The following is a 144,179-nucleotide window of genomic DNA, read 5'->3' as shown; positions in this document are numbered from 1 at the left end:
GCGCGTGCATGTGCACACGCATTCGCTCTAAATCGTAAGTTTATATTTTACTCGTTAACTTGTGGCTCACGCATTCACATAGCCTCCCTTTTCTGCAGTCTGCTGGCACGCCTCTCCAGCAGGAGGTACAGCAAGATAAAGGCAGGAGAGCCTGCATTGGAAGGGTGGAGTTATTCATCTGTAAAAGAAGTCTGCAACAACAAAGCGATACATTTCCAAAAACTCCGTCATAGCGATGCAGTGGCGCGGAACCAAGAGTATTTTTGCCGAAGCTTCATTATGTTTTCTTCAGTGACATGTCAGTCTCATTATGTTTGATTCATTGCTTCCAGTGTTTAAAGCTGAGATTTTCAGTTTCAGAATCCAATTGTATCACAAGCAATACTCAGAAAAGAAAGTTTAGCTTCCACGGGTTAAACACCACTTGACCCTATCGCCCACCTCTTTGCAGCTGAGATTAAAATACATTCAAATTACACAATGTAAAGCCATCATTGACATTTTGAACAGCCTTCATGAACCTTGCAAAGTAATTCCTTATCAACGTATTGCCTCAAAGTTGCAATTCTAGACTGAAGGATGGTACTTTCTGGCACAGAGGCAGCATATTTTTTTAGCTATCCTTTAAGGTATTTTGTATCGCCCTAGCATGTTTCTCCATGACCACTTGTATTGTGGCAGCTTCCTCCGGCTTGACACCATTGCAGAGGTCGGCTGTATAGGGAATCGGTGGAGGGTATCAGAGTCAGAGGTCAATGTGGGCAGCAAGTAAGGGCTCAACATCCCTATGTTTTGTTTTTTAATCCATACCTTTCTTTGTGTCATTGAGACACCATTCCAAGACCAAATGCAATTTTCGAGGCTTATGGCATGACCCTTTGTTCCTTCGGCGGCTGCAATTTTTCACATGGTTACTTGTCCTACATGCCAGCTCAGTGACTGATTGATTGATTTTATTTACATTTTTGGCGAATTAGGCTTTTCGTGACAGCAAAATACAAAAGATAAAAGCATTGGGCCTCATTACGACCCTGGCGCTGATGGCGCCGTAAAAGGCTGCAGCGCCGTTAACCCATTAGCGCCTGATTACGAGGTCCCTTTGCGGGACTCGACCTTAACGGCTTGTCTACACCAGCCGTTAAAGTAGGGACCCGCAAAGGGACCTTGGTGCTAAGAACGGTACCCCAATTTGCGGTACCGTACTTAGCGCATTCCCCATTCCCATAGAGCCCTATGGGGCGAAAATGGGAATGGGGAAGGGCCATGGTTCAATGGGGAATTACCGCCCGCCAACCTTGGAATGGGGTGGTAATTGCCCATTGAACCATGGCAGACCCGTTACAACACCGGCACCAACCATGGTGCTAATTGCGCCATGGTTTAGCGCCGGTGTTGTAATGAGGGCCAGTTCACAATTAAAATACAATAAACAATCATATAAAGAGTAAAATACACAGTACAGCATAAACCAATAACAATCTTAAAACACGATAAAGACATCAAGGCCGGCAGAGAGACATGGCACAGTTTAAGACATTTTTTTCAAATCATTTCATCTCTGTCACGTGTTACACTAGTGTCAGTTTATTGTCAAAGCACTTAACCTAGGGCCCTACAGGACCAGACTCTTTCTCCCCCTCCCCCCTGTGTCGCATCTCCATCTGAATGTATGCATGACCTAAATGCACCAGGACCAATTAGTTTGTTTGTCCTGTCCCCCCCACACCGCTTTCCATCACCCCCTCTCAACCTTGGTCTCAACTGTACCACTTCATGCACTTGCACTAGGAAAAATGTTGTCAGGCCTAGTATGCCCGTTTTCTCTATCCTGTTTTCTGTTTAGTTCATTCGGAAGGCCTAAGAATGATTACTGTATTCCCTCGTTACCTTTCCGCCTTGAAGCGCCTTGAAGCACTCTGTGTCTATTAGCACTATATAAATAAACAATAAATAAATAAAAAGCAGTTTTGTGAGGTAATCACCTTGACTAAAGTCTGCTTTTCCCCGAGAGTGTCCATATATAGGTGGGTGGGAGGCACTGTATTGACATTTATCTCTGACTTTAGATATGGTTTGCCCGTCCCTTCTGATACCCTGACACCTTAAAAGATGACAACACCGTAGAATTATTTTTAAGGAAAGAGCACCCGGAGCGGAAAGTCCAGTAGTAATAAATCTTTTAATGTGTTAGGTGTCCTAGTGCGGGTGCATACAATAATATAGGCACAAGGAATGACCAAACTAGAATTCAACATGACCTTATGATGCAAAGAGGTTCAGGAGGAAACAAAATAGAAGTGCCCAAAAGTTCCTGTTTGTGCCTGGGAGGCTGCCTGAGGGAAGACGTGCTGCCGTGGACACTTGCTGCAAGTTCATTTCAAACTGTCTTAATTTACATGTTAAACCCCGCCAACCAGCCCCAGAATCCCTTAAGAAGCCACAGGCGTGAGCACCTGCGTGCACGCACCAAGAAGTGCCCAAAAGTGGCTGTTTGTGCCTGGGAGGCTGCCTGAAGGAAGACGTGCTGCCGTGGACACTCGCTGCAAGTTCATTTCAAACAGTCTTAATTTTCATGGTGAGAGTACTCATACAGCTCAGAGACTATGGAGAGACTATAATGATGCACTAAAAAACATGTTTTGTACCTAAATATTCAGATTTAAGGTTTGTTTCTGTCTACGTAGGTAAACCCCGCCTGTTGCATGTTAACCCTGTTGGGAGACATGGTATCTCCCAGGGTTGTTGTCCTGGTCACATGGGGGAGCCATGTGACCCAGTTAATAAAAAGAATGAGCCGCTTCCGGTACGTCAGTCAATGCAATCCTGACTCTGTTGTCATTCCTTGGTGCACCCTGCTTGTGCAGCACCGCGTGCAGTAGGCCCACGGACGGGGCCCTGCACGAGGTCGGCGCCCCTATTTGGCAACGCTGTCCTCCAACTGGTCTAGCCATGTGACCATGGCTGAATGGTGCAACACCGTCCTGGGTGTCCCCAGAACCGGGGCTGCTGTGCGCTGGGTGACCCCAGCTTGAGGTCCACTCCGGCGATCCGGGGCGAGCAGGGTGCTCCCTGCTCCTTTGTTTGCTGCATGATTGCAGCACTGGCAATCCGTGTCGGGTGTTCCCAACACTGGCTGAGGCCCCCCTGGTGAGCCGAGGTGGGCCCCACAACAATGGCCACGAGGGCTGGTCCGGACCCGTGAGCTGGAGCTTGTGGGCTGCGGATAGCCCGTGTGTGCGGTGACGGAGTCGGCTAGTCCGCGGGTGGCCCCGGGCCCGTGCAGCTCATGGGCACGGACCGCCTGCAGGTTGGAAGGTGGAGGAGGTTGTGCAGGAGTAGCAGCCTTGGCCACACCGAAAGGGGACGTGGCCGCAGTGCCACGAGCCCGGCACCCCGGAAAGAGCTTGCTCCGAGGAGTGGACAATGGAAACATGGTGCCAAGGGGTCTGCCGAACAGCTGAGGTGGCCCCAATCACAAGCGGCATCTGCCACAGTAAGGTAGAGGTGCAGGGGCTGCCGAACAACTGAGGCAGCCCCCAATCTCTCCCGGCATCGGCCGCCATGAGGAAAGGTCTTGCAGGAGCGCTGGGGCCAGATGGCCTCTCCCGGAGGGAGTGGCTGCGGGCGGGCCCTGGGCGCCCACGGAGTGAGGACAAAGGACCCCACATAGGAGGTGGGCCCATCACCACCTGGGCCCAAGAAGAAAAAAGAGACAGCTGTTGTCGAGATGCCCCGACATGGAGGGGTGTGCCCGGATACGCGGGTCGCAGCAGTGAGAGCGGGTGATGCGGCCGGGGTGTCCCGTACCTGCTCGCACATGTGCAGGGAGAAAAGAGCTTATGTTCCGTACCGGAGCGTTTGATAAAAGAGGCCCGTAGCGGCCCGAGAAAGAACTAAGGCGGTGGCCGTGGAATAAGACAACTGGGCCCGTGGCGGTGAGAAAAAAAAAAGAGATGGAAGCCAAACTGGATGTTCTTGCTAGCCCACCAGCATCCATCATGTGTGGCTGGGGGTGTTTCAGCCCCAAGACATGGAAAGTTGACTTGAGGAGCCCCAGTAGCCAGTGTACCCTGTCTTCCCCATGACAGGAAGGGCACCGAAGGCCCGCGGTGGACCCCGCAAAGCAAAACAGTTAAGGTGGTGTGGCCTATTAACACTCAGGCCTGCAGTTCTGAAACAAACCAATACGGGACTGGCCACAACGTGAGGCTCTGGGCCCTGAAAGGAGTCACTGCATCCATGCCTTCCAGATTACTGGCGGCCTGGTGCCTGAAAGAAATTTGGAACTTTGACGGGAACGACCCCAAAGATTGTGGTCAGGGCCTGGTGGTCCAGCCCGTGTCGGCCGCATGGCGTAATGTCGCAGCCGGCTGACAGGGGAGTGGGCTGGGCTGGGGTGCCTCGGCCCGCAGTCAGATGATGGTGCCTCCACAGGGCCACCGGGCCACGGCGGTGCCACGGACATGTGTCTGCCTGAAGCAGAGCAGGGAGGTGCGGGTGCCCCAACAAGCCCTGTATTCCTCCAGTGGCCCGCAACAGGCATGGCTTCACAGGGGGACAGCATGGAGGGCCACAGCAGTGGAAGAGAAACAATGGGAAGCCCGTGCACCCTGTGATGAACAAAGCGTGGCACACAGCTGTCATGGCGTGTGGTGGCCCACTCTTCACTTCAAACAGCAAATGGCGACACAGCCCCATGTTATCAAGGCCAGGTGGGGATACCCTGGAGAGGGAAGGCATAATGCCCTGTGGCCGTACAACAACAAAGAAGATGGCCATGTTAGTATCACTGCACCAGTATCATCATGCTGGCAGCCCTACAGTGTAATGAGAGACCGACTGCCCTGTCACCCGTACCACATCACAGGTGCCCCCACCAGATTGTGGACCTGGCCGATGTGGCCCCTGGGCCTCCCCAGGTGGAGCTTGCCGGCCTCTGGGACTGGGGTGTGACTGTCCTAAATGACCATTGGTGAGGATGCAGACTGGATTCCAGAAACTCCACGGGGTGCAAGATGGACACCGTAGACATCCCCATGAAGGCTGGGAGCCGGCAGACTTGGACTTGTTTAAAATGGCCCAGTCAGTGGGCAATGTAAAGCGGGGAATGTCCGGATATGGGGAATGCTTTATGTGGTGCCAGGGGCCCTCATTGGTGCCATTCAGTGATATTGGACCCACTCACCCAGGTTAATAAAGGGTGCATGTCGGATTCATGGTGTGTAGTGTTAGTATGTGTATTATGTTGTGGTGTTCCATTTATTTTGTTGTTATGAAAAAGGAGGAGTGTTGCATGTCACCCCTGTTGGGAGACATGGTATCTCCCAGAGTTGTTGTCCTGGTCACATGGGGGAACCATGTGATCCAGTTAATAAAAAGAACAAGCCACTTCCGGGTGGTCAGTCGATGCAAACCTGACTCCGGTATCATTCCTTGGTGCACCCTGCTGGTGCAGCACCGTGTGCAGTAGGCCCACAGACGGGGCCCTGCATGAGGTCGGTGCCCATGCTGGGCAACGCCGCCCTCCAACTGGTTTAGCCATGTGACCATGGCTGAATGGTGCAACCCCATCCTGGGTGCCCCCAGAGCCGGGGATGCTGTGTGCTGGGTGACCCCAGCCACGTGGTCCGCTCCGGCGATCCGGGGTGAGCCCCACAACACCCTCACCAGCCCCAGAATCCCTTAAGAAGGCACAGGCACGTGCACCTGCCCCCACACACCAAGAAGTGCCCAAAAGTGCCTGTTTGTCTGTTCGCCTGGGCAGCTGGTGGCTGGTGGCTGATGGGGGAGAACCTCCGGTATAGTAAGGTCTTGAATTGGTAAGTGGAATTTTATTAGCAGTATTGTTATAAGTGGTATTGGATGGGGAACAGGAAAAAATCTCTGACTACATTGACAATGTCCTGAGACCTAGAGTACCTAAAGTCAAAGCATACTTGAAAGATACAACGGATACAGTCATAAATTGGCATTCAGGATCATAGAATGTTTTCAAAGAGGAGTCTGTATCCCACTATCATTTTGTGTGCATGATGAAAGAAATACTTCTGGCCACACTTGAACACAATGTATTCATGTTTAACAACATGTTTTACAAACAAAGAAGAGGGGTGGCAATGGGCGTGAAATATGCCCAAGCTCTAGCCAACCTCTTCATGGGCATGTATGAAGATCTTCATATCTTTACTGATCGGGCCTACACAAATAACATAATTCTGTGGGCCCAATACATAGACGATGTTATTCTAATTTGGAACGGAACTACAAATGAACTGGAGAACTTTATGGAAAGAGCAAATCGAAGCGACTTTGGTATTGAATTTATTGGAACAAAGAGTAGCACAAATATCAATTTTTATTCCTTACAATTTACCTAGAAGAAGGACTCCTGATGACACATACATAACGTAAAGAAACTGAGGTAAACTCAACCCTTTTTTCCACCAGCTGTCATCATGACCCGGTCAAATGCAATATCCCTAAAGGAGAATTTATTAGGGCACGAAGGAACTGTGCGAACCAAAGGCTTTTTGAGAGTGAATGTAACCTATTGTTCTCCAGATTCAGAGAAAGAGGGTACACCACAAGATGTATCAAAACAGCGTGTGACCAAGCCAAAGGAAGGACTAGAGAGCAGACTTTAACCCATAAAAAACGAGATGTGAGGATCAACCAAGACAAGGTGAAATTCATCACCACCTTTTGCAGTAACAATCAAGTACTGAGAAAAATTCTCAGAAAGAACTGGTATTTACTTAAATTGGACGAGTATATTGTGAAATTCATAGATGACTACCCCAATATAATTTATAGAAGAGCCAAAACTCTCAAAATGAACATGAGTCCATCCTTACTACCAGAATAAGACAAACCTGTTGTCAGCACATGGTTACAAACATCTAGAATTGGCTTTAGAAAGTGTGGTACATGTACCATGTGCAAACACGCACATGAACAAACAAACAGATTAACAGATAAACATGGAACTTCAATTAAGATTCAAGGAGATATCAATTGCAAATGAAAATTTGTCATATATGCTATAATATGTATCTGCTCCAAAATATATATATATATAGGAAGCACAATTCGTGAACCTAGGACTCGCATACGCAAACATTTATCCTCAATAGGAAGCCAAGATGTTTCTTTACCTCTGGCACAGCATTGGCAGAAATATCAACAGATGAATGACAAAAAAGACATTCAATTTGTGGGACTCAGGAAAGTTGTCCTAGGCCGACGAGGGGGAAACCAACAGATACTCCTGAGGCAAGAAGAAGCAAAACCTATCTGCAGGTGTAGATCTGTAGAGGTCGGATTTAATACAGACAGAGCGATGGCTGTATTTTTATGAGATAAGATGGGCCATGATAGCCTGAGGTCTCTTTTTTGTGTCAAGATCACCAATTGTTCATGTTACAAGGGAATTGAGTATTTGTAGAATATAGTTGGCTAAACCGTATAGTGGAATGTGTATTCTTTTTGTTTTTTGTGCCAGATCACCAAATGTTCATGTTACAAGGGAATGTAGTATTTGTAGAATATATTTGGCTCAGCAGTATAGTGGAATGTATATGACCTGCACACAATACTTGACAAAAATAATCTCAAATCTTAAAAATGCACTATATATATATATATATATATATATATATATATATATATATATATATATATATATATATTGTACTTTTGTATATCTAACTACACTTTCATAAAATCTCATGGCACATGATACTGCACCTAATAGCCCCACTGAATTAGGAACACTGAGTGCACCCTACAATACACCTCAGCCCGGTCCTTCTAATTTAATCACACTGGAAGTAATGGGACGAGAGAATCAACAGACGTTGGGCTGTTCCTTTAATTAGACACTTCTGAGATACTTTCCCCATTTTTTATAAAGTATTATTAGGGAATGTCCAATGACGAATCACCACTTAGTGTGATGCATTTGAAGTAATGATACTCGAACTTTAGTGTAATAGTGTATGATCAAAATTAAAATTAAAACTCAGAATTGCGCACTTAGCTTTTGCAAATAATTCCAGTTTGAGTTTTCAACATGTTAGAGCACAATTATGTGTTAGGCCCTTAAACGCCATCTCTACACAGTAAAACGTATAAATATGTAATAACAATTGGTGAACTACTGGTACTGATGCATAGTGCTATTACATTGAGGCGGTCACCTTTCCCAAAATATGGCTGCCACAAATGACAGGGAACGTGAGAATCAAAACCAAGGTAGGAATAACGTAACTCTGAACACAACAATAAACAGGAGACCGAAAATAACATAAGGAGTTCTTTGGGACCTGGCCGACGCGCGGGGACCACTCTTAATGCTGGTCAGGTAAGCGCAAACTCAATTAGCGGACTCAAGTGGTCCCTGCTCTGTAATTGAGCGACCCACACATTTTTGAGTTGAAGACTCGTATCTTGCTTGTTTTCAATTAAGAATAGTAAGAGAGCTCATTGATACGGGTTTGCAGTTTATGCACACATATGACTACTGTCTCAATAGTCTCTCCGTGGTGAGCCGTATTTTTAAACTCAACGTGTTCTTGTATAATTACAGGGTATGAAGTATTTAAGAACAATAAAATATACCAGAACCCGGACTAATCAATAGTTGAATAGAATACAATTTTTGTATACTCTTGGCGGGGAATAGTGTGCTTTTGAGCGGGTGAATTTAGGGTAGTATAAATTGAAAGGACAATGGAGCATTAAAGTCTTTTTTCTAATAGCTACTATTCTTCTAAACAATAGTACTGTATATATTTTACAGGACGGATTTAACCCAGGACTCTAACTAAGCACTGAACATAACCATATATAAGACCATACGAACTATAAACAACAAGAAATTACTGGTAAGGCACTTTGTTCTCTCTATTGATATACTAATGTGGACTTCAACAAAAATATACAACCAATGTAACCAGCAATACGTACTAATTATATGCTCCCACTCTCTTTCTCTTTTTTCTTTTTTTCATTTTTTCATTTTTTCCATTACCGTCACATCTGCCCTTCACCCCTTTCCTTATTCTCTGCGGTCAAACCATATTAAACCTAATATGCCATGAATGTTTTCTTTTTATTTTTTCTGATTACTAATGGTGCCTTTAATATTTGATTTTCTCAGTGAAACTTAATGTTGGGTGACCATATCTGTCAAAGCGATGAAAGATTGCCCCGCTGAAGCAAGAGGATACGACATCCTCCAAAAATATCTAACCCGTTTTCCTAATCCAAAAGCAAGAAGATCATTTATGCTCTTTAGATTAAATGCAATGAAAACTAAAGACAGAATTGGTCATTGGGCGTGTAATACACATATGACCCCAACCTGTCGGTTGTGCAAAATCGAGCTAGAATCTCTTAAACATCTAGTCTTGTTCTGCGCTGCCTTGAAAGACGTAAGATCAATTCACCTGGGACGATGGAATGATAATAACTTATCAGCAGGCGCGGACGAGTGGTGGCAGACCATGTGGAACGGGCAAGATATGAAATTAATTATACCTTTGACCTCCTTCCTGGCAGTGATAGAAGAGAGACTAAAAGACAATAATGAGTGATTAAAGGTCGGCACCATTCCCACTGTATACCAGGCATTTAAGAAAAGTGAAGTAACGCTTGATCAGGAAACTATAAAGAAGAGGTCACTTGGGAGAGACTTGAAATAGCCAATGTAATTTTTAAAATTTTCATATGTGTTGCAAAACATTTTAAAGGTTTGAATTTAAACCAATAAAAAATAAAAAAAAAAAAATATTTGATTTTCTCAGTGAAACTTAATGTTGGGTGACCATATCTGTCGTGCATCTATTTGCAACTTTTGTACATCTTGCTTTTTTTGTGTATATCGCTATATAATATGTTGTTTTCTATTTACAAATATTATTTGTTAATAGCCCTGATTGAAAAAGGCACAGTATGTGCCGAAACACGTGTCTCTTATAAAGGCTACCACATAAATAAACTACCAATTCAACTATTATACTCAATTCTTGCTGTATAAGTGTTCTATTACTATAATGGCACAGCCCATGTGTGGAAACTACATGTGACAGAAATACTATAACGAGTAGGGGTAACTCCTTACTTCCACGGGTTTGAAACACTTTTCCTAGGTTTTGGCGCCAGGCAACCAAAATTGATATACCAAAAAAAAAATTATAACTTTTGCTTGTTACAACTCTATGCATACTGCACACTGCACACAGCACACAACTGCAGCAGTGAATTCTGAGGTCGGGAAAAAAAACAACAAGTAAAGGTGTATTAACTGTCCACGATAGCCTGCATATGATAACGAGAGGTCTGATTATTTGCTGGTGCTCTTTGGGAATAATGTGAAACGGGCGAGCAGAACTAGAGTATAGCAAGGTTTGTGAAACCACTGTGAAACCTTAGTTGGTCGTCTCCCACCGAAAGGTTCGGTTTTGCTGTTATATGACTCTGGTATGCTAAGCAACAAACTGAGAAAAGGAGCTAATGGAATGAAATGGATCAGATAGGTATATACATTTGAAGTACTGAGCACGAAAATAATGTAAACTGAAATTTGGTGTGTACACGGCTAAACAGAACAAAATACAGCCTTCTGAGTTATTGAGTCTGAGCTGATAATAATTGACAAAATAAAACACACAGTGGAGCGGATAATCAGATGTATTGGGATTACACAGGAATGGTACGTTATAATTTAAATGAGGCTGACAAGAACATGAGGTGTGTGTAAATGGGATGAGGAGTGTGGAAAGGCACATTAATTCTTTGCAAAAAATGCTGTTGTTGAAAGGTGAATGTGAACAGCAGTGAGTTCTTACTGGTGTCTATCTATAAAGTGTATACCTAGTGGAGGGAGGGAAACCTCAATTTAAGGTATGAGGAAAAAAAGATATGTAATAGGAAGGATACATTGTTGGGCCCTTTGAGTTTTACAACTAGGAGGAGTACATTAGCCTGGCTCTAGCTATGCCTCTGCCACAATCCCCTATTAAAGAAATAGTGAATGTATAAGAGGAGGTTGAATACGAGGGATTCCTACCAGGTTCGGATGTTGAAATGATCAAGGTGATAGAGGAGATAGAGGGTGGGAATAGGGAAGGATGTGACTCGGATCCAGGACATTCACAGGACATACGAAGAAGAGGGGGAGGGGGTGGGTTCTTCACTGAGCAGATATGAGAAAGGGGGTGAAGAGGTGGGAAAGGAACAGAACACAAGAGCCCTATGCCTGACATGCCGATATTTTCAAAAGGTGTCATAACACAAATGGCACAGATGGTCAAACCAATTGAATTTGGAGTAGGAGGGGAGAAAGGAGTTGAAGAAGAAGAGTAAGAAGAAAGTAGTGGGAAATCGGATAGAAAACTGAATTTGCTTACATTACTGGAAACACGAGTGTTGAAAAGCATTTTGGAAAGGCTGACGAAAATAGAGCAGGATAACAAAAAATACGGGATTAAGGATATCCTAAGCTTTGAAAGAGAAAAAAAGGAGGGGAAACTGCACAGGAAGGTGACATTGTAGGGGAAAAATCTTGGGAAAGGAGAAGAAAAAGAGAAAGGAGTGGTAGGGTTAATAGATGGAGAGAAAAAAAGGGAAGGAGGATGTGCTAGAGATTCCTGATGAAATATTAGAAGAAAAAGAGAAAGATGTGATAGAGGAAGAGCCACTATGTGTAGTAGTCTCCAACAATGCAAGGGAAGGGGAAACAAATGGAGGGTGTTAAAGGCAGCAGACTTTAAAAAAACAAAGGCCTCCTCGCAAAAGTTTTTGCAGAATAGGACAAGGGTGTTAAATGCAGAGCAGACCATAAGGGAGGAGGAAGGTGAAGAGGAGATGGATGAGAACAATGAGGAGGGGTTTTATTAAAAAAAAAACATATTGGAAGTGAAAGGGGAAAGCAGACGTAGTATACAAACCCAGAGAGAAGACTGAAGGATATATTGAAGCAGACAAAAAACAGAGAAGCAGGGGTTAGGGGGAGAATACAAGAAAGATGAAGGGGTGCAATTGTTTGATATATTTAATCACCCTGGACAGTTAGTGGGAAAGCTACCAAGCCCACATTATATTTCGCAAAGATCAAGTGGAGACAGTGTCTGGGATGTAGATAATGGAGGAAAGAATGTTTCAGAAAATAATGAATCTAGGGGAAGGGAAGTAAACCTCATAGCACATTTGGCTAATGGAGAAAAAAAGGAAGTTGCTTTTGAAGAGGAGGAGATCATGGGAGTCCCGACATGCACTGAAGAAAATGTGAGGTCCATAGTTAGGGAAATACTTAAGGAAAACAAAACAGGGAAATAGCCAGGGGATGAAAGGAAATGTTGGAAATGAACAGGAGGGGAAATCACAGTTAGCAGATGGATGTAGTCATCAAAAGGACGTGAGTCCAGATACAGAGAAAGAGGGAAATGAACAAGAGGGGAACGTGAACAATTTAGGAGGGTGGAAGGAAAGGGACTCTCTGGCTAAAACACAATTAAGAACACCTAAGCAGCCAGAGGCACCAGGCCTGATGTCGCAGTATCTGTTTGATGAAGGAGGACCATACTTATTAAATAGGATGAGAATACTGGAATTCTTTGATGCAATTCCAGAACTTATGGTAAATTCTTCATCGGACATTCAATTAGTAGATTTTATTCATCCGTGGAGATATGACTATGTAAGATTAATAATATATTCTCCATTGGTGAGAAATATTATAATGAAGGAAGCGGAAAGTCTTCACAAATACGGATATGATGTCTCGATCTATGATATAGTGAGTTTTGTGAGAGAGGGTAGGGAGAATGAAGAAAGAGAGTTTAAAGAGAAAGACAGAGGAAATCAAGAAGAAAGTACAGAAAAAAATGAATGTAGCGAGAGACCCAAAGTTAAGATGGCTAGCCTAGGCATAAAAAGACTCAATTGCTCAATTAAGAGCTTTGAGTCAACCCCTTTAGACCTACTGGTGTATGGAAGATTCTAAGTTGGAACTCCAGGGGGAACAAACATCTTCTAGCCAACAGAAAAATATGTGCAGAATTAAACGGGAATGATGTAGTGTTACTTAAAGAGACATGGTCAACTTCCAATCTGACATGGCACGGATACGACTCAGTTAGTACAAATGCAACCCAGGGAGCATTAGGAAGACCAAAGGGAGGTATTACCACATTAGTAAAGATGGGGAATGGACTAGTAAATTGTGAGGAATGGAGAATAAATAATATCATTCTGGGCACAGGGTGGCAAGTGAAAGAGGGGGGAGAGAATGGAGGCTATCTTACTAGTAAATGTATTCAGGACAACAGATATGAACCTGGACAAGCTGTTAGAGAGATTAAATCAGAAACTGGAGGACTGGTACTTGCAATATAAAGAGGGGTAAGTAATTCTGGCATGGGATTTAAATGCAAGTTGTAACTCAGATAAAGCATGGAGAGTTTTATGGTAGACTATGGCCATGTAAACAAGGGGAACAGAAATAAAATGGAAGGTGTGTGTGGCTAAACTGGGCAACAAATTGTGGTCTTAAGTGTCTCCATAATGATAAATCTACCTGGGCACAGAAATAGACTTTATATTCAAAACGGGCAACATGTTCTCGAAAATAAGGAAGTACAACATCAAAGAATCAGGCGTAAGCGACCATGCCATGCTATTATTGGAATTAGATTGGCACAGGGAATCTGTGAATAAGAAGAGGGTGGTTACAATGAATGTGGAAGAGGGGGACAAGAATTTAAGGAACTTAAGCCTTAACACCAAAGGAAATCGTGTCCGAAGGTCTGGTAAGAAAGTGAATAGAAATAAGAGAAAGGGAAAATGCTCTGCAAAGGGAGATAAGGAAAATATGGAGATCAAATGAAAAAGGAGCGGGCAAAATAGAAATAAGGCTCCTAAAACAAAAGTTTAAAAATGTGTTAAAGTACGAACACTCAAGAGTGCTACAGGCGGATGGGGAAAGGATGTTAGACAGCATCCAAGGGAAAAAAAAATGAGGGCCTTTTGGGAAATAATTAATAAATCTGAAGAAAAAATGCCCTGTGCCTGAGCAATCCTATCTCAGAGGACATTTGGATGCAATATATAAGAGAGAATTTTAACAGCAAAGAATTAAGTCCTTACAATGATGAACTCATACTAGAATGAGATCTGGAAGTGTCTGTGAACCAAATTAAGGCACAAATTAAGCAATCCAATCCATCAAGGGCAGCTGGGCCCAGCAAATTAACAAATGAACTGCTAAAACATACATCAGGCTGTGGGAAAAGATATTATGCATTGGATTCCAAGATATTATGCATACACATAATATCCCCGATTCATGGACGAGATCCTATATGGTTCCGATCTTCAAGAAAGGGTCTAGATTGTTACCCTCGAACTACAGAAAATGTGTATTATGGATGCAGACTCTAAAATGTTTGCCTCATTGGTATTAGATAGGATAAATTAATGGAGTGAAAAAAACAACATCATGGATTATAGACAAATAGGGTTCCGAAAAGGTATTGGTACGGATTGTGGGGGACTTTTGCTGAGTTGTTTGCAGAAACATGCCTGGACATCTAGTGAATCCTGAATATATGTGGTGTCAATGGACCTGACTCAGTAAATAGAAATATCCTATGGAAGAAATTGGATGATTTCAGAATCCCAAAAGGTGTAATGACCATGGTCATTTATTTACATAATGACTCCAAATTCAAATAATATTAAATTCTGAAGGTCTATTAACTAAAGAGTGTAAAACGGACAGGGAAATAAGACAAGGGTGTATACTGGGACCCAAACTCTACAATCTGTACGTCACTGACATTGGGGGTGGGGGCTGGATATTAACACCCTCGTTTCAACAAAAATTGGCAGACTTAAAGTAAACTGGGCAGCATATGCCAATGATTTTCTTTTAATAGACGACACTCAGATGGGTTTGCAGAGACTAATAGAAGCCTTTGGGAACTATATGTTGGCAATGGAATTAAAAATCAATCCGGCCAACATGGTTATAATGAAGATAGTGAAAGGGCATGAGAGGGTGCAGTGCAAATTCACTTGGAATTGGGAAAATAGTATCCTGGCACTGAAAGAGAACTTTCAATTTTTGGGATATAGCATAGTGGCGAAGTATGGTAAAACGTTTTATTCAAATTACCTGCAATCAAAAGTAAGTGGAATTCTAAATCAAATGAAGCAGCTAGATGGAAAATTTGGAAACATCTCTCTTACACCCTGTAGAGAGTTTTATTAAAGTAAAGTGCTACCATCCATACTATATGGGTTAGAATTCTGGCCTAAAAACCTGGAAGTGAAATACAGAGCAGTGGAAAGTAAGATATGGAGATCTATGCTATATTTTCTGCCGAAATGTGTGTCGTTAGAGGTAATAAGGTATGAAGTGGGGCTACAATCTATTGTAAATTTGATTAAATGGAAGAAATGATGCTTTCTGTGTAAGTGCGACATCTCAAGAGAGGGAACTCTTTATCAACAACTCAGAAGGAATGATACAGAGGTTTATATTAAGAACTTAAGGGAGGAATGTGGAAATGTACTGGAGGAAATAGGTGTGTCTCAGGGGTATGGATTGGGAAAATACATGTCCAAAAATGTCTTGAATGTCCAGAACCTCTGTCCAGTAGAATATGGTACTTTGGGGAATTTGTAAATAAGGATTGTGTATTGAGAGACCTGTTATGGTTAAGGATGCTACACAGTTAATCATTGTCTTTGAGGTTAAGAGTTTTAGCATTTTAATTTTTTTATGTAAAATAGAATAAAAGGTTAATGATTTTGGAATGTCTTAGAGGACAAATGATTTGTATTTTTGGAAATGAAATTTTAGGTAGAAAGTATTAAGTAGGATTATGCGTAAATGTGTAAATGTGAATTGTCGTTGGTTTTGTTCTTTTTGTTAAAGTTATCAACTATAAACAAATAATGAAAAAAAAATAGAAATTGAAACCGCCAATAAAATATGTGGGGGCCATGGCATTTGACAAAAGGAAAGGTGGGAAACATGTTGAGATACTGTGCCCTACTGTGTAATATGTATATAAGGCAAATATACCTGGGCATCTTTTCTGTAACCTAGAAATCCATAACACCTTCTGCAGACTGGTAAGAAGTTCTTGTTTCAGTAGTGCCATCTTGAGAGACACATGCATGTAAGCCTTTGTCACAATCAACGCAACCACCATCGTGCAGGCAGAACGCATCTGGAAAATCTAATTCCAACAAAGGTGGAGGCGTGAGGTCCTGGGCACAGAATTAGGTATCTGTCTGGAGGGCCATCTCAGTGCCCAAGGAGAAAATGAATGTCAAGAAACTGAATGGCTCTCACTTCAGAACTCATTAAATAGCTGCATAGGACCATCGGAAGAGTGGCGCTTTCCCAGGAAGGCGGGTGCACTGCTGCTAGCAACCAAACAACTGACAGGTCAACATCGCCTGCCCATGACAATATTTCCCTGAACACACACACTTGAAGATACAAGCTTCATGAAACAATCAGCCATCGCACAGCCCTTCCACCTAGCCATCACAAAGCCCTTCCATATAGCAATCACACAGCCCTTCCATCTAGCCATTGCACAGCCCTTCCATCTAGCCATCACAGAGCTCTTCCATCTAGCCATTACAGAGCTCTTCCATCTAGCCATCACACAGCACATCCGTCTAGCCATCACACAGCCCTTCCATCTAGCTATCACACTGCCCTTCCATCTAGCCATCACACAGCACTTCCATCAAGCCATTACGCAGCCCTTACATCTAGCCATCACACAGCCCTTCCAACTAGCCATCACACAGCCCTTCCAACTAGCCATCACACAGCCCTTTCATCTAGCCATCACACAGCCCTTCCATCTAGTCATCACACAGCCCTTCCAACTAGCCATCACCCAGTCCTTCCATCTAGCCATCACACAGACCTTCCATCTAGCCATCACACAGCCCTTCCATCTAGTCATCACAAAGCCTTTATAATTAGCCATCACACAGCCCTTCAATCTAGCCATCACACAGCCGTTCCAGGAGATCTAAAACTTAAGTTTCCAACAGTGTAGGCAGAATTATATATATCTGGTGAATCTAAACGGTGCTTATAAACCACAATAGACGTAGGAGGGTCTTGGCATTGGTCCGCAACTCTGTCATACAGAGCCGGTTTAACTTGGAAACATGAAATATGGATTTGACCCTGCGAAAAGCAGATAAAGCAAAGGAATTTGCAGCAGGGTCAATGAGCTTAACTCTGAGCCAGAGCTCTGGATGGGGAAAAGGGGGTTGGACAATCAAAGTAAGTCCCCAACTCTGTATTGCAGAGTACTTCTACTGCATTTCTCATACAGGCTTGGGCAGAATATAGTTTTTCCAGCACTGATGAGCCACATATACCATCCACTGCCGGAACACATGTCTGCCTATACATTGTACTAGGGCTTGAATGGTGATTCATTCATGAATACAATAAGATAAGAGTGTCAGGTGCTATTGTATGCAAATTCGGCTGTGGACATGAGAGTATTCTCATCAGGCAGCACTCACATGCAGTTGTTCCCTGGTACAGTAATATGAGTTAATTCCCAAACGTTGCCCTCCAGGTACTTGTTTTGATCTATGTAGTTATTAAGTGATTGGTTATAGCGCGTGTATGTAGGAGCAAAATGAGCAGAGGTCCAGAAGGGAAGGGGTGAAATGTAAGAAATTCAGCATTCTAGTCAGCGCTTATTGTATGAACTTCCAGGGGCCAGATTACAGAAACCTTTCACCAGTGCAAGTGAAAGGTTTTCCCTGTATTAGCAATAGGGCAAAGTTTGCCCTATTTTTAAAAACACTGGGACACATAAAAAAATGCTTGCAACTCAACAATTGCAGTTTAGCATATTTAAAGCATCAGGGCAAACATTGCCAGCGTGCAAAAAAGATGCATTTTCACTACATTACTGCACCAGGGCAAAGTTTGCACTAGTGCTAATACAGAATGGTATTAGCACCATGGCAAACTTTGCCTTGATTAAAAAATGCATCTTTTTTTCACTAGGGCAATTTTAGCTCGGGTGCTTTTAATATGCCAAACTGCACTTGTAGAGATGCAATGGTTTTTTAATGTGTCCAGATGTTTTTCAAAATAGGGAAAACTTTGCCCTAGTGCTGATACCGTGCAAACTTTGCACTTGCACTGGTGCAAAGTTTCTGTAATCTGGTCCCAGGAGCGTTCTTTCGATGAGCTACAGCAATAGCGTCCAACTCAGAGATTCTTGACTGAGCTGTAGCACATGCTGCCATGTCCACTTATTTAAATACCTGGATCTTAAGGAGTCTGGGGCTTTATGAAGAATTTAAGAAAAAACTGCCATGACCTAACATGACAAAAAATAAAATTAAACAACATAACATTACTTCAATCACCTCCAACATCTTTTCCTGCTCATAAACGAGGTTCCTCAAGCCAAATATAAGGTTCCCTAAAAACAATGATGGCATCACTTGTCTGCCACAAGTAAAGTTATTAGTGGGGTCCACGACTAAACACTGATGCTGCACACACACTTGCTTATGAGCACATTTCTATCAAAGCTCGCTGAACTGCAGCTGTATCATACCCTTACAGTAGGCCTAGTATAAACAACTCGAAGGCAGTCATTTGTCCCCTGGAAACGACTGGCAATTTGCCACTTGTGCTCAAATGATCGCTTTTCGTTTCCTTTAAATTGCCTTTTTGCTTTCTCTCCATTTCCTTCTGATTACTAGTTGTTTGACAGGTTTATTGGAAAATACAATTGGCAACAACTACAGTATCTAGTTGACGCAAATGTCAAACACTTAAGCATTTAACCCACACGATCACTTCTTAGCAATCTATAAGGAAAGGAGGCATGTTTTCCTTCCACACTGCAGGTTGTAGCAAACACTGCAGCAAAATCGAATGTCACAATGAAAATAAAGGGAATGCATACAGTACAATATGACAATACAAAAATATGCAGTAAATAATACAATGTATTCACATCAATTTAAAGTTATTTACATAGTCTAACATGTTTCAGTATACAACTTTACACATAAATAATAACATTCAATTTACATTTACATTTTACACAACTAAAAATATGTCAAATATAAAATCAATAATAAAAAAAAAAAAAAACATAACATGTACATGCACATAAAAATAAATAAATACAAATATAAAACGAATAATACCCATCCATTTCATTTCCATTATAATGTTGAGTTATTGAGTTAATATATTTGGTGTATTTGATGTATTTTGTTCCTCATATCTTTTCAGATGTTTCAACACCACCAACCAAATCCTATATAAGGATAGGTGAAGTGCAGTGCTATGAGTATTCGTACATCACTGTGTGGAGGAGCAGCTGAATGCATCTGCAGGAAGTCCCGCCCCCATTCTGCCGATACGCTGGAAGCCAGAAATTGCGACATGCACAACGTCAGTGATGGTGCCTATCCCACGAAGAGCCTTTCAGACAAAGCATCCGTTAAGAAGACCCCATGTGATGACAGTCTCTTGGAGGAGGTCCCGGAAGGAATATGAAGATGAGAAGAAAAGAGGCTGGTGATGTTAAAAGAATAAGCGCATTGAGAAGAATGTTCGAAGAAGAAGATGCGTAGACCTTTTAGAATCTGATGATGAAGTAAAGAATAGAGAAGACTTTTATATGCCTGATGAAGATTGCACGTGTGAAGAGCACTACAGAAAATGCAAGACGTTTTATAACTTTACAGATGCTGTAATGCAAGTAGATTAAGTAATCTTAAAAGCTGGCTTTACGTAGTGAATAGACTGCAGGTGGTGCCGTCATCATATAGAATTCTGGGGTGCCGTCATTATATAGAATTCTGGACATCAGTGTCACATATTTGGGAGTACAGCAAGCAATGGGTACACCGCAGGCAAATAATTAGGGCCCGATGGACCAAGGAGGGAATGGTTTGTACCATGAGGTAGAGGAAGGGGTGGATTCCAAAATAACCAAGTTGGGTTTCAGAACACGCAGAATGAGAATCAGAATACGCAAGGAGGGTTCAACCAAGGGGGACTAGGTAGAAGGGCTCCTCCTGTATGTTGGACTTGTGAAATGACAGGGCACATTGCGCACATATGCGGGAGCCAGGGTATGTACAGAATGGTCAGTTCTCAAGAGGGGGACCGCTTATGCTTGAGCATAAAGGGAAGGGTTTGCCCAAGATCAGGTAATGTATCAGCCACAGAAGTGGCAAATGCAACAGGCACAGCAGCCACATCAATTACAGCAAGCACAGATGAATCCACCACAAGGGTAATCACAGCACGCCCCTATGCAGATACAGCGGAATGCAAACACGGGGCAGTTGCATTTACCTTCAGCTCTGTTTGCCAGTAATTCCTGCACTCCACCACCAGAAAATTCTGGTATTACCGGTGCTGGTAATACCAGTGATTCCTCCCATGGAGTCTTATGCGAGTCCATGGAATGGGGAATTACCACTGTTGGCAGCTCTTGGAATATGCCAGTAATTCCGGCATTCCAAGTGCTGGTAACAGTATTACCATTTGGTGGTATCCCGCCGATAAATCTGGCAGAATATCACGCACCCAACCATCTAGGCCTAGGCCACAGTCACCACATCGTAACAGAGCTATGCAGGCAACCAGTTACACATGTGTCAAATATCATAAAGCCAACATACACATCATCGCTTCCACCCAACCACCACACCATAAAGCAGAGACGCAACAACATGTGTTCCACTTATTGTAATGCAGCAACATACCAGTGTGTTCCTCACCGCTATTCACTACCAATCAGAAACCATTAAAAGCATGATAACCAAACAAGACAATCTTCACAACTTTCAGCCTGCTCCCACCACTCTAGTACATGCATAGAACCAATGGTGCATACAACACTTATTAATCTGTGCAATGGACACTACACAACCATATAAAAGAAACGTTTGCATCAGGACCTCTTTCATATGTACACTATTCTGTTAATACACCCATAGGACACACTGTGTAACGGCTCACTGCACCATCTCTACCCATACACCAACAACTGTAGGTTGGTGTACCAATCACCACACACATGCAACCAACATTATATGCACTGCAGCCAAATGAGACAAAATAAGCAACAATGTGGCACCAACTTGCAAACAGTGGACTTACCTTTTTAACCAGTAAATATCATTTTCTGTGGTAGAGCTGCAGGCATGCAGCTAAGGGGCTACAAACTTACCTCACAAAGCACACCATACTACATGCTATGTTTACATCGTCATGCGTTTTCGGAATGCATTCCACTTCAGTAAATGTACCTGCCACTGGATACCGCTGTTACACCACCGTCTTCTTGTATATTGATAGATATCACGTGAAGTTACGCTCACTCCCGCACCCTTTCCATCCCTTCTTCCCACCACCAGATGCCTTACACTATGATTACGAAACTTCCGGCCCAGCCATCTCGCTAGCCCTACCACAAGGATATGCCATCCTTAGACAAGACAAGATAGCCAGAACAGGAGGAGGGGTAGCCATTATTCACAAAGAAACACTCTCCATCAGAACGATACCCCACAAAGAGGAAGAAAACATTGACATCCTGTCAGTCAAATTAGCACTCTCTCCAAATAGCACAATAAATATTCATACCGTATACCGTCCACCCGGCCCAACCGCCAACTTCATAGGTCAAGTCAATCACCTCCTAGGAAACAACCTTAAAAAATCCACAAAATCACTACTTATAGGTGACCTTAACCGAGGATTCAACGACCCTAAGGACAAAACTGCTATCTCCCTAGCCAAAGACCTCCAAGACCTAGGCCTCTCTCAAAAGATCATTTCACCTACTCATGCTAAAGGACGCATCCTAGATTGGATTATAGACCACAACTGTAACACAGCCATCACCTCCAATACTAGCCTCCCATGGACAGACCACAACCTTCTCCTATTTGACATCCCTGTCTTACTAAGCGCTAAAGTACCTACCAAAGCACCAGCGACTCTTGCCAGAAGAGCCAAAAAACTCACAGCTGACAACATCAGTGCACTCCTCAATCTGCCATGCCTAGTGCCTCGTTCTCCCCTAACCCCAACATCCTCGCAGAAATATTCAAATACACCATCACTATGGCTGTCAACACCGTTGCTCTATTGGAAAACAAAAAAGAAAAAAAATCCTTCCACTCCATTTCCTGGTTCACAGAGGAACTCCAGACCTTGCGCAAAGACAAACGCTTAGCGCTCAAAAATTGGCAGTCTATCCTCTGCGATACCACAAAAGCTAACTTCAAATCCACAGCAAGAAAATATAAAGACGCAATTTTCCTTGCTAAATCTGAAGCTTACAACCACCGCATCTCCAATGCCAACTCCCACTCTAAAGAACTTTTCAATATATTCAAAGAACTAACCATACCACCTACATGCCCCAGTGATATCGTCAAAGATGAGGCATGGTGTACAGGCATTCAATCAGCAATGCTTACAAAAATATACCTCCTCCAAAACAAAATATCCCACCACTTCAATACCTTACCAAAGCAAAGTGCACATGCACAGATAAAACCTAATGTAAAAGTAAGAAACATGCCCAAATTTGCATTTACCGAAATCTCCGAAGCCGAGGTCACTGACATCCTCAGACACCTCAAACCCTCACAATGCAAGGGTGATGTATGCCTCCGTAAAATTATCAAAGATTGCGCAGAACCACTCGCCCCTCTTCGCACAGCCTTCATCAATGCATCCTTCCAAACGGGCATAGTCCAAAACAGCCTTAAAGAGGCCTGGGTACGCCCTCTCTTAAAAAAAACGACGCTAGACCCTGCTAACCCTAACAATTACCGACCCATAACCACAGTCCCATTCCTCCTGAAACTACTTGACAAGGCCGCTCACAAACAGATTCAACTATACCTTGAATCGAACACAATTCTAGGAAAAAGACAATCTGGGTTCCAGAAGGGACACAGAACTGAAACCGCCCTTCTAGACTTAAAAAATGAAATTATCAACATCCTAGACAAAGGCAAGCCCGCTCTCCTCCTTATCCTTGACCTTTCAGCTGCGTTTGATCTGGTAGACCACTCTACTCTTACCAATCACTTGACACACGCTGCACAATTCTCAAATGAGGCAGCATCCTGGGTAACATCATTTCTAGATGGTAGAGCTATGAAAGTGTTTTCTAACACAGCACATACAGCACCCTCCACCTCCACCACAAGGTTCCTGCACTGCCCCCATGCTTTATAATCTTTTTACCAAACCACTATTTGACAAACTAGACGCGCTGGGGATCACCTACACTAATTACGCCGATGAAACGCAGGTTCTCCTCCCCCTGACAGGGAATTATCACCAAGACGCCTCTACCCTACAGCAAATCTACTCTACCATTCAAGCATCGATGGCTACTAACGGCCTTTGCTTGAACGGGGACAAGACCGAAATCCTCATTCTAGGACAGAAATCCACCCTCTCCAACCTCAACCCACTGTACATCAATTTTAACCTAGACAATTGTATCATCCCAGTCCTATCCTCAGTCAAAACACTGGGGGTTCACATAGATGCCACGCTATCCACAGACAAACAAGTCAGCGCCATAGTCTCGGCCTCAGCACCGAGTACTAAACTCATTAACGCAATAAAACCATTCCTAACCAAGGATAACTGCCTCTCCATCATCCGAGCAACTATTGGAGCCAAACTAGACTACTGTAATGTGCTCGTAGCCGGTATCTAAAGAAAAAAGTATCTAGGCTCCAAACAACCCACAACAACGCTCTCAGAGCAGCCCTCAGCATACCAAAAAGAGAACACATCACACAAGCCAGAAAGGCAGCTCACTGGCTCCCAGTCAAAGACCGTATCTCCTTCAAAATTCTCACAACCACCCATAAATGCATCAACCTCACAGCTCCCTCTTATTTATCTGACACGATAGGTAGATCTCAATCCACAAGACCAAGAAGAGCACAATACACCAATCAACTAGCAATACCTCGCATCAACAGAACTAAAGCAGGAGGAATAGGCTTCCCCTTCCTCGCACCTAAACTCTGGAATTCCCTACCTACTGACCTTAGAGCTGACGCATCTCTCTTCTCCTTCCGAAAAAAACTCAAAGCTGCCCCATTCAACTAACCCTGTTCTCAGGTGCTCCTGCTGCTCTTGCATATCTGTAAAAAAGTAAATTTCGTCCAATGTAACTGTACGGACATGAACTGTTTTGTAACTAAGTATAAGCAACACTGTAACTAGTGCCACAATGTCTTCGGTCTGCTGTGCGCTCAACAAATGCGAATAAATAAATAAAATTTTCAAATCCTGTTGCCACTGCATTGTCTTCCGATACAACATGCCGCTGGCATGGAACACTGTTCACACATCCCGTCAACGCATACTGCAGTGCAAGCAAACTTTTGGCCACGCTGCGAACAGGGAAATACGACAGCGGAGCAGTTCCACATATGACTATTTTCAGTATACGCACACTGCGACGTACAAAAGGCCCAGCCATGCACACCGTTGTGTAGACCCTTGCCACATACACTGCAACACTGTCCTCTGAATCACCATAGCAGCGTTTCCCAAAAACGTTGACGCACAGCACGCTTCCCTCCAGCCAACCACGGGCCACGTCCACTGTTCGCCAACAGCACAGTGTACCGCAGGCCAATGAGACATCGGTTCGCAGAGTGAACAAGGAAATGGGTCTGCGGAGTGGACCCAGATATCACTAATTTTTTGGGATGTACATTTCAGTGTTTTGCAAAAGAAATACCAGTTTGATTGCAACCAAACACACAAAAGCACGCTTTCTCGCCCAAGCCGCAGCTCCTGCTGCAAATTTGGTGAAAATCCGCCCAGCCGTTCAGGTTGTAGCCATGCGCAAAGTTTTCCTCATTCAGTCTATGGAAAAAAAAACATTTTGGGAAGCCCCATTAACTCCACCCCTGCACAAAACCTCGCCCAACTTGGTGAAAAAATTCAGAGCCAAACATATTCTTTTTTTGCAAAGTTTGGTGAGGATTCGTCCCGGGGGAGTGAAGTTATAAGGCGCTGAAAAAGTGTTCTTCCTATGAGTTCAGCAACTTAGCCATAACTACGCGACCGCTACTGCGGGCCGTGTAATATATGAATTCTGGAACTTGTGCTGTGACTACACCCAGCTCGCTTTGTATGTATTAAAAATGCTCTATGACATCCATGTCTGCTACGTCTTGACAACTGCACTCTGTTGCTCTTAACTGTGTTGTATGCTTTGCCCCCTTGCAATCCATAACTGTCATTAAAGTAACTCTAGTACTGCTCCTTAGCCTATGCCAGTCTAAAGTGTCCAGGTTCCTATAGTTCTATCTAACTCCTCTGGTCATTATCTTCGTACTTTCACGGACACTTGCACCTTGCTCACTTGCATGCCGATCGTGGCTAAGAGCTTGTTCTACACTACATCAGTGGAATTACCCCTTACCTGTGTACTGCTACTGAAATGATCTAACTGTGTTACATTTAGCTTATTGCTGTGCAAATATCCTGTACTGATCTACATCTAGCCCATTTCTGATACACCTAGCCTAATGTTGCGCTAATATCCTGCTCTGACCCACATCTAGTCTTTTGTCTTGCTTCTATGCTACATTGCCCCCTTTTAAGTATACCGCAATTATACTCATTTAATTATACAAAATACAGCCTATCGCATCAATAGTGTTCTGCTTCTTTCCACACTAACACATCCTGCTACTGTGATTGTAACTGTAATTGCATTTGTCCATACCAGCCTTTCAGGCTGCATACTAGACCATCAGGCTGCTGTGATTTATTGCCGTAGCCTCTCTCTCGCGACATAACTTGACTATATCTCTTCCACATGTGGCCATTCATCCATTCCTGGTGCACAGCAACTCTCATTTGGTATGCCTCTCCCATCCTGTAACGGCATGCGAGACCCCACGCTACTTTTGCCCATCTTCCCGTAACATCCTCGCAAAAAGATTGTTATGTGTTATGTACGGTTTGCTCCGATCCTGCTGACATCCAGCCAACTGCATTGATTCTGTATATCTTGTTGTTATTTGTTGACTATAACCTCTATATGCACTGCTGGTACCCCCATTGTTGCTAGCTGCCTTCTGCCACATTGTATACTTTGAATGCCTCATCTGCTCACTATATAAGTGTACTGCCCTGATTGTGCAAACACCCTTGACTTCTGTCTACTGTTAAACTGCATTACTCAGATTCCTCACTGCCATTATCTTTCTACAACTAATGTTAGCAACCTGTATTTGGGCGCCTTGCGCCTACCCAGCTGATATCCTAGTAGCTGTTCATCTAGTGTTCGCCTGTGACTATGTATGCCCCCATGAGAAACTTAGTTCTGTTTAGTCTTCTTACCCTGGCCGCTATTATTAGCAATAGCACCCTCCCGCCTATAACCCTATCCACTAGTGAGAACTTGCATACCCTCACCACATTTCACCTACTAACTTCCTCCCACCACTGAGCCTGCCAACGTTGATCAATCTTACTCCATTCCTACCCCCTTTAAAGCCTACGTACACCTCGATATGCTCCAGAACCTCCACACTGCCTACTGTAACTATTACCCACAATTACCCCGAATTGCCACCTGACATCCCACAAACCACTAAGACCATCAGTCCTGATACCACGTCCTTTGATCACCCCCACCTTACCGTTCACAATTATCCATGCCTTATAATTAGCCGAAATGCTAAGCTTGGCAACAGAATCGGCAAATCCTACAAGATACCGTCTGACCCATTGCTCTCCAACAATCCTCCTCAGCACACCCCCCCCAAAAAAAAACAATAATGTAAAGAAGATCAGATTGGTCTCTGCCACACCCAAACTCTCTGCCCCAGCAACAACCCTACTGTTATCCTTGGGGCACTGATCAATGCCAGGTCCCTGGTCGCCCATGCAGTAGACATTGATATGATATGATATGTTATATGATATGATATGATATGGCATTTATAATGCGCCTATACACAAGTGTTTCAAGGCGCGACAAGGCAAGGGAGGGGGAACAAGGGAAGACAGACAACGATCTTACTAGGCCAAGTGTCATTCAGATTGCGCAAGTGGTGGGAGGGGGGAAAGGGAAAAGTGCAAGGGGGAGGGGAGAAGGGAAGTGCAGTACATAGGATAGTAGAATAACAAGATAGTAACGGCCAGAAGGCGCCAAGTGCAGGGCAAGTGCAGATAAGAGCTGGTAGGGGACTGTAGGGCTACAGAAAACAGTCCCCAGGTACAAGGGTTGCCAGGGAGGCAGTGCGGGTGTTCCTTTCCAACAAGGAAGTAAAGTAAATAAGGTCAAAGACTAAAAGCAACGTTTTACACAGGTACTTTTTTCATTATGTTTAGTATAGCTGACTTTAAGCAAAATTCAAAATATAGGATTGACTTATTTGTGAATGTATGGTTATATAAACATTTCATTTCTTATTTTTATCTTTTCTTTACCAATAGTCCCTGATGAAGGTCTAGCATAGACCGAAATGCATTGGACAACATAACGTTTGCTAAAGGCCTCAGAAAGATGCAGATTGTTAAATAAAACATCTTTATTACAAATTAATTGAATCAATTAGTACTTTTTCAAAAATCATTGGGAAATACAGAATACCTTCAAAAGAAGTTTAGTGGGATACCCACACAGGTCCTTCCAGTAGACTGGTGAAAACTGACCAGTCAACAGCATATCAATATTTCACACCTCCCTAAGCAATGGGGAGGAATCTGGCGACAGGACCAAATATCTTACCAAGTATAGATTATTTCAGTAATTAACAACGTAGTGCCCACTCAATATGGAGAAGGTTGCCATCCTTGAAAGACTTCCGGGAAGGGGAACAGATCAGAGGTACGCCCTGCGGAGGTGGTGTAGAAGGAGCAGAGAGGGAAGGGGAAGGCAAGGTAGCCAAGGAGGAGGAAGAAGAGGGAGGCGAGGTAGTCATGGAAAGGGGAGGGACAGCAGGGGAGGAAAGGAAGTTGATGAGGCGCGGGAAGCAGATCTAATTTTAGAAAATAATCTAGACTACCTTGCAATTACTGAGAATTGTTTACATGCAGCAGCTGAACCCTCCCTCCTTTTAGCTACCCCTGACAACTATACGGTCCTCAGATCGGACAGAGAATCCTCTAAAGGAGATGGGGTGGCTTTCATAGCCAAAAGCACATTGGGACTCAGAATTGTCTCACACATCCTTACTTAATCCTCCGAACTAATGACTGTGAAGCTGTCACAACTCGCTCCCTTTGCTCCCGTTCCCACCACTTGGGGGCATGATTAGGGATTTACTCCCTACTGGACTTTTCCTCCGAACCTTATGCAACCGTACTGTGATGAATTGGGAGCGCTAAAACCTTATTTTCCAAGCTACTTCCCTTCCGGATCCATTCCAGGTTTTTGGCAGCCAGCACGCTTCTTTAATCAAATAACTATGCTTCCCAGAATGCCTGGCCTACTGCTTCATCTCCACCCTTGCAGGACCAGGTTGGGTGAAGGATAGGCAACATCTGTGGCTGCAGGTGCTGCAAGCAGCACACCTGAGGCGTGTGCTTGTTAAGCAGCTTTAAAAGCCTCACTTAGCTTCAGTCCAGTGCTGGTCATTGATGCAGTGTTCCTGTTTGTGACTGGTCACTTGTTCCTGATTTTTAGCCTTGTGCCTAGTTCCAAGTTTGTATTCCTTGTTCCTTAACCCTGGATTTCAAATGTATGTGCTTAATTGATTTCTGCGTCCTAGATTCCCTTTCTGTATTCCTCTGTTTACAGGCAGCTTTTCTCAGTGCTTTCCCCTTCGGTGCAGCCCAGTTTTCCTGTGTTCTGTTTTTCTTTGACTTTGTCCTTTGCTGCTGTAAACCTTGATGCTTTAGTCTTTCCTCTTTATACATTTAGCTTCCTGCCTTTTTCCTTGGATGGGTGTGGTAAGTTTGCCTTTGTAATTTCGTTTTCCCTGCTCCTGCTCCTTTACTTTCTCTTGGAATCCATTCCATGTTTTCCCTTGCAATTCTGCATTTATTTCGCATTTATTATTAGGTGTGGTGTGCTGTTGTAGCTAGCTCTTGTGTGAATGCCTATGTTTTCCTCACTTTTCTATAATCACTATTCCTACTTGCCCTTGTCTTGAGTCTAATGTATTTAGTTATCCTCCCATTGCTGTTATAGCCTTTCTGGGTCCCTGTTTGAACAACAGGGTTCGTGGGCTTGCTGACATTCAAGTGGTAATTCTCATCCTCGTGAGTACTTTTTTTTAAGTTCCCTTATTCAATACCATCAAGAGTGTTATCTCACAGATCCTGTCGTTGCTTGCACTCTACGTGGGCTTAGCGCTGTCAGTACCTGTAACAGCAATTGTGGGTAAGGAGTTTACTGACTTTCCTTGCAGTCATAAGGAGTTTCTAAGTGCTTACCCCACATCCCTTTTCATATCTTTGTATTGTTGTCACACTCTCTTTGCACTCTGGGTTTTAGTATACATGAGTCTTGGTTCCTGTGTGCACGTTGTTTGATTCAAAGCTATTCACTGTGTGATTTTGTGCACAGTTCCCTTGCCATATTCATTGCCTTTGTCCTCACCTGACAGAAGCTTCCCCTCACAAACTCTTGAACCATAACAATGCTTCTAATTTATACACCCCCTGGACCCTTGGGCTCCTTAGAAGAAGAAATCAATACACTTCTTTCTACCAACACGAAACCTACTTCACAAATCCTCATACTAGGCGATTTTACCTTAGGTTTCAATGACCCCAAAGACCAACTTGCAGTGTCCGTAGCCAATTCCCTAGCTGAACATGGCCTCACTAAAAGAGTTTTACACCCTACTCATGACAAAGGAAGAATCCTTGATTGGATAGTGGACCTTGTGGGATGTCTTGATCCACTTTTGCTCTGCCATGCAGCATCCCTGTGTTCTGATGGTGCCAGAAACATTAAAATGGGCGTAAAACCCTTGTGCTCCCCAAAAACTCTGAAAATCATGCTCTGCAAAGCACAAAAAGATGGTTGCCCAATCTGCCATGCATGTTGTCAGTGGTGGAACAGAGATCTCACTCCTGAAACATGTCACTGTGCTCCACAACAAGTGAAAATGGAATACAGAGAGAAAAGCAGTGCTCTGCTAAAGGAAATCCAAAAATCTTGCTTTAAATCCATTTTCTTTGTTGCTGAAACTGCAAAATGCCGGCACAAAACACCCTCAAACATCCAGAATTCTTGCTGGGTGCTACAATTCACTTAGTTCAAGAAATCATTATGAACATACAATGTCCTGAAAAGCCGAAAGTATCAAAGAAATATCCACAGCAAAAGTTGCCTGCCTGTGGAATCTGTAAAAATCTGGGCACAGTACCCTCAGCCACCTGAATGACAGCTGTCAGAAGCCTGCATGATAAACTTTAAAACCTGTATCAACTGAAATCAAATGTTTGAAATCTAAGTGGCCTGATCCTGAGAGTAACCTATGTTGTAATTGTTAATCCCATGGTTTAGAATCTGAAATAAGTGTGCCAGCTGCAAGTTTGAAATCACAAGTTTGTTTTTAAGCCAAGGAAAAATGCAACAGAATTAACATTAAATTTAAGCCTGGCTGAAAGCCACCCAAACTGAAATAACAGCTCCCCTTCCAGATCTCTCCACCAGGAAATCACACCTAAGTGATAATTATATAGGGTGGGGGAAGAATTTGGTCTGCAGTGGGGAAGAAGACAATGGACTTCCTCCAGCTAAATGAAAGGCTAAGTGTGAAGGGTCGTAAATGGCCACTGCCCAGGAGAAACAGGGAGGAGACTGCTCTTGAACTGCAGGGAGACAGAAGGAGGTGGAGACATTCACAAAGAACATTTTGTTTAAATACATAAAACTTACTATGTAAAATTGTAAAATTGTGAAAAATATAGAAATAACAGCATTGTTAATGTAATTGGATGCACGGGTGAAAAGGCACCAGAACTCTGTGGTATGTTCTGGGAAGAAATGGCGGAAAATGTGATATTACACTAAATGTATTTCTGATAGAAGTATGAAACGTTACACACTTATGCCCATGTTATACCAGCACACTTGTACAAATTTGCTGATAAACTGGACATTGTGTTCCTGATAAAAAGGGCGAAATTCAATGGAAAGCAGAAACAAGATCCTACAGCAACAGGGTTTTGAGCAGTATCTGCTACACAACATATGTAATCTGTATATATGATTGTTATAGAGGTTGCATATGTGGAAATATGTATTGTACCAAAAGTAGATTTTGTGTTCGAGAGGCTAGGGGTGGACTCTAGGGGCCTCATTACATGGACGGCGGTAACCATGGCGCTATAAGCGCCATGGTTGCCGCCGGTATTTTACCGAGTCCGCCATGGTGAATGGCAGAATTACCGCTCTATTCCAAGGTGTGTGGGGGTGGGAATTCCCCATTCACCATGGCATTCCCCATTCCCATTTTTGTCCCCATAGGGCTCAATGGGAATGGGGAAGGCGGTAATTATGGTACCGCAAATTGCGGTACCGTAATTACCTCCAAGGTCTCTTTGCAGGTCCCGTCCTTAACGGCTGGTAAAACCAGCCGTTAAGGTAGGGTCCCACAAAGGGACCTCGTAGTAAGGCGGTAAGGGTTTACCGGCACTGGTACCCTTACCGGTACCGGTAAGCCCTTACTGCCATCCGTGTAATGAGGCCCTAGGCCTCATAAACCCACACCATTAAGGTGACACCATGTTTTTCTCATCCTATCAAGGAAGTGAAGAGACCTTGACCAATCCCTGTCCAAGGGGCGAGCTTAGGATAAACCAGCACACACACCCCTTTATCATAAGCATAAATAGAGACAGCTCAGGACTCCAAAGGATACACAGATTCACCCACTATCCCGATGCTGATGCTGGCGGAGCACCCTGCAGCAGAACTATCCATCTTCCTTACTCCAGACTCCAGAAACCTGGCAAAGCAGAAAGGCCCATTGAATAGCTGAACCATTTTCAGCTAGCCCTTAAATTTTCAGAACAAGAACCAACCCCAGAAACCTAAGAGGAACAAAAAAAAACAGCCGCACTGTGCTGTACTGCTTGCCTGCTAAAAGAATTATCATCAGAACCAAAAGATCCAATCCAGTGGTGCCGTGCTGTGACCAGAGCCATAGCAGAACAGATCTAGTCCAGTTGTGCCGTGCGGTGTCCTGAGCTCCTTGACGCTGCCAATCCGATGTGCCCTGACCAGAATCCCTGACCAGAATCCCTGATCAGAATCCTGACGGTTCTGTGTAAAAACACATCTAGTGAGTATCTATAGATAGAACTGTGTCACTAGCCTATGTACCTTGCTTAGTTAATCCCTATCTTAAGAAAGTAATTCCCAAACCAAACAGAAAGTAGAGTATCACATCTGAACTGTTATGATCGGCCATGAATGACCTTCCTGTGTGGCATTATTCTTTTTGGTAGTCTTTAACATAGTGTAAGAAATCCTTTTTGTCATTTTAAAAGTGCATTCCTGTTTTCAATTCTTGCATCTATCACGAAAAACGACCGCCAGTAAAACGTCCATAACTTCTTCAAATTTTGTGCTAGAAACAAAATTTCAACTTGTAGCTAACATCCACAGCTTTAATTCGCATCTAAAACTGCATCCCAACTCCATACAGTTCTCCCGTAATCGCGATTACCGCACACTGAAATGTTTGCCACAAATTTCGTTTTAGGGAAATTCTGACACGTGTAAAACAGCTTTTGATTGCTTCTGATCATAATTTAAAGATTTCACATTGCTTCTTAGTATTAAATCATTGCTAGTGTTTGTGTGTAACTATCCAAAGCGGCTCCCATAAGAATTTAAACAATTTCAGCGATTTAGACCATATTTAGTGTTTTGCACAATCCATTCTCAAGATAACTTTAAAACCATTCTGACTGCTTGCCAATCAATTCTGTTTTTCTCTTGTGTTGCTTGGGGGAATTGGGATTGATATTTTGTTTGAATTCTGCCATTCCTGAATACCTGCTTTCTCTTCTCATCTCTTTACATTGCCTGTTGGGGGTTGAGGGGTGTGCAGAGGGAAATAGTAACCACACTGCTATTTGATATGAACACACACGCAAAAGTATTATTTCTGTGCTGAATTGTTTTGTTCACTATTACTCCTGGTGTATTAAAGAGATTATTTAGTGTTACATCACCCCATTGGTGATCATTGTGTACCCATCAATACATAGTATGATTAAAGTGTGAATTCATAAAATAAATGTTTTAACTTTGCACACCAGCCTGATTCCTGGTTCAGTGGGACCAGTGGGGTTCCAGGAGAGGGGCGTGATATGGGTGGTACATCGTTCAGAATAAAATAACTTTTAGACACAAATAAATAAGGATGTTGTGCATTACACGCTAGGCGTTGACTTAGGTGAGTGACGGATTGAAATCACTTACAACCTTAACTGTATCACAACCATCACTTCTATTGAGCCACAACCTTGGACTGACCACTCTCTACTGTCCTTTAATCTTCAAGACTGTTCCCTTCCAAATAAAGAAAATCTTATTGCCCCTTCCATGCCAATCAGGAACAAAAAGAATATTACAGCGGATAAATGTATGCCTTTCCTCCAATCCTTACTCAAACCTTCCTTAGCCTCCTCCGACCCATCAGAATTGGTGGACCTTTATAACATCACCTTGACTACAGGGCTAGATAGCATTGCCCCTTTATACATGCACAAAAGCAAATCCAAAGCACACCTGAATTTGTGGTTCACCCCCAAACTTAAAGCTTTAAGAAATGAAAAAAGGAAATGCAAGACATCCTGGAGAAACAACCCCTCCATATCCAATAAAGACATCCTGCTCAAAATATCAACCAGCTACAAAGAAGAAATTCTGCTAGTAAAAAGGGATACCTACAATAACAGGATTGAGAGGCAAGTTCAAGTTCTAGAGAACTATTTACTATTCTAAGAGAACTTGAATCTCCCATCTCTACCACTGTGAACTTCATCAAGGACAAGACTTGGTGCACTGAAATTCAAGAAGCTCTGACCAATACAATCACTCTGCTTCACAAGAAAATAGCAGCCAAAAAACAGAACCTGATACCGCAGCCTACCACACCTAAACCTGCCCCTATCCTCCCAAAACCACAACAACGCTTCAAATTCACATCAGTGTCCACCCAAGAAGTAATCAACATTATTACTAACACTTAAACCTTCCAATTGCCAAAGCTATTCCTGCCCAGTCAAAGATGCGGCCAAAGAACTTCCCCCTTTATCACCACTCTCATTAATGCCTCCTTTCACACAGGCAGTGTTCCAACTAACCTGAAGAACTCATGGGTACTCCCACTTCTAAAAAAACAACACATTAGACCCTAGCATCCCCACCAACTTCAGATCCATCACCACTGTCCCTTTTCTTCTTAAAATCACTGATTCAAACGTAACTAGAGACCTAAAAGCTACTTGGACTCTGTCAATCTGGATTCAGACCCCAACATGGGACAGAAACTGCCCTGGTCGATTTGAAGATCCAGATCGATGACCTGAAGGACAAAGGGAAACCTACTCTCCTGCTTCTGTTGGATTTGTCAGCCACCTTTGATCTGGTAGATCACAAGGTGCTTTGCAGACACTTATTCACTGTGGCCCACTTTTCAACAGAAGCAACAGCGTGGCTCCAATTCTCCCTAAACAATACATCCATGAGAGTCTTCTTAGCCTTGGCAGCAGCTGATCCTCCCATCTCATGCGGTCTCCCACAAGGTTCATGCGTATCACCAACCATGTACAATGTGTTCACCAAACCATTGTTTGATGATCTACACCATCTGGGTGTCACCTACACTAACTATGCAGATGACACCCAGATCTTCCTACCCCTGAGAGGAGACTATGACAAGGACCTTGCTCTTATCAATGAAATCTACCTCAACATTCAGGCCTGGATGGCCACTCACGGTCCAGGCATGAATGATGAGAAGACCAAGATACTCATTTTAGACTCTCCTGCCAACATGAAGAAACTGTGCAACCAATACCTATCCTTTAACATTGATGGTAATGACACAAAGGTGGCTAATGAAGAACATTGGGTCTTTACCTAGACTCCTCCCTAAGTCTGTGCAAACAGGTTAGTGCAACATCCTCGACAACATCATACACTTGCAAGCTTATTCATTCTTGCAACCCGTTTCTCTCCTTGAAAAGCTGTATCACCCTAGCTCGAGGGCTTGTTTTATCAAAACGTGACTACTACAATGCACTTTACCTAGGTGCTAGTAACTATATCACCAACAAAGTACAGATCTTGCAGAACAATGCCCTTATAACTGCCCTGGGTATCTCCAGACAGCAACACATTTCAACTACTAGACATAAGTAGAACTGGCTTTCTATCCAACCAAGAATTCAGCTAAAAACAGCTTCCCTGACTTGTAAATGCCTCAAAAATGCTGCCCCTCAATACCTGGCAGAAGAATTCTTCAAAAACAACCCCATTAGACCTACTAGGGCGTCTCATACCGGTCACCTAAAGGTGCTGCGGTACAAGTCAAAAAGAGCAGGGGATAGCAGCTTCCCAGTTATGGCTGCCCAACTATGGAACTCTCTTCCCCCAACACTACAAACAGACCAATCCTTCTACAAATTCAGAAAAGACACCAAACAATGGCTGATCGCCAAAGACACACTGAAACAGACCCCTAATTCTTTACATGTATAGTTACACTATGCCTGGGTACCACCAATCCCTCGCCTGCAGGGACTGACTGTGGATTCCCCCCTGCGTTATATGACAAGGGGAGTTTATACCCTCATCTCTTACATCCTATTCCCTGCCTGTACCCCCCACTTGTATGTACTTGTATATATCTCTCATCAGTAATGTTGTATTTCGTATGTGCATACCTTGCCTTCAGTTTAAGTTATGTATCGCTATGTATGCACCATGCCTTTTTGTGTAATTACCGTGTGTACTGCCATTTCTGTAACTATGAATATGCAAATTCTTGTAACTACGCCCAGATACCTCAGGGTGTGGTGCGCACTATAAATAAACAAACAAACAGGGGGGACCTACTGGGGTAATCATAGTATTTAATTACAATATTTATTGGGTTTTAATGTTTCTGATAAGAATTACAAATGTGTTTGTTGTTTGGGAAACACAATCAAAAGGTACAACAATTTTATAATTAGACCATTGGAATTGTTTAAAATTCTGTCTCATCACATGTGTTTCCAACACAACACATTTCGATAGCTCAAAAAAATGTATTCATGCATGGACAAAACGAACAGGGCTCATCATGAAATGGAACATATGCATGAACTAAATGGTTCATTTGTGATATTGCTTGTTCCATCTTTCAAACACACATTACAATTGCAGATGACCTTTCACAACACACCACCACAATCCCATGACAACACAAGCCTTATTTCTTATTGTGGCGAGGAGACCTATTTACAAATCAGTGCATCATTAACCTTTCCCACACATCATGCTGATCCCAATGAAAACAATCATCAAAGAGAAAGGAAAACAGCTGGCTGTCTTTGCATCAGAGAGTGAGCCACCAGTCAGCCAATACAAAAAGCACAACTCATGTTATGAAGTGCCAAGAAAGTGCCTCTAAGAAATAGGCACTGTAGGAGTGAGAAGAAGCACTGCCGTGGGTCAGCATGTATCCCCACACTGCATTATCTCCCCGCTGCACTCTAAATGACAACGTCTTTTGGCTCACACAAGGTGGTGATGAAGCATCATCTATGAGTCAAAACTAAACATAGGACACTCAGGGACCGATTCTGAGCTTGTGATAAAAGTATTGAAGAAAGCAGACGTTCTCACCTTCAGTTTTCAGCACCACCATTCTGAGGCCGCTGGAGAAATTGGAGGGGAGATGCCATGCTTTGACAGTAGCAAAAGCTGCTAAGATAGAAACATGTGCACCAGTCGCATAGCAAGCATTGCAGAACAAATAACGGAAGTACCTTTTCTTAAGATTTCAGTAAACTAGAAAAGTGTCTCTGCAGTCTGGGAAATGCTATTTTATGCTGCATGTTAACTCCTTTTTTGATGTGCAAACCATGGCTTTTGGAAGGAGAATCCCCTTGCAGTGTCTGCCCGACATTCTTGATGGTTGCTAGGGCTGTTGTGAAACCGTAAACCACTTACATGGAAAAGTTGAGGCTTGAATGCCAAGCCACCACATTTTCACTTTGACAGAATATGGTGCTTTTAAGGAACGTGTTCAGCGTTCATGGAAGAAAACATTCCTTTGTTTGTATGCACCTCAGAATCGGGCCATCGGAGAATTAAGTATTGTAGGCTTGTTGTGCAGAGGTAATAGATATGTGAGAAACTCTTCTTTGAGCACCCATATATATATTGAGACTCATTAAGCACAAGATGTTCTCTTGCAATCAGTCTGCCAAAGTGTATCAACACCCATCAACCATTCCATATATCAGGACTATTTGTTAAACGGTTTTGAGATTAAGAAATATTAAACTAATTTTGCAATCACATGTTTTGTTTTGTTTTTAACTCAAAGGCTCTCCACAGTAGAGATACTAGTACATTTCGAACTACCTTTCAGGAGACAATTAGGTCAGCTCCTGGTTTTTCACTGATCACGCCACAATCGTATTGATGGACCGACACAAAAAAATCCAATCCCCCTTAAATCATGTATCTCTACAAAATTCCTTATATATTTATTAAACGCAAACGCACAGGTTATTACAGCTCTTTCTGGCCAATCATGTAAGATGATTCTGTTAAATGCCTCTCAAGATAAAATGAGATTGCTTCTAGGAAAAGCATTACTCGGTGCCTATTAGTAACTATTTCAAGCACACTCAATTCTCAAAACCTCTTCTGTTGCTCAGATAAGGCAGAGGAGCATACAAAATGAAATTACAGTGCACATTCAAGCGATTCTATACACACATTACAAGTCTTCAGTAAAAGCCATAACCAATGACTATTTGTTAAATTAATACAAGTAATTGCCTCAGTGTTAAGGTTTTGCAGCAGACCAGAGCCACTTGTTTTTCAGTGTTGAAAATGTTATTCTCCCTCGTAGGGATGTGAAGGAAAACAGGAAGTAAAGCTGTTGACTGTTTTTCTCAGCATCCGTTCTTCCTCACCCAGCTAGCATGTCTGCATGGCTTGTGTAGACACGTGATGTAAATATCAGGTGATTTCCTGTATCTCTGATCATCCACGGGTTGTGTACGGATAATGGGCAAAAGCCCTTATCCATGAACTCCTTTCTTGCTTGTGTATTTTTTACAGCCATCGATAATTGAATTCCGGCATGTTGTTCCGGTATTGGCACAGCAAACCATGATATTTCCCAGCTCAGTACTGGCCCTCTGAATGCAATCATTGCATTGCTTTTCTTTGTCTATTTTGTCTACTTGTGGGTCCTCTGACAGGGCACTATGAGGTTTGGTGCTTGCTTAAGATGTCATTTTCCTTTATCCAGACATTCAGGTAAGCTTGGAGTAGCCGTGCAAAGACTTTGCCTGTAATAGCCAATAGTCTGTAAATCCGGGGAACTCTGAGTTGGCCCTTTTTGTACACAGGCAGAATATGACTCGCCCCTCCATGTTGTCGGGAGTATGCCAGACCTGCGGATTTCTATGAAAAGTAGCCATAGAGTCTGCCCATGATGCAGCTGACATTTTCAGAACCCCATTATTTATACCACCGGGGCCGCATGCTCTTGAACTATTGAGTTTTTCAATTATCTCTCTTATTTCTGAACAGGAAGCTTTACATATCCAATGTAGGTCAGGAATGTCCATTTCTTTATTATTTTCGTCTCCAACACCCAAAGTATTTGTTATATGTTCAACCCATAGTTCTTCAGCTACATAGTTTATCGGCAGCTCATTCTTATTGCTTAATCTATTTTTTTTCCAAATTGCTACTGTGTCACTTCTTGCCGTGGCCAAATGAGCAATTGCGAGCCACCGTTCATTTTCGCAACATTGTTTATGTTGAAGCAGCCATCGTCTATATCGTAGTTTAGCCTCCTTAATATTGTTATTTACCGCAGCGGAGGCTAATAAGGTGGTAATTGTCACTCTGAGATGTTTTCTTGCCTCATTAATCTTAGGGTCATAGTCATTACACTTTTTTTTAATACTAAATCAGTGCATTCCTGAGCAGATTTATATTCACGTGTGGAGGCTACATGGTTCGTAATCTGTTCTATCATTGCCACAAAGGCCTCACTTCGCTTTTTCCCTTCATTTCCTTCTTCTTTACAAAAATTAACAAAATCTGGAATGAATTGATCAGCCATCACTTTCCCCTTTGCTAGATTTGCCAGATGCCATTGGATGCGTTTTCCAGCATTATTCAAAAATATATTGCCAGAATAATTGTTGGTTTTTTCATCCCGTGTCTTATTTGGTGACATAGATAGCACACATAGCGGAAGATGGTCACTCTCCTCGCGGCCTACAATCCACCATATCAATCACCCATTGCATTCCACTGTCATTTGTAAATACGTATTCAGGGGTAGAGGCACCTTTCCCACTTACTCGTGTGCATCCCCCAGACAATGCCTATTCAGGCTAGTCAATTTATGCATGTATGGTTCTCTCTAGGCTGGACTATTGCAATAGCCTCTTTCTAAATCTGCCTACTTCTACCCTCCTTCCTCTGCAACTCATCCATAACAGGACTGCGAGACTTGTCCTTGGCCTCAAGCCCAGGGATCATATCTCTCCAGGACTGAAATCTCTACTGGCTCCCAGTGGCTGTGAGGATTAAGTTCAAAACCCTCTGCATCGTCCACAAGGCCTTCTGTGGTCTGGGGCCTCAATACCTTCAACTCGCTCTTCCTAAATATCTTCCTTCTCGAGCTCTTCGCTCATCTGCCTCCAACTCCTTCAGGGTCAGTCCCTTCTCCAAGAAACAAGTTGGTGGTAGATCTCTTTCCTCGGCGGGTGCATCCCTCTGGAACAGCCTCCCTGCCTCCCTTAAACATGAGGAGAACCATCTCTGGTTCAGGAAGCACCTCAAAACCTTTCTCTTTGTTTCTGCATTTTCTCCTCCTCTCCTCTGCTGACTTCCTGGCTGAAACCAAAACTGCACTGGTGATCTGGCCACCCTCTGATCTCGGGCCCAGGTCCCCTCAACTGCCAGTCACACAACTGCACTGCCTTCCTGGCAACCCCAGCACTGTTTCTGTATCCCTACAGTCCCACTACCAGCACTTGACACATGTTGTCTGCACTTACCCTTGCTACCTACTGGCCATACTTCTACTTATTGTTATTTATTCTTTTATCCCATGTTCAGCACTGTCCCCTCCTTCTCCCCCCCCCCAGCAGTCTCCCCCTTCCCTAATCCCATGCACTTACACAATCTGAATGACACCTGGACTATTAGGGTCGCTGTCTGTCTTCCCTCTGTTCCCCCTCCCTTGCCTCGTTGCGCCTTGAAACACTTGTGTATAGGCGCGTTATAAATGCTACATCATATCATATATGGCAATCATATTTGTCCATGGGCTTGTGTTTTTCGTTTTGCTACCGTATTGACCAGGACTTGATTGGAGAGGTATTTTCATTTTGGCATCAATTGAATTATGTTTGCATTAAAATCCCCCATAAAATATAATGGTAATATGTTACAGTATTTTTGTATCATGAGGCCTACAGCCTTCATGTTAATTTTTGTGGCGACTCTAGACGGAGGATCATATACATTAATAATGATAGCAATCACCAAGGGCAAGTCACAGGGAATTTCTATGACAGACCAAGGTGGTTTGACAGTAATCAACAACCCAACTTTAGGGCGTCCAAGTAGTCCTGTGGATGCAGTCTTTTGGATTGTTACTCTTCCATCTAGCTGCAAAATATCAAACAACCAGGTTTCTGGCAGAACTTTAATACTAAATAGTTCCATTATCGACCAAAGCCCCTATTCCCCAAACAGGTGGGCAAACCCTTGGGTGTTCCATGAATACAGTAGGTTGATGCCATGGCCTTAGTTGGGATAAATGAAATTTAGGCTAATGGTAACCATTGGCCATATCTACAAAAAAGAAATGGACAATTTCCATCTCAAGATGAGCTCACTCGCACTCCCCTGGTCGGGTTTCAATCAATGTTCAAAGTAGTACAAAATTGTAGTTAGTTGTTTCTTATGTAGTTATATTTGAAATCATTACTCCACATTTCTATTTATGATTTTCAGTCTCCTTGTTTATTCCTGACCAATCAGTGTTTCGAAATTATAGCCTATGCATTTCGGACATCCGTCCATCATCAGGGCTTTTAACACTATTCATAATCATGAAATCAGTGACAATCCCGTCATTATGATGCATTCCCAATTATTCACCATTCAGTGAGATCCGTAAAAAGATAAAGTATCATCACATACCCAATTGTAGTTGTAATCCAAAATGGAATGCCACGAAAAGATGCACAAAAAAAAAAAAAAACCAAAAAAAAAACACGAATATACATTATGGAACATTGTTGTTATACATTGTGAATATTTAAATCGTATAATTATATAGGTCTCTACCTGTAGGTCTTCTACTTCCTAGAGGATGTATACCTATCTGCTGTATGGAACTCTGAGCAGCCCACATTAGCAGCTCCTGTTCAGTAAATACATAAATAACCTTATATAATTCCCCTCCGAATCTAATCTTTTTCTTTTAAGGTCGCATTATCCCTCAGGATCATCGTTCTTACCTTACATAGAATACTGCTGTGCGGGCCGGACGGCTGCACAAAAGGAGCAGCCGCTGTATGTAATGGCATACTTATACACTAATCATTTGCGCGCATGCGCGCTGTGTTTCACTCGGTACCTTGTTCTCCTCTTTGCTCTTTAAAGTTCATCGGGATAGCCTGCTCTGTAGCTTTACGGTATCACCGTGTACATCATTCTATGCTGGTTTTTAGAAAACAATATTTTTAGAAAACCATGAAATACTGTGTCTCGAGCGTGTACTAATCCAACGCACAGGCGCGCTTGCCGGACACTTACTCGCGAGGTCCCGCGCTTGCGCCCGGACCTCGAAGGTAGTGTTCATGCGGACGAAAAGAAGTGGATCATCTATCCCTATTGTTTAATGCTGTACTTTGGTTCTTCGTGTCCTGCCCTACCAAGCGGACCTGAACAGGGTCATATTTATTGAATACCATGTCATTATTCAAACTACCTCCTCTAATACAGGGGTCGGTTGTTCTCAAGTTACCAGTTGTTACCAAATGCAAGTAGCTGGAATGTATCCACATTAATAACATATCTTAGCATTCTTCTCATATTCTAATCTTCAATTACCTGTTCCAATATTCACAAGAGAGTTACTTCCTATTTTCTTGGGTTTACATGCATCACATAACTTACAGTTTGGTCCCCATATATTCTTAGTTTGACACTTTTTATCTCACATGTAGAATCAATTCATACCAGTTAGACATGAATGTTGGCTACGTAACATTGTATACATTTATGTGCATTCCCGTTCATATTGTAATGTTCAATAGAGGGTCTTCACATTTGACAGTGGAACCACTGCCTTACGTCCCACAGGGACGTATCCAGTGTTCTACCACTACATCTATATTTACTGAAATTCACAAAAAGCACATAAAGTTCACTTCCTCATTTATACCCCGCACTCTCAGGGAGTCAAGTCGATCGATCCAAAATGATTTTCGTTGGTTCAACCTTCTCCCTACATCTTCATGTGTGTTACGTTGTTGGATAGCCTCGAGAACCTGTATCCTCATCTGGCTAATGTTGTGCTTCATTGAATTCCAATGTCTTGCCACTGCTGAATTCACATTATTGTTCCGAATGCATGATCTATGCTCGTTTCATCGTAGCTTACCATCGATTGCCCTACATAATAAATGCTGCATGGGCATTTGATCGCGTAAATTATGTTTGGTGTATCACATGTTGCATATCCTCTTAATTTGATCTTTTCACCCGTACGGGGGTGGTCTACACTATATCCCTTTGTTATGAAGTTGCAGTTACTGCAGTGTAGGCACGGGTATGTCCCTTTCCTTATGGTCTCAATAGTTTTTTTCCCGGGTCTTGTTTTCACCAGCCTGTCTCTTAGATTTGCTCTCCTTTTGTAAGCAAAAGTAGGCAGTTCTCTGAACAAATGTTCAACTCTCATGTCACTTGACAATGTACTCCAGTTTTTCTTAATCACACTCTTAATCTTATTGCTCTGTGTCGAGTAACATGAAACATAGACTATATTCGGTTCTTTCTTCTCTTTCCTGGTGTCAGTATTTGTGGGTTTCTGTAAGCGCTCTTTTGCTGCCTTTATCTCTGAGGATTTATATCCTCTGGCTTCAAATCTTTCTCCCATTTTTTCAATCTCTGTTTCACACACCATTTGATCATTCACAATCTTCTTTACTCTCATCATCTGGCTGAAAGGTAGATTCCTAATTAGACTCGGTTGTTGGAAACTAAGGCGATGGAGAAGGTTATTGCAATCCGTCTCTTTTCTGTAAATGTTGGTTTGAAAACTGTTGTTTTGGATTTGTATCGATACGTCCAAAAAAATGTATTTGAGTTTTTGAAGTTTCCTGTGTTAATTGTATATGCTGGTCTATGCTGTTAAGATATATAAAGAAATCATTGATAGATTCCTCTGTACCGATCCAGATTCAGAAAATGTCGTCGATGAACCTGACCCACATTGAAATGTAATTTCTCCATACTGCATGCTCTAGGACATGATCCTTTTCGAATTTATGCATGAAAGTATTTGCATATGTGGGGGCCATCGATGCCCCCATAGCTGTACCGGATGTTTGGATGAAGAATTTGTTTCTGTACTGAAAGTAAGAATTTTCGGAAATGAATTGAAGTAGTACTAGAATAAATTCCTTGATTGCCTTTAAATCTCCCTCTTTATGCTTCCAAGCCCAAGTTATGTGGGATTGACGTATAAAGGCTCTTCACATCGATGGTAAACATAATTGAATCGGCTGTGTATTTGTTCTTACCCAATCTTTCCAGAAAGTGCGTGGTTTCCTTAATGTAGGTATCTGTTTTTTGTATTAAAGGTTGCAAAAATTGATCTATGTACTGCCCTACTGGTTGTAATATGCTGTCTACGCCAGAAACAATGGGTCTCCCTGGTGGTTTGATCAAACTCTTGTGTATTTTAGGCAGTGTGTAAAGGTTCGGTATTCTAGGGTGTCTATTAGTAAGAAAGGATCTTGTTTTTTCACTTATCCAACCTAGTCCCTCTGCTTTCTCCAGTAGTTCTTCTAAGTTCTTCAATATTTCGCTTGTGGGGTCATTGTCCAATTCTGAGTATACATCAGTGTTATTGAGTTGGTCCATGCATTCGTTATGATAATCTTGACTGTTCATAATGACAAGTGCTCCCCCTTTATCCGCTGGACGTATAGTTATATCTTCATCTCCATACAAACCTTTCATTTGGTTTCAAATTTCCATACTTCGGACGTTTGAATGAAACTTTTTTCAAATCTTTCAGTACTTGTCTGTGAAAAATGTCTATAGATGGAACACTTATTTGTGGCATGAAATTACTTTTTTTTCTGAATTCTTGTAATTCTTCTAGATCTAGCTCCTTGGATTGGGTCGTGTCAAGTTCATCAAAAAATACTTTTAGTTTCAATTTCCTGACTAATTTAAATAAATCGATCTTAGTCTCAAACATAGTTGTACTGTGTGTGGGGACAAAACTTAGGCCCTTCTACCTCTCAACCATTGCCAATATCCCATTTCTTCACTGTTTTGTTCACATTTTTCACTTCCATTGATACCAGCTTCAATAAGCTGTTTCATAATTTGAAATGTGCACTGTTTCTTTTTAATTGTCTGTATGTCATCGGTCCTGTTGGTTCCACAATCAGGGATGGGTGTACTACGGCATTTTACAGCTGTTATCTTTTCATTAACATTTTTCATACTATTTGCAACAGCTTTATTTCCAGCTCTACTATCATCATCCTTGGGTATGTCCAGTGTTCTAATCTTCTCTGGGTAGATATCCACTAATCCATGTAAATCCCAGTCAAAATAGTTTGTTCTCATATTTTAGAATATATTCAAGTGTGGCAGTAGATTCGAACCAGATATTAGAAGTGCTTATAATGCTATGATCTATTTGGTCCACAATTCTAATGTCCCGGGAGGGTAGCCCAGCGGCAACGTGTTCGCCTGACAAGAAGCAACACAGGCTCGATCCCCGGGTCCGCGCTTAGAAACCACTAGGTATCTAAGCGCATTATAGATACACAACTAAGACAAAAAACGAAAAAAAACAATTACGCAACAAACAAACAATTCCTCTAACAGCGCCTCAATGCCCACGGGCTGTGTGAGTGCTTTAAAAAAAATGCAAGTTAAATAAAAAATAATATCCTCAGATAGTATAACTCATAAACCAATTATAGAATGAAATATGCCTATAACAGCTGCTCTATTGAATGGCGCGCAATTTATATCTACTGATATTGATTTCAATTGTAGGCTTTTTTTTTTACTCTCCTCTAGTGGTAGCCGGGGCATTCGTCTATTTGTGGTCCATATATCCGTCACTCTCATTCACCCAGCTACATCTATGGCAGCACTTTGGTTAGCCAACAAAGTGCTCTCATTGGATTAGAACGGGCAAGGTATTCCATCTTTCGGTATTATACCCCCGGTCATATGGGTATATAGTTGTAAGGCAATAGTGATTCGTTTCCAATGTTAAATCGTCTTCCAGATCTACTAGTGTTGTTCCTTGGGCAATACCATGTTTGTGTGTGTTTATATCATTAGACATAATATTAAGTGATGTTATTTTACTTCCAGGAACATTCTTAGAATTTATACTATGTTTTTTTTGTTTTGTTTGCTTTTTACCCATTGTGCGTACATAAACGCCTGTGTGACAGTTTTGTAATTTTGTTTTTTCTTATTAGGTATATTTTTTGAAATAGCAGGTGGTTTGACTGTGATCAGATATTTCGATTGTACGCTTGTGGCTAGATGTACAGGTTTATTTCCTTGGAAAATAAAGATTGTACTCATTACGTTGCCACTCATACAGGGCTTTCAGAAGATGTGGTGAGGCCCAGGGCAAAACATTTGGTGAGGCCCCCTTACCATTTTTTGCACTCGGCCAGCGGCGGAACATCCGCAAACAGGAGACTCGAGAAATCTATGCACTGGTCACCTGATCAAGCTCTGAATTCGGGCCCAGGTCCCTGCCTGTCCTGTTGCAATCCTGCACTGCCTCTTGGCTCCCCTGCACATGTGGTCTGTATCTGTAACCCTACAGTCCCCGCTCTTGCTCTTATTCTCCACCCGTTGGCTGCACTTATGAGTACCCACAATTGCCACCCGTTGGCTGCACTCTTGTTTCTCTTGCTTCTCCTTTGTTCCTGCACTCTGCATCCTACCCCATCCTCGGCATATCTCCCCTCCCCCTGCCCTGCTCGTGCGCAATCTGAATGACACAAGGCCTAGTAAGATCTGTGTTTTGTCCTTGTCGCGCCTAGAAACACTTGTGTACAGGCACGTTATAAATGCCATATCATATCATTAAGGAGCACCCTGCCCCTGTGTGCGCATTAAAACACACATCATACACAGTGACAAATGATGTACAGTGGAGGCTGGTACATTTGTGAACTTAAGAGACTTAAATGTTTGTGCCAATTAGGCAGGATCAACAGAGCACAGTGAGGGAGCCCAAACCAAACAAGGGTTGCTTGAGGGGGGTTCTCACTCCCAAGAAAATGTTTGAATCATTGAGTTAAACGTATGCATTTTACAGCACTTTCTTTGCAAAATTGGGTAGAAATCCATACAGTTTGCAATTGGTTTTGTATGGAAGCACATGGAAATTCCCAACAGTTGCATATCACAAATTGTGCATAGGAACATTTTCCAATACATTTCATGACGCCTTTCCACGCGAGATATGCTAGTATAAAAATATATTCATGCTGGTTGTTCTAATTATGTCCATGCAGGCTGCATCAATATATGCCATTCTTACCATGCACGGACTCCCAGCCAGTAAAAATGTCATGCCACAGAAAGTATATCCAGGCTGACTGTGTACCATAAGTGTTATTACTGGCTAGAATGGCCTACATTCAATGTGGGCCAATTTAGCCAAGTAGTATGTTTGCTTCAACCTTGATGCATAGTCCTGTGCATCAAGGGTAAAGCAGAAAGAGCACTGGCAATGCTAACAGTTTGGGCATTCGTGTAGGCATGGGAAGGCACTTCTGTATTGGTATTAGCTGGTCATTGATAGTGCCAGTGCAAAATGGTTTGAGTACCTCAGCAGCCAATAGCAGTGCCTGGTAAATGCCTAATACTTATACACAAGCCAAAACTGTTAGCTTTGCCAATGCTTATTTTTAAAAGAACATTAGCGAAAGACACGCAGGGTGTTTTTAAATTGAGTGGCCAAAGGCAGACCTTATAAAGACATTTTTATTACACCAGTTACGTGTTTACAACTCCAATGCAGTCATGAACTCTCAGAAGACTCCTTTGAGGATACACTTGCAGGCAAATTGAGGGCAAAGTTTGATGGCAAGGCATGTTTAAAGCTAGCTCAAAGAGTTCCAGTGAGGAGGTGTTTTGGGTGGGGAGGGCAGGAACTGGGTGAGAATTGCCATAGGAATTAGCAGGGCCATGAGACGTCATTTCACTGTTAGCAACTGCATTTATATCCATACATTTTTATGTAATGGAAATCGTGATGTGGGGTTAGCACTTGCATGCTAGGGGAGTGATTAGAAGGGAAGTGGTGACATGAGACATCTCATTCTCACAGCAGTCCTTAAGTATGACGTTTCAGAAAAGAAGGCAAGAGGTAGCTGCTTGTAACATTGAAGCTTTACCAGAATAGTCTCATTTGAAATGTGGAAAGATCTTAGGTGCCCCCACAAAAGGAAGTTTGCTCCTTCCTCACAGCCTCTGACATTAGCGCCTCTCCCAACATTTAAAGTGTTAGTCCCCTTTCCCCCCTGACATTTTAGCCTAGGTGCACCTCTGATGCCATGAACCCACCCCTTAATGAAGTGGCCCCCAGGGCGGATACATTTAGGGGAATGGTCAGCGTGGTCATGCTGAACAACGTGAACACACTGACTGACAAGAGAGAACTCCTCTCCCATCAGTCAGCGTGATCATGCTGACAACATGAACACACTGACTGACAAGAGAGAACTCCTCTCCTGTCAGTCAGCATGGACATGATGAGCAACGTGAACACACTGACTGACAAGAGAGAACTCCCCTCCCATCAGTCAGCGTGGTCACGCTGAGCAACGTGGACACACTGACTGACAAGAACGAACTTCTCTCCCATCAGTCAGCGTGATCACGCTGACATGAACACACTGACTGACAGGAGAGGAGTCCTCTCCTGTCAGTCAGCGTGGTCATGCTGAGCAACGTGAACACACTGACTGACAAGAGAGAACTCCTCTCCCATCAGTCAGCGTGATCACGCTGACAACATGAACACACTGACTGACAGGAGAGAAGTCCTCTCCTGTCAGTCAGCGTGGTCATGCTGAGCAACGTGAACACACTGACTGACAAGAGAGAACTCCTCTCCCATCAGTCAGCGTGATCATGCTGACAACATGAACACACTGACTGACAAGAGAGAACTCCTCTCCTGTCAGTCAGCATGGTCATGATAAGCAACGTGAACACAATGACTGACAAGAGAGAACTCCCCTCCCATCAGTCAGCATGGTCACGCTGAGCAACGTGGACACACTGACTGACAAGAACGAACTCCTCTCCCATCAGTTAGCGTGATCACGCTGACAACATGAACACACTGACTGACAAGAGAGGAGTCCTCTCCTGTCAGTGAGCATGGTCATGCTGAGCAACGTGAACACACTGACAAGAGAGAACTCCTCTCCCATCAGTCAGCGTGGTCACGCTGAGCAACGTGAACACACTGACTGACAAGAGAGAACTCCTCTCCCATCAGTCAGAGTGGAAAACATGAACACACTGACTGACAAGAGAGAACTCCTCTCCCATCAGTCAGCGTTGTCACACTGAGCAACATGAACACACTGACTGACAAGAGAGAACTCCTTTCCCAACAGTCAGTGTGATCACGCTGACAACATGAACACACTGACTGACAGGAGAGGAGTTCTCTCCTGTCAGTCAGCGTGGTCACGCTGAGCAACGTGAACACACTGACTGACAAGAGAGAACTCCTCTCCCATCAGTCAGCGTTATCACGCTAACAACATGAACACACTGACTGACAAGAGAGAACTCTTCTCCTGTCAGCATGGTCATTCTGAGCAACGTGAACACACTGACTGACAAGAAAGAACTCCTCTCCCATCAGTCAGCGTGGTCACGCTGAGCAACGTGAACACACTGACTGACAAGAAAGAACTCCTCTCCGATCAGTCAGCGTGATCATGCTGACAACATGAACACACTGACTGACAAGCGAGAACTCCTCTCCTGTCAGTCAGCATGGTCATGATGAGCAACGTGAACACACTGACTGACAAGAGAGAACTCCCCTCTCATCAGTCAGCGTGGTCACGCTGAGCAACGTGGACACACTGACTGACAAGAGAGAACTCCGCTCTCATCAGTCAGCGTGGACAACATGAACACACTGACTACAAAAAATCCCACTAAACAGCTTCCTTCCCTTACCGTGCTGAGTGAATCAACTTAGATGTATGTGTACTTAATTTTTGCATACTTAAACCTAAACAAAAGGGCACTTCACCTCTTAATTATCGAAAAATACACATATTTTATTGTTTATCACACCATATTGACAATTCTAATATACACAATTAAAAATATTCCAAACACATATTCAACAATGAGTCATTGTATGTACATCTTTCTTCATTACAAATGAAGGCATAGACATATCTGCTTAGACAAACCTTTTGTATGCCTTACTGGGGGTGTGTTCTCTTTTATAGAACGAACCCCACTCTTATTTCTGCCCTTCCTAATTTCTCTGGGCAAAGCAGACTGTGCCAACACTTTTATAAAAATGTGTTTCTAGGACCAGCATGGAAATATATCTTTAAGAATAAGCTAGGTCAGTAATCCCTATGGCGAATCCTGCTGGTACTGTCTTCAGGGCACATAGGCTTAGTTCATATAGTGGTTTTCACCCACTTAATGGTTTGTCGTAATTTGCAATCTTTCTAAAAGACAAATAAGACAGTTGTATTTTAAAATATGGTTAAAATAAAACATTTTTATGCAAAAAACGAAATACATCTGTTACGGTTTCAACTCTTTTGGCATTATAGACAGCAGGGATACATAATTGCTTAAGTGGTCTAGATTATTGTCCACTACCACACTTCATCTCATATTCAACATGATTTAATCTCTTCATTTAATGTGTCTGCAAAAGTGCATTTTACCCTTTGAAACTTGATTTCCTTGGGCTGACCGTCTCTTTCCAACACATATTTGTTGAAAGACTTCTTCTAAGCGGTGGGGGGGGGGGAAGGGGGAGAAGGGAGGGGGGGAGGAGAGAGAAGGGGGATATCACATGTCTCTATATGTTACTTTATCACCCTATTCTCAATGTAAGTAAGCTGAACGCTCACCTTTCGCTAGATCTTCAATCTTTTCTCGTGCGGGCTGGTTCCTGTTAGCACCGTGCGGGCACTATTACTGCCCAATGGAGTTCTCTTTGTCTAAGGAACGGGGCGTCTCCCTACTAGTATGTGGCTTTGCTCTGTAACAGAAGAAATAAGCCATTGTTACTTATCAAGACGATGTCAGTGGTCACCTCCACACCCTCTTTTTGGAAATGAAGCTTACCAGAGTGATAAAATCTACTACCTTCAAATTTCCTTCATTTCTATAGGGGGACTTCATCTCTCATCGCCGTTCATGCGGCCACCCGAGGCATGTTCTAATTAAAACAGAATCATATGATGAAAAACGGAGGGAACGACATTAGATTTCCCTTTAATGGATCCCACACTATTCAATGTATACTTTGTCCCTCTGTCTCACCTCATGGGTCTGTATGCCGACTGATATCCTGTGCACGGTGTGTCTGCAGTCGAGCGTGCCGCTCGCGGTAAAACGTCTGCTGCTCGGTCGTGCTACGAGCCTACTAACGCTCTTGTTTCATTTTAAGCAGATAGTGTGTCACATGATATTTGTGCGTACCTGCGTCTCGTGATATAACGTGACCCGCAATCCTTCTCTTAAAGGTATACCTATTCTGTTTGAGTGTCGCTGCTCTTAACATGACACGCAAATGTACGATTTACAAGTGTTACATGTTAGGAAATTTAGCGTATCTAATGCGCTCTGTCATGTTACAATTGGCATATGCCATGCCGTTTTGTGCTATTCACTTATTCTCTTATAAGATGTTACGTATTTCACAGGGTACATGTTGTAAAAAAACTTCTAACCCAAGTGTCTTGTTCATATTTTGTCATGTATGAAAAGGGACCATTCAATGGAAATATTTAATCCGTTTCTTACAGTGTCTAGGGAATATATCCATTTCTGTTCTGTTTGTCTTAGCTTTAGATCTCTATTGCCTCCTCTTGGTTGCGCAGTTATTACTTCTATAATGAACCAGTGGATGTCATGTACTCCATGGTGGGCGCTTCTAAAATGAGCCACTAGAGGTTTTTCGGGAACCTGGTTCTTCACACAGGATCTGTGTTCACAGATTCTCTGACGAATGGGTCTCTTGGTTTTGCCAATATATAACAGGCCACATGGGCATCTAATGCCATAAACTACCCACTTAGAGTTGCAATTCGTGAAGTGTTTCAATTCCCATTTTCTCCCTTTGAGGTCTACCTCTTTCATGTTAGATGTTAATTCACACACCGAGCAACTGCCACATCTGAAGTGACCTACCACCGGAGGTAATTTCCACAATGTCGATTGATTAGTGGGCTTATCCTTAGACGATGGTTTATATGTGTGTACAAGTTTGTCTCTCAAGTTAGGCATACGACGAAACGCAAAGCGAGGTTTACTGATTGAGAAATCTTCGGTGTTGATAATGTTCCAGTTCTTCAATATACATCTCCGCAGATCGTTACTTATCGGAGAGAATGTGGAGACACAAGTGATCTTTTCCTCTATGACTCGTGGTTGCGGTGTCAAGCACCTATGTCTTGGAGTATTTTTGGCTCTTCTCATAGATCTACGTACTATGTGAGAAGGGTAGCCTCTTGCCCTCAGTCTAGTCGTTAAATCTTTGCTGTGGGTTTCAAATTCTTCCTTGTGGGTGCAGTTCCTTCTAACACGTAGGAACTGTCCAAATGGTAAATTTTGTCGCAAAGATTGGGGATGGAAGCTATCAAACAGTAGCAGAGTATTTTTATCTGTAGCCTTCCTGAACAGAGTGGTGCCTAATTTGTTCTCTGCGTCTTTGAAGATCTCTAAATCTACATCTAAGTTGGTTCACTCAGCACGGTAAGGGAAGGAAGCTGTTTAGTGGGATTTTTTGTAATTGGTGTTTCATTATCCTCACCCACTCAGCCCCTAAAAAGAGGATAGGTACAGCTCAAGCAATATTCAATGCTATAGGACAACCCGTTGGTTGGGAGAGCTAATTAGCTTGATAAAATGGAAAATGTAAATATAGTTTCCTTTTCGGAGGATCAGTTCAAAGAGTTCTTTGAACTGCCGTCGATTCTGGGACAGTCCAGCCCGGCAACAGCCAGTCCCACTCCATCTAACACCAATGATCTGGATTTACTAACTCAGAAAGTGAAGAAATTAATACGTACTGAATCCCATGGCCAGTTAATGGTCGAATACCTAAAAGCAGGTATCATCCCGGAGGGCCTTCAAGTTAAAAATATACCCCGGGTATTTCTGGACAACCCCAAATTCATGGCAAATTTCAGTGGCATAGGGAATAAGTGTTCCCGGGATTGGATTATCCTAGTGATAACGACGGCAAATGAGGAAGCAAAAAAACAAAAATTGGATCTAGCGGAATTAGAAAAGAAAATCAAAGAGGATTCAATAATACCTAATGCCAAAGCTCTATTGGAAAAAATAGAAGAGGACATGGGGAAGTTCAAAACTTTCACCATGGACAAGAAATTGTGGAAATTTAAAAAAGATGTCCAGTACTATAAGGAAGAGGTGACCTATCTGTACCTGGTGCCAGGTTTTTTCACACAGATGAACACGAACCCAGGCCATAGCCAAGGTGGGAATAGGAAACGCCCCTTCAGAAAGTTCGTAACCTTTTCAAATTCATCCAATAGTAGTGACGGTGGTTCAAGCACTGAGGGGGCCACCATAGGCAATCCACAAAGAGGCCCTTTTCAGAACCGGGGCAGACGAGGGAGGAACCGCCAACCAGGCAACCACGGGATGCGGACCCGACAGTGGCAGCCGGGTCCGCCGACTTGGTGATTCCCATCTTTAATTTAAGTCAACACATCCTCACAGAAGCGGAAATTCGTGTTCTGAGTAAGGGGCTGTCTTTTGTTCCAGTGAGTAAAGCCGATCAGTTCACCACAGAAATAGAAATGCGGAACTTTTTCCGCATGATTCGATTAAAGTATTTCTTTAAAGATCACGATGATCAAAGACCCAGAGACAAAAGCACTTCGGGTTTGAAACCACCATCTACCTTCACCCCTCTCACCTCGATGGTTTCACCAGAAATCATCAGTTTTGAGAACAAGATCATAAGTAAAATGAAAAATCTTGTCCAAACTAAAAATAAGCACAGGGACAATTTGTCTAAATTGGAAAGGACAGCTTTAAAAAATCTAGCTGAAAATGAATTGTTTGTGATTAAACCTGCAGATAAGGGTGGAGGAGTAGTCCTATGGGGTATAGAGCTATACCGGGCTGAAGTAAAGAAACAACTCGAAAGAATCACCTTCTACAAACCCTTACCATGCGATCCTACACCAAGAATTCGAGATGAAATATCTAGTCTTATGGACCATGCAGAAAGTGAAGGGTGGATCGACACCGATGAGAAAGCTTTTTTGCTACAAGCTCACCCGATCACACCAGCTTTCTACTGTCTACCGAAAATTCATAAACATCGTGAGGTGCCTCCGGGGCGGCCCATCGTGGCAGCCATTGGATCTATTCTCGAACCTTTGTCGATATATTCTGACTTTTTCTTAAGGCCATTTGTGAAAACGATGCGCTCATATGTCCAAGACACAACCCAAATGATCAAAATACTAGACACAATAGTGGTGGGTCCCACAGACATCTTAGTCACCTTGGATGTGGAAGCACTGTATACAAGCATTCCCCAGATGAAGTGTGTCAGAATTATGGGTCAATACCTAGAGAAAAGGAGGGACAAGACAGTACCAACATCATTTATTCAGGAGTGTATCAGACTTGCTCTCACCAACAATTTTTTCATTGAAGAAGACAGGTTTTACCTGCAACAACATGGTACAAGTATGGGCTCCAGTTTCGCACCAGATCTTGCGAACCTCTTTATGGATGATTTAGAGACACGTTCAGTCTATGCAGACCACAATCCTTTTAAGCACCTCATGAAAACATGGGTGCGTTATATTGATGATGTGTTCATGTTGTGGGGAGGAACTGAAATAGAACTAAATTCGTTCATTACCTGGGTCAATGACCAAGATGAATGCATTAACTTCACCATGACCTTCAACCAAGAAAAGATCCCTTTTCTAGATTTAGAGATCTTCAAAGACGCAGAGAACAAATTAGGCACCACTCTGTTCAGGAAGGCTACAGATAAAAATACTCTGCTACTGTTTGATAGCTTCCATCCCCAATCTTTGCGACAAAATTTACCATTTGGACAGTTCCTACGTGTTAGAAGGAACTGCACCCACAAGGAAGAATTTGAAACCCACAGCAAAGATTTAACGACTAGACTGAGGGCAAGAGGCTACCCTTCTCACATAGTACGTAGATCTATGAGAAGAGCCAAAAATACTCCAAGACATAGGTGCTTGACACCGCAACCACGAGTCATAGAGGAAAAGATCACTTGTGTCTCCACATTCTCTCCGATAAGTAACGATCTGCGGAGATGTATATTGAAGAACTGGAACATTATCAACACCGAAGATTTCTCAATCAGTAAACCTCGCTTTGCGTTTCGTCGTATGCCTAACTTGAGAGACAAACTTGTACACACATATAAACCATCGTCTAAGGATAAGCCCACTAATCAATCGACATTGTGGAATTTACCTCCGGTGGTAGGTCACTTCAGATGTGGCGGTTGCTCGGTGTGTGAATTAACATCTAACATGAAAGAGGTAGACCTCAAAGGGAGAAAATGGGAATTGAAACACTTCACGAATTGCAACTCTAAGTGGGTAGTTTATGGCATTAGAGGCCCATGTGGCCTGTTATATATTGGCAAAACCAAGAGACCCATTCGTCAGAGAATCTGTGAACACAGATCCTGTGTGAAGAACCAGGTTCCCGAAAAACCTCTAGTGGCTCATTTTAGAAGCGCCCACCATGGAGTACATGACATCCACTGGTTCATTATAGAAGTAATAACTGCGCAACCAAGAGGAGGCAATAGAGATCTAAAGCTAAGACAAACAGAACAGAAATGGATATATTCCCTAGACACTGTAAGAAACGGATTAAATATTTCCATTGAATGGTCCCTTTTCATACATGACAAAATATGAACAAGACACTTGGGTTAGAAGTTTTTTTACAACATGTACCCTGTGAAATACGTAACATCTTATAAGAGAATAAGTGAATAGCACAAAACGGCATGGCATATGCCAATTGTAACATGACAGAGCGCATTAGATACGCTAAATTTCCTAACGTGTAACACTTGTAAATCGTACATTTGCGCGTCATGTTAAGAGCAGCGACACTCAAACAGAATAGGTATACCTTTAAGAGAAGGATTGCGGGTCACGTTATATCACGAGACGCAGGTACGCACAAATATCATGTGACACACTATCTGCTTAAAATGAAACAAGAGCGTTAGTAGGCTCGTAGCACGACCGAGCAGCAGACGTTTTACCGCGAGCGGCACGCTCGACTGCAGACACACCGTGCACAGGATATCAGTCGGCATACAGACCCATGAGGTGAGACAGAGGGACAAAGTATACATTGAATAGTGTGGGATCCATTAAAGGGAAATCTAATGTCGTTCCCTCCGTTTTTCATCATATGATTCTGTTTTAATTAGAACATACCTCGGGTGGCCGCATGAACGGCGATGAGAGATGAAGTCCCCCTATAGAAATGAAGGAAATTTGAAGGTAGTAGATTTTATCACTCTGGTAAGCTTCATTTCCAAAAAGAGGGTGTGGAGGTGACCACTGACATCGTCTTGATAAGTAACAATGGCTTATTTCTTCTGTTACAGAGCAAAGCCACATACTAGTAGGGAGACGCCCCGTTCCTTAGACAAAGAGAACTCCATTGGGCAGTAATAGTGCCCGCACGGTGCTAACAGGAACCAGCCCGCACGAGAAAAGATTGAAGATCTAGCGAAAGGTGAGCGTTCAGCTTACTTACATTGAGAATAGGGTGATAAAGTAACATATAGAGACATGTGATATCCCCCTTCTCTCTCCTCCCCCCCTCCCCTCTCCCCCCTCCCCCCCCCCCACCGCTTAGAAGAAGTCTTTCAACAAATATGTGTTGGAAAGAGACGGTCAGCCCAAGGAAATCAAGTTTCAAAGGGTAAAATGCACTTTTGCAGACACATTAAATGAAGAGATTAAATCATGTTGAATATGAGATGAAGTGTGGTAGTGGACAATAATCTAGACCACTTAAGCAATTATGTATCCCTGCTGTCTATAATGCCAAAAGAGTTGAAACCGTAACAGATGTATTTCGTTTTTTGCATAAAAATGTTTTATTTTAACCATATTTTAAAATACAACTGTTTTATTTGTCTTTTAGAAAGATTGCAAATTACGACAAACCATTAAGTGGGTGAAAACCACTATATGAACTAAGCCTCTGTGCCCTGAAGACAGTACCAGCAGGATTCGCCATAGGGATTACTGACCTAGCTTATTCTTAAAGATATATTTCCATGCTGGTCCTAGAAACACATTTTTATAAAAGTGTTGGCACAGTCCGCTTTGCCCAGAGAAATTAGGAAGGGCAGAAATAAGAGTGGGGTTCGTTCTATAAAAGAGAACACACCCCCAGTAAGGTATACAAAAGGTTTGTCTAAGCAGATATGTCTATGCCTTCATTTGTAATGAAGAAAGATGTACATACAATGACTCATTGTTGAATATGTGTTTGGAATATTTTTAATTGTGTATATTAGAATTGTCAATATGGTGTGATAAACAATAAAATATGTGTATTTTTTGATAATTAAGAGGTGAAGTGCCCTTTTGTTTAGGTTTAAGTATGCAAAAATTAAGTACACATACATCTAAGTTGGTTCACTCAGCACGGTAAGGGAAGGAAGCTGTTTAGTGGGATTTTTTGTAATTGGTGTTTCATTATCCTCACCCACTCAGCCCCTAAAAAGAGGATAGGTACAGCTCAAGCAATATTCAATGAACACACTGACTGACAAGAGAGAACTCCTCTCCTGTCAGTCAGTGTGATCATGCTGAGCAACGGGAAGACACTGACTGACAAGAGAAAACTCCTCTCCCATCAGTCAGCGTGGTCACGCTGAGCAACGTGAACACACTGACTGACAAGAGAGAACTCCTCTCCCATCAGTCAGCGTGATCACGCTGACAACATGAACACACTGACTGACAAGAGAGAACTCCTCTCCTGTCAGTCAGCATGGTCATGATGAGCAACGTGAACACACTGACTGACAAGAGAGAACTCCCCTCCCATCAGTCAGCGTGGTCACGCTGAGCAACGTGGACACACTGACTGACAAGAGAGAACTCCGCTCTCATCAGTCAGCGTGGACCACATGAACACACTGACTGACAAGAGAGAACTCCTCTCCTGTCAGTCAGTGTGATCATGCTGAGCAACGTGAACACACTGACTGATAAGAGAAAACTCCTCTCCCATCAGTCAGCGTGGTCACGCTGAGCAACGTGAACACACTGGCTGACAGGAGAGGAGTCCTCTCTTGTCATTCAGCATGTCCACGTTTTCAGCTGAATGATGGGAGGTAGCAGAGCCCACTTCTGAACCCTGCTGTCTGCCATTGTTTTGCTGTTTGTTGCGGAGCCAAACAGCTTCGCAACAAACAGCAAAATCATTGCAGGGCAGAGAGCAGACAGCACAGTCCCCGTGTGAATAAAAGACACGGGAGACTGTGCTGCCTTCCACTCAGGAGAGGGGGCTGCGAGGCCCCCCGCAAGTGCGAGGCCTGGGGCAGTTTGCCCCCCCTGCACCTCCCTCGTGACGGCCCTGCACTCATATCAGTGTTGGTATTCTGGTCATACATAGTTTTCCGGTTTCTATTAATACATTTGTGAAGAAGCACAGACTGTATATCTAACTTATTTTCAAGTTTATTACAAGTATTCACAAGCGTAGTTAATAGGCACTCAAAAGCAAGAAACATTTCATCAGAGGTCATGCTAGCTTTGCTACTTTCTGATAGAACAGAGACTGACATATCTAAACCAGTTTTTATTTCTTCAGTATTGACAGGGATATACTGGCTGGGGACACAACAGACTTTTCTTCAATATTCCCTTTTTCATGAGGCATAATGTGTTCAGGTGTTGTGTCATCTAGTGGAGGGGATTTGAAAAAGGTGGTCAATCGACATCACACGGAGTTGAGGTAATATTTCGTCCATCACCTCAGTATTCTACATCTTCAATCATATGAGGTAAGTCAATATTTAGGTCAATGAGGCTGCTCGTCGCCTCATTATGCATCAGTGCTTCAGTTATAGCCACCTGGGATACTTGCGTATCAGGTATTTTCTATTGTAGCATCACGCTTTACGTTGTTTCCATTCACTTCACTTCCTTTGTGGCCTGATAGCTCTTGTGTTTCTACTTTTCCACTTGTTAATTGCGTTCGAGGTGACATAATTCCTAGCAGTTCATTGTTAAGGGGACTCTTTTTGTTTAATTCAACATCATCATTTTTTTTTCAGGATTACATCATCAATGAACTTAGTCCCTAAACAGCTCAAGGACAATCATTTGTGTGGCATTTTCTTCTTCAATCTTACTTAGTATAGTCCTTTTCGGAAAGAAGGGAGTGAGCTTTTTCGAGTTTACAGTGAATTTGGATCTAGAAATGACTTTAAGAGGGCAAATGCGTCTAGATCGCTGTGCCTGAATTATATTAGTTTTCTCTAATTCAGGGTTTGTCTGTATGCAGGCCCCCGTGGACTGTTCATTTTCTAAGGTAGTCATATCAATCAATGTCAGTACCAATATTATTACAGTGTGATCGTTGTTCTTCCATGGTGCCTCTTTAGAAGTACGGTTTAGGTGTTTCCCAATGCAACAATCGTGGGTAATTTACAATCTACTAGATATGTGTCAAGTGTCCTTATTATGTATGCACTAAAAATAATGCCATTTTCAAATATGAATTAAATAAAAACGTTACAATATAAAATGGTTTATGATGTGTGCTTGTAAAATGGTCTCCTTTACTTTTATTCGTATCACAGTATCACCGTCCCGATAGTGGCGTTTACAATATTGACGGCGGCATTATAACAACACTATCACGGCACGTAAGTAGTAATTTAAGGGCACATTTTAGTAACTCTGAGTTAATAGATTTACATTTAGTAACAGGGAGCTGTTTTTTTCCCCAAAGTGTTGACGCTTTAAATTACGTCGTACACAATAACATGCTAGTATGTCAGGACTTGTACAGGATGCAACGTTCCTGCGTTCACACGTTCCAACCTCTCACGTTCTCAACCAACTAATGCTATTCTACGGATGTCATGTTAAGATGTTATGAGCAGCAAATATCATATATCATATTCAGCATAAACTGACTTGCATGAGGCCAATTAGGAGTCAGGCTAGCAACATCCCATGTAATCTTACCACAGGGATTTTACGGGGGGGGGGACTTGTTGTTTGTATCAACACAGCAGCAGCGCAACACTGCAGTACTAACTCCCGTATGCTCACACAGACCTGTTTTAGAAGGAGGACACACAGTCCTTCACGTCTGCTTCCCGCTAACCGCTCCATGCAATCAACGATCAGCACTTCCTTCACAAGTGCACTTCCACAAATGCGCGCAGGCAAATGCTCATGAATATGAGGTGTTGCTGGAAAGGGGGGCGTAGCCACCAGAATATTACATAAAACAACGAAATTCAGGGGGTAATCGTGTGAAAAACTACACGTACCCCGCTCACAGCAGCCAAAACGCGTGTAAAACTCCCCGCGCACCCCTCCGATTACGCATACCTTGCTCGCGTATTCCGGGGCTGCGTGTGGATTTCTACACGCGATTGGCCTGGCGCGAGCGGGGTACGTGTATTCCGGGGGTGCGTGTGGATTTCTACACACGATTGGCCTGGCGCGAGCGGGGTACGTGTATTCCGGGGGTGCGCTTGGATTTCTACACACAATTGGCCTGGCGTACGGGGTATGTGTATTCTGGGGTGCGCGGGGGGTACTACACGCAATTTGGCAGTGTGGGCCCTCCTGGGTGTGCCCTTACCCTCCTCCCCATGCCCCGCATGCAGCCCACACCACAGGGGACCACCCCACACCCTTGCCACACCCAGCCCTGACACATGTTCCCCCACCCCACCCCCATTGACGGCAACCTGTCAGCAGGCCCCAAGTCATGTCCCCCACCCCACCACATTGACGGCAACCTGCCAGCAGGCCCCGACTCATGTCCCTCACCCCACCCCCATTGACAGCAACCTGCCAGCAGGCCTGACTCATGTCCCCTAAAACACCATGTCATAACTATACAGACCCATTGCCATAATGCCAACCCAAAACCCACCACCCCACCCCCCAGTACAAACACCCAACGATCCACTGCACCCACTCCCTACTAAATCACCCATTCCATGATAGTCTGAAACAAACCACCATGCCCATCAACAAATGTCTTACAGAGCCACACAGTGGTAACAAATGACTGAGCAGCTGGCCATGGAGATATGCACAAATGAAATCATTGAAGACCACACCAAGAATGAAGAATAATGATATGTATTGAAAATTAAAACAAATGCCAATATGAAAATCACACATGCAAATAAAGTAAAAACGAAAGCAACATGAAAAAGATAGTGAAATCCAAGTAAAAATAAAAATCCAAAACAAGAAGAAAAAAAAGTGGTCCATAACCAAAGTCCATAGTAATAAAAGCCAAGATGAAAATCATTAAAAAAATTACTCCATATGAACATTTTAAAAAAGTATGTACAAGTCAGTAATGATGATAACAAAAGTCTGAAGGGTCCAGTATCCCCCAAAAATGAAACCTACCTAAAACCCTATCTAAAAAACAACTATATACAAAAGGTGGAGCAAAGTCTGTGGACTCCAAATAATAATAAAAATCAAATTAAACTAATCCTAAATAACTATATACAAAGGCGGTGGGCTAGTCCGACCTCTCACTCATTGATGTCCCGGGCCAGGCATCATCTAACTCCACTTGAACGTCCCGGAGGCGGGCCTCTTCCCTGGCCCGAGGTCTCGCAGCCATGGCCTCCTCCAACTCCCTGCGAGTTGCCTCGAGGCACTAAGCCCGCCTCAACACCCGGCACATGGAGTTCTCTGCCCTGACCATTGTGAGCCATGCCTACTCTGCCCGCAGCCGCTTAAAATCTATCTGCTAGCCCAACTGCTGCCACACGGAAGACACTCCCAATCCTGGGTCCTCCTGCCTGCCAGCTGATGCCTGCCCCTGGGATGTTAATGGCCCCGAGCCATGATCACTCCCACGCTGAGCCTGCTGCTACCTCCAATGCAACTGCCTCTGGCACCACAAGGGCCTCCAGGCTCATGGAATCCTCTGGTGCCGCCGTGCACGTGCCCTGCTTGATGATGCCTGCACGTCCTCCATCTGCTGGGGTCCAGTTGGTGGGGTGGCCACCACTGCTGGACCTCCGACTCCCGACTGTGGCAGGGATGTGTCCTCTAGCAGCCTGGCTGCTGGCTCAGGGGCAGCTCCACAGGGGGCTCAGGTGATACTTGGGCAGGAAGATGGCATGGAGGATGACTGGCGCATAGGGGGTTCAGTTGAGGAGGGGGTTGCAAGAAGTTCCAGCACATGGATGAACCCAGTGCCGCCGACCTGTCCTAGTAGGTCGACGTGGCCAAAGAGGGATTGGAAATGATGTGCATTGTCCAGACGAGAACCCTGCATGTCATCCCGAATCCCACGTTGGTGCAATGCCACCCCAGCTAGGACAGGCTCAATCCGGTCACGGATTGCAACGTCCGCAGGGAGAGGAAGGCCAGTTGCTGTATGCGCATCCTCTCCCTGAAATCGTGTCTCGACGGAGGCATCCCTGCTGGTGCAGGATGATGCAGTCACATGATCGGGGACAGGATTACACACAGGCACGTCTGCGGCAGCCTGTGCTGCCTCCTGTCCCTGTCCCTGGACTGCAGAACTAGTACCAGTGGAATCCCCCCATCCAGGCCCCGTGCATGGTCCTTCCACGGCCTCCTCCTCAACCGAACCCCCACCAACCTGGATGACTCCGTGCCATCTTCCTCCATAGGCCCCTTTGGGGGCTCAGCTGCCCCTACTGCTGCTGAGGAGTCCACCTCCAAACTCCGCCTCTTGGACCTCCCCTCGGCAGCTGTGGCTGTGGACACGGCGCCAGACTCCTCACTCCTGGAAGAGATGACTACCTGGGAGGGGAGCTGGGCATTGCGTCTCCAGCTGGCGGTGGGATACCTGCCGCTGTGCTCCACAGCACCGTCTCCGCCCTCTTCATCAGTCGACGATGCAGACAGGGAGAGACAGAACACAGGCATCTGGGCACTGTGCAATGGTCGAATACACACATGACAGTTGCACATGAGTGGCAGTGTCAAACTTCACAGATGGCATCACACTCCCCAACACTCATATCATTAGAACCCACACACATGCACAAATTAACAGGAATCGTGCAGCAGGCAGCAGCATCCATACACACACACACACCAGCATGAACATCCGAAGGTTGGCATGACATCACAAGCAACATGGGGAGTGCCCAACACATGCACACATGCCACCAGACAGACATGCATCTGTACATCTCCACCACCTGTCACAGTGCAATCATCGGCAACTATGTCACATCTGCCAATCGGGTTCCTACATGTCTGTGTCACATGCATCCATGGTGTATCGTAGTCGCACACATGTCAAACACACACACACGCACATGTACACCGTGCACGTACATAAAGGTGGAACCAGCATCCATGTGTCACACCACAACCATGGCATAGTACATACAAATAAAAGCGCGTCTCCACATGCAGTTGTGCATCATGCTTTGTAACACATACACCATTGATGTGCATCACACATGACTGGACTCACATGCGGCAGGCTCATGTCCCAGCAAATAAACATCCATACATGGGCCTTTCCAGACATATGTCCAAGCTGCACACTCCTGGCACTCCTCAACATGCACTGCATCCAATCAGCACGCATGGACACTTACCGCTCGACTCCGGACGGGTCTGCCTCTCAAGGACCTGGAGGTGAAGCGCTGGGCATATGCGTTCCAGGACCCTCATCTGGTCGTTGGTAAGGTGGACCCAGCACCCCTCTGCATCTGCTGCTTCCAAGAGGTGCCGGGTCTTCCTGAGGGTCCTGGACCTGAAGTCCTCCCAGTGCTTACGGATGTGTGGTAGGTCATGGGTTGCCACCCCCCTCCGCGTTGATGGCAAACATGATGTCCATCCAGATCCTTTTCCGTCCATCCTTGGCAGCGCATGTTCTTCCGAAGAGGGCATCAAAATGCACCAGAACTTGCTCCACCAGGGTGCCAACCTCTCCTGCTGTGAAGCTGGCAGCCCTCTGCCTCTCTGTCTGGGGGTTACCAGTGGTCTCTGATGGTGTTTCCCCCAACATGTGTGGGTGGGCAACTGGGTCCTAGTGCTGGCTGTGGAGCGATGGAACTGCAGTCGGGAGTCTTCTGTTCCAGCAGGGGTGGTCACAGCAACTGGACCCCTGCAGATGGTTGACGTGCAGGCACCAAATAGCAGGGCACATGGCCAGCAGGCAGGCAGCAGCAGATGGCTGGTGGGAGTTGGCTCGGGGTTCTGGGGGGCAGGAAAATGGCCTCCTGGGCAGGAGCATGGTCCTCCGTGTGTTGTCGCGTGGTCAGCTTGATACAGAGTGATTTGGCACATGGAAAAACAGCACGTCAGCGTGTAATTTGAGGAAAGGCCCTTAGCGCGTAAGCGCGTAGGTTACGTAACGTGCACGCGGGCGTTTCACTCGCACGGGTTAAAGGTCCCACGTGGGTTTCCATCGCTCTGTACCTACTTTCCGTGGAGAGCGGTGCGTGTGTTTTGGGGTTCACACGCGATTACTTCACAGCGGCTACAGTGTGTACTTCTTCTTTTGGCGGGTGTGTTGCCTACGCGTTCTTCTTCTACACGCAAGGCAGACGGTGAGTCGCGCAAGCTATTTTTCCCACTGCGGGTGTCCCTGTTTGTCACGTACCCCTTTTTTTCGGTCATATTAGCCCACGTGTTGATCACGTATGCATTTTTTGTGTTCCTGGCTGCCACAGCACACTGCATGTGTTTTTTCACACGCACGTGGGACACAGGGGTCGCGTATCTCTTTTGCGTGACCCGTCATATTTCCTAAGGGGCCACAGGCAGCCTTGCAATAGCACCGGGGTGCTGTTTGTATCATGTAACTTGCCCTCCTCACCCAAGTTGCCCAGGACAATTGTTGTGTGCACCTCCCATTCGTACCAGTACATCTGTGCATTGGTTGGGAGGCCACAAAAGGTGAGGGGAACCTCAGTTGGGCGGCTTCCACGTGCCCTTTCCCCTCCCATGCACAGCGCCTGTGTGTGTGGTTGGGGATGTAGGGGCACCACCATGTCCACCGGTACGCCCCGCCGTGTTGCAACATTGTGCAGGACACATGCTGCCACAATGATCCTGCACACTACTAGGGGTGCATAGAGTAGCTGCCCACTAGCGCAGTGAAGGGAGCAGAAGCATGACTTGAGCACTCCAAATGTGCGCTCCACTATTGCCCAGGTTGCAAAATGGGCTGCGTTGTATCTTACCTGGGGTGGGGTGGTGGGGTTCTGTATTGGCGTCATCATGTGGGTGCTCAGAGGGTAGGCACTGTCCCCTAGGGAGGTGATAATGGTTGTCATTAGTTTGGTTTGTGTATTTGTCTGTGTGTGACATGCATGCATGTGCACAGACATTTGTACTCACCAATGAGCCATGTGTCGCCATGCTTCACAGCTTCTAGGTCCCGGCTCAGGGCGGACATTCTGTATATTAAACTGTCATGGGTGGACCGAGGATAGTTAGCATAGACAGAGGTAATGATCCCCTGTGCATCGCATACAACCTACACGTTGATGGTATGCCAGTGCTTGCGGTTGCGGTGGATATTCTCCATGGCCCTAGGTGGACGTAGGGCCACATGGGTGCAATATAGGGCACCAAGCACTTTGGGGAAGTGTGCCACCCTGTAAAAGTCCTGGACCATGGCCCGACTTTTTGAGGTTGTTCTGGGTATGTATATGTGCCTGCGGACTGAGGGTCGCGCAGTCATGACTGCCAAAACCTAGTGTAGGCAGCATGACTCCGTGGGCTGTGAGACCCCCTCCCACTCTAACAGTGGTCTGCTGAAATGACCCAGTGGCCAAGAAATGCAGTACATTGAGCACCCTTTCCAAGGGGCTCAGTGCTTGGGAGCACAAGGTGGGTGATGTGAGGTCATACTCCCACTCCTGGACCAGGTCTAGGATGACTGAGATGGAAACCTATACCTGCCATAGACCTGGTCATAAGGGATCCCAAAAAGGCCGGTCCTGGGTAAAGAAATGTGGGGCCTGGCTTTTCTCCTCCTCCTGCGGTGTCCCATGATCAGTGCTGCGATAAATGGACATTCATCGTAGCTGTATATACGTATTTATTGTTTGCGTGCACTTTTATACTGCACGGGAATGCTTCCGCCTCCCTTTGTGTGCCGGACGTGTTTAGGCCTGTGCTTGTCTTTTGCCGTGCGTGGGTTTCCCCTATTCAGTTCCATGAATGTGTGTAGTTTGCGAGAGTGTGGGCGTTCCGTGTGGGCGTTCCGTGTATTTCCCAGCAGTACTTCCCCAGTTACGCCCTCATTTTCACGTGCTGTTCCCCATTCCGCATGTTCCACCCCCTTTTTGCTGTGTGCGCTACACGTTGTGCGCTTTCACTGTGTGCGTCGCGCACAGCATTCGGGATGTCGCAGTGACGTGTGCGCCCGTGTGTCATGATCTCTGCTTCCAAAAGGTCAGGGTTTTCCCAACTCCCTTGGAAGCAGATCCATAACCCAGGTTCCGAGTGCCAACCAGTCCCAATGGGGACCTTTTGGACCCAGTCCTGGCGCCAGTGGCACCAGGCTCATAAATATGCGCAGTCCCAGCGCTGGAAGCGCCGGGCTCATAATGCTTGGGTGGACTTACCTGCAGCAGACCATGCTGCTTACTTGCCTGCCAGTTGAGCCTCTGATCCTCTTCTGTTTGGAACTACTTTTCCTGTTGGGTGGGGCTGGAGCCACACCCTAGATTCTGAACACTGGAACTCTTCTGGAAGGCAGGAACTCTTTTCTTACCAGGAACTCTTTTCTTACTTAGGCGTGGCTGTGGAAGGAGACACCTAAGCACTACAGGAGGCTATTTAAACCACACCCGGTGGATGAATCTTGCTTTGCGTTATTCTGCATCCTCTGCAGCAGAACGCTCATCGTGTCTTCTGCATCTGATCCTGGGCCTAAGGAAAAAGGCTTACCATCCTGAATCCAGTCTTCAGCAACACCTATAAAGACAAGAAAGAACAGGTTAGCATTCCGGCATCTGAAAGGCAAAGGCTTACCTACTCTTCGTGCGCTCCGGAGGTCTTCACACTGCATTCCGGCATTTGAAAGACAAAAGCTTACCCACTCTTCGCACGCTCCGGAGGCCGTCGGCGCTGCATCCCGCATCTGAAAGACAAAACAAGGTGCGTTTAAAGACATTGGGGAACTTTAATACTCACGTGCCATTACTCCTTTCCACATCTAACCCAGTGGGTATCCCGGCACCCTGCAGCCGCTCCGAACTTCTACCTGCAAAATAAAAAGACAGTTAGAGCGCATTGTGAAGCTGGCAACAAGCGCTTACTTACGTGCTTCCAGGCGCTTCTATTCATCACACGGGCTCCATCTTCAAGGCACTTCAGCCCGTCATCCGCCATCGCCGGAACCCTGCAAAACAAGAGACATCATTATTAAAGACTTTAAAGACATTTGAGTTACTCGGCACTTACCGTTCGTGCAGTAAATGACGGACAGCAGTCCTCTGAAGTCAAGAGGCCTGCGCTACCTATCCGGTGAAGAAACTGGTTACAGCACCCTGCCCCGAGGCAGATGGAGAGCTCGGCATTCACTTACCTAAGGTGAGAGCGTTAACCTGTGGGGGTCTACAGGAGAGGAGAAGAGGAAAGAGATAGGGACACCCCAATAACCCCACTTCATTAACCCCGTATTTTCTATCTGCAGACATCTTACTCTGCACGTCAGGCATACAGGGCACAGAGGTCCAGCCCAAAGAGCCAACCGGGGGCTGCACATCACCTTTGAAGATACGGTAGTCGCCCAGTCAAGACCAGCGCCTCTGCGAGAATCAGGTGAGCGTTACAGAACGCAAAGCCTACCGCAAAACTCTCGCCCAGGCGCTATGGAAACCTCGGATACTGACCACCTAGCCCGGTTACTTGGGGAACTAAGGGCAGAAGTGCATGCAGCTCGTCAGGAAACGAACGCTCTAAGAAGGGAACTAATTATTTCCAAGGAGAGAACAGATGATCTTGCTAGACAATTGCTACAGTCACAAGCCGGACAGACCCCGCTACCCGCATCAGGGGCAAATCTTCCTTCAACATCCTCTATGAATCCAGTGCAGATCAACCTACCTGGGAATGTACCTCTGGCTCCGCCCAAACGATTTTCTGGTGACCCAAAGAGGTTTGCGGTATTTATCAATCAGTGCCGGTTGCACTTCTTATGCCGGCCAGCAGCCTTTCCAACTGATCAAGCTAAAGTAGCTTTTGTACTTTCGTACCTTAGTGGCAATGCGGCAGACTGGTCGATCCCTCTAGTTAATCAAGATGATCCGGTTCTCCATGATTTTCAAGCCTTTCAGCTTAGTATGGAAAAACTGTTCGCAAGACATGCACAGGGGCAGGCCTTGGACAATGAGCTTCTTTCGTTGCGACAGGGTAATCAAGACCTTTTGGCTTATATTGCATCTTTCAATAGACTAATAGTGGAAACTCAATGGCCTGAGGACAAAAGGATTACGCTGTTTTATAGAGGTCTACGTGGAGAGCTCAAAGACGTTTTAGCCCAAGTAGTGAATCCCCCACAAGACTGTTCGGATTATATAGACTTGGTCGTTCAAATAGATCACAGACTGCAGAACAGGAAGGCCGATCGTTCCAAGTTTGATGCTCGAGTATTTTCCAAACCGCCAACTCCTTCCAAAGGAGTAGACTCCGGGGAACCCATGCAAATAGGGGGTCTGAAAGGTCCTCTAACACAAAGGGAGCGGGAAAGGAGAAAACAGTTGCAATTATGCCTGTATTGCGGAAACTCAGGGCACTTTCTTCGAGACTGTCCGGTGAAACCTGCCAAGAAGGCAGTAGGAGCTGCAGTTACCACAGTTACAAACTCTGAGCAGGGAAACGACCTCGCCCGACAAGAATAGAGGTCCTCTTGCCGAGCGTGAAAACCAGTTCCGTGACCTCGCATTTCGTGATACCTATGGTCCTCATTAGCCCTGATAATCCGGATCGATTACATGCAATTGAAGCTTACGTCGACAGCGGTGCCATCGGCAATTATGTGGATCATGAAATGGTTTTGAGGATGAATCTAACTCTTTGTCCCAAGGCTGTAAAGGACATCATTACTACGGTGGATGGTACAGAGATAGCCTCCGGGCCAGTAACGCATACCACTCAAGAGGTGACGCTAGTAAGTCAAGATGGACACCATGAGAAGATCGTGTTCGATGTGATCAAGGCCCCTCAGTTCCAGATTATTCTAGGAATACCTTGGTTAGAAAAACACAATCCTCTGATCGATTGGCGAGCAAGAACGGTCCAGTTTCCAGAATGTGTCTCTACTTGTCACCCTCCACCTGGTGTTGCACTGGCAGCAATTTCTTCAGAGACTCCCCAGTTACCTCCCGAATACCTAGAATACCAAGATGTTTTCCGGTAGGAGCAGGCTAACTCTCTACCTCCTCATAGGTCTTATGACTGCCAGATAGACCTGATACCTGGATCTACTCCTCCTTGTAGTAGAATTTATGCCCTCACCGAGCCTGAGAACCTTCACCTTCGACAATACCTGGATCAATACCTGGCAAATGGGTTTATTCGTCCTTCCAAGTCCCCTGCCTCTTCAGCTTTGTTCTTCGTTCCAAAAAAGGAAGGAGACCTTAGAACTTGTATCGATTATCGCTCCATGAACCAGATCACCGTTAAGAATAGATATCCGTTACCTTTGATCCCTGAACTCCTGGACCAAGTCAGAAAAGCATGCATATATACAAAGCTGGATCTTAGAGGAGCTTACCACTTGGTACGAGTAAAAGAGGGCGATGAATGGAAGACGGCCTTCCGCACCAAGTATGGGCTATTTGAATATCAGGTCATGCCCTTCGGACTTTGCAATGCCCCGGCCGCCTTTCAATATTTTATGAACGATGTCCTCAGAGAGCTCATAGATGTGTGTGTTGTTGTTTACATCGACGACATTCTCGTTTATTCTTCATCGGAATCTGAACATCGGAAACATGTGAAAATGGTCCTCGAAAGATTGCGTCAACACAAACTTTTCGCTAAGTTGGAAAAATGTGTTTTCAACGTGACTGAAGTTGAATTCTTGGGATTCATATTATCGCCTGGCGGAGTTCGTATGGATTCAAAGAAGGTCGATGCAGTTCTCAAATGGCCATCACCATCTTCCGTAAAAGGTGTGCAAAGCATGTTACGCTTCTCTAACTTTTACCGCAGGTTTATCCCCGAGTTCTCTCGAATAGTCCAGCCCATCACTGCCTTGTTAAAGAAAAACAAACGTTTTGAATGGTCTACCGAGGCGGAACAAGCTTTCCAGGATTTGAAGACTAAATTTATCTCTGCACCAATCTTAAAACACCCTCGCCCCGAACTCCCCTACATCGTGGAAACTGATGCTTCAAGCCTTGCCATGGGGGCAGTTCTATCACAAAAGGACCCGGTAACCAATCAGTTGCATCCCGTGGCATTTTGGTCCCGCAAATTCTCGCCTCCTGAAGTCAATTACACGATTACTGACAAGGAACTTCTGGCTATCAAGTCTGCCTTTAAGGCTTGGCGGCATTATCTGCTGGGGGCCCGACACACCGTTACTGTGATTACGGATCACCGAAACCTGCAATATTTGAAAACCGCAAAAGCCCAATCCTCTAGACAACTCCGTTGGGCATTATTCTTTGCCGAGTTTGACTTCATAATTACCTATCAACCTGGTACAAAGAACGGTAAAGCCGATGCCCTTTCTCGGATGGGAGTGGAAGAACACTTGATCAACCCTAAACCTGTACCAATCATTCCCGAACGAAGAATTCTGGGTGTAATCGCCACAGAATCCATAGAGGAAGTTAAGGATAAAGCCAGGCAACTTGTAACTCCAGCAGACATACAGAATTGGCATCTGCAGGGAAAGGACTTTGCAGTAAAGGACAACTTATTGTATTTCCAAGAACGATTATACCTACCCAGCACAGATTTACAGAAAAAAGTAATCTCTTGTTATCACGACTCTTTAATGGAAGGTCATCCCGGTATAGCCAAGACCTCAGAAAAGATCAAGCGCTACTTCTGGTGGCCGTCTTGGAAAAAAGATATCAGAGACTTTATAATGTCCTGTGGAGTATGCGCCCAAAACAAGAGTCAAAAGGAAAGACCAGCAGGCCTCTTACGCCCTATTGACATCCCACCTCGCCCTTGGCATACGCTTTCTATGGACTTCATCACCGATCTACCTCCATGCTCCGGATACAATACGATTCTAGTAATCGTGGACTTATTCTCCAAGATGGCGCATTTCATTCCGCTCAAAGGCTTGCCAACAGCAGCAACTTTGGCCCGAGAATTTCTCGAAAACATCGTCCGACTGCACGGTTTTCCTTCGGTTCTAATTTCGGATCGAGGTAGTCAATTTATTTCTCATTTTTGGCGAAGTTGCTGTCGGTCGGCTCAAATTGATGTGAGACTATCGACCAGTCACCACCCTCAGACCGACGGACAAACCGAGAGGACCAATCAAACTCTGGAACAGTATTTACGCTGCATGCTGCAACAAACTGAAAAAACTTGGAAAGATATCCTTTGGATAGCCGAGTATGCCTACAATAACTCTGTCCATTCGGGAACTGGGAAAACCCCGTTTTTTCTTTTGTACGGCAGTCACCCTCGAACCTCGGAGTTGGATCCCCTCCAAGATCTTGAAACACCAGCAGTAGACTACCTGCATTCTACAATCACCCAAGCCTTTAAGGAAGCTGTTTCTCACCTTTAAAGGGCTAAAGAACAATACAAGAAAGGAGCAGATCAACATCGGAAGGAAGCCCCTCACTATCAAGTAGGGGATCAAGTCTGGTTATCCACCAAATATCTATCTCTAAAAGGGCCACGCACATTCAACCCAAGATACCTTGGTCCCTATTCCATCACTACCATAGTAAACCCAGTAACGGTCAAGTTGGACTTGCCCCCGCACATGAAGATACATCCGGTCTTCCACGTCTCTCTATTAAAACCCGTGCAACCTCAAACCCGACTAACCAAATCTCCAAAACCTATCCTAGTTGATGGAGAACTCGAGTTTGAAGTCAAAAGCATTCTGGACTCCAAGATCTCCAAATCTAAACTATTCTACCTAAATGACTGGAAAGGCTACGGCCCCCAAGAGAGATCCTGGGAACCTGCTGAATATGTCCACGCTCCTCGCCTAATCAAAAGATTTCACCGAACATTTCCTGACAAGCCAAAACCCCCGGAGAAGCCCGGTTTGGGAGGGGCCTTGAGGGGGGGTACTGTCATGATCTCTACTTCCAAAAGGTCAGGGTTTTCCCAACTCCCTTGGAAGCAGATCCATAACCCAGGTTCCGAGTGCCAACCAGTCCCAATGGGGACCTTTTGGACCCAGTCCTGGCGCCAGTGGCACCAGGCTCATAAATATGCCCAGTCCCAGCGCTGGAAGCGCCGGGCTCATAATGCTTGGGTGGACTTACCTGCAGCAGACCATGCTGCTTACTTGCCTGCCAGTTGAGCATCTGATCCTCTTCTGTTTGGAACTACTTTTCCTGTTGGGTGGGGCTGGAGCCACTCCCTAGATTCTGAACACTGGAACTCTTCTGGAAGGCAGGAACTCTTTTCTTACCAGGAACTCTTTTCTTACTTAGGCGTGGCTGTGGAAGGAGACACCTAAGCACTACAGGAGGCTATTTAAACCACACCCGGTGGATGAATCTTGCTTTGCGTTATTCTGCATCCTCTGCACAGAACGCTCATCGTGTCTTCTGCATCTGATCCTGGGCCTAAGGAAAAAGGCTTACCATCCTGAATCCAGTCTTCAGCAACACCTATAAAGACAAGAAAGAACAGGTTAGCATTCCGGCATCTGAAAGGCAAAGGCTTACCTACTCTTCGTGCGCTCCGGAGGTCTTCACACTGCATTCCGGCATTTGAAAGACAAAAGCTTACCAACTCTTCGCACGCTCCGGAGGCCGTCGGTGCTGCATCCCGCATCTGAAAGACAAAACAAGGTGCGTTTAAAGACATTGGGGAACTTTAATACTCACGTGCCATTACTCCTTTCCACATCTAACCCAGTGGGTATCCCGGCACCCTGCAGCCGCTCCGAACTTGTACCTGCAAAATAAAAAGACAGTTAGAGCGCATTGTGAAGCTGGCAACAAGCGCTTACTTACGTGCTTCCAGGCGCTTCTATTCATCACACGGGCTCCATCTTCAAGGCACTTCAGCCCGTCATCCGCCATCGCCGGAACCCTGCAAAACAAGAGACATCATTATTAAAGACTTTAAAGACATTTGAATTACTCGGCACTTACCGTTCGTGCAGTAAATGACGGACAGCAGTCCTCTGAAGTCAAGAGGCCTGCGCTACCTATCCGGTGAAGAAACTGGTTACAGCACCCTGCCCCGAGGCAGATGGAGAGCTCGGCATTCACTTACCTAAGGTGAGAGCGTTAACCTGTGGGGGTCTACAGGAGAGGAGAAGAGGAAAGAGATAGGGACACCCCAATAACCCCACTTCATTAACCCCGTATTTTCTATCTGCAGACATCTTACTCTGCACGTCAGGCATACAGGGCACAGAGGTCCAGCCCAAAGAGCCAACCGGGTGCTGCACATCACCTTTGAAGATACGGTAGTCGCCCAGTCAAGACCGGCGCCTCTGCGAGAATCAGGTGAGCGTTACACCGTGTGCGCCACGCGCGAATTTGACGCACATCCCGGGTAAAACACACGCAGGGCCTTCCACGAATCGCATTCGTGAGCTTGCTTTTTCACGCTTGCGCCAGCATGCACAACAAATTTTGGCGCACATTTGTTCCATGAATCAGACCCTAAGAATATTTAGCACTAAATACAATGCTTGGCCTCAGTATTTAGGAATGTCGATAAGAGTGTTTTGTCTAAAACGTCAACGTCTTTTCCTTCACATAGCGCTTGAGATGCACGGGTCCGGGCCGGGTCAGTGATCAGCACTTCACAAGTGTTCACTAGACATGTTTCTTTATTGTGCCATAGCATGTTCTACTAGGCATCCAAAGTGAAGGCAGGAAAACAAGTTTTCCTAAGTGACACTGGGCCAGTAACAATTAGGAACACGCATTAGGCGGCCTTCAATCTTGAAAGCCAGTAAGAAATGCCATATCACTGTTAAGAAATGTCTATGCTGGATCCACCAATGTGGGCCAGCACTACAGGGCCACATTGGAGGTTGCAGTTTGGACATATTTCTTTACAATCCCACATCATTCATTACTGGACATCAAAGGTGAAGGAAGCATACAGAGTGTTCCTATGTGTTACTGGCCCACATTGGTGAGTCCAGTCTGGACATTTCTTTACTATGATATGGTATTTTCTACTTGGCATTAAGGATAAGGGCAATAATAACAAGTGCTCCTAAGTGATACTTGCCCACATTGTTAAGTCCAGTCTCGACATGTTTTTTCACTGTACCATAGTATTTGATATTGGGCATCATGTGCGAAGGCAGCATAACAAGCATTCCTATGTGGTACTGGATCAGTGCTACTGGAGAATATTGGTGCGTCCAATTCAGACATGTATCTTTACTCTGCCATAACATTCTTACTGAGCTTTAAGCACATAATGAGTATTTCTAAATGATGCGGGCCCATTACCATTTAGTAACACTCATTATGCTGCTGTCACCCATTATGCCCAATGGATAATGCTAAAGCACCTCAAAGAAACAGAGGCCATATTGGTGTGTCCAGTCTGGATATTTCTTTAATGTGATATGATATTTTTTACTGGGCATAAAGGTTGAAGGCAGCATAATGAGTGGTTGCAATTGTTACTGTTCCATATTGGTGAGTCGATTCGGGACATTTCTTAACAGTGATTTGGAACGTTGTTACTGGGCATCAATGATGAATGCACCTGAGTGTTCTTATGAGGTAGTGGCCTAAATTGGTGGGTCCAGTCTGGGCATATTTCTTTACTGTAGCATAGTATGTTCTACTGGCTATCAAGGGTGAAGGTAGCATGGTAAGTGTGCCTATGGGGTACTGGCCTAAATTGGTGGGTCCAGTCTGGGCATGTTTCTTTACTGTAGCATAGTATGTTCTACTGGCTATCAAGGGTGAAGGTAGCATGGTAAGTGTGCCTATGGGATACTGGCCTAAATTGGTGGGTCCAGTCTGGACATGTTTTTTTTACTGTAGCATAGTATGTTTTACTGGACTTCAATGTTGAAGAGCATGATGAGTGTTCCTATGTGGTAGTTGCCTACATGTGTGTGTCCTATCTGATCATATTTATTTTACTGTGGATTGGCATTTTGTATTGGTAATGCCAACAGGAGTAGGATTCATATATAGTTCTACCAGCAAATCCTCAATGGATATGTATGGGCACAGCCAGCATGAACATATATTTATACTGGCATATATTATAGCAGAGGCATCATGAAAAGTAATTGGAAAATGAAAATGTTCCTGTGCAACGTTGGCGATAGTTGCATCTATTGGGTTTTTACATGTGTTACCCTACAACATCAATTGCAAGCTGCTGATTCGTATGCACGTGTATATTGGAACTGTGCTGAAAATGTTTCATATTAACTCATATTTTTTACATGTTCTTAGGAGGAGAACCCGCCTGAACTGGCATTGGTTGGTTTGAGCTCCCTCGCTATGCTTGGCCGTGCCACATATTCAGGGAAAGCCCGAACGGCTGGACTGATTTTCTCCAAATTTATGCAGGAGCGGGGGCTTGGGTCAGAACGCATGCTTTTGTGTCTTTGGTGGAAATCGGACCTATATTTTTTTGCAAAACACTGAAATGTACATCCCAAAAAATGTGTGATATCTGGGTTCGTTCCGCGGACCCATTTCCCTGTTCGCTCCGCGGACCGAAGTTGATAGGCCTGCGGGGTGCCGTGATGGTGGCGAACATTGGACGCGGCCAGTGATTGGCTGGAGGGAAGCGTGCTGTGCGTCAAAGTTTTTGGGAAATGCCACCATGGTGTAGCGGAGGGTAGTGGAGCGCTGAAAGGCATTGGAAAACATGGTTTGCAGGATCAGTGGTTGAAAGAGGGCGAAGCAAAGATATTGGCAATGTTTTGTGCTGTAGGCTATGGCTGCCGGTGGTTATGTTGCCTTAGTGCATTTTGATTGTTGTACGGCGGTGGGTTTGTGGGGAAGTGTTCCCGCACTAGTCTAGCTTGGCTTGTAGTCGTTGTGGCTAAGGCATAGCCTGTTTACTGCATGGGCATGGCACTTAAAAATAGCGTAGGGCTTGGGCACCACCTTCGAAATGTAATGCTTCCATGCATGGGAGAGCAGTGAGGCACTTAGTGGGTATGTATGCAGCCGAGTCTGGCCAAACCGTTGCTGTAAGGGAGGCCATAACAACATGCAGAAATGGAAAGATTGGGTTGCACCACACTGTTGCGATGTGGAAAATTCCTGCAGCTGCTGACATACACTGCATTGGTGGTTAGGTGCACAGGGACTATCATATGTTGGTCAGTGTAGGCTGACTGTATAGGGGATGGGGAGTGCATTGGAGATAATATGAGAAGATTGGCAGTCGGTGTACTATGTTGTGTTGTGCCTTCAAAGGCCCAACTGCCTTGTGTGCATGGCTTCGGCCCTGGCAGGAAGTAGGTGTGAGAATGTGGCCTTGTTTGGGTTGGTTAGTGTAGCTGTACGTATTTTTAGGTAGGCAAGAACCGTGGGAAAAGTTACCATGCATGCCTCGATTGCCTTCCAGTGGGTGCGTAGTAGGACTAGGTAATTGGGTGCATTGGCAGAGGCCATAGACCTCCGTCTTTGTACTATCGAGCCTAGGGATTGGGCACATCCTTACTTTGGGGAGGGCAGTCACACATTGGCACATGGAAGAAATTTGTACGCAGGTACTATCATATACTTTATTGGTGGGCAGTTGTGGAGTCCACTATCCTTTTTTGGTGAGTGCATGGAGACTCTATTGGGAATGGGGAGTGCATTGGAGACAATATGAGGATTTTTGCCGCCGGACTGCTATGTTGTATTGTGCGTGGGAAACGCATACTGGCTTGTGTGCATGGCTGGGGCCCTTGGACCTAGGAGGGTGGGCACTAGTTGGAAGTAAGTTGGGGAATGTAGAGTTGCGTGAGTTTGTCAGTGTACCCATACGTACCCGTAGTCAGGAAAGGTACGTGGGCACATGGTACCGTGCATGCCTCTATTGCATTTCCCTAGGTGTATTGAAGGCGTAGGCTATTGGGTACATGGGTGGAGGCTGAAGGCCTCCGCCTATGTACCCAAGAGCCTAGGCCTTTGACACATCATTGGTGTAGGGAGGGCAGTCAGAGATTGGCACATGGAATGATTTTGTATGGAGGTACTCATATATACTGTATCGGTGGCCAGTTGTAGAGGTTACTATAATATTTTGGTGACTGCAGGCAGACTCCATTGGGGATGGGGAGTGCACTGTAGACAATGTGAGGATATTTGCAGTTGTAGTCCTATGTTGTGTTGTGCCTCCAAAACCCCTAATGGCTTGTGTGCATGGCTGGGGACCTTGGACATAACAGGGTGGTACTGGTTGGAAGTAGGGTATAGAATGTTGCCTTGGACCCTTGGACATAACAGGGTGGCCAGTGGTTGGAAGTAGTTTATAGAATGTTGCCTTGATTGGGGTCATTGACGTACCAATGTGTACCTGTGAACAGGAAAGACAGGTGGTCACATGTTTCCATGAATGGCTCCATTGCATTGCAGTGGGTGTGAAAAAGGAGTAGGCAGTTGCCAATAAAACAGCAGCAAAATGCTGCAATGTATGGTAGGATTGTGATATGGCTATGCGGATTGCACACATATTTACAAAGAGTAGCATTGGTGTTCAGCATAATACTTGAAATGTAATGTAGGCATATATGGGAGGACTGTGATAATGGTGTGTGAATTGTACACATATGTAGAAAGAGTGCAATGAGTCCAGGTAGAGTGCATTGGGGATGGGGAGTGCATTGGAGATAGTATGAATGTATTTGCAGTTGATGTATGGTGGTGTGTTGTGCCTATAAAGGGGAACTGGATTGTGTGCATGGCTAGGGCAATTGCATGTAATAGTTTGACCACTGGTTGGAAGTAGGTTGGAAAATTTAGCGTTGTGTGACTTTGTTAGTGTAACTATACATACTGGTAGTCGGGAAAGGTACGTGGCCATATGGTAGCATGCATGTCTACATTGCATTTTAGTGGGTGTGCTGAAGGAGTAGGCTTTTGGGTGTATAGGCGAAGGCCTACGCACCCAAGAGCGCAGGGTTTGGGCACTGCATTGTTTGTTGGGAGGGCAGTCAGACATTAGCACATGGAAGGAATTTCTATGCAGGTACTCACATACACTGTATCGGTGGGTACATGTAGAGGCGACTATCATTTTTTGGTGAGTACACGCAGTCTGCATTGGGGTTGGGGAGTGCACTGAAGACAATATGAGGATATTTGCAGTGGCAGTGCTATGTTGCATTGTGCCTGCAAAACCCATACTGCCTGCATGGAAGGGGCCCTTGGACATTACAGGGTGGGCACTGGTTGGAAGTAGGTAACAGAAAGTTTCTTTGATTGGGTTTATTACTGAATGGATATGAATGTGTGGGCAGAAAAGGTAAGGGGTAACATGTTTCTATGCATTGGTCTATTGCTTTGCAGCGGGTGTGGCGAAGGAGTAGCCTGTTGCTAACAAACCGGCAACACACTGCTTTAATTTTTGATTTGATTTGATTTTTTGTATTTATAGCAGGCACATGACAAACTTAATCGTGTTTAGGTGCAGATGACAACAGCAAAGGTAGAGTGTTTGAATCGAAACAGATTCTCCGAAAAACAGGGCTATCTACCTAAAGAGAAAGGTTTTCAATGCTCGGCGAAATTGCAGAAGAGAGCTCATGGTCCTAAATTGCAAGGGTAGAGAGTTCCACAGCCTCGGACCAAAGACAGAAAATCTTCTGTCACCTCTAGAGGTATAGGTTGAGTGGGGAATGATCAAAAGATGAATGTCACTAGAGCGTAATTGTCTTACTGGTGATATGGCAGTGTAGCTCTCTCCGATAAGATGATACATGGGTAAATTTACCTAATTTAAATATCAGTCTGATGGCCGCATTCAGGGCTCTCTGAAGTCGCTGAAGTTGTTTGGAAGGGATGCCCATCAATTGGCTGTTACAGTAGTCGATGTGGGCACTAGTTAGTGCCCCTACCACAACGGCATGAGCCTCTTTGGGAATGTAAGGAAGTGCTTGGCGTAGCATTCTCAAAACAAAATAGACTGCTTTGGTCTTTGCTCCCACCTGTGTTTCACTCCCCAGGTCTTCTTGCCACATACATCCCAGATTTTTAATTTTTGAAACAAATTGTAGATTTTTACCCAGCTGTGCTGGAACGGGCAATTTTTTAGCAGCTGTCAGCAAATGCTTAGGACCGAATAATATAAGTTCGGTTTTAGCAGCGTTAAGCTGTAGATAGTTCTTTGACATCCAGCTGCTTACCTCTGTCAAACATTGCTCCAGTTTGCTAAATGCATCCTGGAAATTAGTAATTCATAAAAATATCTGGGTATCATCGGCATATGAATGAAAGTCCAACCCATACCGTTTTACGATTTCCAAGAGGGGTTGAATATATAAATTAAACAGTAATGGTGACAAAGGGGATCCCTGTGGGACACCACAACTTAAAAGATGAGGTTCGACAGGAACTCTCCCAGTCTCACACGCTGCTGACGGTTAGTCAAAAAAGACTTAAACCATTTCAATGCTGAGTTTGAGACTCTTCCTACCTCCTGTAGTCATTCTAGGAGGATTTCATGATTCACTGTATCAAAGGCTGCAACAGGTCCAGCATCACCAAAAGTGTAAGCTCCCCCTGGTCCGCGGCCTTCAGTAATTCATCCTGTACTACTAGGAGGGCTGTCGCAGTTCCGAATTTTGGTCGGAATCCTGATTGGAGTTTATCTAGCAATAATTCATATTCAACAAAATCCAGGAGCTGGTTGGTAACCACCTTCTCAGGAATTTTAACTGGCCAGAACGAGGTGAGACTATAGATAGATTTAAGCTCTCCGGAACAGTCCCTGTTAACAAAGACTTGTTAACCAAAGTGGTGATAAATGGAGTCAGTTCATACACCAATATTTTGGCTACATAGGCTGGTAGGGGAGAGAGGGAGTCGATTGTGGGTTTAAGAGTGGTAATAAATTGATAAATATCTTTTTCAGTGACTGAATGAAAATCAAACACAGATAAAGAGATCTGATTTTGGGGACTGTCAGATTTAGATACCGCAGGATTTGTTGTACATATCGATGGGTTTGCACAGATAGTCTGTTCAATATCTATCCTTATTTGTTCGATCTTATCTATAAAGAAAGAGTTGAACAGATTAGCCTGTGCTTCTGTGAAGTCAGGGACTGAATTTTTACAATCTGGATTACAAAACCTAGATATGATGGAAAACATTTCTCTCAGTTGATTACTGGCAGACTGTAATATTTCCCCAAAAAATCTTTCTTGGCTGAAAAAATGGCCAGCTTATATTCCAATAGGGCATTTTTGGCTTTAATTTGATTTTCTGGAGAAGGCTTTTTAAACCACATCTGACGGTTTATGGTCATAAAACCGAAATTAGAAATCTCGAAAAAAAAAATCACGAAAAAAAAGGCCGAAAAAAAAATCGAATTTTTTTTATAACTTTTTTTTTCGAAATGGGGGGGTTCCCCCCCAACCCCGCTTTTTTTCTATTTTTTTTTATTTTAACCCTTTTTTTACTTACCTGACCCAAAAAATATATATATATATAAAAAAAAAAAAAATTGATATTTTTTTTTCAGCCTTTTTTTCGAGATTTTTGTTATTCAGGATTTTTTTTTCGGCCTTTTGACCGACCACCACATCTGACTGGTTCTACCAACTAACCTGTGTAATTCTTATAAATTGGCTGAGAACCAATACTGCTATGTATGGGAGTACTGTGATAGTTGTATGTGGCTTGCAGACATATGTACAAAGAGAACTTTCACTTTGCCTTAGGTCATTTGCATCACGTATTATAAGCATACCTTGTGCCATACAGTACACTTGTACATATGTAAGTGTCGTAAGGTTCCCGCCTTTACAGAATCACTGTGGAGGACATGGTCCAGGTTATAAAGAAGCATGGCTGAAATAAAACACCATTTGCATTAGGAGTGGTGTGGACGTGAACATAGCTTCGCTTCAGGGAGTGTAGTAAGTATGTGGGACATGAAAGGATTGTTTCACTGCATAACATTTGCGACATGGCCCATGTATGCAGATACTAACATTTAAAGAGTTGTGGGGTAGGTGTGCAGGCAACAACCTTCAGAGGCTGTTGGGGGTGGGGCGTGTATTGCAGATGATACAGGGATTTTTGTAATCGGTGTACCATGCTGTGTTGGGAGTGGCAAGCGTCTACTGCCGTGTATGGATCGCTACGGGTGTTTGAAGTAACAATGTGGACATTGTTTGAAGTAAGTTTCAGAATGTTGCCTCATTTGAATCCGTTCTTATACTGATATCTAATTGCAGTGTACACGGTTGAAAATATGAATGTGTCCTGTGGGTGCTCAGTGTGACAGCATGGTTGTGGAGTAAACTGGCACACCAGTAGAGGTGGCGTGAAGTGACTGCACTTGAATATGGTGAACATCATTGGCCTTTTTCTATTCACATACTGAGATGCCACAATTAATCTACAGTATGGTATACCTCTCGTGATACCCTGTACTTTGAGAGCGAAGGAAGGTAGTGGGAAATGGCACAAGTTAATAAGCATTAAAAATGCAAAGTATGGATAATGTACAGTCCAACACACATACATTTGCAGCAGATAACATTATGAACACCGTTAAGTCCAGCTATATACAGGATGGCAGGCCATCAGACTGTTACCTTTGTTTGGCGTACTTGTTCAGATGGGCAACGGAAGCGGGTGGAGCTGTTAGTGTGTGCAATTTTAATGTGTGCATCGCTTCTGTTAGGTATGTCTGTGTGCCGCATACACCATTGCAGCAGTTACTGGCATCAGGGACTTCACTTGTGGACAGTCGTTTCTCAAGGCGTGCAGTCCAGGTATTTATTTTAAGTTTGTGCCAAGCGTAGAGCACTCTGCCATGTGAGCATGTATCTCTGGAAAGGATCAACATAAACAAAAGCAAAAGCAGACATGTGCACACAGAGTGTACGGTTCCAGAACATTCAATACTTTACTAACAATACAGTAAGTGGTTGGAAGTGCTTTATTTGCCACACAATGTAAACAACAACATGCAAGTCGGTGCATTCACCGCTCTTTCATTTCACAAATAAAAATCCAGTGAGCAATGTCGTCTGTGCAATCCTGTACTCGTCTAGCAAAGTGGGAGAAGGAGCACGTAGTGGTGTTTGGTGGCCCGTGTGGAAGAATACATTTTCTTTGAACGGTAGCGAAGGTAGCATATGGTGCCGCTGGGATGGTTTACAGAGTAAAGGTGTGCAAGTTGGTTCATATAGCAGGAACAACAAGTGGACATAACGGGCCATATCGGTTGGCCCAGATAATAACGATGGCAAAGACATTGCTTATGGTAATTCTCCAATGGTTGGTCCACCAGCCGCCTATTGGAATGTGGAAGGAGGGGCACACACAGTAAGGTGCTAGATATCTGAGTAGAAAGAGGAGCAAGAGTAGATGTAAGTAGCGGGTATTAGTTGCAGCATACAGGACAAAACTTTGCAGGAAGGATAATGTAGTAATAGCTGCATGCCTGATGGGCCATGAACTATGTGTTACTGCATAGCGTCATATGTTAACCCACTGCCTTGGTCTCTGGTTTGTAGGTAATACTGTGATTGTACGGCTGCACACAAGAAAATGTGTTTGAACCGTTGGGACTAGATGCTGTTTTCATGTGTTTCTTTTTTACAAAAGTTGACAGTGGTAGCGAGTGTAGTTGGACCCACGGCACAATGTGTCTGTGTGTCCGCAAAGAAAGTAATACAATAAGAAACGTAATGGGGGTCACCTTGGATTGCTGTAGAATAGAGGAGCGGCTTTGGTAAGAAGTGTGTCAATGAAATGTGAGCTGTACATGTTTTTGTGCCGGTTGACCTCTGCGTGCACCTGTGGCCGTTATAAAGTACAGTGCACCGAGGGTGTGTAGACCTAGTAATTGTGTGATAGGGCATACAAAGGGCAGAACAGGGAATGCAGCAGTGTACGAGTGTGCAGAAAGTGTGGTGCTTTACTGTACGACTTGCGCTCCATGTTCCTCTTGCATTGTATGTGTGCATTTGGAGGAGGCAGGGAAGAATGGCAGGAAAAGAAAGTACAATGACAGTTGCAATTTACTGGGAATGGTGGAGACACAGCAGTGTAACAGCATTTTTTACTGCCATCACAAAGGTCTGTGAAAGGTAGAGAGAGGAAGTGAGCGGTATAATACATTGGTAAATATGCATACTGAGAAGCATGTTAAGAAATGTTAATCGTAATACACATATGATGTAAAGGTGTACTTACATAATTTCGGTGAATTCCATGCTTCTATTGGATAGCCGTGTGATTGCAGTGTACGCTGTATGGGATTGTTCCAGACTACCTTTGGGGCACATGGACAGAGGAACTGCAGTGTGAGTTCTGTATTTATTTTTGCTAGACTTCTATACAATATCTGACCTTGGAGCTAAACATGCATCCCCCTCAAGTCTGTTTTACAATGAGCATGCGTTCTGTTGAAGGAGAGGTATGTTAGGTTTCGATTTCCAAAGATGATGCAGGAAAGAAAAGAAGGAATCAGCTGGCAACGTGTTGCGATTGTAGTATGTATTTACGAATGTTGGTAGTGTTAGTACGGTGAATGTAGTGCAATGTTCAAGTTGAGATGATGGTGCTGTACAAATGGTTCCCTGAATGCAGAGATGGCAAAATACATAAAATGTCCTTTTACAGTGGGTAGGGAACAGTTATATGTGCAGTGTGTTAACAGGCAACAGTGGGTAATGTCAGACTGTGTTAGCTGTTTTAGAAGACGTGGGTGTGTGGTCCATTGTACGCAGTTTGGTGTCGTGCTGCATGACCTACTGTTCCGGAAAGGAAAGCAGGTAGTGTGAACGTTTGACTAACATTGTAAGGCGGTTATGCGCTTTAAATGGTGTTTCCTGCACAATGAGAAAGGGTAACAGAAGTTTAAAAAGTTAAGCAGTAAGGCAGTGGTTGCAATATGGCTGGGGAGCTAAGCTCTATGAGCTGCAGTGACATATGGGTTGGAAACGTTTCTTGGAAATGGTGTTCATAACAATGAAAGTGACCTAATGGGCTACACAGTGCCAGTGGAAAGCCTGAAGCCACATGTTTCAGCAGTTAGGAAAGTTATGTAAGATGTATTGATGCATGCATGAAATTGCATTGTTGTGATTGTGCAGATTGTAGGGTAGCTAACTATATGGTTGTTTATTCAGTGTGTACATTTATGATATGCTTTGGTGACCAGCGTACGTAGGACACGTTATGTATTTTTTGGAAGTAATAGCAGCCAATGTCAACTGTAGTGGCTAAGAGGTAGGTGGCTGTGTTATGTGTGGGGTTAGTGGTACGTGAATAGATGTCTGGATGTATAGTTCTGCAGTGCAGCGGCAATAGTGGGTGGGATGTACAATGTTTAGTGTATGGCTGGAGGCCCTACAATGTACAGGGTGTAGTGAAGTGTGTATGGCATAGGCACAACCTGCATAGTGTAATATGCGTATGCATTGTAAATGGTGGTATTGGTATGTGTACTTACTGAACTGTGGATATTGTACAGAGGTATAAGAGCAATCTTTGAAGACTTATTTTTTGGATTGAGGAAGGCCTGCACTGTGTTTTGTGTATGGAGTGTAAACTGTTGTGGTACTGCTTGCTCCATAATCTGTGGGAAAAGAGAACAGAATATGTGAGGGTAGGTATTTGATAGTATGCCGTCTAAAACATAGTATACATTTGTTTATTTTGTGGACCCTCATAACTAGTACGTTGTAAGTACTATGATTTGACTCTGTGTACTGTGCAATCAGCGCAGTTCCTGTGGGTCTTTGCATAATCATTGGGTCTGTGAGGAAAAAAAACATGCCGGATTTAAAAAAAACCTTCCACATTTCGTTGCTACTATGGTGCACAATGAATGATAGTGACGTTTGAAGTGGTCAGAACACTTTGTAAGGTGTACTCTTCAAGTAGGAGGTAATCTAAGGGTGTACAATATCTGGACTATATATGTTGGTACGATGGGTGGTGATCTGTAAATGTTTTCCTTCTTCCTTTTTGTACCACTGTTTGTTTATGCATTTGGTTGCTGCTGGTGGTTTGCAAGTATTATGACATTGTTCTATGCTAATGCAGATTTATGACTATAGTTACGTACCTGTTAGCGTACTGTAACTGCTTATAATTTGGAAGTGTGTGACCCTATGTTTGTAGCACTGTAGTTGTTGAAGGTTGAGGTGGGTAATTGTGATGCTGTAAATAACCTTGACATTTTCAGGTTGCTGTTAGGTACCAGGTGGCGTATTCTAACTGTTTACAGTGTCCCGTTTGTAAAGGGTATGTTGAGAAGCTTGTGCATTCCTGCGGTTACTCCGACATCTGTGTACACTTTGAAGTGCTACTGTCCAATTACAGAGTAACATGGTGGTACGTCCATATATGTTGGAGTTGTATGACAGTTCGTAGAGAGTTGCTGACTCATTTGCGTAAGTGGTGATTTTTAGAGGTTACTGAGGATAGGTTTGAATCCTCATACTTTGCTCTTTCCCTTGCACATATGAAGTGGAAAATACTGGTACTGTGCTTTGTGCACACATACTGTTTGTGGGACTGTACTCCTTGGGTGCATTGGGGATACAATTGTCCAGCACACACTGTGGTGCATTTCGTCAATGCTTGTAGTATGGTACATTGCTTTAGGTCGATAGTGTGGTAGGAAACACATGTTTTGTCCACTTATGAAGGTACTGGTTCGTGCTGGGGAGTAAGGTATAGTAGATTTGTACATTAATGAGTACATTTTAACCTGAAGAATATTAAGTAGACATTTGAAATATTTGCAGATAGTCTGTGCTTTGGACTGATGGAAGTATCATTGCATTCCCACCATATGATTGCTTTCTAATGTTTGCAGTATAGTGGCCCCCATTGGCTAGTCCAGAATTGTTACGTACCTGTTGGCGTACTTTAACTGCTCACATTTTAGAAGTGTTTGACGCTATGTTTGTAGGATCATGGTTGTTGAAGATTGAGTTGGGTGGTTGTGATGCTGCAAATAACATTGTCTTATTTATGTTGCAGTTAGATATCAGGTGTCATATTTTAACTGTTTGCAGTGTCCCATTCGTAAAGGGTACGTAGAGAAGCTTGTGCATTCCTGTGGTTACTTGGACATCTGTGTACATTTTGAAGTGGTACTGTCCAATTGCGGATTTATGTGGTGATACATCCATATGTGTTGGAGTTGTCCGACTCTTCTTGGAGAGCTGGTGACTGATTTGTGTAAGTGGTGATTTTAGAGGTTACTGAGCATAGTTTTGAACCCTCATACTTAGCACTTTCCCTTCCATGTATCCAATGGAAAATAGTGGTACTGTGCTTTCCTTGGGTTCATTGGGGATAAAATTGTCCAACACACACTGTAGTGCATTTCGTCAATGCTTCTAGTATGGTACGTTGCTTGAGGTTGATAGTGTGGAAGGAGAAATATTTTTGTCCACTTACAAAGGTACTGGTTGCTGCTGGGGAGTACGGCATAGTAGGTTTGAACATTAACAAGTACATTTTGGTTTCAAGAATATTAAGTAGGCATTTTCAAGATTTGCAGGTAGTCTGGGCTTTGGATTGATGGAAGTATCATTGCATTCCGACCATGCCGATTGCTTTCTAATGTATGCAGTATAGTGGCCTCCATTGGTGGAGTCCCCTTTGTGGTAGATTATGGCTACAGTTGTGAATGTTTTTTGCCAAGTGATACCTGTCCGTGTGTGAAGGCAGTACGTTTGCAGTTCTTTTTGGTACCAGCGCCATTGTATTTTAAGAGCATTAATATCACATATTGACTATGTAAGTGTATGACTAGCGTCAAACGAATATCAGAATTGCACGACGTACATCACATGCTGTGGTTTGCATTTTGGAACAGTTGCTGAAATGGAATGGAGTCACTGTTAGGTACTGCATCTATGTTTCCACATGTAGGAAATGTGAAAGATTTCATTTAGAAGTATGTTTTTTCTTGCCAGTATTTGTATTAAGTACATTACAAATTCCTGTGGATCTTCTTGTTGGTTTAAAGTGAATCTCACCATTCCAGCACTGTAGTCCAATTCTTGCCTTATTCCTGAGACACTGCAAATGGTGTCAGGATTACTTACTGCATTTCTGTGATGGACGAGCATTTGAAAACACAACTGGTCTGCGCTATTTAAATACATGTTTTCAACCAGTGCTGGTATTTGGAATAGAACATCGAATGTTACATTTGCATAGCAATTAACACCTGTTGTATTTGAAAATGTGAATGGTCCAGGTAATTCTGTGTCTGATCCCTTTGATGGAAGGGTACGTGGTTTCTTTGCACAGACATTTTTTGTGGGTGGAATTGGGTATGGTTTGTCTATTTTACTCCTTTTGTATGTGCTTTTGGTCATTGCTGTAGTATGACTTTCTTTCAATTTCTTTGATGGTTGTGTGGCGAAATCATTCAGTACATCTGATGGAATGAGCCTTCTTTTCAAACCTTTTGGTTTTTGAGGAATAGGCTACATTTTTAGATGGGGTGTGTACAGTGCCCGTAGTCTATTGTACTCTATGATGCAAGGAATGTCTGCACTGACTGCAGTTGCATCAAAATGAACTAGATACAGTCCTTCAAGTGTACGTAGCTGTGACAGTGCTACATAACTCATGCCTTCTTTCAAGACTGTGTGGCCAATATCAATCAATGCTTCATCTAAAGTGAGACCTTGTGAGTCATGCATAGTTACTGCATAAGCTAGTGAGAGAGAAAACTGTTCTCTACGTACATACATGTCTTTGGAAAGAAGGAATCTCGCAGTCGTGCATTTTATATTTTTGATTTCTGAAAGTTTATCCAACTTGATGTTTACAAACTGAATGCTGTTGTCCTGTGGGTATGGCTGGATGCTAACAAGTGTACCAAGTGTTCCATTAACTAAAACTTGCATTGTCAATGTTAAGTTTTAGCATAACTCTACAGTTGACACTTAAAGTTAAAATGTTCTCCAAACCAGCTGTGTTGGAGATGGAGTTCTCCAAGGCTTGTAGTCATGCTATGCCTTGTTGACACATAGGTATTGTCATACCGTGTACGTCCAGTTTGTCTGTGGCATGAATTTGCACTAGTGGTTGTTTTTCATTTTGCAGCATTGTTGCATTAAATTGTGCACAGCTTGCTAGTGTTGGCATTAAGGCGATACAGCTGACATTTTTCTGAGCTAATTGTTCCATGACATCTGTAGCACATGTGTTACACCTGCACATCTCATGGATGTGTCTACTATTGAGGGTAGACTGCACCTCCTTTGAAAGTGCACCAATCTGTATGTTTTTTAAAATGTCAGCATAGGTGAGGTCTGCAAACTGATGCATGTTTTGAGTTAGTTCTCTGTATTGGAAATGTTACCAAAGATTTACATTCCCAATGATTCCAAGACTTTTACGGCACTGTTTGTGTCCTAAGGTTTTGAAGATAGGTTCACCTTTGCCTGGTGTCAATTGAAGGAGATCTCCGAAAACCAATGACATGTTTTCCTCCAAAGTATTCTTTGTGGTCTGTTTTGAGTACCTCTTGCAATCTGATGTGAATCAAAGCCAAAATTAGGTTGGAGACCATACTCACCTCATCTATTAACAGCATTTCATTTGTTTCAAAACTATGTGTAGCTACATAGCAGATTCTGCTGAAAGTTTATAGTACTCTAATTTGTTTTGGTGTTCTACTGGAAGGAGTAGCAATCGGTGTAGAGTTACTCCACCTATGTTGTAGGCAGCCAAACCTATAGGGGTGCTTATAACCGCAAAAAGGTTGTCATTTGTTAATTGTTATAGGTACTTCCTGATAATTTTTCTTAAGAATGTTTTACCTAACTCAGCTTCACCCCTTACATACAGTGCTACTGGTTTGTAGCTGTCACAGGTGCAAGTTTTACTTTCGTGCTGCATACCATGTGCAATGGTTTTACTTACTTCTCCAAAAATGGTATGCTGCTCATCATTTAGTTGGGATTTAAGTACTTCCAATTTTTCTGTAGAGTGCTCATACTGAAGCATAGTGGTGGTTAAATCTGTCATGGCTAATTCTGCCTCATTTGCTATGAGTGGCTCTCTAAGTGGTTCTTGGCTGCCTTTTTGCAAAGGTTCACTACTCTCAGAAGTGTATGCAGTTAGTTGTACTTCAAGTTCTTCTTCTTGTTGGTGTTCAATGTCCAATATGGTTTTGTACCGTATAACGTTTTCATCTGTAATTGTACATTCAGTGGCTTTGAAAGCATCTTCATAGAAGGTGTAGGAGGCTAATAAATCTTCTTCTTGTCTCCATGGTTTAAAAAGTTGCAGTAGAGCCATGTAGTACAGTTTTTTGTGTTGGGGAGTTTTTAAGGACAGATTCATATGATTAATTAGCCTGCATTTGGTAAGTCTCACCAGACTGCCTTCACAACTTTCCACTCTGTATCTACCGTTTTCCTCATTTGGTGTAATGTTGTTTTGTATGAGAAGTGTTGGGCTACCTGGTACAAGCGCACGCCTTCTAAAATACTACTTCTGTTTGGGTAGTATGTGTCCAATACGTTGTTCTTCAAAATGTCTTGGCTGTTGGGATCACTTTTGGCTATTGATTGCATGTATTTGTACAATTTAAGTACTCTTCTTCCTGATGCAGCAGGCCCAAGACTTAGCCACACTATGCTGTCTGATTTCCATATAAGGTTGTGCCGGTTAAGCGGTCAGCGGCTTCATAGCTGCCACATTCTCTATGGGACAGCATTTTAATGCCAAGGTTGTACAATATTTGTGCCAGTGTTTTGTCTGAGGATATATCACCCCAGAGGTCTTTGAGCTCTGTTTTCTTGCTTTGGTTAAGTAGGCACTGACATATCGTGCAACAGCAGTGGAATTGTCTGCAATGTACTGTACATCAACATTGGCATTCCACGAGAGGGCAATAATTGCATTGTAATCTTTGATGTACCTTGATGCTTTACTCCTTTTTATGCAGTATACGTTTTTAGCAGATTTTCATTTCACACTGTGTCGAACCGAAGACATGGGGCCTCATTACGACCCAGGCGGTAAGGGGTTAATGGCGCTGTAAAAGGTGTTGGCGCCGTTAAACCCTTACCGCCTAATTACGAGGTCCCTTTGCGGGTCCCGACCTTAACGGCTGGTTTTACCAGCCGCTAAGGAAGGAACCTGCAAAGGGACTTTCGAGGTAATTACGGTACCGCAATTTGCGGTACCGTAATTACCACCTTCCCCATTCCCATTGAGCCCTATGGGGGCAAAAATGGGAATGGGGAAGGGCCAATGGTGAATGGGGAATTACCGCCCCGCCAACCTTGGTATGGGGCGGTAATTCCACCATTCACCATGGCGGAGTTGGTAAAATACCAGCATCAACCATGGCGCTAATAGCGCCATGGTTAACGCCAGGGTCATAATGAGGCCCATGAAGCTGTTTACTTGGCATGTTGTTGAAACTGGTCTAGGGAAACCAAAGTGACATTTGGTGTAGTATTTGCCTCTGTTCTTATATTTGTGTTGACAATACTTGCCAGACTTCTGTCTTTGGAATTGCAAAATTTGTGCTCGTAGGTCACTATGGGTACTTTCCGATGGGGTTTTGCAAGTAACATATTTGTGAATGAACTGCAAAACAGTTTCATCACTTTCCTCACCAAATTTAGGAGCGTTTTTAATCCACAAATGTGGATGTGCGGCGCTCCTCTGGCTTGATATTCTTTTCTCCAAAAGAAGTGTTCCACTTCTCTGAGGGGGGGAAGTGTTTTATTTCAAATGAAGTGCAGCATGGCAAGGAAGCGATGATGAAAGTTGCGTGAAACATTTACTGGATCGAGAGAGCACAGCTCTCCTGGTGTTTTCATGTCTGTACCTGTTTTGTTTTGGTTTGCTATGCGTAGGAAAGTGTGCAAGTCTTCCCATGCATACTTAGCACAACTTAAAGTGACACACCATGTGGGAGAGCCAAGGGTACGTAGCATACACCAGACAGCTGCTTGCCATCAAAACCAGTATTATTTTGTACCACAAAAGTTTGTCAAGAGATTTGTAACACTTGATTGTAAAACTTCGTCCTTCTCTTGCACCTTTTGAAGTAGTTGTGTAGCAAACATATTTTGGAAATGGGAACCTGTTTTTAATGTGCGGGCAACTCCACAACATAGCGTTGCTAGTTCACTTTCAAAGAGCAGGTGGAAAATGTACTCCACCTTCTGTCTAAATCTAGCATCTTCCGAATATATTCGTAAACAGCGGTATTCCAATGCTGTTATTTGTGTGCTTATTTCATCATATCTTCCACCATTTCCAGTGGGGAACAGTGGAGGAAAGGCTTGTGCTTCCACAGTTTTTCCCATACACTGATTGGCGCTCCTTCTGCTTGCCACATTTAATATGTTTCTAGTGCATCGTCTATGGTGTCTTTGGAGTGCAGTGGGTGAATTGTGTACTGGTCTAAAATACTGGAGGCTGCACTAGGATCTAGACGTTCAAATTTGCCACTTGTTGAGGAGTCCTGCATTATTTCGGTTGTTTCTCTCAGGTTTTCTTGAACATTTATTTCCTTGTAGTATTCATTGTTTTCTTTAAGGTACTGCAACGCCTCTCTAAGTTTGGTTAAGTCCACTAGGTGTTGCCACATATTTTTGTCTTGTGTAGGTACAACATTCACCAGGATAATCAAAGATTAGTGTATTGGCCTTTGCACTCATAGAGTGTCTACATTTTCTTTGCGAACTAACAGTAAATAGACCACTTTACCACAAATGCCTTTTAGTAATTCGGTGGGAGGTAATTTAGCAGTTTTTGGGTGAAGACATATTATTGCTTGAAATGGGTACACTGTTTTTATTATAATGCTCTCATACAAATTAAGCTGCTGCAGTGCATTTGGCAGTGGAAATAGTTCCAAATTATTACTAATTGCCCGTGAAGGCCTTTGATTATTGGCACGTTTTGCAGTGCAGTATGTGCACAGCATGGATGTGGTGGTAATGCCGTACTTGTTTTCTGCTAGAAGGTACAGAGCTAATTGAAACCATGGGATGGGATTCTTCATTACCTTCTGTTTTCTGCATTATATCTACAGTTTTGGTGCTCTTTTTATAGAATGTTCTATGACAACACACACATACTTGGTTTGGCATTTCAGCAGAAGTGATTTTGAACTTTTGTATTTCTTTCTGTATGTGTGATATAAAAAGTTGATAGCTGCACTGTTGGCAGTATTGTTGTCTCAAAATGTTGGAGTGGGTAACTGGTCTTCAGTTCCACAGTATTTCCTTGGGAATTGCTGAATTTCATCGAGCACTTGTTTGGCTGTACTGTGCAGGAGAATATCATTTACATGTTGGAGTGCTAAATCTGAAGTTTTTGCATAGTACAGTTTGTACACTAGATTTCTGACCTTTGAATGGTGGGTTGCTAACATTTTAATACGGTGGAAGGTGCTTTTGCAAGTTGGTCCAGAAATGTAGGCTAAGGAATGTCCTCATATTCCAGTGTGGTTGCGTACTGAACAGAAGTCCATAATTTGCAGTATTTTCATTCTTCTTTTGCCGTTGCCTTTGACATACTGATTGAGGAATTGCTGCAAATATTTGATTAGGCTTTGACGAACATTGCACATTGATGTGCAAGGTCATTTGTAGGTGAGTCATATTGGCTTGGTGGATTGGAGAGTGCCATTTAAGTTTGATGCGGATATTTCTGAAAGCAGTGTTTCCTCTTCCATTATGGTATTGTGTATCTTTTCATACCCTTGTCCACTCCGATGTATGGCAATTTGGTTAATTTGTTGTTGTTTGTATGATTCTTCATTGAAGTATGGCTCTGTGTTGGTGGTGTGACTGCAGTCACCTGTACAGATGTGGCCAAAGGTATCTATGCTCACGTTGCATTTGTTTTGAAGTTGTGCTTGTAATTTACTAATTAATCTTGTTAGTGGTTTCATTCTCTACAAAATTACTATAAACATTTTCCGCTTCACGCTTATAGCACTGTCTACAAGAGCTTCTATGATGATTTTTCTGAAGTAGGTTTTGAGGGTTGAGTGTGATTTCTGTCCTCTACTTGTAAAGTTCTGAAGGACTCTGTGGTGGAAATTATTTTGTAAAATTACTTTTTTAGAATGCTTGTTTGTGACTACGTTGCCATTTGTATGTGCTCTCTTAGCAGTAGTGTGTGTTCCACTGTATGTAGTGGTTTTCTTTACATTCTCACATTTTGCCAGATCACGTACAGTGTCATTACTGGTAGATGCATCTGTTTTACTTAATGTCTGAAGTACCTCTTTTCCTTCACATTTCTGTTCATGTTCAGCTTCCAGTGGTTGGCTACTTTCTCTGTTTGTGGGTTGCGTGGCTCTCTTTCTGCGTTGCTTTGTATGGAATTAGCATTTGGTAGTCATTGTGTAGTAGCTGTTGGCGAAGAAAAGGAAGTGTGGGTGTGCAAATTATTACATGTATATGTGTGTAATGTGAGTCAGTGGGTGAATGGGCGGCTAGGCAGCTATTTAAATGCAAGTGTGTGGCTGTGCAGTGGAGTGTAAGGTTAGATTGGGGGACGATTTTAGTATGTGGCCATGACTCTAATGGTGGCGATATAACAAACACTTAGCAACTGTAGAGGTGTAATACGTAACAATGAAGTACATATTGCTGGATGGGCACACATTTATATGCTGCAGTACAACAATAGTGCACTTGTTTAGTAAGATATACAAGAATATGCTGGTATTGTACTTACTTTGTTGATTGCAGAGAGCAGGTGTATTGTAGGCTGTATTTTGAAGTGCACACTCCAGTGGCTTTCCACAGACACGTGGGTACTGCTCCTGCACAAAAAGATAGTAAGAAAAAATGTTGGCTAATGACAGTGCTTACATTTGTACATTACATTTTCTGAAACTATAGGGGGATGTCTTGGCAGGAAGACAAAGTGTGCCTGTATGAAAGGGAAGTGTTCAATATGGAGGGCGCTTGAGAGCATAAGAATGTTTGTTAAGGGTGAAGGCAGCCTATTTGGGAGTTTAGTGTATCACTTGTTATGAAAAACGTGTGTGCATTAGTGTAGGCCTATTAAATTCCCAAATGTGATACTGCGCATTGTGGAAGGATGAGACAAAAGGTGCAGAAAGATGTAGAGTGAAAAGCACAATGTTTTCAGGCAGCCGTTTGCATGCAGTTATGTATGCTTAGTACATGCGTGCAGGTATTGCTTTTGGGTTTTAATTTCATTATGCACATTCACGACTGTTACTTTTTTATTGCTGAACTGCTGTTGTTATGTATATCGTGCGGGTGGAAACTGTCGTTATGCTTGAAATGTATGCACTTTGCACAGTTTGGTCGGAAAGACTACCTGATAGTTTGGTGTGCGATTTGTACAAATTTGCTTGGAGGTGTTTTAATGGGGGAAGGCATTGTAAAAATGATGGAACAAAAGAACAGAGTAACCTTTTTTGTGTACCAATGCCTGTTGTGGGCAAATGGAACCTTTGGAACCACCTACCACTGTAGGAGCAATTTAATGGTAGGTGATGGGAGACTTAACAGTACAACTTTCGAGCATGTTATGGAGATTTACTTCTGGGTACACTGCTACTATGTACGTATAACATAGTTGGACCTGTACTGTACAAAAAATAGTAAAACTTACTGGGTGTGGTGATGGGTAGCGATGCTGAGGTTTGTGGATGCAGAACACGTAGATCATTGTACAGTACTTTCTCGTGCAGGTGCTTTTCATTTATAGGATATTTCACCTCTGCATGTTTAACGGCTGTTATGCACTGTTTAATAGCACAGTTCTTGGATGTAATTGGTGGACGTGTATGTAATAATTTAACAGCCAATCAGGGAGTGCTGCTGAAGAGTCCTTGAAAGGGAAGAAGGAATGGCCCTGATTTACAGCTCTGCGGCTCTCGCGGTAGTTGGGGAAATCGGACGTGCTACATGCTGTTCTTCCTAATGTGCTTGCTATGGAAATGGGACTATGGTTTACTGATTTCCGTGTGTGTCTGCTTTTGTGTTGCATGGTAGGATGTTCTTTTGTGCATATTTCAAAGTTAGTGCTTTAAGTATGATGTTTGTCATTGGCGGTGGAATTTTGTTCCCCTATTGCAATTAGTAATCTGTTGTACTATGTGCAATGTACGCTTCAGACACACGTGTAGTGATGTACGGAGGACAAGCCGAGAGGAACCCTTAACAAGGAGCACACAAAACAGTGTTTATTTACATGTCCCTTTAGAAAAATTAGGAAAAAATACTTTGAACAATTTCTACGAAGACGCACACTTTTATGGTGCTTAAAATGTGTTTGTGCAGTCCTGTATACAGGGAAATATTTTGACGAAAGGCGTGCCTTTTGGGGGCGCACACATGCTACATCCAGGTCTTTTGAGGGTGGTTGCATTGGAAATGGGACTGTGCAGGAGTTTGGATTGGTCAATATCAATTTGTGGGTGTGGCGTGTAGCAACAGATTGTGTCATAACGTCTCTTTGCCAATAGGAGTGGACATGGCTATGGGGACGCGTGTGCCGTTAAGTAGGCAGACTATATGGCTGTTGGGCAACTCGTGGTTTCATTGGGTACAAGTTTACACAGAACATTGTGCACTAGCAGCACACCTTGGTTTCCATAATGTCGATGTGCGCTGGTACGCAGTGCGTGGGATGCAGTGGTTCCATGTGGGTCGTCTTTGTGCCAGTTTGGTGACGCTTGCTTATCCAGACATTATTGTTGTTCATTGTGGAGGGAACAGTTTAGGGCGTGTTACTGGCATTTCACTGCAGGTTGCAATGAAGGAGACATTTCGGCAACTCATGGAAATGTTTCCAACATATCACATCATTTTTTTTCACATTGCCCAGAGACAGATGTGGCTGCGTTCTTCCTTCTGTGGCCCACAAATGGAGAAATCACAGTGCAATGTGAACCAGGCTGTTTGTGCTTTTTTGCGCGACATTGGCATGTTCTCCTTCCACAATTAAAACATTACGTTCAGTATAGGAACATTTTTCATTCAGATGGCATTCATCTGACGAATGCTGGCAATGTGATCTTCCTGTGTAATATCCAAAATGCAGTGCAGCGTTTCCTGCAAGCGTAGGAAGCATTTTCCCTGTGGTTGTTCACTGCTTTTACCGTTGAAAATACACTCACAAAAAAAGGCTCTTTTAAGAGCCACCAATTCTTTTAGCAAATGCGTACAATACTTTTGATGGCGTCCCGCCGCCCATTGTTGCTGTCTCTGTACGCAGCGCTTACAGGCAGCGTCACTGCCTGCATGCTTGCATTCAACTTCTATTTTTAAACAGTGGAATGTGGCTCTGAAAAAAGCCTTTTTGTTCCCCACACCTTCTGGCTGTGTAACATTTGTCCTGTTGTTATAAGACATGTCAGAAAAGGCAGCAGTGGAAGGGAGATTTGTCAAAGAGTACCAAACACAGGGATAAGAAATCGTACGTGGAGAGCAGATGATGTGGGGTGTACTTTACTTGGGTAGGGGGCAGTTTTTGCCATGCTTCTGGACAGAAGCCTCAAAAGCATTTCGTAAATGTTCTCGCTTATACAGTACCGCGTTGCAGTATATGCACAATACAGTGACCTTTGAAAGGTGTCTGCTGCACTGCGTATGTCATCCACAGCTGCTTGCGGAATGCGGTGGCTCACTGGCGTGTCCCTAGTGGTGGCAGGAGCAGATGCGGAGGATGCCATAGAGGACTATAACCTACTGCCTGCTTGGAAGGGGACTATCCTCCAAATAGCTGGTGGTTAGATTTCAGGTGCCGCCGCATGGAGGTGGTGCCATAGCTGTACAAGCCAAGTTTTCCGCGGCTGAGTACTATGATTTTGGCACATCTCCAATAGTCCTAAAAAGTTTCCAGACCCAGGATTGACGCTGGCTGTAAGCAATGGAGATTCCTTACCCTTTATTCTCGTTTCCTTTTCGATGTCCCGCCACATTATGACGCCTGTCCCCTTGATCAAGACTTTCAGAAATAGGTGTCAGTGGTGAGGGTGTGGGTGCTTCTGAGTCAGAGGTAGTGGCAGAAACGCTGGTGGCCATTTCTTGCAGAAGTGGTTTGCAGGCACACAGCTGGTGATAAAGCAATTTCTGCCCCAACCAATGTGCACCAGTGATCTTCTCTAGAAAGCTAAACAGAGCTCTTGTGGGGTGTTCCCTTTTATAGGGTTGATGTGGAGCATGTGACACAACAAGCTGGCACTAACTCTTTCCCTACAATATCTATATGTAAAAGGAAGAGTGGAGGATATCTGTAAGAGTGCATTATCACTGTAACACCCCATACAGTGCAGAAAAATGTTCTCTTTCAATCTGTACGGAGCAGGGGCGTGTCCGCCAAATAAGGGACCACACGCACTGTTGATCCGTTACCATAGTGACGTCGCCATTGCTCTCCATTTGCAAGTTTGGCCACAGAGAAACGGATGCTCATGCAACTATTACAGGTGGTTGTTAATGTTAATAGCATTAAATGGGCATGCAAACATGCGCCCCGTAGTGGCGTCCTACGGATGGTTTCATTGTGATTGTGCATAGGGAACCCAGGTGCGGCGGCCATCAGTAGAAATTTATATATCAATCTTTATTAGCACACATTCATAGAGACTGTCTGGAAATGGAAGGGGGACAATAAACAGATACATATATTAGGGATTTTCCCATTTCATCAAGTTGCTGCTGAGGGGAAGAAGGGATTGAGGTCTCATTGACGCGTCTCTCATGACACTCAATTTGCGGGGAAGGGTGGCTGGAAAATAGAGAAGGCGGGTATGTGCACGTTTGGCTGTGATATCTTATTTTCCCCATTACGTGTTCCTCTACAAACTTTCTCAAGGTGGCAAATTGGAGGAGCAACTGATCGATTTTGGCGTCCAGGTGGTCAACTTGCATATGCCCAGAGTTCACTTCAGTTTCAGTGGCCGTATGTTCTTGTGGAAAAGGTGCCGCTTCTGGTGTGTTCTGTTAAAAGACAACAAATGTGGTTCATTCACATGAAGTAGTAAATTGTGATTGTGTTCATTTTCATTTTCATTTGTGATTGTGTTCGATTTCCTACCAAGTTTCCTACCTATGGGGTTACTATGCTCACTCATTTGGTCATGCAGGAAATTCTCCTCTAGCCATTCCAGTGTGCTTGCCCTTGCAGTAGCTCTTTCCCTTTTCACAGTGCAGTGGGTAACAATGGGCATATCGTCTTCACTCATTTCTTCATGCAGAAAATTCTCCTCCATCCATTCCGGCGTGGAAGCCATTGCTGCGCACAAATAGAAAACATCATGCTTTCATACTATTGCACACTACCGGACCTGTTCAATGACAACATAAACTTTCATGTACTTACCACGTTGCTCTGAGGCTCTGTTCTACTTAGTTGTTTTTGCTCCTCTGCCTCTTAGTTCTTTGTTTGATTGTGGAGCAGGTGAGTGGTAACATTGATGAAGGCAAACGTTACTTCTCTTGTTGGTGCTTTCCATTATGCTGCATACCCTACGCCTTTGTGCACCTTATTGCAAAAGTGGAGATTTTGTACAGCTACAGCATTTTCTCTTCCCATTCACACACTTGCTGCTGTTTGTATATGTTTTTTGTCTTTGCTGCATGTTACTACTTTTTATGACCACCCCTCCCTTTCTGGGCACGTTGGACTCCACCTGATCTGCACAAATGGACGCTGTGTTCACAACATTTGTGCTATTACTATACAGACACAGGCTTCCGTATGTTGTACAGTACATCTTTACAAAGTAAGTGTGTCCTGTAAAAAACTAATGCAATTCACTGAAAGATACATTACTACAGGGACGCTATGGTTCACTTGTGCAACTGAAACTCTATCACCTTTCAACAAAAAATTATAATATACAAACGTTATGGTTAAAGTGCCCTTCTTAAAACCTATGAAATTCAGTAAGAAAAAACATTGTTAAATGGACGTTATGGTTAAGTTGTGCTACTAAAAACATTTCCCCTTCATTGAAAAAAGTTGCCTCCGGAAACATTATGGTTAAAGTGCCCTAGTAGAAACCTATGAAATTCACTAATAAAAACATTGTTAACGGGATGTTATGGTTAAGCTACGCTACCAAAACCTATCACCTTCACTGAAAAATCTATACTGAAGGTACTTTATGGATCCACTTCCCTACTAAAAACCTATGAAATAAACCAACAAAAAACATTGTTAAAGAGGCGTTATGGTTACGTTTCCCTACGAAAAACCTACCACCTTCAATGAAAAATGTACACTGAAGGAACTTTCTGGTTCCACTGCCCTACTAAAAACCTATGAAATAAACCACCAAAAAATGTTGTTACAGGAACGTTATAGTTACAGGTAAAACCGAGAAAAAAAATGAAATTTGACAGTTATGGTAAGCTAAGCAACCATAACTCGTGCCACCACTGTGCACTGCTAAGACTAACACCCATAACATCAAAGATTACATCACTGAATACATCACATATGTGGCCCACTTATTTGTGGTCACTGCAATATCTAGAGCTGTTGTTTTGGTCACTGAGAGTCAGAATATTAAAATTCAAAAGGTGCATTATATCTAGACGTTAACCTTTTCATATGTTCTTAAAGTACTTACCTTTCAGTTTGGTCTATGTTCATGGTGTACATACATGGGGCAATAGGCAGGCCTGAAACACACAATTCATTTGTATACATGAAAATAAACTTTAATGCTATTAACATTTTCTGATGATGCTGTTTCTTTCTTCCTTACTTTAGTTTCCCTGTATGTGCCTCTGATTTGTATGCATTGTCAGTCTTCATATGTATACTTTGTACTAGCACAAGTGTGTAGTAAGTCTTGAATTGTTAGCTAATTATTATTATTACTTTAACATTATACAATGCTCCCTGACATCATGTTACCAACATTATAAACACAACCCCTTGTAGGGCCTTTACATCAAAAATAATTTCAGATGGGCTGTCATCATTGATGTGATCAATGACATTTGTGATGTTATCTTTGATGTTATGGGTGTTAGTCTTAGCAGTGCACGGTGGTGGTGCGAGTTATGGTTGTTTACCTTACCATAACTGTTGAATTTCGTTTTTTTCCGGTTTTACCTGTAACCATATCATGCCTGTAACAAAGTTTTTCCATAGAATTTCGAAGGTTTTGACTGGTGCAACTTAACCATAATGTCCCTTTAACAATTTCTTTTGTTACTTTATATCATAGTTCTTCATAGTAATGGGTTATGTATTTTCTCATAAAGTAAAGAAAACAACACAGTAGAGAACAGAACGTACTTCATGCAAAACATCTATTGTACACGTGATGAACCCTTTGACTGCTAATAATATTCTTGTGACTAAATGTCATATCTAATTAAGTAAAACAAAACAGGTGATGGCTGGAAGGTTTAGAATTACTCTTAACCGCTGGCATTGTACTGGGCAACCCTCCAGACAATCGTTCTTCGCCTGCCAAGCCAATTCAAAAATGGAAAGACTATATGAAAATCAGACTCTTGATCTCACTCCAAAAGGGGCAGTCCAGCCCAAACGTCTTGGTCACATCCCTTCTTCACAAGACCACAAGTATTTCCAGACATGTTTCAGCCTTGTTGGGCCTCATCAGTGAGGAGTAGCTTTGGTCTCTAGACCCAGCAGCCACGGGACCCACGTTTGCATACCGGTCCTACTCAGAGTGACTATGGCAAAGCAAAACAGGTGATTGCTGAAAGGTTATAATTATTCTTAACCTTTGGCATTGCTCTAGGTAACCATCCAGAACATTGGTCTTCTACCTGCCATTCCATTACAAAAATGAAAAGACCATATGCCCTGTCTTTTAAAAAAATGTATTAAATAATAAAATGATGCAGGTAGTTCCATCTCTGAAAGTGAAATCTGCTAATCAGATTCTGCTTTAATAATCTCCATGTCAAAAGAATAGTGTGTACTTGTGCCCTGCTGCATCAGTGTCCTGATTCACAGAACATGATCTACCAGTGGCACAGATCAGGTTCAGAGGTCAAAGGTGCCCTCTAGACCATTTGAGTGACACCCAGGTTACTGTAGTGCAGGAGCTGCATATACAATATGTCAATATGTATATCGTAATTCTATATAGAAACAGCATAGTGCCCGCAAAGGGGTCCCCATTTAGCAAGCTTGCATTAGAAACACAGGTTAAAAACCCCAGAAACCCCCTTGGGTGTTTTTCCCTATGCGCAAATCGCATATTAATGGACATTAATGTGTTCCCTAATCTTTTGATATAAGTCTCAAATTTGGTGAAAAAGTTACTTTTCAATAATGATTGGCAGAATACAATTGATATGATGAGACAATACCCTCTTTACAACTGCGTGACACGATTTGACAAACCAGTCGACATTGTGCCAAAGTATCTTGAAAGATTCCCAAATCGGTTTTGACGTCTGCAATTACTCTGTTTTACACTGTTATCCGAAAGCACTTTGCTGCTGAGCGTAGCAGGACCCATCAAAGCTGCCCTTTGGTGTCCATTGTTCTCTGAACAGCCGTCAGTGGTTTGACCTCATTCAGCGCCACGATGCATAAGCAAAAGTGTGCCATGGCCTTAACTTGAACTACAAAGTACCTCTGCCTTTGCTAGCCCGAGCTGCTGTCTGAAATGCCAAGTTCTTCATTGCTGTTCCTGTGAGATGGCCAACTCGATGCTGGTGTTCCCCGAACTGTGACCTCCAAGCATTCACATAGAACCGACTCACCTTCACATCTTGGTACCACCACGACTGCTGTTGATCTCCAATGGCTGAACCAGACCTGGTAACCATCTGATCCATCTAAATCGTAATCTTAGTGCACTATGGGTAAATAACTTCCTTAAGATTGAACTCATAATTATAATATGTTACTGAATTGTTATGGTGCTCCACATTGTTAGGCAGAATCCTGTGCAGCTCCCTTGGAGAACACTGCAAAATGATTAAGACTACAGGAGTAAGCAGTAAACCCAATTGGTAGCAGTGTGCACCACCCAGATTTACCTGGTAGCTGTGGCTGAGCAGTCAGACTTCTTTCAAGAAGAGTTAGGCAGTATACAGAGGATACACAATAGGGCTAAAAACACAGTAGAGCAAGCAAACACTGACCAGAACTTGGTATCAAAAGTATATAATTATTTATTTAACACACACTTTAGAAAAAACCCTAGCACTATAAATCAAAAGCAAGTTCCAACACAATCAGAAAAATATACACACCTCCCTGGGCAATTACTAGACAAGTCTAAGTCAAAACACCACTTTTTTGTCAAAACAGAGGTGAGCGCGTAACTTAGATGGCACTCCAATAATTAGGTTAAAGGAAGATAAAAAGGCAGGTCATAAAAATAAAACACTTCCCAACACTTTTATGGAACCAAAACAAGTTAGTGAAGGCAGAGTCTACAGTAGAGCCAAAATTCATAGGCCAGGCCGTTTTAAATGGAGCAAGGTGAAATGTGCCCAAGATCACACAGTTGAGAAATGCATTCAAGTCTTTGTAGAAATGTTCAAAAGAGGTTGGGTTTATTCAAAAGGTAAAGTTAGAAGGTCTGGGGCCAACCTAGTTGGAAAGCCAAGGATTTAAGGGTCACCTTTAGCAATCCGTAGATAGGGAGGCCAGGTGGAACACAGTACCTTTAAAGTTGAGGAAGCTTCAGCGGTGGCAGTTTTTCCTGGCAGTGGGTGCAGTTTGTGGTTTCGACCAGGGGAAGAGAAGATCTCGTCGAGGAGGAAACTTTGAGTCGTTGCACTGCCCAGTGAGGAAACCAGCCGCGGAGTTCGTCGGTTAAAAGGTGCGTTCCTGTTATTCGCGGTCACAGTGGTGAAGCTTGGCTATCCGGCCACCGGGGTGCTTGGCACAGGCGATTCGACCAAGGGACATCCTGGAAGGCGGAATGGCGAACTGGTTGATCCCACCAGCTCAGAGGAAGAAGACTATTTCAGCAGAACAGCTTCTCTTGTTGTCGGGAAAGTGGTGAGGTTGTTGCAGCAGGGCTCCACCGGTGGTGTCATCGTTGCAGATGGCTCAGCTTCTCCCCTCTTTGGATTTTTTAGGTCCTGTGGAGACTTCTGAAGTTCCAGTCCCAAAAGCCCTGCTTTTATACAGAAAAACCCGCATTCAACAGCCTAGCTGTCACTCATACATGCTAAGAGGTGAGCCGGGTGCGACTTGAGTTGCTAAGGCAACGCAGTCCAGGGTGCCAATTCCCCCACCCACACATCCTGTGGAACCCAGACAGAGTGGCACCAGTTGGAGGGCTTCTGTGGAGAAGCCTGCCAAAAAGTGGAAAAAAGGGCCCGACCTTGGTTGGAGTTACAGAGACGGACACGAACGCCATTTTAGAAAAGAGTTCTGGCAAAAAGACCCAGCCGGTGATTTTATATTAAATAAATAAACAGGCGGTATCTTTAACATTGCACCAAAAAGTGGTGCGTTTAAAATCAATGGGGAAATCCCATAGGAAATATTCCGGTGGAATAGTTTGCGTGGTAACCACAGCCACCAGCCAGAAACTCGACAAGGGGGGGCTGGACAGTGCCCGGTTGGAAACTAACTAATTAACCCCTTCCAGTACTTCCACAATATGATGGTTTGTACTGGTTCTGTTCACAATTTTGGACTAGTAAAGCCAATGGTGACTTTACATGCCCTGGGAGACAGTAGTCAGTCCCAGGGTATGGGGTCTATGTTTGGGGGTCACTTTGACACCCCTGTGTTACTGAACTGAGGGTGCTGTGCAACACATACATTAAAACAGATGATACCCTATGGAGTAAAAGACCCCATAGCCTATAAGCACACAAAAAGTCAAAGAGATACCCCAAATCATGCCTAAGAGTGGGGGAAAAAGAGTCTCACTCTTAGCAGGAGAAAAAAACAAACCCCAAAAATCCAGCAAAGCTGCTGGGGGACTCACTAGGTTTGGGAAATTAGCCTTATAAGAGAATTCTCCCTAACACAGATTAAAGCTCTTGATACTAAAAAGGGCTGTAAATAGTTCATTATTAATTCATCAGAACCACTGATGAAAAACCTGGTCATTCACCACGAGGTAACAAACCTCTTGAATAATATTCAAGATAATATACCTCTGAATTTTATACACATTATTTATAGTCAGTTAAATAAAGAATTTATAATACTCAATGTGGTTCATTTCTTTTTATAATTCCAACATTACATTAACAAATTTCATAAAACAAAATAAATCACATCATCCCTAGTCTGGGATGTTAATATTCTCTTAAATTAGGTTGCACAGAAGAGTATAAACTACACATGTCTATTGTAAACAAAATATATGTTGAACTGTCAAATTCAATGGGCCTCATTACGACCCTGGCGCTAATGGGTTAACGGCGCTGTAAAAAGGCTGCAGCGCCGTTAACCCATTAGCGCCTGATTACTAGGTCCCTTTGCGGGACCCGACCTTAACGGCTGGTCTACACCAGCCGTTAAAGTAGGGACCCGTAAAGGGACCTTGGTGCTAAGTACGGTACCGCAATTTGCGGTACCGTACTTAGCGCCTTCCCTATTCCCATTGAGCCCTGTGGGGCAAAAATAGGAATGGGGAAGGGCCATGGAGGAAGGGGGAATTACCGTCCCGCCAACCTTGTAATGGGCTGCTAATTCCCCCTTTCTCCATGGCGGAGTCGGTAAGTTACCAGCATGGACCATGGTGCTATTAGCACCATGGTTTTCCGCCTGGGTCGTAATGAGGCCCAATGTCTTTGACACTTCCAAGTAAGTATCTTGATCCGATAATTGATGTTCCACTTCATTCTTATATTTAAATCGGACCATTATTACCAAAGCTCCCCCTTTATCGGCGGGCTTCTGTATGATGTCACTTTTAAATATAAGAATGAAGTTGAACGTCAACAGAACAAGTTAAGCATGTTATCAACAGATTTTTGGAGGAAGCAGAACAGAAAGATTGGATATCTGAAAAAACAAAATCATTCTTGACTAAAAGTTACCCGGTCATGCCAGTACTATATATATTACCTAAAGTGCACAAAAGCTTATTGGCTCCACCAGGAAGATCGATCAGCATCAGACAACCTCCTTGAACATCTCGCTCAATACATTCATAAGGTCATTCAACCATTGGTAAAATCTACAACAACATATCTGAAGTACGCTATAGATGTTCTTTTAAAAATCAAAGACCTTGAATTTGACAGTTCAATGAAATCAGGACATAACTTACACAATCAAACCATGATTTCCTATTCTCTTTTCCTGAACATTTTATCAATCTCCCATTTTGTGCAGGAATGTCATGTTTTCTATACACCATTGTAGTATCTCATTGTTAGTGTTTGTTATGTATGCTTTTGTTTTATGGTTCACTTTGTTTGTGCATTCATATATGCAGATGTACTATAGTAATGGAATTAGAATGTTATAGGAAGGGAGAATCCTAGAATGATAGACTGGGATTGCTGGAGGAATGATGCACAGGAAAACTTCAGTTATGTTCTGTGAGTTATGACGACCGGTGGGTTGTAATCTTTATGCATACATAAAGACAATTAAAACACTCAATCTATCTAAGAAGATATTTCAGTGGTGACGAGGATGGAATCAAGAAAGAACGGTAACCCACCGAGTACCCGTTCTTTGTGAGATACTTCACTTGATGAGGATCACCCACAACGAATAACAGGGTGTTTCGAAGGATTGGACATGTGCAAAGAAACAAAGCAAATGAAAGCGGGACGTCTTTACAGAAAGTAAGTCAGACACGCTCTTTTGTGATCGCATGTTCCATTGGATTAATTTGCCCCATGCGCTTTGAAAAGGGAAAGCACTAATGTCAGTGTTAAGTTTGCAAAAGCGCTGAACGGTGGGTCTACCTGCACTGTTATTGCGCGTCAAAATACATTACTAAAATTGTAAGTGCAAAGCATGGTTAAATGCAGAGGCATTTCGCTCGTCATACAGTATAACTCGATGAGCATTATTTAAGCCACTTGGCATACAGGCACTGTGCGTTCGCGCAAGCTTCAACATCCTATTGAACTGTGAATAGAAATGACGTAATGTACATCGGAGGAAAAGACCTAACAACGTAACGAAACGTGCCTCCATTTTGGGTTTTCCTCCATAGTAACACTGCGAATACAATAATAACAAGGATCTAACACTGTAAAGGAGCGTGTTTTCTTTTTGTGTTCATCTCCATAGTAACGCGGCAAATACAACAACAATACTTGCATTACACTAAAACAATACGAATGAACTGCTGAATGTAATTGCTGTGAATTCAAAGTGGAATAAAGACATTTACATTTAAAAACGACTGGATCGCACAATTATTCACGATGGGAACACTATATGAATATATGTGAATGTAATATTGCACATAACCATTGTGCAAGAAATAAGGCACACTACAAGAGAAAAATAAAGGAAATAATACTTGCACAAATTAGAAGAAATGAACTGTTGATTTCTTAAGAAAACTGAACTTATAATTTCAAAGTATTATTATTAAAACTAACAGAACATATATTCAACTATACTAAAGAGACTGCGAAGTCACAAATATCAATACAAACTACAAGAGCTTCACAGAACTGCAAAGAAAGACAAAGGTCATAGGGAAATAATATAATCAGCCATTATGCAGGGAAAACCACCTCCTGATTATTTCTTGAATACAAAGGGTGAACCAAAGCGATGGAAAAAAAGATTTGATCATTATGTTCTTGCTGCCCATGGATTGAATTTACCTAATGAATGAAAAAAAGAGTCTTTTAATACATTGCTTAGGAAATCATGGGTAAGAACAGTTCGAGAATTTACCAGCACTTTCTGAAGAAGATGCGTTTGGTCTTACTGAATATGAAAAATGCATTAAAATATCAGATCGCCATTATGAGAAAACTGTCAGCATTATCTTAGAAAGATATCATTTTGGCAAACGAGAGCAAGAAGAGAATGAAACTGTAGAGCAATATATCACTGATTTGTGGGGATTACACTTAATGAAAGACTTTGCGATCAGTTCATGCTGGAATGTAAAGACAGCAAAATAAGAGAAGCCCTTTAGGCCAAAGGAAATCCTTCTTTAGAAGAGGTAATTAGAGTTGCAAAAGAGGTGGAGCATACCAATGAGTGTGTGAAAGAACTTGAAAGGAGAAAACAATGATGAAAATAAGAAAGAGAAAATGGCACAAATTCCAGAAGTATTGGCTATAGAGGGAAATGACTATACAAAGAAAACATGCTTCATCAAGAAAGAAATGACAAATGTGAAGAAGAAAAATCTGAAGACTAAATAGAAAGGAGAAGAAAATGACAAACGTTGATGCTACAGACACAATAGCCTGTCTCGTTTAGCTTTTAGTGATAAATTTCCAGCTTTAAAGGAATTATGCAAAACATGTAATAGGAGAGGACATCTTACTAAGTGTTGTAGAACAAAAAAGGAAAACATAAATTGTTTGGAAGAACTATGTGAAAGTTCGGAAGCATGTACTTTTGCAGTGGAAGATCTTAGATACTCCGAGAACAAGAATGATGATGTTGCTGATAAGGAAAAGCCCATGTCTGTGATAGAATTAAATAGTAAGCAACTTGACATGGTAATTGACTCTGGTCCGCAATATACCCTACTGCCCAAGTTTATGTTAGATAACATTTTTGGAACCAGCTTAAACTTAAATGTGATTGAGTTCAAGCCAGTGGCGTATGGAGGGAAGAAAATTGATATGATTGATTGGTTTTGTGCAGTAATTAAATTTAAAGACAGGTCAGCAAAAGGAAAAGTATATGTTACAGTGAAAGGAATGCAACGTCTTTTGATTTGGTCCCACCAGGCTAGATTGAAGATAAAACTGGATCCGTGTGCGGAGGAGTCAGTTTATGTGGTGGATCAGGGAGCAGGAGCACAAATAAAGACTTCCGATGATCATATGGTATTTAGGGAAGAACTAGGTGTGTTAAAAGATTTTTCCAATAAAATCAGATTGAAGCATGATGTTGTACCTGTAGTGCAAACATTGAGACCAGTACCGTTGAATGTAAAGTCAGTGGTTAAAGAGGAACTTGAAAGATTAGTCTATGATGGTGTGTTTGAAAGGATTGAGTCAGCAGAATGGGTGTTACCTTTGGTAATAGTTTACAAACCAAATGGAAAATTGAGGTTGTGCATAGACCTTAGATGTGTCAATAAATGTGTAATTCCTGATAGACACCCATTTCCAAATATAGCTGAAATGTTGGGTACCATCAGAGATGCTTAAATTATGAGTACATTGGATCTGAGGTCTGTTTACCATTAGATAATATTGCATCCCATGTCAAGAGATATTACTGCATTTATTACCAGTGAGGGATTGTTTAGTTGCAAAAGGATGCCGTTTGGTCATGTGTCTGCGGCGTCAGTTTTTCAACGAGTGATTTATCAACTTTTTCATCAAATGCAGGGAATTTTGTGTTGTAAAGATGATGTACTGATATATGGTAAGGATCAATTGGAACATGATGATAGATTATATAAGGTTCTAAATATATTTTTATAGGCTGGGCTTACTTTGAGCAAAGATAAATGTAAGTTCATTAGGTCTACCATACCAAAGGAATCAGACCTAAAGCAGAATTGGTTAACAACATTTTGAATTTTCCTAGCCAATAAAAGAAAGAAAAACTTATTTCATTTTTAGGAATGGCTGAGTTTTATGCAAAGTTTATTCCCGAACTAGCCAATAAGAAATTTCATATGAGGAAGGTGGTAAAAAAAAATTAAGATTTGATTGGAATGAACTATGTAAAAATGAATTCAACAATATTAAATTAGATTTGAATGCTGCACCCGCTCCTAAAGCTTTTAATCCAAACAATACCAGTAGTATTACCACTGATACTAGCAATCATGGTCTGGGTGCTGTTTTATCGCAACTGGAATGTGGATGTGAGTGCCCAATTGCGTTTGCTTCAAGAGTGTTAAAGCAAGCTGAGACTAATGATTCAACAATTGAAAAAGAGTTGCTGGCTGTGAAATGGCCTGCTGAAAAATGTAGGTCATTTATATGGTTTGTTGTAAGGTCTGATCACAAACCTCTTAAGAAAATGATCACTACTAAGGGACTTGATAAGACCTCATCTAGGATTAGGAAATGGGTAGCGTGTCTACAAGAATAAAATGTTGATGTTGAATTTGTGCAAGTAGTCAAAAACAAATCAGCTGATTGTCTTTCAAGATTAACTAATGTGGTTGAAAGTGTGGATGATGAGCAGTGTAACGATGAGGAACACATTTTGAGTATATGTCAGAATATTGTTTCTGAGGATGAGTGGTTGATTGCGATGGAGGTAGATGAAACTCTCACAAAGGTGATGGAATTACATAAAAGTGGTGTGAAGGGTAGCAAAATCAGGAAAGATGTTTTTCCGGTTGCAGTGAGACACGTATTTGACGAGTTACATTTACATGATGCCGTATTGCTAAGAAATGGAAAACTGTATCTGCCTATAGTGAGTAAAAAGATATTACAGATAGCCCATGAGGGATATCAAGGGATGACCAAAACTAAGCAGAGAGTTAGACAGGATTGTTGGTGGCGTGCCGTTGATTTGGAAGTGGAAAGACTTATCTGTGTTTGTTGTAGTTGCGAAGATTCAGCTAAGGGTTCTATAACTAGGCAGATGCTGATGACCATTACCTCGATTCCCACTATACTGTGGGATCGCGTTGGTTTAGAAATAGTGGGTCCTGTGAGAAGTCAGGGTAATTTGAAATGCTGTATGGTACTTATAGATATGTTGTCTAGGTGGGTAGAAGTTGAGTGAGTGCAAAACATTTGTTCGATAGATGTGATTGCGTTTTTGGATAACATTTTCAAGCATGAGGGCTATCCAACCATGATTATCACTGACAACGGTGTGCAATTGGTGTCACAACAGATGAGTTTGTTTTTGAAGGAAAATGGAGTGGATCATAGGACAAACTCTATTTATCATCCCCAACCAATGGAATTGTAAAGAGGTTCTACAAGGTTATTAAGAATAGTATTAGATGTGCGTTGGCCAACAATACCGATTGGAGAGAAGCAGTGGAAGATATCGTTGTTGCCCACAGATTTACACCACATTCTACTACCGGGATTTCTCCATTTGAAATACTAAGCGGTAGGAAACCCAATACGAGATTGTGTCCAGAATGGTTGGGCAGAGAGTGTGTCAAAAATGTTGATTGTGAAGAGGTGAGCAGAAGAGTGTTGCAAAAGCAGGAATATAATAAACAGTGATTTGATGTGAGGAATGCAGTTAGGGAGTCACAAATAAAAATAGGTGGTTGGGTGAGGATACAACTCCCAGATATGAATGCCAGCGGTTTGATTAAATGGTCAGATCCCATTCAAACAGTTACAAGGTTCCATGGTGCCATCAACGTATCATATGGGAGAGCTTGGAATCTCAGCAGAGTATATAAATTTACTAAACAAGAGTTTGCTGGGGAAAGACAGGTTAAGGTCAGGAATGAAGTAGAAGCTAACAGAGAGATTCTAGTTTGTAAAAAGGATTGTGATAAACGGGTATCTACAAGACCATCATACCTGAAAGATTATGTAAATTGAAACTGCATATCACATTTCCTGTTAATGCTTTATAATCTATGTTAAAAATGTTTTGCAATTTTGTTAGGTATTGTGTAAACACCTAAATTGAATTGTACATATTTTTTGTGTATACCTTCAAATTTCCTATTCTCTTCCCTGAAAATTTTATCAATGTCCCACTTTGTGCAGGAATGGCATGTTTTCTATACAGCATCAATTCTCATTAAGATTTCAATATAATGGCAATCACTGTTGCATTTCACACAAAGTATGAGGACTTTTCTACTTGAAATGGAAGCTCTCCAGTGACAATCACACCCCAATTCCCTTGCACCACATGTCCTAATAGGGACAATAATGCCAGGGGATGTATCTAATTATTATCTGGGAGTTGTCATGCTCACATTAAATTATCCTTTCATTTCATGGAGCCAGAATACACCCTCAAGTGTTTCCAGGGAGCCTCAGTCAGCAGGCTCCTCTTGGTCCTTTCCCTGAGGTCAGAGCTGCCTTAGGTTAAGTTGCTTCCAATCTCTCAGGAACTACCTAGTCTCAATTCTCCACATGATTTACATGTAATGGCTAATAGGTGTTCCTCTTCTCTGCAGCTCTTCCAAGTCTTAGAATCCCCTGTTCTATGCTAAAACTGTTTTTGAATTCTCCAGAATGGTCAGGCTATGCCCTAATTGTTTTGTACTATGTGATTGACTGAACCCTTTTATTGAATTATCTCATACTTAGACACTCCTATTGAATACAGCCTTCTGTCTCCATGTGATGATTTTTATTTTCATATTTGTGGCCAGAATTGTTAGTGTGGGTCAAACCACTCATCATGTTTTTCACAGCAAATACAATGTTGTCTTATAATTTACAACAGCTAAAAGCTAAATCAGTGAATACGAGATCATGCAACACGTTTTGTACAATATTCTAACATAATTCTATGAAATATTAATGATTTGATCAATTATTATAAATTGTTTATAAATCAGATGTTTTGCCACAACAAAGAGGAGTCTTTGATCTTTGCAACACCCTTGGTCCCACATGTCTACTTATTACAATCACTGAGTAATATTAATTTTTGTTTTTAAATGTAAAATCAATCATGAAATATAGATGCTTAATTGACTTGACATAAGAATTTCACAAAGGTGGTCTTCTCTGTTTTTCCACTTTGGGGTGTCAGTGCGTTAGCACAGTTTAACCAGCATTCATGAGTGGTTTCTACACCATTGGAGGAACCCTTTCAACAGGCCATAATAGGTATATTGTCTACATACCTCTGACCATCTAGTGGGGAGTGCTGAATCTCGAAGTTGATAGTTTATCACTAATGTATTGATCCCTCTTTGAAGCTGACTGTTAGGTACAGCTCACATAGTAATCTCTTCACCCCCATTACAAGATGCCCACTCCAGAGTCAATTTTATATTTATTTTTTAATGATGTGTTCTAGAAATTTTCTAAGAAGTGGGGCCAGTGTCACTGGGTTGAAATTGTTGTCAAATTTGAAAATTAGCAGCATTTTAGGCTGAATTGCTAGCACCAATGTTATTTAATCTTAATACAAAAATACTGTAATTCGCCATGTGCATAACAAGGTATATTTATCTCAATATACTCCCACTTATCAACCAGGTGTGTTTTATTTTAAATAAAATAATCTCTTAGTTTAAAGAATCAGAGGTGCATGTATCTCTTTTTTTTAACCTCTGAAAACATAGCAACTTCCTATCTTATCACTCATTTAAATATGGTCACTTTTGAGTTTATTTTTTAGGACAGAGGTTGTGTTCACTATTAGCTGAGTCAGGTTCCTTACACGTTTGAGGTTGTTTGCAATTTTAGAGATAGGGTCTTATTAAAAACTGGTGCTTTTCTAAATCGCTGGTTTTTCTTCACATTGTTAAAAACCCAGTCTTGTGATATACTGTTCTCACAAGATTTTGGGATGGTAATAGTTTATGTTGCTTTTCCCATTTGTGGAAGGCTATCTCTCAAGAGTGCAGGAGATTACCTGCATGCCACAGGGGCACCCTAATCATGATAGCAAGTAAGAGGCAGAAATCATAAAATAAAATGCTACCTTTTCCTGACTCCACTTAACTTCAAAATGTCTCACTCTGATTTAATTCTCTCAGCATTGAGTCATCTACCTCAGACTTGGAAAAAAGCAACATAGTTCGCAATTGTTCAGCTTCAGTTGGCAATACTATCAGTCCCCACCCACTTAAATGTTCTGATAGTTCTCAGTATTTCACCTTTTTATTGATTATGGCCTTGACTAGTCAAAATGTATTAACCCACTGCAAAGCTGTCGAGTGTTGTACACCAGTTCACAGGTCTAGTCTCTGAATACACTTGTGAAAACACAGGGCTTATTCTACTAAGCTAGTGTCACAATACAAGACGACTTTCACACAGAAAATTGTTTCCTTCTGATTTAAATCAGTTCTCATTTTGCAGTGTCTAACGCCAGAGAACAATGCTCATTTTGCGCTGAAAATGCTACAGCATTCTAATTTACGTCAGTCCCCCTGTGACTTCCCCTGCAGTCTTACCCCGTTATGTGGGCCTACTGATAGAGGATTGCTAAGTTCATATATCTCTAATGCGTGTGCGAAAATGAGCTAAAACATGGCACCGGTGCGCAGCCATTTTGTACATTCACATTCAAACCGCAATAAGTCTACATTTCTTTGAGCTCAGTTAGAAGGCAGGCATACATTCTGCAATGGTTGTAAGATTATATTATGGAACAGATGAGCTCACTAAGGACAGTTGTTGTATTGTTCTCTCAAGGAGGAGCCAAGAAAGGAGTGGGAGATGTGCAGGTGCATTGATAAGGGGTGCTGGGAATGAGCGTGCGAGAGACGGACTGGGTGTTTCCACTACTGACTGGATTTTTCTGCTCTTGGCTTGCCATGCTTGCTGTCTGTTCTTCGGCTGAGGACGTTGGCAACCTAAGGGGGGTGGGGATTTTCCCCCCATAAGTGGACAGGTATCCTGATGGTAGACAGAGAATTAGAACCCCGGGTGATGAAGTCTCACTGAGAGGGAGGATGCTCCACTCCGGACCCCGTTAGCCCGGTGTGATCTCTCTACCTACCTGCCTCTGGACTGGGTAGTGCCATAGTGGCCGAGATTACGTTTTCTCCTTCAACTGCACTAACGGTGTTATAGACCTTGGTTTTAGCTATCCATGTCTATGTATAACCAATTACATTTATTCCAATTGTTATCTGTATGCATATTAAGTGTAAATAAAGGACCTGAAAAGGGACTATTATATTCCAATTGTGAGTCTACATGGCTATTAATCTCTCCCTGAGTGCAACAACATTGGTTCCGTGTAATAAGATGAGTGATTCTAGGGTCATTACACGAGACAGAAAAGCAAACAATATCTAATTGCATTGGGTGTTTATGAATCACTTCTGGGGATTTCATTTTAGTCCCGGTACTGTCACGCCCTTCTTTGCTCCAGGAAGCTTTTTCTCAGTTTGCTAGACCCACTGTTCTCTTCTTGCAATGTGTCTCATGGAATGAGCTCCTATTTTGGCAATGCCTGCTTCAGAATGTTGCTAAAAGGGCCATATGGAGTCATCACAGCATCTCAAGGTATTATCCCCTTTCAGCACTCATCAACTTGGGGAAGGTGTCCCCCATCTGCAGGCTTTCCAGAATGCCAGAGCTGTCTCTACTCTCCATTGTTTGGAGCGTATATGAGACTACATTTTCCTGCACAGTGTCATCTGATGTCATGATTTTTTATTGTTGGAGCATTTCCATTAGTTCCCCTAAGAAGTTGAAACTCTCATGGAAAATGTAATGGTTTATTGAGAAGCCACCCTCAACACAGGGAGTTCCTCCCCTCCCCACTCAAGTGGTTATGCAACAAACTATTTAACAGATTATTTTTTTTAGCCCTATCTCAGACACATGTTATGCCCCTTGGATCCCTCTCCCTTGAATTAACAATGAGCCAAGAACCATGCCGGTATATGGGAAATATATTGGTATTTATTTAAATTAACAGTGATAGAAATTAGCACGGAAATATCGAAAACACCACTTTATCCGTGGCACAACACAATCAACTTCTCTCAGCATAAATAAATCAAAAATGTGAGTTAAAAAGAACACAATCACAATTGTATGCTTTCTTCCAATTTCACTACATTAAATAATTACACTGATCAATAGTATAATTTTGCCCAAACCTTTGGTTTAAAACAAACACAGGGTGATTTATCAACTTGTTTTTCAGACCCCCCTTGCTTTGGTCGTTGTTGGGAAGTCAGACAGAAAAATTGGAATGCTCTGGGGGATTTTCGGATTTCAGACCACCCCTTAAAGGAGTCAGGGTCAGTTGGACGACAAGGATTACCCAATTAAATTATAGGTTACATTTTTTCACTGCACACTAACAAAATTCACCCCATAGTGTTCTGCCAAATGGGGAATTAATTAAATTAATATTTTTGGTTACATTGGCTAATGATCTCCACAGTTTTGCCCCCCATACACAATAAAGGAAAGCATTCAAGGCAAGCAGACTCCCCCCACCGTTTTGTTTCCCAGGGCTTAGTTCTACTTACATAGCAAGCCTCTGTTTAAGGTTCAGAAAAGCCAGCTGCATCTCAGGACACTCTGGAATGATAGGGCAGGGGTCTGGTCACTCCACTCTCAAAGATGGCCTCCCGCTCTCCACCACAAGACCCAGTCAGCTGGAGGCCTTCCTAGAAATATACAGCTCCACCCAGATGCACTCTCAGCATTCTCCTCTAGTATCTCCTTACAGCTGTCAGATTGTAATTTTCAGCAACCTTCCTGGTGGTTTGTCTCTTCTCTCTGTCCTCCTGTCTTTCTCCTTTTTCTGTTTCCCCAGTTTTTGTGTCCTCTGTCCTAGTGTAGTCCCCTTTATAAACCAGCGATGACACCACCAATTTTACAATCTTGTGGAGGTACCCTGCAATAATTCCTGCTACTAGGATTGGACAGTAACCCCTCTCTCCTCTTAACCCAGCCTCCAAGTCAGAATTGGTTTAGGGGTCTGGAGCAACATATGGCGATTGCTATTTGTAATCGCCCCTTTGATCTCCTTTCAACTTTTTGGCAAAAACTAGTTATGTATCACAACTTCAGAATATTACTAGCCACTGCTATCCTAAACATATTTTCTGTTTTAGCTGGTCATGGAGAATTAGACAAAACGACAACCAAGTTTGTACCATGGCCATGTGGCACATTTCTGAGGTTTACATAAAAAAATCACAACAGTAATGAATATGTAAGTTACTAAGCAGATCCCTAATTTCATTTTTAACCCACTCACCACTCTCACATTTGGAACATGTTCGGATCAGCCATAAACCTAGTCTAACTTGCCATTTCAGTTCTCAGAGTCACCAAAATTTTATATCCCCAAAATTGCCTAGAAATGACATCATGAAATGGTACAAAAATGAAATCAATCCACATTATGGTTGCTGAGAAAAAGTCCTACATGATAATGTTCCTTTTAACTTAATTGTGAATCTTACTGTAGGATAAATGGCAATTTCTGCATCCGGTCCTTTGTTTTCACTGGGTCAGCCTGTACCTTCATCAGTCTACTTTGTGTTGGAAGCTTGCTCTTTGAAGTGGGTGCCCCCATTTTCACACATATTAGTCATGCTCCAGCAAAGGGTGACTTTCCTAGAAGTCCCTGCATTCAGAGCCAGCAGGTCTGGAGAACACTGAATTTTGATGCCTTTAGCAGCACATTTTTATTGCGGGTGGTTATTTATTTGTTTATTTGCATTTGTAAAGCGCACAACTGCCCTCAGGCATCGTGGCACTGTTAAGACGACTTACTTGGTTACATAAGTGCTTGTGAGAAAAAAGAAGTGCTAGCAGAGAAATACAGTTTGCCTGACTCCCTGTGGAGGGGCGGCTAGGCACACACTGCAGAAGTCTAAATATGTGGCACACACAAGATGTGCAGCCCATCTTAAAGGCAGAAACAGCATACAATGCAGAGGGTCAAAGTATGTGGCAGAGACATGATGCACAGCCCCGCCTTGAAAGGATGGCATCTGCATACAATGCATGGGGTTAATATGTGTGGCACAGACATGATGGGCAGCCCCGTCTTGAAAGGCGGCATCAGTATACAGTGTATGAGGTCAAAATATGTGGCACAGACATGATGCGTGGCCCCATCTTGAAAGGCGGCATCAGCATACAATGCATCAGGTCAAAATATGTGGCACAGACATTATGCGTGGCCCCATCTTGGAAGACAGCATCAGCGTACAAATCAGAAAGTTAAAATATGTGGCATAGACATGACGCACAGCCCCATCTTGAAGGGTGGCATCAGCGTACAATGCAGAAAGTCAGAATATGTGGCATAGACATGATGCGCAGCCCCATCTTAAAGGGTGACATCAGCATACAATGCAGAGTCAAAATATGTGGCATAGACATGATGCGCAGCCACATCTTAAAAGGTGGCATCAGCAGACAATGCAGAGTCAAAATATGTGGCACAGACATGATGCACAGCCCCATCTCGAAGGGCGGCATCAACATCACGTGTCTAGGGTTCACTTTTAGTTATAACGAGTGAGGGGGTTAATGGGGGAAGTGGGTTCATTCATACACAGGCGACCCGCAGGATGGGATGGGGATCACTCACACACAGGTGACCAGCAGGATGGGGGGTCACTCACACACAGGCAACCAGCGGGATGGAGGGTTCACTCACACACAGGGGACCAGCGGGATGGGGCGGTTCACTCACACACAGGCGACCAGCGGGATGGGGAGGGGGTTAACTCACACACAGGTGACCATCGGGATGGGGGGGTTGGGGGTTCACTCACACACATGCGACCAGCGGGATGGGGGTTCACTTACACACAGGCGACCAGCGGGATGGGGGTTCACTCACACACAGGCGACCAGCAGGATGGGGAGTTGTGGGGTTCACTCACACACATGCGACCAGCGGGATGGGGGATTCTCTCACACACAGGCAATCAGCGGGATAGGGGTTCACTCACACACAGGTGACCAGCGTGATGGGGGGTTCACTCACACACATGCGACCAGCGGGATGGGGGGGTTCACTCACACACAGGTGACCATCAGGATGGGGGGTTCACTCACACACAGGTGACCAGCGGGAAGGAGGGGTGGGGGTTCACTCACACACATGTGACCATTGGAGGAACCCTTTCAACAGGCCATAATAGGTATATTGTCTTCATACCTCTGACCATCTAGTAGGGAGTGCTGAATCTCAAAGTTGATAGTTTACCACTAATGTATTGATCCCTCTTTGAAGCTGACTGTTAGGTACAGCTCACATAGTAATCTCTTCACCCCCATTACAAGATGCCCACTCCAGAGTCAATTTTATATTTATTTTTTAATGCTGTGTTCTAGAAATTTTCTAAGAAGTGGGGCCAGTGTCACTGAGTTGAAATTGTTGTCAAATTTGAAAATTAGCAGCATTTTAGGCTGAATTGTTAGCAACAATGTTATTTAATCTTAATACAAAAATACTGTAATTCGCCATGTGCATAACAAGGTATATTTATCTCAATATACTCCCACTTATCAACCAGGTGTGTTTTATTTTAAATAAAATAATCTGTTAGTTTAAAGAATCAGAGGTGCATGTATCTCTTTTTTTTAACCTCTGAAAACATAGCAACTTCCTATCTTATCACTCATTTAAATATGGTCACTTTTCAGTTTATTTTTTAGGACAGAGGTTGTGTTCACTATTAGCTGAGTCAGGTTCCTTACACGTTTGAGGTTGTTTGCAATTTTAGAGATAGGGTCTTATTAAAAACGGGTGCTTTTCTAAATCGCTGGTTTTCCTTCACATTGTTAAAAACCCAGTCTTGTGATATACTGTTCTCGCAAGACTTTGGGATGGTAATAGTTTATGTTGCTTTTCCCATTTGTGGAAGGCTATCTCTCAAGAGTGCAGGAGATTACCTGCATGCCACAGGGGCACCCTAATCATGATAGCAAGTAAGAGGCAGAAATCATAAAATAAAATGCTACCTTTTCCTGACTCCACTTAACTTCAAAATGTCTCACTATGATTTAATTCTCTCAGCATTGAGTCATCTACCTCAGACTTGGAAAAAAGCAACATAGTTCGCAATTGTTCAGCTTCAGTTGGCAATACTATCAGTCCCCACCCACTTAAATGTTGTGATAGTTCTCAGTATTTCACCTTTTTATTGATTATGGCCTTGACTAGTCAAAATGTATTAACCCACTGCAAAGCTGTCGAGTGTTGTACACCAGTTCACAGGTCTAGTCTCTGAATACACTTGTGAAAACACAGGGCTTATTCTACTAAGCTAGTGTCACAATACAAGACGACTTTCACACAGAAAATTGTTTCCTTCTGGTTTACATCAGTTCTCATTTTGCAGTGGCTAACGCCAGAGAACAATGCTCATTTTGCGCTGAAAATGCTACAGCATTCTAATTTACGTCAGTCCCCCTGTGACTTCCCCTGCAGTCTTACCCCGTTATGTGGGCCTACTGATAGAGGATTGCTAAGTTCATATATCTGTAATGCGTGTGCGAAAATGAGCTAAAACATGGCACCGGTGCGCAGCCATTTTGTACATTCACATTCAAACCGCAATAAGTCTACATTTCTTTGAGCTCAGTTAGAAGGCAGACATACATTCTGCAATGGTTGTAAGATTATATTATGGAACAGATGAGCTCACTAAGGACAGTTGTTGTATTGTTCTCTCAAGGAGGAGCCAAGAAAGGAGTGGGAGATGTGCAGGTGCATTGATAAGGGGTGCTGGGAACGAGCGTGCGAGAGACGGACTGGGTGTTTCCACTACTGACTGGATTTTTCTGCTCTTGGCTTCCCATGCTTGCTGTCTTTTCTTCGGCTGGGGACGTTGGCAACCTAAGGGGGGTGGGGATTTTTCCCCCATAAGAGGACAGGTATCCTGATGGTAGACAGAGAATTAGAACCCCAGGTGATGAAGTCTCACTGAGAGGGAGGATGCTCCACTCCGGACCCCGTTAGCCCGGTGTGATCTCTCTACCTACCTACCTGCCTCGGGACTGGGTAGTGCCATAGTGGCCGAGATTACGTTTTCTCCTTCAACTGCACTAACAGTGTTATAGACCTTGTTTTTAGCTATCCGTGTCTATGTATAACCAATTACATTTATTCCAATTGTTATCTGTATGCATATTAAGTGTAAATAAAGGACCTGAAAAGGGACAATTATATTCCAATTGTGAGTCTACGTGGGTATTAATGCCTCCCTGAGTCCAACAACATTGGCTACGTGTAATAAGATGAGTGATTCTAGGGTCATTACACGAGACAGAAAAGCAAACAATATCTAATTGCATTGGGTGTTTATGAATCACTTCTGGGGATTTCATTTTAGTCCCGGTACTGTCACGCCATTCTTTGCTCCAGGAGGCTTTTGCTCAGTTTGCTAGGCCCACTGTTCTCTTCTTGCAATGTGTCTCATGGAATGAGCTCCTATTTTGGCAATGCCTGCTTCAGAATGTTGCTAAAAAGGCCATATGGAGTCATCACAGCATCTCAAGGTATTATCCTCTTTCAGCACTCATCGACTTGGGGAAGGTGTCCCCCATCTGCAGGCTTTCCAGAATGCCAGAGCTGTCTCTACTCTCCATTGTTTGGAGCTTATATGAGACTACATTTTACTGCACAGTGTCATCTGATGTCATGATTTTTTATTGTTGGAGTATTTCCATTAGTTCCCCTAAGAAGTTGAAACTCTCATAGAAAATGTAATGGTTTATTGAGAAGCCACCCTCAACACAGGGAGTTCCTCTCCTCCCCACTCAAGTGGTTATGCAACAAACTATTTAACAGATTCTTTTTTTTAGCCCTATCTCAGACACATGTTATGCCCCTTGGATCCCTCTCCCTTGAATTAACATTGAGCCAAGAACCAGGCCGGTATACGGGAAATATATTGGTATTTATTTAAATTAACAGTGACAGAAATTAGCACGGAAATATCGAAAACACCACTTTATCCGTGGCACAACACAATCAACTTCTCTCAGCATAAATAAATCACAAATGTGAGTTAAAAAGAACACAATCACAATTGTATGCTTTCTGCCAATTTCACTACATTAAATAATTACACTGATCAATAGTATAATTTTGCCCAAACCTTTGGTTTAAAACAAACATAGGGTGATTTATCAACTTGTTTTTCAGACCCCCCTTGCTTTGGTCGTTGTTGGGAAGTCAGACAGAAAAATTGGAATGGTCTGGGGGATTTTCGGATTTCAGACCACCCCTTAAAGAAGTCAGGGTCAGTTGGACAACAAGGATTACCCAATTAAATTATAGGTTACATTTTTTCACTGCACACTAACAAAATTCACCCCGTAGTGTTCTGCCAAATGGGGAATTAATTAAATGAATATTTTTGGTTACATTGGCTAATGATCTCCACAGTTTTGCCCCCCATACACAATAAAGGAAAGCATTCAAGGCAAGCAGACTCCCCCACCTTTTTGTTTCCCAGGGCTTAGTTCTACTTACATAGCAAACCTCTGTTTAAGGTTCAGAAAAGCCAGCTGCATCTCAGGACACTCTGGAATGATAGGGCAGGGGTCTGGTCACTCCACTCTCAAAGATGGTCTCCCGCTCTCCACCACAAGACCCAGTCAGCTGTAGGCCTTCCTAGAAATATACAGCTCCACCCAGATGCACTCTCAGCATTCTCCTCTAGTATCTCCTTACAGCTGTCCGATTGTAATTTTCAGCATCCTTCCTGGTTGTTTGTCTCTTCTCTCTGTCCTCCTGTCTTTCTCCTTTTTCTGTTTCCCCAGTTTTTGTGTCCTCTGTCCTAGTGCAGTCCCCTTTATAAACCAGCGATGACACCACCAATTTTACAATCTTGGGAAGGTACCCTGCAATAATTCCTGCTACTAGGATTGGACAGTAGCCCCTCTCTCCTCTCAACCCAGCCTCCAAGTCAGAATTGGTTTAGGGGTCTGGAGCAATATATGGCGATTGCTATTTGTAATCGCCCCTTTGATCTCCTTTCAACTTTTTGGCAAAAACTAGTTATGTATCACAACTTCAGAATTTTACTAGCCACTGCTATCCTAAACATATTTTCTGTTTTAGCTGGTCATGGAGAATTAGACAAAACGACCACCAAGTTTGTACAATGTACCATGGCCATGTGGCACATTTCTGACGTTTACATAAAAAAAACACAACAGAAATGAATATGTAAGTTATTAAGCAGATCCCTAATTTCATTTTTAACCCACTCACCAACTCTCACATTTGGAACATGTTCGGATCAGCCATAAACCTAGTCTAACTTGCCATTTCAGTTCCCAGAGTCACCAAAATTTTATATCCCCAAAATTGCCTAGAAATGACATCATGAAATGGTACAAAAATGAAATCAATCCACATTATGGTTGGTGAGAAAATGTCCTACATGATAATGTTCCTTTTAACCTAATTGTGAATCTTACTGTAGGATAAATGGCAATTTCTGCATCCGGTCCTTTGTTTTCACTGGGTCAGCCTGTACCTTCATCAGTCTACTTTGTGTTGGAAGCTTGCTCTTTGAAGTGGGTGCCCCCATTTTCACACATATTAGTCATGCTCCAGCAAAGGGTGACTTTCCTAGAAGTCCCTGCATTCAGAGCCAGCAGGTCTGGAGAACACTGAATTTTGATGCCTTTAGCAGCACATTTTTATTGCGGGTGGTTATTTATTTATTTATTTGCATTTGTAAAGCGCACAACTGCCCTCAGGCACCCTGGCACTGTTAAGACGACTTACTTGGTTACATAAGTGCTTGTGAGAAAAAATTTGTTAAAGAAGTGCTAGCAGAGAAATACAGTTTGCCTGACTCCCTGTGGAGGGGCGGCTAGGCACACACTGCAGAAGTCTAAATATGTGGCACACACAAGATGCACAGCCCATCTTAAAGGCAGAAACAGCATACAATGCAGAGGGTCAAAGTATGTGGCAGAGACATGATGCACAGCCCCGCCTTGAAAGGATGGCATCTGCATACAATGCATGGGGTTAATATGTGTGGCACAGACATGATGGGCAGCCCCGTCTTGAAAGGCGGCATCAGTATACAGTGTATGAGGTCAAAATATGTGGCACAGACATGATGTGTGGCCCCATCTTGAAAGGCGGCATCAGCATACAATGCATCAGGTCAAAATATGTGGCACAGACATTATGCGTGGCCCCATCTTGAAAGACGGCATCAGCGTACAAATCAGAAAGTTAAAATATGTGGCATAGACATGACGCACAGCCCCATCTTGAAGGGTGGCATCAGCGTACAATGCAGAAAGTCAGAATATGTGGCATAGACATGATGCGCAGCCCCATCTTAAAGGGTGACATCAGCATACAATGCAGAGTCAAAATATGTGACATAGACATGATGCGCAGCCCCATCTTAAAAGGTGGCATCAGCAGACAATGCAGAGTCAAAATATGTGGCACAGACATGATGTGCAGCCCCATCTCGAAGGGCGGCATCAACATCAGGTGTCTAGGGTTCACTTTTAGTTATAACGAGTGAGGGGGTTAATGGGGGAAGTGGGTTCATTCATACACAGGTGACCCGCAGGATGGGATGGGGATCACTCACACACAGGTGACCAGCGGGATGGGGGGTCACTCACACACAGGAAACCAGCGGGATGGAGGGTTCACTCACACACAGGCGACCAGCGGGATGGGGCGGTTCACTCACACACAGGCGACCAGCGGGATGGGGAGGGGGTTAACTCACACACAGGTGACCAGCGGGATGGGGGGTTGGGGGGTTCACTCACACACATGCGACCAGCGGGATGGGGGGTTCACTCACACACAGGCGACCAGCAGGATGGGGGGTTGGGGGATTCACTCACACACATGCGACCAGCGGGATGGAGGATTCTCTCACACACAGGCAATCAGCGGGATAGGGGTTCACTCACACACAGGTGACCAGCGTGATGGGGGGTTCACTCACACACATGCGACCAGCGGGATGGGGGGGTTCACTCACACACAGGTGACCAGCGGGATAGAGGGGTGGGGGGTTCATTCACACACATGCGACCAGTGGGATGGGGGTTTATTCACACATGGGCGACCAGTGGAATGGGGGGTTCAGTCACACACAGGTGACCATCAGGATGGGGGGTTCACTCACACACAGGTGACCAGTGGGAAGGAGGGGTGGGGGTTCACTCACACACATGTGACCAGCGGGATGGGGGTTCACTCACACACAGGCGACCAGCGGGATGGGGTGGGGGGTACACTCACACACATGCAACCAGCGGGATGGGGGGTTTCACTCACACACAGGTGACCAGCGGGATAGGGGGGAGGGGGGTTCACTCACACACATGCGACCAGTGGGATGGGGGTTCATTCACACATGGGCGACCAGTGGAATGGGGGGTTCACTCACACACAGGCGACCAGCAGGATGGGGGGTTCACTCACGCACAGGCAACCAGTGGGATGGGGGTTCACTCACACACGGTCACTAGTTACCGGGGCCGCGGGCGGCATTCAGTGGTGGACAGGGGTAGACAGGGCCCAGGAGTGGGCCCTTGCTGGGAGGGCCGGCCAAGTCTGCCGGCCTCCTGATAGGGCCATATGAGGGAGGCAGACCAATCAGATGCCTCCAGAAGAAAACACCAGGCACCCCAGAAAGGAAACAAAGAGTGTGGCCATCTGAGAATGGCGGGGCACTGATGAACACACATGACTTATTCAGGAATCCCAACGGAGTGAGTAAAAAACCTCAATTTCAGTACATTGCGAATATGGGTATAAGAATCCGTTGGTCCCGATCTTTAAAGTTGCAATATATTTAGGAATATGATGTTGGGCGATCGGAGCGTCGCAGTAGTCTGGGGGAGCCATACCTTCTTGCTGCAAGTGCACCGATTGAACTCATGAACTCCAGATGGTGGGGAGAGACCGCAGTGGCAGAAGTCCAGCAGCCGCTTGCTTCAGGTGGAGGGAGACAGAAGAAACAAGCAAGTGGAAGGGCCCAGGAGTGGGCCTTTGGTGGGAGGGCCGGCCAAGCCTGCCGGCCTCCTAATAGGGCCATATGAGGGAGGCAGAACCAATCAGATGCCTCCAGAAGAAAACACCAGGCACCTCAGAGAGGAAACAAAGAGTTCAGCCATCTTAGAATGGCGGGGCACTGGTGAACACACATGACATATTCAGGAATCCCAACGGAGTGAGGAAAAAACCTCCATTTCAGTACATTGCGAATGCGGGTATAAGAATCTGCGGGTTCTGATCTTTAAAGTTGCAATATATTTAGGCATATGATGTTGGATGATCAGAGTATCACAGTAGCCAGGGGAGCCATACCTTCTTGCTGCAAGTGCACTCTGTGCCCTCATGGTCTCCAGATGGTGGGGAGAGACCGCAGAGGCAGAAGTCCAGCAGCCGCTTGCTTCGGGTGGATGGAGACAGAAGAAACAAGCATGTGGAAGGGACCAGGAGTGGACCTTTGGTGAGAGGGCCGGCCAAGTCTGCCGGCCTCCTGAGGGAGGCAGAACCAATCAGATGCCTCCAGAAGAAAACACCAGGCACCCAAGTAGGAAACAAAGAGTGCAGCCATTATTAGATGGGGGATGTGATATCCAGGCTGGAAGTGGGAGTTTTCCTTTGTCTAGTTTTGTCCACAGCAATAAACAGGGTCTGCCGTGGGCTGACATTTTCCATGAAGACAAAGTGGGCCTTGAAATGTCACTGGAATTTTGTAAGTGAAGCACAATATACATTGTTTTTCTTCACCCACACAACATATTTTGTTTTCCTGACATTGTTCTGTGAGCAGTGACATTTTTTTCACTTTTGTTTTTATTTGCACACACATGTGCAGGCTATTTTTGTTTTAACGTTTAAAAATCCTGTTTTACATGTGACGGGGATCTTTGATTCCTCCTTCTTTCATAAATTAAAATGCTGCTAGGTCATTGGTAATGAAAGGTAGGCACCTTTCCACATGGCTCTTTAACTTTCCTTGAAAAACAAAAACAAAAGCCAGGCTGTTTTTGTTTCAGTGTTTAAAATCTTGCCATTTTTGTTAAAGTGACTTCTGTTTGGGTCCTTTAAATGCACCCCACATGCCCCCCCTGTTCTTCCATGACTCTTGGTTGGGGAAGAGCAGGACAGATTGGGGTTTCATTAGGCATACTTTTCTTCATCAGGGGGTGGGCACTCCAGCCTCCCCTTGCATCTTTGTGTTGGAGGGTGTGGCATGGCACCCCCTTTGTTCCTTCCTTTCCAGGTCCCAGGGGTTCTCACCGGACTCCTCTCTCATCTCCAGGCTAAAAGTTTAAGGAGGTTATTTCTCTAATAAAAGAGTTTTCAGTACTTTTTACACACATTTTTCCCTGGGAAGATTTACGTAGAATGTACAACAACAACATATGGTTATAACTTGACATTTCCATTTCACAAAACACATTTTATTTATTTTCTTCATGTGTACAATAACACCAAGTAAATTAATGCATGTTATATATTTCCATCCAATTTTTTCATCCTTCCTTTTCATTCTTCAGATGGTTCCTCTGCTAGACTTTCATTAGGCTCGTCAATCAGTCGTAAAGTCTGTCTGGGATGACAGCTTTTCACCTGGTTGACATGGACCCATTTTTCTTCTGTCAGTTCTCCTTTTGGGACGCGTATCTTGTAATCAGCAGGTGGTTTTTATTTCTACAATTTCAAAGGCACCAAATCAAGATGGGAGGAATCTCTGCTCCTTGGTCTGATTCCTTTGGAAATTGTACAAATAAACCTTGTCACCTACTCTTTTTTGTGGTCTTTAGATCATAGTAGGTCTTCATTTGTTCAGCAGACCTTTCTAAATTGAGCTGACCATAAGTAAAAGCATGCTGTAGGTGCTTCCTTACATTTTCAATGTACTCATGAGTAGTGGATGCATTTATCAGGGTCTGCTCCTAAGTCCTATAGAGCAGATGCTGTGGTAACACCATTTTCCATCCAGTCATGAGCTCAAATGGAGACATCTCTTGCAGATGATGGTATAGACCTAATAGCCACCAGGACATAGAACAATCGGACATTCAAACTGGGTCCAGAGTCTGCCACAAACTTCTTTAAGTAACTCACAATTGTTTTGTTGTATCCCTCCATCCCCCCCCCGCTTGAGGCCAGTGGTAGGCAATGTTGGTGTTCTGTGTAGCCCTAGAATCTCCCACATCTTCACCATTACCTCACTGGTAAAATGGCTTCCTCAGTCCGACTCAATCCTTTGCAGGAGGCCAAAACTACAGAAAATGTGGTTGATCATTAGTGCAGAATCTGTCTCTGCGTTACAATTTCAGGCTGGAAGATATTCTACCCATGTCATGAACAAGAATGTCACAGTCAACATGTACTTGTTTCCTCTAAAGGAGCGAATTACTGGCCCGATGTAATCGACTTGCAAATCTTACCAAAGAAGTATCATTCCCCTTTTTTGTAGGGGAGCTCTATGTGTGAGTGAACAGGGTTGGAATTGAGCACACACAAGACACCCCTTTAGGGAAGTGTCAAGGTCAAGACCCAGTGTGGCCAGTAGGCAACCTTGTGCAAGATTTCCAATGTCATATAAAACCCCCTATGACCGGCTGTGGCAGCGTCATGGGTGTGGTTTAACATCAGGCATCGAAATGAGGTAGGTACTACCCACTGGTCACAGGCAGGTAGGGCTCTCCTTACCAACAAACCGTATTGAATCTGGAACATCTTGGAAAATGTAATCAACACTCGGAGATCCTATTTACCGGCATAATCAGACTCTGTTAGAGGAAAGCTTACCGGGTCTTCAATGTGTCGATATAATTTCCCAATGGTCAGGTCCTCTTTCTGTGCAGGGATCAAATCTGCATCTGGGGTATGTTTACTCCACTGTGCTGTTGAGAGTTGGCTGTTAGCCTGAGTTCGTGACCTGGTGACAGCTGAAATTTGGATTTCACCCAACAGGGATTCCGTTTCTATGAAATCCGCTTGCAGAGCTCCGGCTTTAGCCAGCTGGACAGCCAGGTCATTCCCAGTCTTATCTGGCCCCTCTATCTTGGAATGACCTCTTATCTTCTTCCAAAAGATGGTCATCTCATTTAAAGTCACAGGATCGTCGATTGACTGGATCAGTTTGCCATGCTTTAGGGGTTTGTTGTTGGCACAAAGCATGCCTCAATTCTTCCAGTTAATCAGGTGCTCCACAAACCTATTACTGACATAATTAGAGTCCGTGATTATGACCCGTTCATTGAGTTGATGGTGCACTGCAGTGAGGATAGCTTGATAAATATCCATCACCTCTGCATCCTGACTACTTTGGGGTCCTGTTTTATAACCGCAGAGGGTTCTGGTGTATTATTCACCCAGACATTCCCAATGCCAGCCAAGAGTTATTTTTACCCAATGTACTCAACATGGTAGGAGCACCCATCCACATAAACTGTGGGTATCCCCTGACACGTGTCTTCTTCATAGACCTTGTGTGCGGAATTTTGTTGTTGGTCATTAGACTTTCGTCCTCGAGACAGTTTTCTTGAGTACAATCATGCAAGTCTACCAACCCTTGCGCTAGGGGACTCTTCTTGTTTTGCCCATATCTGACCTCCACAGGAAATCCTTGCATGGACAGAATCCAGGAAGTAATTCTGGAATTATTAATGTTCCCCACCCAGATTCTGTCACTTTGTAGAAACTGCAAGGGTTGGTGAGGAGTCTCGACTATGATGTGCTCCCCTGTATGAATAGGCAGTTATTTTTCAGCACCCACACCATTGCAAGGAGTACCTTTCTTGCAGCCATTGACTTTTTCCTCCACAGAGGACAAAGTTTACTCGCATATGAGATGACTTTGTTGATCTTGTCATTCTTTTGGTACAATAATCCTGTTAGGCAAGTATCTGACAAACCCGTCTCCAAGAAGAACTCCTTGTACTTAATGGGGTAAGTCAAACAAGGAGCCTGCAAAAGGCTTCTTTTCAGTTGTTTGACTGCCTTGGATTGTTCTGGACCACACTCCCACTTGACTCTGGTCTTTAATAAATGACCAAGGGTTGAGCGACCTCTGCGTAGTCTTCAATGAACTTCCGACTATAATTAGTAAGTCCAAGAAGGCTTCCTAATTCTTGGAAAGTGGTAGGGTCTTTTGAATTTTTATAAGGGTTCCACACTCTTCTTACTGGGGATTAAAACCCTTAGGTGTGATATTGTGCCCTAAGAGGTTCACTTGGGTCTTACACCACTGTGCCTACTGAAAGGACAGTTTTGCTCCGGCCTTGTGCAACTGTGTAAAAACATAGCAGATGTCTGCTATGTGTTCCTCCACAGTTGAGCTCTTCATCAAAACATTATCCAAATAGGCCAGGTTTCGCCTTTCACCCAAATCAGGCATGGTCTTATGTTGGAAGATGTTGAACTCATTTCCAGAGTTTATGTATCCAAAGGGGGTTTCGGGTCCATGTGTACTGCTGCCCCCGGAGGTAAAGGCAAGCTTGTACTGGTCTTCCCTACTCATGGGTATGTTGGAATTGAAATGATATTATGCCTCCTATCGCAGTATTTGAATGTGTATTGGCCTACGCCAAGTTGTCTAAAATATCATGTAAATAGACTCCGCGGCAAGGTCTTGACCTTAACGAAAAGTTATGTAAGTCGCCATCTTGGATTTAGCCGCCATTTTAGGTTCTCTTGTAAAGTGGAAGTCACCCTGAACATCAAAATGGATGCCGAATGGCATTCTGAGTGAGATTCTGGCTGTTGTAACCTCCGCACACACGAATAATTAATATGCCTGCAGACCACTTGTCGGGGTCGCGAACTAAGACCTTGTCCTATCACTGACCTATGTGTAAATGAACAACTGTATCAGCGGAACTGCTCAAAATGCATACATTATAGGATTGACCTGGCAAGGAACCCTAGGCCTGGTCCCAAGAATGGTTAACCCGCGAGGGGGTTGGCCAAGGGCTGGATAAAGGATATATAAGCCCAAGTATTCCAATGTACGGTCTCTCTACTAATGCATCGAACCCTCGTTGAAGTTCGTTACGTTACTCTGAGAGCCGAATAGCTATCCGTTTGTCAATTGACTTTTGGTAACTGTTGTAGCTTTTAAATAAAGCACTTGTATGTCCTTTGTAACCTGTGTTGGTGTGTTTCCTTTGGGCTTCCCAGCCTCATATCAATTTTTATGTTTTCACAGGTACTGTCCAGTAACCGTCCAGTAACCGTTGTCTAGGTCAATGGCTGTGTACACCTTTGACTCTTGTACCTGGGCCAGTCCCTGATCGATGTAGGGAAGGGGCCATCTTGACAATAGGGACCCTCAAGATTGATGCCGGATCATTGAAGGTCGACGCAGACTATCGAACCGGGATCGGACGGTGTGATTCTGCGGGCCCGACCGAACGAGACGCGATACCTCGGCAGCGCTGCACGATCCGATCCTTGGACGATAGTCGTGTGGTTTGACACGGCATCTTGACGAGGGTCCATTTTTTTCAGGCGGGCAGATTTGTCGAAACCACCAAACACAAGGTAAAATTCGTTAGGTAAGTTCTTTGATAAACCATACGGTCCTCCTTAGGTTTGGTCAGGTGCAGTCATGACCCGGCTCTTAATTTAACCCTGACAATTTGAATTTGGCGTATTGTATCTGCAGACACAATTATTGACCAGGTAACACCAATTTTTTGTGAAATGCCTGGGAAATTGTCTAGCTGCTTTAGGGCTCTGTTCCACAGCGATCGACAATCTTTGGAATTTAGCCGCCCAGCACCACAGGAGGGGTCGCCGGCATGTACTATGTACTGTAAGTATGGCATTGGTAGTATAGTATTTAATGAGATTTGGCACAGACAGACCAGACATGCCTCCGAATTTCAGTGGCCAATCAACGGCAGTTTTGAGATCCCCCGTATTGAATACCTAGAATCAGTCTTGCTAAAAAAGAAGGCTAGACCTGCAGCCTTTGATGTTTTACAGAATTGGAAAAAAGAAGCGTTACAGCAGCTTAAAAGTAGGGATAAACATGCACGCCGTCATAAAACAAATGCCGAAAAAGCGTTGTTATATGATAAAGAAAAACATTCAGAATCAGTTAAAAATATGGATAGGGCTTTTTCACTTGGAATCCAGAAAATTTACCCCTCTAAAGATTTCCATGTTTCCGAAGAATTTATTGAAAAATTGTTAAACGAACGCAGGCCTGGTGCCTCTGCGCCACCTCCGTATGATCCTTTTTTGGGCGCTCTGCCCATTCCTGCTGTTGTTCCTGCTGTTATTCCTGTTCCCCCTGTAGAACCTATTGTTCCTATTCCTCTAGTTGTTGTTCCTCCACCTATCGCACCGCCCCTTCCTTCTGCGCCGATAGTTGCACCTTTATTAAATTTACCTGCACCTCCACTCCCGAGTGGTCCCGTATTGAATAAAGTTGATCAAGGTGCAGGATCAAAGATCGTCACTCGTAATACTGTTTCTGCAGATAAGAAACAGGAATTGTTTGCATGGGCTAAGCACTGTATGGAGAAAGGTGATCAAGTTAATGTTTTTTCCACATTATCTAATTTGAACAGTTTTCCCGAGAAAAATGTTTTTATTGAAGGTTTGGGGACTCATTTATGTGTGATGTGGGGTAGATTACAAAACTCCGATCTTCCACAAGGGGTGAGAGATCTAAATGCTTTGGCACTTTCGAGGGACACAGAGCAGAAAGTACATGGTCATGTTTAAATATTGTATGAGTATAGGAGGGACTTTGAGAAAGCATGAGATGAGGATGATGAAGACGACAGTATGTATGTACAGAAACGGTTCCTTCCGTGTCGTAGATCGGCACCTGAGGAATTACGAATTTGTACCAAAGATGCGATTTGATGGATCTCGGATTCATCGATTCCGCCAGATGAAGTATATGACACGTATAGTCAGTATACAGTAGAAATGCAAAGAAAGGTAATTCAGGTAATGGTACAGTACCTGCAAGAAGAATGTGTAAGAAAGAAAGTTAGTTGCCCCATAGAATTGTTGGGGATTTGTAAAAGGGCTTTTTCGCCCGACACTTCTTCGGCTGCCTTAGCGCCCGACCTGGCTCTGTTGCTTAGTAAGCGGCCGCAGGTACCTATATCTCAGTTGCCTATGAGAGAGGTTCCTCCGACCTTTGTCCCAAAGGTTGAGATTCCCGCCAACGCTGGGACTGGTGCCCCTGCTGTGGATATCCCTGCACATTATGTATCACAATTCGTTCATGTCCCGTTTTCACGACAGGAAGTGAACACTATTAGACAATCAGTTCCCGATATCAGGAAAAACCAGACGGGGTTTTACAAAGAGATAGAGTCCGTCTTGCAGTCCTCTGTGTTCACCTTAAGTGATATTGACTTGTTATTCCCTGTACTCCTACCCGTAGATGTATGGAAGCAGGTTCGGACAATAGACGATGTGCCTGGGTTGGGAGATACGTGGGCTAATATGATTAGGATTGATGGGGAAAGACCAGCAGGTGAGAAACCACCACAGGTAATACTTACTTTGCCTGATAGAATTGTCGAAAAATTAAAAACTATAATTCCAGAGAAAATAATTATTTGGGACAAGCTTACGGCCTGTGTTCAAGGTAAAACTGAAGGCGCCACCGAATTCTTTAACAGATTCGAGCAGGTATTTTCTGACTTCAGTGGGCAGGATTTGGGTACAGAGTCTGGAAAAAGGTTGTTTGTGGAGAAATTCATACGTGGATTGTTGCCCGACATCCAGTCACAAATTATGTCCTCTGAGAGCGCTTGGCTCCACAATTTCAAATCGTGCCTGATGTGACGACGATATTGACAATGATCCCTGCTACGGCTACGCACTTCAGCGTTGTGGATTTAAAAAACGCTTTCTTTAGCATCCCTATACATAAGGAAAGTAGATATTTGTTTGCGTTCACCTTGGGGGGACGCTCATTTACATTTACTAGGGCACCTCAAGGGTATACTGAAAGTCCAAGCATTTATAGTAGAGCTTTGAAAGAGCAGGTCGACACCCTTGAATTGCCACTTACTTGTACACTGCTTCAATATGTCGATGATTTGCTTTTGGCTGCAGACTCTGAAAGTGCTTGTAAAGAAGGCACTGTATCGTTGCTTGTTCATCTAGCTAAAAATGGTCATAAAGCTTTGCTCAAAAAATGTCAATATTGTTGTCAGGAGGTCGCCTATTTAGGGTACCTCCTGTCAAAGGAGGGGAGAAGATTGACACCTGAAAGAATAAAACACATTTCTGGCATGTCTGTTCCAAATACACAGAAGGAAGTCAGAGCCTTAATAGGTATGGCTTCTTATTGTAGGTTGTGGATTCCGAACTTTTCGCTAGTGATAAAACCGATGTTGGCTTTGACGAAGAAGGGCATTTCTCTGCCACTGGGCCTCATTACGACCCTGGCGGTAAGGGGTTTACGCCAGCGTTAGCTGCGCCGACCCCTTACCGCCAATTACGAGGTCCCTTAGCGCCATGGTGCTTTTAACACCTGCTTTTAGCAGGTGTTAAAATCCATGGCGCTAAGGGACCATGGAGTTAATTACGCCACCGTAATTTACGGTGGCGTAATTAACGCCTTCCCCACTCCCATTATGCCCTATGGGGCAAAAATGGGAATGGGGAAGGGTAAATGGGGATTGGGGACTTACCGCCCCACCAAGGTCGGAATGGGGCGGTAAGTCCGCCAACCACCATGGCGTAAACGTAGTTTACGCCATGGTGGTAAAGTCACGGCCCAGGCGGTAACTTACCGCCTGGGTCGTAATGAGGCCCACTGCCATGGAATTCGGAACATCAACGATCATTTGAGCTTCTGAAAACCGCGTTATGCTCTGCACCGGTTCTGGGTACTCCAAATTATGACAAGGCCTTTGTGTTGTTTGTGCATGAATGTGATGGATGTGCTTTGGCTGTGTTAACACAGGAACACAGAGGGAAGAATAGGCTGTGCGGCTACTACTCCTCCGCCCTTGATCCTGTCGCATGCGCTTTGCCAAGATGTTTGCGAGCTGTCGCTGCTGCTGCCGCGCCTGTAAAACAGAGTGAGGGAATGGTCCTAGGCCATGATTTGATTTTGATGGTACCTCACTCTGTAGATATCCTATTGAACAAAACCCAAACGCAACACCTCACCTCTGCACGGTTAACAAGGTATGAATTAATTCTGTTTGCTCCGCACATTCAAATTAAGAGGTGTTGTGTTCTTAATCCGGCTGAACTCTTACCTTTCCCGCAAAACACTGTTTCCGGTGACGAAGAATTACACGACTGCCTGTATACCACTGAACAGGAAACGAAGGGCAGGATAGATCTAATAGATACTCCTTTCGACAATGCAGAAGGGGAGCTGTTTTGTGATGGCTCCTGCTTCAAACTCTCAGATGGTACATCTACAGCTGCTTAAGCAGTTACTACATTGAGTAAAGTTGTTGAAACTAAGAGAATTTCGCATAACTCCGCGCAGGCCGCAGAGATTATAGCATTGACCCGAGCTTGTGAACTCTCCGAAGGGCGTATAGTAAATATATACACTGATAGCCAGTACGCCTTTGGGGTGGCTCACAACTTTGGGAGGCTCTGGTCGGAAAGAGGGTTCCTGACCTCACATGGGACCAAGATTCAGCATGGCCCCTTCATAGTGCAATTGCTCTCGGCACTCTCACACCCTAGGCAGTTAGCAATCATGAAATGTGCAGCACATCGTAAGGTCATAGATGATGTGGGAAAAGGGAATGCTTTTGCGGACCTGATAGCCAGGCAAACGGCCACAGACCTTAGCACGGACATGTATGCTTTGAGGGAAATGAAAGATGCTTATATAATGGATGAAGGTATTGGGTCTGTGCGAGATATTCAAACTGATGCCACAGTAGAAGAATCTAAAAGGTGGGCCGAAGGAATGGGGAAACTAGATGATGATGGGTGTTGGGTAGATGCATCTGAAGGAAAATGGTTGCTCCCCGATTCATATGTACTGGCAATGGTTACGATGGCACATGGTCCTACACATGTGTGTGCTCAGCAGATCACGAAAATGTTAGAACAAGTTTGGGTGAATAACAAGATTCCAGAGACTGCCAAACATTATGTTTGAAATTGTATGATCTGCTTACAGCACAACGTGGGTAAGGGGACAGTAACTCCAAGGGGAAGCTTTGGGCCCCCTTCTGTTCCCTTCGAGGTCATTCACTTTGATTTTATTGAGATGGAACGGTGTAACAATCTGAAATATGTTCTTGTAATTATTTGTGCCTTCAGTAAATGGGTCGAGGCTTTCCCCGTTAAAGATGCTACCGCCATGACCACTGCAAAGATTATGGTAAAATAATTCTTTCCTCGATTTTGGGCTCCCAAGGGTAATTTGGTCGGGCAATGGTCCTCATTTTGTTGCAGCAGTAATTTTGCAGATATGCACAGCTTTACATATTGAGAAACAATTTCACTCAGCTGGACATCCTCAAAGTGCTGGGTTGGTGGAAAGACACAATGGTATCTTAAAGAATAAGCTTGCAAAAATATGTGCCGATACCAAACTGAAATGGCCAGATGCCTTACCTATTGTATTATTGGCTATGCGTACCACACCTCAAACTAAGACTGGGCTTTCTCCATTTGAGGTAGTGATGGGGAGACCTGCTAACATTTGGGGTCTCCCAAAACCTAAGGCCCTGAGAGAGGTGGAAAATGTATTGCTTGAAGACTACTGTAACCAGTTAACTAAAAACCTGTACTTCATTTATCACCAGGTGCATTGAGCTTTACCTGTACGGTTCACGGGCCCAGGACACGATATACAGCCTGGAAGTTGGGTCCTAGTGAAGGCCTACGAAAGGTCTTCCTGCCTCACTCCTCGTAGGAAGGGGCCCTACCAGGTGCTGTTAGTCACTCGGACAGCAGTGCGGGTGGCGGGAAGAAACACTGCATCCACGCGATGCATGTCAAGAAATTTCCTCACCCGACGCCACATGTTACAGAAGAAGCAGGACCCCTCGCTGATGCTACAGTCTCTGATCTTGGAGTAGCAAACAGCGTTGTGAATGCGTCGGAGACTCTCTCTGAGCCCGTGGAGCTTGGGGAACAGTCCATTGCGTCTCCACACTCTCTTGAAAAATCACTTCCGGAAAACACTGTTTCAAGCTCTGCGACTTCCGTCGCCTCCGACACGTCGCTTCCCTCAGGAAGTGACGACACCTTATTTTCGGATCAAACAATCTTGGGTACCACCAGGTACAACCTTCGACGAAGAAAATAGAACTACGGCATGGGTTTTCCGTGCATTTGGGAAAGGGAAGTGATTGGAAGTTTTCTTTTGTATAAGAAAGTTTCTGTTGAACAAAAGGGATTCTGCTGGCTAGGGTTGGGAAGGACTAAGAAATCGCGGGACCGTAGCGTCGCCAGCAACAAACATTGGGGTCGTCGATTGAGGAACTACAATGCCTGCCACCTCCACTGCTGCTCCCCGCACTGGACTTGTGAATAAGGGGGTGACCAACTTGGACAATGAACAATGTGCCTGGGCCCCGAAAACGTACTGCTGTGTTTTGATAATGATAATTGTTATTTTTGCGATTACTGCTGTAGGACTTTGGTACTTTGAAGAAAACTATCCTCTAAAACCTTTACTACCGACCAAGATTGTACCAACTGCTTTGACTCCCTCTGTACACCTTCATACTCTGTCCCCTAGAGACTCCCAACATAGACAAAAGTATCATAATAACGCTCTAATGATAGTATTGAATGCAACGCATTCCATTTTTAATAAGAGTAATTGTTGGATTTGCACTCATTTACCGCAACATGGGAACAAGGGACTAGGATGGTATATTCACCCTTTACCTTTAACGACTGCTTCCTATGCCTCTCTTAGAGCACTATTCTTTGGCCGTTGGAATGATAGCATCTCAGGGAACTTTGATGGAACCAATTTGAATGATTTCGAGAAACGTGAATTAACTCCCCTGGGATGCTCACTTTTTGCAAATAGAAGTAAACCTAATGTCGCTTCTATTAGGCCGTCTGATAAACTGTCTCTTCCTTTTCAAACTTTAATTTCTTTTAAAATGGCTCCGATAGGCTATAAGGACGCCGTGCCTCCTTCTTACTCTATAAATCATAGCCCTGACTCGGTCCCCTTTTGTGTACAAAGAAATGGCACTCGGCCAATGGGAGATTTTGAAGGTTGTATGAACATTATAAATTTGACTGGAGAAAACAGGCCTCTGTATGTAGGGGGCCTGTTCATTTTGTTTGTGGTAGTTTTGCATTTCCCTGGTTGCCCAAGGATTGGCAGGGAACCTGTTATTTAGGAATCCTGTTACCCGGAGTATTTTTTAGCTAGTACATTGGAGGTTTCTAAGGCTCGCCCACGGCGGGACAAGAACGGCGATACCCCTGGGCAAGTATTGGGAGATATAGTAAAATCAGTTGTGCCCTTTTGGAGACAAATAACAAACTCTGAGAACATTAGGGGATTAGCAAGGGTACTGGAGAGAACGCTCAACCAGACCACAGACATACTCTACAATATGACACTAGAACAAAAAGCAATAAGATTGGTAGCACTCCAAAATCGTATGGCATTAGATGTCATTTTGGCGGAACGAGGTGGAGTATGCAAATTGGTGGGGTCCGCTTGCTGTACCAGATTCCTCGCCGACAATTTTTAAAGCAATACAGAACTTGCATACTCTTAGTTCTGAAGTACATATCTCTGTAGGAGATTGGAATCTTAGCACCTGGTTCTGGGATTCTTTACGATCTTGGGGTTGGAAGGTGCTTTCTGTTATTCTAGTTATTTTGGGGATCCTGCTATTCCTTTGTTGCTGTTTTCAATGTCTTCTGAGTATATGTGGAATGCTAGGGGGATGTTGTGCCCAAGCAGTGAGCACAATAGGGCATAGAATGTATGCCCCAGATACAGCATCCAAAGAGTTTGTGTTTCAAGAGGTTCCGATGAACAACCTAATGGCTATAGATATTACAGACAATGATTCAGGATGTATGGATGACAGCACATGGAGTTATTTTCAAAAGTATTAGAAATTATATTAGCACTTGGCATAGGCCAAAAGGAGGGTCTGTTGGAATTGAAATGATATTATGCCTCCTATCGCAGTATTTGAATGTGTATTGGCCTACGCCAAGTTGTCTAAAATATCATGTAAATAGACTCCGCGGCAAGGTCTTGACCTTAACGAAAAGTTATGTAAGTCGCCATCTTGGATTTAGCCGCCATTTTAGGTTCTCTTGTAAAGTGGTGGCCGAATGACATTCTGAGTGAGATTCTGGCCGTTGTGACCTCCGCACACACAAATAATTAATATGCCTGCAGGTCACTTGTCGGGGTCGCGAACTAAGACCTTGTCCTATCACTGACCTATGTGTAAATTAACAACTGCATCAGCGGAACTGATCAAAATGCATACATTATAGGATTGACCTGGCAAGGAACCCTAGGCCTGGTCCCAAGAATGGTTAACCCGCGAGGGGGTTGGCCAAGGGCTGGATAAAGGATATATAAGCCCAAGTATTCCAATGTACGGTCTCTACTAATGCATCAAACCCTCGTTGAAGTTTGTTACGTTACTCTGAGAGCCGAATAGCTATCCGTTTGTCAATTGACTTTTGGTAACTGTTGTAGCTTTTAAATAAAGCACTTGTATGTCCTTTGTAACCTGTGTTGGTGTGTTTCCTTTGGGCTTCCCAGCCTCATATCAATTTTTATGTTTTCACAGGTACTGTCCAGTAACCGTTGTCTAGGTCAATGGATGTGTACACCTTTGACTCTTGTACCTGGGCCAGTCCCTGATCGATGTAGGGAAGGGGCCATCTTGACATATGGACCCATTTGTTCAACTCCCTCAGGTCTGCACATAGTCTCCATTGGCCTTTTGGTTTGAGGATACCCAGTACCAAGTTGTTGAAGGTACTGTGGATCGGACAAATGATCCCACGGGATTCTAAATTCACAATATTCTCTGTGAGTGACTCCATGGATGTGAGAGGTAACCGGTATTGTTTCACAAATACGGGAGGCAAGTCAGGGTCCGTGGGAATGGTGGTTGAATGAATGGATGTGCGTCCACAGTCATATGAGTCCACTGAAAAGATATCTTGGAATTCCAGGAAGACCTGTTTTAGCTTTTGTCTTTGCTGCTTGGTCTCACAGGCATCAGCCAGATTTGTCCTTTCCTCGACCATCTGCCTGAAACCTGGAAAGACCTCAGGCTTGGCAATTTCAGTGGTATCCTCCAGTTGGGTGGAGTGATATCTTTTGATGGTGTTGACCTGGAAAGGGGATTTGAGGTAGTGGTCCTTGACTCTAAACACTCCCTGCTCCCTCCTTATGTCACAGGTCACCTCTTCCACACTGTAAGGGCAGAAAATTCCCCCCATGCCTTGTAAAAATCATTTCTTGAGGAATAGCATCACTGATGTTGAAACAATCATTTGGGATTGGTCCCATGATTTCATTACCTAAATTAATACAATAATGTTGGGCCTCAACCGCTATTCCAATGAAGGTGTTTACTCCCAAAGTGATACTTTGAGGGTCGCTGTTATCCACCAATATTCAAATGGTGCTGTGTTCTAGGTATACTAGAGGAGTCAGATTTAAATATAAACCTTGTTGTTGAAGATGGGAATTTAGATTTATATATGCGTCCTGAGGTTTAAAGATCTGTCCTCGCTTAATTTTGAGGGGAAGTGTAAATCGTTGCACCTATCCTGGGATGGTAAGCTCTTCTCGCACTTGAACTTCAACCATATAAGGCAGCAATTGAGCTAACCGGAATAATTTTTCAATGTTGTCAAAGCCCATGGGGTTACCCCTCAGTTGGGACCAGGCTTTATTATTAATTAGGTTCAAATTTATTGGGAATCGGTTTAGAATGTCACTTCCCAGATAAAAGGCGGAAGGAACATCTTTCACAATCCAAAAATGATGGTCTATCATGTTTTGCATGCACCTGCTAGGAAGAAGATGTTTGGAATTTCAGCTTGCCAGACCAACTTCCCATTTGTCAATCAATTTAAATGTGGGAATGGTCTGATCTCTTGGGAGTTTCCTGAATAATTCTTCGCTGATGAAGCTCCTTCCATTATTCAGCCATACTCTGGCGAGCACTGGTCCGCACCCCATTTAACTGAATGGGGAAAAGCAACTGCTCGCCCTTGTTCTGAATGCCTGTCAGACTTTTAGCGCACTCTTCCTTGTCTGGTTTCAAGGGACTCAAGGTTTCTTCTGATTTTGGACTGTTGTAAACATGTAGGGCTTTCCCTTCAAGTTTGGATTGCCACTTTGAACTGGGAGGAAGGTTGATTTTCAAAAATGGAGAAGGGTTCCCATCACCAGTTGGTTCTCCTACAGAGATGACTGTGATGTCTGAGACTTGATTATTTTTTAAATGGAACTCTACATTCACAGAGCATTGATCAACTACGTGACAGTTACCATTCATGCTTACATAATTGGTACTAATTTTTAATGTAATGGGGCGGTTAGTCTGAGTCCAGAGGACCTTGTTTACAGAGTTGATCAGAGGTGATAACCTCTTTAGGAGAACGTTCCTCAGTAAATATGGTGTGCCCTCAACGATCACTGGAGGTTTCAGCCGTTGCCGTCCAATTTTTATGTCCAGATCTGCAGTCCCTTAGATGGAAATATCATTCCTGTCGACATTTTTGAGTTGTCCGCTAAGTGGTGTGAGTGGAATTTGGTGGCCCTCCCCAGTCCTTTTTGACAGAGGGTGGCTTGGGATCCAGTAACCACCAGAGTTGTTAATTCACACTGACCAGGCACCTTAACCAGTGCATATTATTGGCCATCTTTCTTCTCCAAGGTGCAAAGAAAGAGTTGTTGGGGAATCCTTCTTATCCTTGGCAGTCCCCCGTTACCTCGCAACAGTACTCAGAACCTGTTCGGAGAAAGGACAAACCCTCCATTTCACTTCTGTGTGGCTCAAATGTTTGAGGTTGAATAGTTTATGGTTCTGGGTCAGTCTCCCTACGTACCCTGTCCCACTCAGGGTCCTTTGGGACCCATTTTCCTTTGGAAGGTATCCCTGTTTTTGAAAGAGAAGGTCTGCTTACCTAAATCTTCCAGGGATTCTTCTCTTTTAGAGGGGTTAACCCGGAGTTCCTCCACAAAATGGGTTCTTCTTTGATATCTCCTACTTACCCTTTACTCTTTGGGTTCTAACGTTTTGGGGGTAGAAGAGACTCTTTCAGGCTGAGAGGTTTTTAGGGGTTCTGTTAGGGTGAGAAAGAAAGTTTCCACAAGGTCTTAGCATCTACCCTCCACCCAGGCTCCCTCCTCCGGATCCTGTGGTTTGTCTGAGGTTTCCTCGCATCATTTCCCACCTGGGGCATCAGACCTGGGTGTTGGGGATTTCTGGGAAGCAGGGTTATGTTGAGCGTTTGACTGAGCCCTCAGCATGCGCCCCAGATCATTGGTCAGTTGCTGCATCTGTTGCTCTAGTTGAGAGGATTTGTCTGGGTGGTAGAGAGGTATCAAGTCCTACCTCTACTGCTCCTGAAAGGGGTAACAGTCCCTTCTCCCTGAGTAGCTTGGATATTGGAAATTCCCCCCATAATTTTCCATCCTGAATCTCCCTTTTCCTGGGTCCAGGGATCTATTGAGAGAGAATTGTTTTGGAAGATCTGGTTTGGGAGATGTCTGGGATTGGGAGGTGGAGTGATACTTCTCTCTTGAGGGAATTTTGGAGGGAAGTTTCCCGGGACAGTACTTACCTGATCAGTTCCCCCCCTTGAGGCGGGGGAGAGCCTACATACCCCAGGATTGGTTTAGTACCCTTGTACCTAGGTCTTAAATAGGTGGCAGGCTTAGAGGGATCATTGTTCTGGGTCCACGCCTAACTACCGTTTGATTGGGCCGGGTTTTGGGGTCCCTTGTGCTTTCCATTTTGGTTGTTGGCAGGAGGGTTACTTTTAGGTCCCCAGTCTCCAGTTCCAAAGTAGTGATAGTATTTACTTCCACCACCTTTGCAGCAGCATGGGTGTTAGATGGTTTGGGGTTTTGACAGTATGTTTACTCTCAGCAAGCTTTTGGAACTCATAAATCCTGGTCGCCTGTTCAATCACCCAATCCAAGGTCCTATGCTGATGAAAATCACACATCTACTGAGTCATTATGTATTTGGGTAGAGTATGGAAATATGTAGTTATGAACTCTCTACTATGTGTGTTCACCCTGTGGGAAGTCTGAGCAAATGCGTGCTTTAGCACCTGCACAAACTCCCTCAGCGCCTGATCTTCCCCACACTGCAAGTTCTATGCAGCCTTACGGATCTCTTATGGGTACCTATGTATGGACCATTTTTTCATTATGGCTGCCTTATAAGTGGACCATTTATGATGATCCTGGTCCTCCATTCCTGCAAAGAAATGGGAGTACTCAAGTGAGAATGTCCATTTAGCAAATGCTATACAATGAACATCGTCCTGATCTGGAATGATGCCAAGATCTGCTCATAAAGTTCCAAGTGCTCCCATAACGAATACTTGGCATTCTTGTGATATGAGGTGAGGAAGGACTTTATGACTTTGATTTGTCTTATTGGGTCTTTCATAAAACCATTGCTCTGCTTTGCTGTCTTTTCCTTCCTCTGCACCTGAGTCCATACACCTTCTGACTCAGAACTGCTACCGGTACTCCCTCCCCTGTCTTCTAGGTGCTCCCTACCTCTATGAGACTGGGAATATCTCCCAGAACCACAGTGTCTGGACTCCTCTCACCTGGACCAAAGTGAACTCTCAGCGTCACTCTCCCTAGGGTTCCTTTCAGGCCCAGGATAGAACCCAGTTTGCTCATCCCTCCTACCACGGAGTCTGGGGAATTCCTGCCCTTTACCTTTATATACAGAGGTTTTTACAATGCCATTCCTAGTCTGAGGGTCTGGCCTTTCTCCTTCAGCGAAGCAGGCAAGGTGGTCTCTTTTTAGTTGCATCTTCAGCCAATCTAACTCCCTGACTTCCTCCTCATAAGAGTTTGTCATGGACTGAAGTACTTACATATTATTCCTGAGTTCCCAGGACACACTGGTCCAGCCTCTTTCTCTTCTTTGTGGTACAGATGATAACTCACCGGTATCAGACAGGGACTGGCCTTCTTGATCAGTTGGGCTAGGCCTGGGTAATTCTAACTACCTCATGTCACCCTCTTCTTGATAGTTGGCATACGTGAGGTTGGTTCCCATTTCTGCATGAGAGGTTGTAAATGACTGGCATGAGGCGCTTGTTGGGAAGGGCACCTCACCTTGATCAGTGGCCCTTGTCCCATATTATGATTGTTCATGGTGCCTCAGGTCCTGTTTATAATTTTTGATTTCCTTGGTGAGGCTCTCACACCTGTGTCTCTCTTTATTTATTTGCTGTTTTGGTAGTCAGAGAGCTGGCTTTTTAATTTTTCCCTCGGTGAGCCTTGTATGCTGCGTGCATATTCAAGGAGCTTCCCTTCAGGAGACTAATCTCGTTCTCTTGTCCATCCCTACATTTTGCTGACTCTAATAGTTCAGCTTCTATTTGCCTCACTCACTCTACAAGCTCATTCCTTTCTTCTCTAATTCTGGTCAGTTCCTGAGAACCTGACTGTTCCTTTTCTACCTCCATTTCCAACTGATTTATCCTCTGTAACAGGAGGCTGTTATCCTGATTCAAGAGGTATTTTTCCTGAGTCAGCTGCATCCTCTGTTGTTTCAGGGTACTTACCTACTGATGTATCTGATCAAATTCATTTTGGGTATCAACCCCTGTGATAATTGACTATTTTCAGTTGTCAATTGTTTTATTTCTGATTGAAATGCGAAAATGTCCTCTAAAAAACTCTATTATGAGCATACTGGTCATTTAGCTTGTGTTGCAGTGCTCTCAGATTTTCTACACACTCTTTATGTGCACTTTTCAGTGCAAAAAACTATGTTTCATGCTCTGCACTCTCTTGCTGCAGTGCTTTTAACTCGGCTTTGAGTTGTTCAACAAGATGTTGGGCCTGTGACAGGTCTCCAGCCTGATTCATCCTACTAGCCTTGCTATTTTGTCAATGCACTTCTAATAAAAGCAAATGCAAA

The sequence above is a fragment of the Ambystoma mexicanum genome, chromosome 6p (assembly GCF_040938575.1).
Source record: "Ambystoma mexicanum isolate Mex_15411 chromosome 6p, UKY_AmexF1_1, whole genome shotgun sequence".
Lineage (NCBI taxonomy): Eukaryota > Metazoa > Chordata > Amphibia > Caudata > Ambystomatidae > Ambystoma > Ambystoma mexicanum.
Note: the sequence above shows the minus strand (reverse complement) of the source record.